General features: G+C 30.6%; 16 protein-coding genes, 1 non-coding gene and 1 pseudogene across 25 annotated transcripts; 11 read left to right on the top strand and 7 right to left on the bottom strand.

Moving 5' to 3' along the window:
• Positions 1-5,251: 5,251 nt before the first annotated feature.
• On the bottom strand, positions 5,252-11,079 carry LOC127266348 (uncharacterized protein At2g24330-like). 5 transcript variants are annotated; one of them, XM_051296567.1, is made up of 7 exons: positions 10,915-11,079; positions 10,048-10,146; positions 9,192-9,422; positions 8,318-8,462; positions 7,051-7,160; positions 6,459-6,885; positions 5,252-5,794 (listed from the first exon to the last, which is right to left on the bottom strand). In XM_051296567.1, the coding sequence occupies exons 2-7, from the start codon at positions 10,057-10,059 to the stop codon at positions 5,520-5,522; spliced, it is 1,200 nt and encodes a 399-aa protein (XP_051152524.1). In that variant the 5' UTR covers positions 10,060-10,146; positions 10,915-11,079; the 3' UTR covers positions 5,252-5,519. The 5 variants fall into 5 exon arrangements, with proteins under 5 accessions (XP_051152524.1, XP_051152520.1, XP_051152522.1 ...); XM_051296563.1 differs by having other exon boundaries at positions 9,165-9,422; positions 10,915-11,078; XM_051296565.1 differs by having other exon boundaries at positions 9,165-9,422; positions 10,070-10,146; positions 10,915-11,078.
• A 1,847-nt stretch (positions 11,080-12,926) lies between these two features.
• LOC127266335 (pentatricopeptide repeat-containing protein At1g03100, mitochondrial) lies at positions 12,927-17,519 on the bottom strand. The gene is made up of 4 exons (XM_051296548.1): positions 17,141-17,519; positions 14,641-17,034; positions 13,712-13,856; positions 12,927-13,412 (listed from the first exon to the last, which is right to left on the bottom strand). The coding sequence occupies exon 2, from the start codon at positions 17,029-17,031 to the stop codon at positions 14,704-14,706; it is 2,328 nt and encodes a 775-aa protein (XP_051152505.1). The 5' UTR covers positions 17,032-17,034; positions 17,141-17,519; the 3' UTR covers positions 12,927-13,412; positions 13,712-13,856; positions 14,641-14,703.
• Positions 17,520-22,787: 5,268 nt separating this feature from the next.
• Positions 22,788-27,742, top strand: LOC127266257 (putative polyol transporter 1). Its single transcript, XM_051296444.1, has 2 exons — positions 22,788-23,328; positions 26,566-27,742. Exons 1-2 carry the CDS (start codon positions 22,788-22,790, stop codon positions 27,612-27,614), a joined length of 1,590 nt encoding a protein of 529 aa, XP_051152401.1. The 3' UTR covers positions 27,615-27,742.
• Positions 27,743-28,280: 538 nt separating this feature from the next.
• Positions 28,281-30,293, bottom strand: LOC127266243 (alpha-1,6-mannosyl-glycoprotein 2-beta-N-acetylglucosaminyltransferase-like). Its single transcript, XM_051296424.1, has 2 exons — positions 30,105-30,293; positions 28,281-30,027 (listed from the first exon to the last, which is right to left on the bottom strand). Exon 2 carries the CDS (start codon positions 29,879-29,881, stop codon positions 28,562-28,564), a length of 1,320 nt encoding a protein of 439 aa, XP_051152381.1. The 5' UTR covers positions 29,882-30,027; positions 30,105-30,293; the 3' UTR covers positions 28,281-28,561.
• A 401-nt stretch (positions 30,294-30,694) lies between these two features.
• LOC127266241 (adenylosuccinate synthetase, chloroplastic-like) lies at positions 30,695-34,700 on the bottom strand. Its single transcript, XM_051296423.1, has 4 exons — positions 34,315-34,700; positions 32,545-33,237; positions 31,931-32,242; positions 30,695-31,025 (listed from the first exon to the last, which is right to left on the bottom strand). The coding sequence occupies exons 1-4, from the start codon at positions 34,675-34,677 to the stop codon at positions 30,855-30,857; spliced, it is 1,539 nt and encodes a 512-aa protein (XP_051152380.1). The 5' UTR covers positions 34,678-34,700; the 3' UTR covers positions 30,695-30,854.
• Positions 34,701-36,775: 2,075 nt separating this feature from the next.
• LOC127266385 (1-acyl-sn-glycerol-3-phosphate acyltransferase 2-like) lies at positions 36,776-41,464 on the top strand. Its single transcript, XM_051296613.1, has 11 exons — positions 36,776-37,101; positions 37,366-37,488; positions 38,222-38,261; positions 38,365-38,438; positions 38,650-38,709; positions 39,283-39,360; positions 39,583-39,741; positions 40,315-40,440; positions 40,703-40,795; positions 40,889-40,972; positions 41,046-41,464. Exons 1-11 carry the CDS (start codon positions 37,021-37,023, stop codon positions 41,277-41,279), a joined length of 1,152 nt encoding a protein of 383 aa, XP_051152570.1. The 5' UTR covers positions 36,776-37,020; the 3' UTR covers positions 41,280-41,464.
• Positions 41,465-42,317: 853 nt separating this feature from the next.
• On the top strand, positions 42,318-44,130 carry LOC127266320 (small nuclear ribonucleoprotein SmD3b-like). Its single transcript, XM_051296532.1, has 5 exons — positions 42,318-42,537; positions 43,083-43,135; positions 43,216-43,282; positions 43,379-43,435; positions 43,778-44,130. Exons 1-5 carry the CDS (start codon positions 42,379-42,381, stop codon positions 43,838-43,840), a joined length of 399 nt encoding a protein of 132 aa, XP_051152489.1. The 5' UTR covers positions 42,318-42,378; the 3' UTR covers positions 43,841-44,130.
• Positions 44,131-46,593: 2,463 nt separating this feature from the next.
• Positions 46,594-51,078, top strand: LOC127266382 (transcription initiation factor TFIID subunit 15). Its single transcript, XM_051296607.1, has 8 exons — positions 46,594-46,757; positions 47,020-47,161; positions 47,572-47,924; positions 48,052-48,252; positions 49,799-49,882; positions 50,121-50,202; positions 50,279-50,402; positions 50,718-51,078. Exons 2-8 carry the CDS (start codon positions 47,042-47,044, stop codon positions 50,888-50,890), a joined length of 1,137 nt encoding a protein of 378 aa, XP_051152564.1. The 5' UTR covers positions 46,594-46,757; positions 47,020-47,041; the 3' UTR covers positions 50,891-51,078.
• A 1,298-nt stretch (positions 51,079-52,376) lies between these two features.
• Positions 52,377-54,724, top strand: LOC127266211 (uncharacterized). The gene is made up of 3 exons (XM_051296368.1): positions 52,377-52,760; positions 54,129-54,236; positions 54,333-54,724. The coding sequence occupies exons 1-3, from the start codon at positions 52,458-52,460 to the stop codon at positions 54,648-54,650; spliced, it is 729 nt and encodes a 242-aa protein (XP_051152325.1). The 5' UTR covers positions 52,377-52,457; the 3' UTR covers positions 54,651-54,724.
• Positions 54,725-59,617: 4,893 nt separating this feature from the next.
• Positions 59,618-63,432, top strand: LOC127266302 (myosin-binding protein 7). Its single transcript, XM_051296496.1, has 3 exons — positions 59,618-61,574; positions 62,522-62,568; positions 62,837-63,432. The coding sequence occupies exons 1-3, from the start codon at positions 60,180-60,182 to the stop codon at positions 62,946-62,948; spliced, it is 1,554 nt and encodes a 517-aa protein (XP_051152453.1). The 5' UTR covers positions 59,618-60,179; the 3' UTR covers positions 62,949-63,432.
• Positions 63,433-68,624: 5,192 nt separating this feature from the next.
• Positions 68,625-70,557, top strand: LOC127266301 (arginine-specific demethylase JMJ22). The gene is made up of 2 exons (XM_051296495.1): positions 68,625-70,097; positions 70,173-70,557. Exons 1-2 carry the CDS (start codon positions 68,770-68,772, stop codon positions 70,408-70,410), a joined length of 1,566 nt encoding a protein of 521 aa, XP_051152452.1. The 5' UTR covers positions 68,625-68,769; the 3' UTR covers positions 70,411-70,557.
• A 293-nt stretch (positions 70,558-70,850) lies between these two features.
• LOC127266300 (calcium-dependent protein kinase 20-like) lies at positions 70,851-74,408 on the top strand. The gene is made up of 7 exons (XM_051296494.1): positions 70,851-72,777; positions 72,858-73,001; positions 73,097-73,249; positions 73,340-73,455; positions 73,536-73,703; positions 73,781-74,005; positions 74,116-74,408. Exons 1-7 carry the CDS (start codon positions 71,832-71,834, stop codon positions 74,191-74,193), a joined length of 1,830 nt encoding a protein of 609 aa, XP_051152451.1. The 5' UTR covers positions 70,851-71,831; the 3' UTR covers positions 74,194-74,408.
• A 1,408-nt stretch (positions 74,409-75,816) lies between these two features.
• LOC127266248 (prolycopene isomerase, chloroplastic) lies at positions 75,817-79,984 on the top strand. The gene is made up of 13 exons (XM_051296433.1): positions 75,817-76,570; positions 77,279-77,485; positions 77,569-77,668; positions 77,815-77,897; positions 77,977-78,033; positions 78,113-78,265; positions 78,361-78,439; positions 78,526-78,674; positions 78,764-78,898; positions 79,008-79,121; positions 79,202-79,312; positions 79,421-79,529; positions 79,610-79,984. Exons 1-13 carry the CDS (start codon positions 76,112-76,114, stop codon positions 79,681-79,683), a joined length of 1,830 nt encoding a protein of 609 aa, XP_051152390.1. The 5' UTR covers positions 75,817-76,111; the 3' UTR covers positions 79,684-79,984.
• Positions 79,915-87,651, bottom strand: LOC127266247 (ABC transporter G family member 22). 3 transcript variants are annotated; one of them, XM_051296430.1, is made up of 10 exons: positions 87,034-87,651; positions 83,996-84,105; positions 82,359-82,594; positions 82,122-82,277; positions 81,845-82,028; positions 81,435-81,749; positions 81,069-81,356; positions 80,696-80,980; positions 80,502-80,609; positions 79,915-80,417 (listed from the first exon to the last, which is right to left on the bottom strand). In XM_051296430.1, the coding sequence occupies exons 1-10, from the start codon at positions 87,401-87,403 to the stop codon at positions 80,196-80,198; spliced, it is 2,274 nt and encodes a 757-aa protein (XP_051152387.1). In that variant the 5' UTR covers positions 87,404-87,651; the 3' UTR covers positions 79,915-80,195. The 3 variants fall into 3 exon arrangements, with proteins under 3 accessions (XP_051152387.1, XP_051152388.1, XP_051152389.1); XM_051296431.1 differs by having other exon boundaries at positions 83,996-84,066; XM_051296432.1 differs by having other exon boundaries at positions 83,996-84,063.
• A 14,176-nt stretch (positions 87,652-101,827) lies between these two features.
• Positions 101,828-103,932, top strand: LOC127266328 (sucrose-phosphatase 2-like; annotated as a pseudogene).
• A 1,358-nt stretch (positions 103,933-105,290) lies between these two features.
• TRNAC-GCA (transfer RNA cysteine (anticodon GCA)) lies at positions 105,291-105,362 on the bottom strand. Its single transcript has one exon. It is a non-coding gene; the product is annotated as a tRNA-Cys (tRNA).
• A 9,337-nt stretch (positions 105,363-114,699) lies between these two features.
• On the top strand, positions 114,700-118,285 carry LOC127266331 (fasciclin-like arabinogalactan protein 15). Of its 2 annotated transcripts, none has more exons than XM_051296543.1 (3): positions 114,700-116,486; positions 117,842-117,978; positions 118,082-118,285. In XM_051296543.1, exons 1-2 carry the CDS (start codon positions 115,199-115,201, stop codon positions 117,904-117,906), a joined length of 1,353 nt encoding a protein of 450 aa, XP_051152500.1. In that variant the 5' UTR covers positions 114,700-115,198; the 3' UTR covers positions 117,907-117,978; positions 118,082-118,285. The 2 variants fall into 2 exon arrangements, with proteins under 2 accessions (XP_051152500.1, XP_051152501.1); XM_051296544.1 differs by having other exon boundaries at positions 117,842-117,982.
• Positions 118,286-121,704: 3,419 nt separating this feature from the next.
• Positions 121,705-124,685, bottom strand: LOC127266386 (protein WVD2-like 4). 2 transcript variants are annotated; one of them, XM_051296614.1, is made up of 8 exons: positions 124,516-124,685; positions 123,448-124,083; positions 123,313-123,371; positions 123,108-123,197; positions 122,951-123,035; positions 122,810-122,881; positions 122,605-122,712; positions 121,705-122,343 (listed from the first exon to the last, which is right to left on the bottom strand). In XM_051296614.1, exons 2-8 carry the CDS (start codon positions 124,054-124,056, stop codon positions 122,011-122,013), a joined length of 1,356 nt encoding a protein of 451 aa, XP_051152571.1. In that variant the 5' UTR covers positions 124,057-124,083; positions 124,516-124,685; the 3' UTR covers positions 121,705-122,010. The 2 variants fall into 2 exon arrangements, with proteins under 2 accessions (XP_051152571.1, XP_051152572.1); XM_051296615.1 differs by having other exon boundaries at positions 123,313-123,368.
• Positions 124,686-125,596: the final 911 nt, after the last annotated feature.

The following is a 125,596-nucleotide window of genomic DNA, read 5'->3' as shown; positions in this document are numbered from 1 at the left end:
GGTGTATTTTTTTCTAATTTTTTATTTTGTAATCAAATTTGACTCTTCCCACCCAATTTGGGATTAATATTCTACATAAACCTCTATATTATTATTATATATATAATATTTTTATTTATAAATTTATTATATAAAAAATAACATATTTTATCTTAAATATTGATTTAGTTCCTTTTTTTTCTTCACAAATATATTATAGTTAATAAAAACTGAAAAAGTTAAGATGGTATCAAGTTGGTAAAAATAAATCGATAAAAAAATTCTTATATTGTTTTTTGTACACACAGAAACAGTCGAATGTCTGTTTCAAATAAAAAATAAGCTCGGAATAGGTTAAAATTAAAAATAAACAGTAAAAAAAAAAATAAAAAAAATAAACATCGCAATTTTGCCCCCGGAGCCGCAAAGCTTGTTCGTCAGTGGATTCAAAGGCAATAAAGAACAAGATAATGAAGTAGACACAAATTGTAATTTGTCATGAAGGTGTGTTTGTTTGGAGATTTGGATTTTAGATTGACATTTGAACAGTAAAAACTTTTGAATGCGAAGAATAGTTATATAATGTGATATAAATAGGTGTTTATGTGATGTTTTGAATGTAAAATTAATTATTAATATAATATAAAAAATAAAAAATATGTATTTGATTTGATTTTTTTAGGGAAACAAATTGAATAAATAATAGAATTTAGAAAGAATGCCCCAAACAAACACATCCGTAATAAATTCGTGTATGAATTAGTTTTTACTTGGCCACTATTTATCTACTACGTGGGTAATATATATGTATTATATCCCACAATTATTTACCTTCCAATTGCCTATAAATAACACTTTATTGAACGAATGAAATTTACCATATCATTTTACTCTCTCTCTTTCTCTCCAGTGCATTCTCTCTTATAGCTATTAGCTTTTATTAGCTGATTCGATTAGCTGTTTATATTAAAGTATTTGGTAAATTAGTGGTTTAATATTAGTTGTTTATACATAAAATGACAATTAAGGACATTTTATATTTTATTTTTAAAATATTTAGTTGAATTTTTCGGTGGATAGACTTTTTTATAATTTTATTGTTAATTTTAAAACTTAGAAAAATTTTAGTAAGATATTTGTTTTTATTATTCTAAAAATATTTTGTAAAGAATTAATACAAGTTTATTGAAAAATATATTTATTTTTTCATTAGAAATAGTATAAATATAAAAAGACAAAAATTATTAACATATGTATTTTTTATTAAATTAATTTTTAATTAATACATATTTACATAAAATTTATAATTTTAATAAATATATTCATTTTTAATAAATATATTATGTGATAAAAAATAATATATAATTGATTGAATAATACTAATATTTTTATATTATCTTTATTCTAAAAAATAACAATAAAATATAAATAAGATAATTGACATATAAAAAATTAATTATTTTAAATTTATAAGTTATTAGAAGAAAATATATCTAAATTATTAATAAATAGTGTAATAGAATAATATATGAATATATGTGTAAGAATTAATTAATTTTAAAGACAGATAAGGAATGAGAAAAATTAAAATGAAAAAACTAATCTGAAATATACAGCTTTTACAAAATTAGCTTTTTGACCCAATAAACTAATTGAAAACGCTAATTTACCAAACCCCAAAATTAGTTTATTTACTGGTGAAACAACTAAAAGCTCTTAATAAGCTAAAAGATCTTGAAAAATTATTTACCAAACACCATCTATACTTATATTCACATAATAATACATTTATGATTTATCCGTATATACAAAATAATAGATAGCGGAGATAATTAATATTTTTTATTTGCTAATATACTAATATTACAATATAATTAAAAAAATAAAAAATAAAAAAATATATGTAAAATAAAAAAAATAATTTAAATTAATATTAATTATATTTGTCACCATTTAACTTACAGAGCAGCAGAGTTCCTAGGATGGCAACTAGGGATGGCAACGGTTTGGGGACAGGTTTTACCATCCCTGACCTGCCATGCTATAAAATATTACTAGTATGTTTTAGATTTGACAGTTAGTTCTCCTTTTTTTTAAAAAAAAAAATTAAAATATAATTTATTTTAATAATTTAGTATTAAAAAATAAGCGTTAAAAGCATACTAAATTTTAGTTTAAAAAAATAAGAATAATAAGATGGTCTAGATAGTCTGCAATGATAGTCGTTGGCGGTAGGCGAGGCCATGGTAATAGTCAGATTGTGAAAAGAATTTAGAAATTAAGGTTCTATTTCAAGTTTAAATTTTTTTAAATAAATAAATAATATAATTTATATTACTATAAATATACATTAATTTTAATAATTATTAAAATATTTGAACTTGAATCCGGGTCCAGATGGGAAATATTTTCAGTAAAATTCGTAATTCACCTCAAATTCGGACTGCTTAAAATTTAAAATCGAACCTATCCCATGAAGAAGAGGTGTGAGGCTAACTCGCCCCATTTGACACATCTACAACTTATAGTAGGATGATGATATTTTTCTTCTAAAAATTGTAAATTACATAATTATAATAATAAAAAATAATGAATATTTTTACTCTATTTTAAAATAAAATAATTGTGAAAATATATTTTTTATAAGCGAAAAACTATACACTAAAAATGCAAATAAACACAAATGAAACAAAATAAACAACAACAAATACAAATCTAAGTAATGCAGTTTTAAAATTAAGAAAAAACATTTCTTTTCATTAAGAAAAAGTATTTATGGTACTTGGGGTGTCTCTTAAAATCAATAGAACAACAATATCCTTTCAGATTATGCCCCATTCTCCTTCAATTAAGTATGTTTATAGTTTTAAGGGTTAAGGGTACACTGTTTTTTAGTCCCGTAATTGGAACCTCTTGTTATTTTAGCATGTCGCAAACTAGTTTCATAAGTGAAAAATTTTCGCTGTTTTAATCTTCCGGCGCCGGAGACGGTCGCGTGGCTCGCCGGAGATCACGTGTCGGACACATGGATTTTTTTTTTATTTTTTTATTTTTTTAATTTTTTTTAAAAACTTATTTTTAATTTTATTTAGATTTTTAATTTTTTTTTATTTGGTCTAATTAAAAAAAAAAAAAAACATTAACGTATCCGCCAGGTGTCGCTGACCTGGAGGACACGTGGCTTCCAGCGAACCACGCGGGCATTTCCGGCGCTAGAGGACTAAAACGACGAAAAATTTCCACTTATGGGACTAATTTGCAATAGGCTCCACTTACGAAATTAAAATGATAAGAGTTCAATTACGGGACTAACAATTTACCCTAGTTTTAATTTTGTGGATGGATTTTAGTAGATCTAATTTGCACAAATAATTTCAGATCTCTTTATCCATGCAAAATAGTTCATTTTAAAAATGCCCTCAGCAATTTTTTTATTTTTTATTTTTGCTTCATTGTCAGTATTTGAATATATTCTTAGTTATTTTAATCGAGTTTGGTGAAGGAAAAAATATAAAGTAATAAAGAGGTTCGGTATTCTTTAAGCGTTGAGGGAAATTCGTGTAGAAATTGTTGGAAATCGGTGGGTTAATTGTTGTACTCGAAATCGTTCAAATGATAGTCGATAAATTATTTTTTTCCTATAGCTAAATCATAAGCATCCATGGTTGAAATGTAACTTAGATGTGTGTGGAAGAGAGGATACTTTAACAAGAAGAAAGAAAGATCCTTTTATTATGGGGAATCGACTCTATTCCACAAAAAATATACTATTCTGTCATCTAAATGTCATGGACTGATATTTCTACCATAAGTTACTGTTCCATATGTACAAGTTTTTATCTTGTATGACTAGTCAACGACATGTCTTGGTGCAGGTACTTGTTTCGCATATTTCTCCCACATTATTATGGTATATTCAAGTTTGTTGCGTACAAGGGACGGCTGGTCTGGGTCTTTGGCCTGGGCATCGGGAGTATCAGCTTCCGGCACATTACAAATGGTAACAGAGCCGACCTTGATGTTAGTGACGAACGAAGTGGACGGGTGAGCAATTTTCCGAGGAAGAGCATGTTGACTGCACGTCAAGGAAGAGCATATCTAAGCGAGGTTGGACATTCCCGAGTGAAGTGCTCATTGGGAGAAAGAGTATGTTTGACCATGCCGATACGCCATGGTGGGTGAGCTTTGTTCGTGAGGGATGAACCACGTTAAGGACGATCTTCGAGCGAAAAATGTAAAAGCCGCAACATGGGTGTCCCGGATAGTGTATGAAGACGAGTGGCGGAGTGGGCAAGTTGTTGGTCGGCTGTGGAAAACCTCGTTGGCGCTTGGTGAGTACAAAGAGCGGTACATGTGAAATGGTCAATAGAGTGATGCATTGAGGCATGCTGAGTGTGCAAGAAACAACGTTGGTGCACTCAAGTGGCGTTGCACAAGGGCGTTTGCGACTTGAAGTGGGGGAGAATGTTACGGGCTGATATTTTTACCTAGGTTCTCGGTCATACACCATCCCATGTGTGGGAGCTCTTGTAATACTACATTTGTACAAAAATTTATACAAATATAAAAATAAAAATATTTTTAATATTAAATAACAAAAAATAAATGTGAGCCTTACAAGTGGAATTGGAGTATTATTTTTTCTATTTTTTTATTATAAAATAAAATATTTATTTTTATCAACTTTCTTAAAAAACTAGTGTCCTGTTAAATGAGAATACGTAATTCACATAGATTAAATTTTAAATTTTTCCCCAAATCGGAAATCCTACCTTTAGGCCTGTTGCAGCTCCTTATTTTTTACGGAAAAGACCTACAGACTCAAAATAGTGATACAAGGCTTCTAAACATAGGCCGCTGTGACTGATCTTAACACATTTCAACTAAAATATATATATATATATATTAATTTAAAAAAAATTAAATTCAAATTATATCAAAATTCTAAAATAATTTGTCTAAATAGAGCCAATATATTAATTGAATCGAATTTTGGATCCAAGTTGGATATACTCTTAAGCCCTCAACTTGATCCAAACCTAATTAGGATAACACACTTGGACCTGATTCCGAATAAATGTATCAAATGATAACCATCGACCTAATTTGCATGATATTAAATTCTCCAAAAATTTACTGAAAGCACAGTGTGTAAATTTTCACATTATAAATATATATATATATATAATAGTGTATTCACTCAACAGCCACAGCAATGCCATAAGCTGTCTTGCCATTCAACAAAACACTACACCAATAATACCACCATTCATCTCGTCCAACGCCAAAAAAAACCCATCTTTCTTCTTCGAAAGACAACCAGTATGATCTTCTCAACAAAGACAACTGTTGCAATCCTTTCGTCACACGTAAAATGTATGTAAAATGAGGTCACTATTGTAATCACAAATATACGGAACGGAAACAGTGTGTGTGTGGTGTATCAGATCTCAAAACCAATTCACACGAAAACACTGCACGCGCTATCATATGCCAAGCCAGGATCAAAATATATCGATTTCCCAAACCTTTAAATATCCTCAAGTGGCAGCCACAGGAGTCGTAGTTCCATTAGAGCCATCAGGGCTCGGTACCTTTTCACCAGTGGTGGTTGAATCGCTCAGATCCGGCGCCTTATCCTCCGTCGACCCACCAATATCTGCTTCTGCAGCCACGGCATCTGCCACACTCGACAAAGTCATGCCAGGAGGATCGGAACCAGGAGCATGACCGGCAGACTGCTTTGGCTGGTTCAAGGCTTTGCAATGAGGACAGTAATAAGTAATGTAAGGGAAATCCTCTTTCTTCGCCAGCCCTACAAATGATAAGAGTAAATTAGTAAATCATCCTTGCAAATGTTACACACATCGAATATTAATGTAAGATGCAGCCTCCATCCACCAAATATATGTTCATTTTCTATGGGTGTGTTTGTTTGGCGGATTTCTACTATTCATTGAATTTTTCTCCCTAAAAAACATCAAATCAAATACCTATTTTTCATTTTTTATATTATAATAAAAAGGTGTCTTTGTTTGAAGGATTTTACTCAAAATCCACTATTTATCCAATTTTTTCCCCTCCAAAACGTCAAATCAAACACCTATTGCTCATTTTTTATATTATACTAAAAATCAATTTTACATTCAAAACATCACATCAACACCTATTTATATCACATCATATTCTAATTCAAAATTTTTACCATTCAAATCCCAACTTAAATTCCAAACTCCCAAACAAACACAACCTAAATGCACTAGATCTTACGCATCTGCTTTATACTTTTCAATATTACACTTATTTACAAATATGCTGCATCCATTTACACAATCAATTTATCCAATTTTCTTCCCACCTCATTAATTCTCTTGTATGCATTCCAAAATAATTCCATTTTATATCACAATCAACCAATATAAAACTCGTGTTCAACTCAAATGATGATAAAATTGGTGGACGGAGGAAATACTACTTACCGTTGTGCATGTGACAGTTTCCACATATAAGCGCATAAGACTGGGTGGGGTCCTCTCCCACGAGCAAGGCAGCAAGTCTAGCAATCCATCCTTCATTAGTGGAGCCCAAACCTGTTTGAGTGTGATGCTCGACAACCCTCGGATGCCGCTGGGACAAGTCAGCACCCTCGAACTCAGAATGTAGCATTCCTCCATCGAGATGATTCATGGATCCCATTTCCATGCCACTTGCTCGTGACTGGGGCAGAGGCGACTTTCTATTGCGAAGTCCACCAGTCCTGGCAAATTCAGCATCATTACTCTTTCCAATAGGGGCGCTCATGGCAGACTCATCTTCGAAGTATACTTTAAGGCCAGTGTCTGCACCTAGCTTGGATGCGAGAACAGTGGCAGCAGCAGCCTTGGCGGCAGGATCAGAGTCGTACCTCTGCACAGAAAATGCCAAATAAGAATCTGAAACATAAAAAGCAGCTCAAAACCACACCTAACAGCAGCACCATCCAGCAAAAACTTGTGCTAAGTTAGTTATAGGGTATAATCAAACAAGTTCGGAAGTTACCCCTTTAAAAAGATGGCAAGCATTCGCCATTACCTGTATTAATTGTTGAGTAATGTAGTAATTTGTCCTTTCTTTCAGTTCATCTATTTTCGCTTGTCTCTCAGCCCGAAGTTTTTCCAATGTCTTATGGTCCTTCTTGTCACCTGTAATTAGATATTCAGATAAATAAATTGTAATGATACAGTTATTTCTCTGCCAAAGGCTGTATTTGACGTAATTTACGCATAATTATCACATGTATCATCTCAAGCTGATCAATTAATGAAGATGTAAGCAACAAAAATGAGGCATGGGGTAGAAAATATGGTGGAGAATTCAACGAAGCATGTGAGAGAACTTAAACAGTCACATAGCAGATAAGTTCAGCACAAAAGCGGAGAGAAAATAGCAGCCATTAAACACAATTTGTTTAGTATTAACCCCTAAACCGACACAAACTTCTGATTATCAAACATAAATTCAACCCGAATCATTCTCTTGTGTGAACATCTTTAAATTAAATAATTGTTCGATCATCATACGCACAATCAAATCTGTATGTATATTAACCACCTAAAACCCTATACTATAAAATCTAAAAATTACTAATACCTTATAAACCACATATGCATCTGATCATAGGTGCATTATCTTTATGGATTTAACCAATTTATGGTAAAATCTACTACTATCCATTCCCGTTAAATTCAAGCTTTCAAATTAACAACCAAACCACGAAGTGATAATTTATAAATAACAAACAAAAAAGAAAGACTAAACCAATAAATTAGATAATATATATGTATATGTATATATATAAGCAGGAGTATAACAAAAAAAAACCCACATTTATGAGCCTCTTCAAATTACTAATTGCTGTTGATTCAATAGTGGGAAATCTAATACATATTAAAAGATAACATCATTAACATCCAAATGAATACTGCAAATCCCTATCAAATTGGAACATATACGGCAAGCTAACGAGGTAATCTTAAGAAATAGACTTTCTGTTGATACTTTTTGTTTCTTTAAGAGATAAGACTTTCTGTTGATACTTGATACAGCTTAACTCTGTACATTGCACACACGCCAATTGTTATTCAATAGATGGCATTGGATGTTTACTAATTGTAAATTTAAATTTAACATACTTAATAAAACAAATACAAAAGACAAATATATCCAGATGATAAAATGTCATTGAAGCAATAAAGTAAGAACAAAAACAAGTTGCAAAATATGCAATAAACGTTAAATCACAAGGAACAGATGAGAAACAAAAGCGAAGTTCACAGTTACATGGCCACTCAATACTTACGCATCCTTGTGAAGCTTCTCATAACTGTATAAGAAACAAAACTTAACACTGGTAGCAAAAACATCGGGAAGACACGCAATGCTCTTGTTTTCCAATTTAAATCTAAAGATCTTGTGCTCAAGACAGCATAACCCACGGCAATTACCTGAAATAACACATAGAAACCACCATTTTCAACCAAAATGCTTGGACGGTATCAAGTACACTGGTAAAGGAACAATGAATCATGGGGAATAGTGCCATATCTTGAAATTAGAAGGAAAAGAAAAACTATATATCAAGATAAGTAGTATTCATTATTCACTGTTTTAACACATATCCCCGTATAAACCACCTCTCCATATTGAAACAAATAAACGACAAAAAAATAAAATAAAATAAAAAAGTAAATGTTTACACTAGCGTAATCAGTTTTTCCAACTATTGAGAGGTGTTGCCGTTGTGCATACTTTTCCATGAGGGAAAACTAACAGAATAATGACATGCTGCACATCAATGATCTTCCAAATGACTAAAGTCATCACAAAATTTTAAAATCATCAGAAGTACTAGATTATAGAGTGAACTTTTTGGGTCCTTAGGATGAATGACCAATACTAAAGTTCGACAAAGGCAAGCAAATCAATGGCACGACATTGCAAACTGATGTGGTCGGGGGATTTAGCCAGTGACCGGAATAAACATGGGCTCGAAAGAAAGCTAGAATCTTGTTAATCACCAAATCAAGGTCAAGAATGTAACAGCAGTAAAAAATAATATGGCAGCCCTCATAGGCAGGTAATAATAAGCATAAATATTATTCTCATCCATTTAAACACTTAAAATCCATAGAAAAATATAACTGTACCTCAAAAAGAAGAGAGAATATAATTACGTGCTTAGTCATTCTCCGGGAACTATGAGAGCGCTTTGTAATTCTGGCAAGAACAGCAGCCTCTTCCTTAGATATATGTTCCAGTCGTTTCTCAAAATCATCCCCATGTACTCTGAATATTGCATTCCATAATCTTGAAAAAATTCCTTTCTTCTTCTTTTTTGTCTTAATCTCATTGTCTGTAGGCGTGGCAGATTCAGCAGCATCATTCTTAGATTCTTCAGCCATATTCTGCACATAACATGCCAAGTTAACACTACACACACAAAAAATATAAGTCTAGTCTCAATGTTTTCGGGCATTTTCAATAAAACCTTCTCAAGGGGATACTTTGTTTTATTCTTACATCACAAGCAGGCATATTTTTTAAGAACTCTCAACAATCATTCAAAGGAAATGTGTCTTTAAAAATACCGAGGTTGTTAAGAATCTAATAGCAAGTTTTAATTTGTTACTCTGCATTCTCATCATCAATCATGCACAGATTCACAGACAACTTGCTCCGTTTTCGTTTTTTAATGTCTCATTACTTCTCTAGTTCCACAACAGAACTTAGTTTCCGATTTTGTTTGACATCATACAATCACCAATGGGCATCAAATTTTTACTCAATGCCCACTTTTGGGCAGCCATCAAACATGAAAGAATCAAAGTCGGTCTAAACATTTTGAAGCAAATCCAAAAACCTTCAATACTTGTTTGGTTGTGATTTCAAACACAAACCACCACTATTCACGGTTCCCAATAAAAAATACATTATTTTCTCTCACAAAATATCACATCAAAATATTATTTAAATACAAATTCAAATCTAACACCTCATTTCAAATCAATTTCAAACCACAACCCCACAAACCTTCAATAACATCCGATAGTACCTCGTTAAATGTCTGTCTAGCCAAGTTTACTAGCCATGCAGGAGCTACCAACAGATAACCGAAGCAAGGCCAATGATCTGCAAAAGGAGACAAAAGTTGACTCCAAAATTGCTGGGGTACCCCGACAATATTTAAGCTAAACCCTAAAACTTGTTGAATAATACTTCAACCATACATGGCATCTTGATTCAAAATAAATGCACGCCTTCCAACAAACACACATCCACACACAAAAAGAATTTTTAAAACTATTCAATTAGAATGAAAATTAGATAAATCGAAGCAAACACTGTGAACACAGAATATGTAGAATCTATTCTCAAAAAGTAAGTTATCACCATGAACCATATTGATTCAAATGTAAACCAAATCAAGTGAACTGCCTACACAAATATTACGAATCTGAGTAAAAGTTAATTCATACCCCTTTTTTGATACATCTATATGTAAATCGAAAAATCAAAATGAATAACTATAAGGAACACAATAAGCTTGGCTCAAATCAACAAAGACAGAAATGAAGCATGCAAAATCCATTAAGTAAAATCACAAGTCATCCATTGATTGAAATATCAAACAATGATCCCAAACAAACAAAAACCCACAACCCAGATCAATAACACGTTCGAACCCTATTCGCAACAGCAGATCGAACCATCCGATTCTCTCCTAGAAATATTACACACTAATGTGCTAGAAAATTAACTCAAGGCTCGATTAAGCAAAAACCCAAGAAATGGGAATAAAAAAACTCAAATTAGGTATCGCCCAACAATCGTTGACACAAGAAAAAAAAAGAAAGTGGTAAACCCTAAATCTGAAAATTAGCGGTTTCTCCAATTTACCTTAACCCGACCGATTAGCGCTGGTAAATGGGAAGATCACTGAAATTGATGTCGCGAACGATGAGTTTGCTTCATTCCAAAAGATCGGTAGCCTTTCTTGAAAAAGCTCAAGGAGAACGTTCCACGTGCACCGCACGCCCATTCCCACACTAGTAATATTATTTTATTCTTTAGTTATTTATATTAATTACAATAATGAGACGGTTGAGTTTATTCTATTATAGCTGAATTTGTCATTGTAAATAAAATTATTTGTAAGATGTTACGTGCTACATAGTTAATTAAATTGAATTAGATTAGTTAAATTATATTTTTATTTAGCAAACTTTACTTGAAATAAATAGTGTCAATCGTTGTAGAAAAGACATATAAAAAAATATCCATTATTATGAGACAAGTAAAATTTATATATTAAGTTCTCCATTATTTATTTTTTGGTATTATTTATCATGTTTAAATTTTGTTTATATCTATACTATTTTTTTAGGGTTTTAGTATTATTATTTTTTTCAAAATTACTCTATTAAATATATATTTAATCCGTTTCAATTTAAAAAGTAACTTTTTTATTACATTTGTATATTTCAAAAGTAATTTATATATAAAATTAAAAGACAAAAATATTAAATAAAAAACTAAAATTAATATAAAACCTCAAAATGATACTTTGGAGTGAATCGGATTTTTTTTTCTTTCAATATATTATATCAAAAGCTAATTTTCTATTATTATTAATTTTAAAAAATTAAAATTTTCGTTTTAAACTGAATGCATTTTTTTTTATAAATAAATTATAATTTATTTTTTTTATTAAAATAGTTTATAAAAAATAATAGCAACATTGTCCATAATTTCGAAACTCAACTTTAATTTTTTATATTTTAAAAATGACATAATACTCTTTATAATTTAAAAAATTGTTACATAAAATCTCTTTCTACATCAATTGATGCATTGTGAGAAGATGCAAGATGGGATTTTATGTAATATTTTAAGAGACATTTATAGTATAAAAAAATTTAAGCTTAATTTCAAAATCAAGTAAAAATTGTGGACAATTTTGCTAAAAGCATTTGTTGTTTGTAAAATGGGATTCAAATGGAACTTTCAATCTTAACCTAAACCCTAGCATGAGTTGTAGCCAAAATAAATGGCTAGAGAAGATAGAGATACCTCACCATCCTACGAGCACATAGACTAGTCTTAAAATATTTATCTTCTAACGTTATTGATGTTTTTTTTTTTTTTTTTTTAAGAAAAACAAAATTCATTACAAAAATACAAATACACAATGACCTGAGTTTAGAAGGAGAAAAATAGAATCTCCAAACTGAGAGAGTTTCTACTAATTTTGACTTCTTTTACTCTCATAATTAAATATTTATTTATTTTTTTTCAAGGAATTTTAAAAATATTAGTATTATATTTAAATATAGTATAAATAAAGTAGAAATAACTAAAAAATAACCTTATGTGTGATATAAAAATAATAGCATTTGTGTAATATATTATAAGTTGTAAAGATATTTGTAATGTTAAATAGATAATACAATTACTTAAAAAAATTAATACTTTATTATGGAATAGACTAAAATAGAAAAATAAATACTTTATTATAAGACGGAGAGAGTATTAAATATATGTGTCATGGATAGAATTGGACACAGCTTTTCCTTTGGGTTATTTAGATAAATATAGTAAATCAAAAACCCTTTTAGAAAAGTAAATCTTAAAATAATTCCGAAAACTTATTCATTGTAGATTGAAAGAATTCGGAGAATCCTTTGAATGTTATTAAATATTACTCCCTCCGTCCCATACGCAGTGTCTGTAGAGTATTTTAGGAATAATGTAATTAGTAGATAATTAAGAATTAATTAGTGAAAATAATTATCCTATAATATAAATAATTATAAATTAAAATTAAGATAACTAATTAGTTTAATTAAAATTTTAAAAAAAATTAAAAAATTTAAAATGAGATTAAAGTGTGTAATCATTTTCCAAAAAAGGAAAGTGACATGTACGTGGAACAAACAGAAACGACAACGTGGACATGGTATATGGGACGGAGGGAGTATTAAATAATGTATTAAAAAAATATATATATTCTCACAACTCTTTAAACCTACTGCCAAAACTTCTCAATTTGTTTTAAGGTCTACTTTTTAAAAAAAGGTTTTTCCATGATTAGCAACTATATCAAAAGAAACAATCACACACATGATACACATGATTTGCCTAGTGTGACTTGTCTATCGAGCCTATTTTACAGGGTATTAGATTCGACCGAAGGTTTACCCAATGCGCACTTTCGAGTAACCGCTGCGGATTCCCACGTCATCAAAGAAAAAAAGAGGAGCGGATGGGGGTTACCCAGGATATTATTGCTGTTGAAATCTTGCAGCACTGCCTGAGCTGGTGGAGCAACATATTTCAAACCAGACATTGATGCCGAGGCTGTATCATATAACCAAGCGAGGAGCCAATACCCTACCCTGCCAATGTAAGAACTCACCGTCAGCTACTCCAGAGCTTCCCACAGGATATAATCATATAACACAAAATTTAAGTCAGAAGCATAGCAAACACAATGGTCATTTCTTAAAAAGCTTCTATTTCATTAGGGAACTTTTCTGACTTCAATCTGATTGAAGAAAATTACGCTCGATAGCTCTTATAATAGAAATAAGAAAGAAGCTTTAAATATATTTTTATATATAAAAAATATTTTCTTAATTAAAAGACTGACACAAACAGAAACAAAGTTAATTTTGCTCCCTTATGAGCAAATTACCTCAAGACATGGCCAGCGTTCATCAATAGCATGTGAAAAGCTTTGAAGTTATTCCATCCATGGCTATGGATTTTGCGGAATTGTGGTTATAGTAAGTCCAGAGAAGGTAGACTAATATACCGTGGCTTTATAATTTTGAACCAACCTGTTACAGAAAAAGAATAGAATGATTAAATTGTGCTTTGATCAAATAATTCTATGCGGATACATCGACTACAACGACTACAATATCAATTGAACGATTCTTACATCTCCCTGTTATAGGTGAACGTGTTAAACGAGTTGAGAGAGCTCAAGTATCTGTTGTTTGAGCTCGACTCGAATTTATTAGTGGCGAGCTAAAACAGTGACACGAGCTAGGCTCGTTGAGCTCAAATTTAAGCTCGAGCTCGATTCATAAGGTTTGTTCTCGAATTTTATGCATATTCTATCATTTTTTAATATATAAACCAAGTATATCTAAATTTATTTCATAACTTATTATGATAAAATAGTCAAAAATTATTAATAAATACAAATTTTGATATAACAAATTATATACATCATATCAATATATAAAATAATATAAATATATTATCACTAACGAACTCAATTGAGCTACCCGAGAACCGAACTCGAACTCAGCTTGTTTATAGAAATAATAATTTTTAACCTCGAGCTTGGTTTGTTTATTTCTATAAACGAGTCAAGCCGAGCTGATCGATCTTGGCTTACGAGATACGCAGTTCCTTTAACAACTCTAGTTATAGGGATAATGCATCACTACAAATCCTAAATTACAAGAACGTGTACTAGTAACAAAACAAATCTACAAAAGAAATTGTAAGCCTAATAATATTTCTCCGCAATTATAACAATCAAATCTGCAAAGAAGAACTACAGGCAAGTCGAACTAGAAACCCTACTCATATATATCATATCATGTTTACCTCTACATTTCCGAACAAAGGTAATTCCCGTGTCGATGGAGAGAAAAAAGAAAGTTCCTTTCGTTATAAGCCGACCCATTTCTTAAAGGCCTGTGCGGCTTCCCTCCTTTTCAACTGGTTTTCCGTTTGGAATTTCGGCATCTTGCCCCTGTAGAGTGTCCTGTGGTACTTGAGAAAGAGAGCACGGTACTTGTACTTGTCAATAAACATGTTTCCCTTCTCCATCATGTCGACTACTTCATTTGCTCGAATAAAGAATCCACCTCTGACTAATGTATAAAGCACCGCATCCAACAGTTCCTGATCAAATTTCATTCCGTTGTGATAAGAAAGAGACTTCATCTCGCCCCATAGTTCAGTTACCTCAATGTATTTCCCGCCTATCGCAGCATATCCGGTGACCATAGAATGGAAAGTTTGGGCATTCGGGGAGTGCCCCAAACTAATCATCTTCTTCAGAGCTTTCTCAGCATCTTGCATTAGCTGTTTCTTGCAGAAGAAATGAATCACATTATTCCAATCATGAACTTCGGCATTTGGTTTCTGCTGCTCCTGTATTTCCTCCAATAACTTTGATATTAATCCCGCCTCCTTGCCTTCCTTCGAATTTTGAACCAACTCGTTGAATTCTTGATGACCTCTCGGGGAAATTTTAGCTTCTTTCATTTCCCTGAACAGATCAATGGCCCTCACAGTGTCCTTCTCAAGCACTCGAGACTCAATTAAAGCTTCGTAGGAACCTGCATCCAACTGAATTCCAGCCCTGCGAGCATCTCTCGCTAATGATGATGCTTCACCCATTTTATTTTCTTTAAGATATGCTTTTAAAAGAGAAGTATACAAAGACGAACTAGCTCTGATCCCTGCCAATCGCATTTCATCAAGAAGATCATGCGCTCGATCTAACCAACCAAGAGAAATGCACGAGTCGATAGCATAAAACAGGATTGAACTATCTGCAGATACAGGGGAATCTTCTTTTTCAGCCTCGATTAAAAATTCAACCAAATCCTTTGTTTTGCTAGCCTCTAGGAAAGCTTTAACTAATTTTACATAAGCTTTATCTGTTGGTTTAAGAATGCCTTTATCGGTCATGATCAATTCTATTTGTCCCTGTAACTTCGTAACTGATGCCTCGAGTAGCCTTTTAGCCTCCAACTCAAGTCCCGAAAACTTTTTATCACGTATGAAATCATCATAACTCAAATACCCCTTAACCAACGAATTGTCTTCTTGTTCATCAGATTTTGCATTGTCCAAATCCTCGACAGAAGAATCATGACAAGGAGGCAGTGTACCTTTTCTATCAGTTTCGAATTTTAAATTAGCCAAACCTAGAGAATTCTGAGCTTTCTTTGCCTTGTGAAGCATTTCAAGAATCATGCTGGAAGCAGAATCAAGATCCCGAAATTTCAAGTGACAAGAAAGCAGGCAATTATAGAACTGCCGAAACTGTACCTCATTCATGTTGTGAACTTCTTCAAAATGTCGCCTAAGCTTTTTGAGCTCCTCTCTTCGACCATTTCTTTCGTAAACATGTGCCATGATAATTAGCGAAGTAGCATCCTTCTTTATGGTAATTTGTGGCATCATGTCAAGGAGCTGCTCGGCTTTCCTCGTAGTGCCAAAGAGAAGGCAACCCACCAAAGCTATGTTAAAAGAAGTTGTATTCGGCTTCATAGAAATGAGAGGTTTATTGCATTTTTTCCGAGGATCGATCCTCCCATCCTGGAACAAGTAACCTATTTCAAGAACTAACTCAGCAGCTAGATATGCCCCGGATGAATTCTCTGACATGTAAGCTATGATTGCCGACCAAACAGCCACTGGAGGGAAGTGTTCCATTTCAATAAGCTTTCGTAAGAGATTGCAGGCATGGGTAGGCTGTCCACATTTGGCAAGCCCAATGGCGAGGTACATCAGACACTCCTTCGATAATATACTCTCTTTTTGCTCCTGTATCACTTTCTCGACCAACCCATAAGCCTTCTCGAGCCAGTGAAACTCTGAACTCTCTGCCAATCTTGCAATCAACAGATTTATGATAGAATTTCTAGCAAACCCATCCACTAGCATATGTTGCTCGTGCAAATCCCAAGCGTCGTTGAGTCTGTGCTCATTAATTGCAGCCTCTAACTCCTCATGAAGTTTGCCAATGTCTCGAGCCTGGACTAGAATCGTTCCAGCCATACTTGAGAAGTTATGTGAGAATTGTATAGATCCTTGACATACATCACTCTCCCTGCTGCAGATGTAATACGTAAATGGCTTGCAGCACCTACCGACAACAGCACGGCGCCTGTAAATTCTACCAAGAAAGCTACGCAAAACATAGTTTGCTGCAGTCTGACAGTTCACTCTTCTTGTAAGCAACATTTGAATGATCTTCATGACCTAAAATGGGCAAGCAATTCTCATGGTAAATACTAAACCACGGTAATGTAATAGATTGGCATTACGAGAGTAAGTAAATCGCGATTAGGGAATTTTCCAAACTTACTGTTTGTTTACTGGTATAGGGCGACAATTTCTGCACCTATGTGAGGCTGATTCGATTTCAATAAACCCCATTATCCCTTCCCCTTCGTAACCTATCTGCCTTACCCACCGCCCGTTCGAATCGCCTGAGTACGATCCTCCCTCTCGACTAACCGACGGTGGATGGTCCGTCGCCCCACCCCCCAAACGGCGGTCGGCGATTGAGCGGGGTGAAGAAAAAAACAGGTAAAGAAGGAAAAAAAATCGAAATAAAAGAAGAACGGGGAGGAAGAAGATGCAGAACCAAAGATGAACTAAGTAAAAAAAAAAAATGAAAGAATGGGAAAGAAGAGGAAAGAGGACGGAAGCGGGAGGAAGAAAGGATATGGAGGTAGCAGGCAGGCGTGGGTAGGCAGGTGGATATAGATTAGGGTTATCATTAATATTTTTAATAATTAAAATTATTTTATGTTAGTATAATTTTTTTCGTCATTTAAAAAGTAAAAAATATGTAAAATAAATATACAATAAAAATTTTTTTTTTTTTTTTTTAAAAAAACAAGTATTATTGTTATATATTTATTTAAATTTAAAATACTATAAATAAAGAGTAAGTTCACAATTTTTTGTATTTTAACATTTTAATAATTATATATTTTTATTAAATTATATATTCACATCATAATAATTATTATCTATTAAATTAGTATTCATTCAAATATAAAATTTACTAATTAAAAAAAAAATACATCTTTGTAAAATTACAAAAAAAATTCAAATTCAAATCAAATTATCTTTCCAAAATTTTTAGTCTCAATCCAATACTATGTAATCAAATCATTTTTTCATTGGAATTAGGAGTGGACTAGGTTTGAATATTTGAAAATATACAGCTATTTAGTATTTGAATCGAAAAAATATTTAAAATCGTGAGCCGCACTCAAATAAAAGATTTTGATTAACCAAATTTTTTATTAATAAAAAATATTTATAATATTTACAAATAGTTCGAACCGAACTAAAATTTAAAAAATATATATTAAAAAATAATTAAAATTCCAATAAAATAAAAATATTTACAAATATTTCAAACATAAACCGAATTTAATATAATTATTTATATAAAATTTAAAATATAATAATATAAATATATAAATATATATGGTTCGATTTGATTAACTACAAAATTTTAATATAATTATTAATACAAAACTCTCTCATATTCCATAAGCATTTTCAATAGCATTTTTTAAGTCATATCATGCATTCAAATAAGAAATATCAAATTCAAATTATATTTTTATCTTATAATTTAACATGTTTTTAACTCATAAATGAATTTCTCCTTACAAACTCTTTTAATAAATTTTTTATCATATTAGCAATATTGTGTCATGTAATATAAAAATACGAAATAGATCCAAAGTTTTATTAACGAAATCGAGTAAAAACACAAATATTAGACTAGTTTCGGTTAGGTTCAGCCCTTAACCATTCAAAACAGTAAATCGACATACAAAATTCACCTAACTAGTGACTACACACTTTAATCTGGCCCAAAACCAACAACTCACGCAAAAATAAACCCCCTCAAGAACATACAAGGCGAAACAAACAAAAAAACAAACGCCTAAAGGTTAAACGAGCCCTTTGCGGCTACGAACAACAAACCATGGGGTAAAACACCACACCAAAGAAACTCTACAAGTTACCGGAGGAAGGCTCCACCAAGAACCGCCGTGAAATCGTCGGAAAAAGTCACCGGAAAGGTAAACAGAGAGGTCGAGAGAGAAGAGCTAGAGAGGGTGAGCGGGTAGAGAGATGAAATATGAGAGTGAATAATGAGAGGTGATTTCTCTCTCTGTATATATATACTCAAGGAAAGAGCAACGGACGGTCAGGATGTAGATCCAAAATGGACGGCCATAATCGCGTCTAATCAAAAGACGCGGATCCTAGGCAGGTTGGGTCGCGGTCACGGGTCAGGTAAGTAAGAACGCGATTCAGGGCGGCGGATCACGGGTCCTAGGCGGGTGTAGGTCGTGGTCAGGGCTAGGGTTTAAAGCAGGCTGCATAATTAAGTGTGTATCTTATATTGGGTGGATCTAATTAGATCAAAAAATTCAACAAATCCTCCACCTGATTTTTTGTTTGAGTGGTAAAGGGGTTAAGCCTAATCAAAACTAGTCTAATATTTGTGTTTTTACTCGATTTGGTTAATAAAACTTTAGATCTATTTCATATTTTTATATTACAAGTGGTATCAGAGTCCGGTTAGATGGTGAAGTGAATTGAGTGGCATTGGGTATTAGTTGTGATGGTGGGCTCGCCCTCATGACCTGCGGATATGCCTTGAGTTGGAAGTCTCCTGGCGGTGTTGGATCGGTCCCGATTGAGGTGGTCAGGCAGCGGGTCCCTGTGATAGGCGGTACAATGTGGGCAGGGAAGGTCAATTGGTTGGTCCTTAGTTTGAGAGGGGAGGATTGTTTGGTGCAAACCTAAGTTCCACATTAGAAGTTGTAAAGAAAATTACACACTTTATAAGTCCCAAGTGAACTCCACTAGTATGAGACTTTTTGGAGAATATCCAAAAACAAATCCGTGCGGGCTCAGCCCAAAGCGGACAATACCATACTAATATTGAGTTGACCCTGTCCCAACAATATATTATATAGAATATATGTGTGATCAATATCATTGTAATAACTAAAGTTTCGAATATGATTTATAGTAGGGGCGGACACAATTTCGATATTCTCAAATATTCAAATATTTTGATATTTGAAACCATGATCATATTCAAATCATGAATTTTGGTAAAAAAATTATTCAATTCGGTTCGATTCAACGATTAAGCGGTTAAAAAGTTTCAAATATTTTGTCCAAACTTAGTTTATGTAGTGTGATCACACCTCATTTGCAACTATTTATTTTTCTTTTAATAATGTTTACACTTTAAAAATTTTATGATTGCTTTTTGGTATAATGTATTACCTGCTAGCCATACATATTGAGTAATCATTAGCAACCATTTGCATTTGGTTTTTATCCTTAAATACCATTGAAAAAAAATAAGGGCACTACTATTTTTATGTACATATTGATTTTTTTTTTCATATTTGATAAATTACATACACAATCTATTTATAATAAAATATTTTATTCATTTGCAATTTCATTACCATTTTTTATAATACTCTTCGTTCTACTTTTTATGTATCTCGCATTTATGTAAAAATAAAAAAATTGTAAAAAAAATATCCTTCACACATATTCAATTATTATTTTTATTATTTATTTATTTTATTGACAAAATATATTTTAGACGTTCGCAAAATTTGTCATTTGTGGTTCATACAATGGCTGTCCCACGCACGATCATGCACGATCAAAAAAAATAAATAACGACTTTTACAAGCGTATAAGATATATTTTGCGAGCAAGATATATACATGAAAAAAATGATAATGAAATATACGTTAACAATATTTATTTTTTTTCAATTTTTCCATTAAAATACTATTTTTTACTCCCCCGTCTCAAACACCATGCAACATTTGTGTTTGACACGAGAATTTAGGTGATGAGTATTAAGTATAGTAATTTAAGATAATTTTGATATTAAGTGATGTGATTGGAGAGAAAAATGATTATTTGTTTTTTTATTTGAATGATGTGATAGATAAAGTGAAATGTGTATTAATATATGTATATAAATATTATTAATTATTTTTAAATTTGAAAATATTGTAGTAAATTTGAAAATATTGCAGGGTGTTTGGACAAATGGAATATTATTTTTTGTATCCATCCAAACAAGTAAAATTATTGCCGACGGAAAGAGTATTTTATGTAACATACTTTCACAATTTCTCGAAATAGTCTCAAACTTCCCGACAATTAGCATAAAAATCTCACAATATTTTCTTAGTTGGAGACAATTATATAATATAGCTATGCCACTAAAAGTCATGCCCTAAATTAATGCTTATGTCCTAAAAAAGGCTTATGTCCTAAAAAGAAAAAAGGCTATGCCCTAAACCCTTCATTCTCTAACAAACATTTCTAGATTCAATAACAAATACTTCCTCCGTTCCAGATATCGTGTCTGTTACACTGTAGACAGTGTATTTTAGGAGGAGTGTAATTAGTAGATAATTAAAAATATATTAGTGAAAATAATTATCTTATAGTATAAATAATTATAAATTAAAATTAGATAACTAATTAGTTTAATTAAAATTAAATAAAAAATAAAAAATTTAAAATGAAATTAAAGTGTGTAATTATTTTTCAAAAAAAAAAACTGACATGGTATGTGAGACGGACAGAAATGACAACGTGGACATGTATCTGGGACGGAGGGAGTAATAATTTTTTTTTCTTATAAAAAAAATTAATAATAGATAATTTTATAAAGGATATAGTCACATTATCAAAAATAAAAATAAATAAATAAAATGCAAAATAATAAAAGTAGTAACTAAAAGAAAAGTGGTGAAAAAAATAAAATAATGATATTAGGCAATTTATTTGGAATTTCAGCTCAAAGCTCCCAATCATTTGCCTAGAATTGATATTAGAGTTGTTATTCAAGTCATTAAATATAAAATTAATTTTATATAACTAATAAAATAATCATAAATGTCACATATGTATGATATATTTGTTGACTAAATTATATAATACCTTCGTGTGTTTTAATAAAATTATATAAAATATTTTTGTGTTTTATTTATTGTGTGAAATCTTTTCACGTAGAATTAAAGTATATATATACAATACATTTTTCGTTATAGTTGATATTGATTGTAAATACGAATTTAAATTATGTAAGTTTTTTAACAAAAATATAAAATATCTTAAAGGATAAATTATATAACACTTTTTTTGTTTCGGTAAAAATGTACAAAACATCGTGTGTTTTATTTATTGCTTAAAACTCTCTTGTTTTCCTTGCGTTAATGTAAAGTTTGCACGAAACATTTTCTTTGTCCAAAATTGATAGAAATACCTAAATTATGCAAATTTTATACAAATAAAAAATAAAAAATATCTTAAATAATTTTTTTAATACAATAAATAAATAAATATTTGATTAATCATTCATTTTATAATTTCTAAACACAAATTGTTATCTAATTTTTATAAAAATCAATATTAAACCACAACCGAACAAAGGACATCTCTAACCCAGTGTCAATGTTGATTTGGCGGTTGTCTCCAACCGACGGCTAATCCCGTTGCTTCTTATTATTATTTTTAATTATTAAATTTTTAATTTTAACTTTTAAATTTATTTTTTATTTTATAATTTTTTAAAAAAAAATTATTTTAAATTGTAAAAATAAAAAATTATTTAAAATAATATAAATATTTGAATATTTGAAGAATAATAGTAAAAAATGGAATTATGATTAAAATAAAATTATTGTAATAATTGCATATTTATAATTAAAACTGCATAAATGAAGTTGGAGTTGTATCCAGATGGCCTAAAAAAAGCCTTATTTCCATCAAAGACACACTCTCTATATGTATATATATTAGTACTAATTAAGCTTTAGCAAACTTGCAATAATATTTGAAGCATATTCAAAAATTATATGTATATAATTATATATATATATACATGTGTGTCTGTGAGAGAGAGAGCTTGATTGTTAGCTATGGCGGAAGAGACAGAAACAGCGAATGAAGAGGTGAATAATAACAATAACAATAATAATAATAATAATAATAATAACAATAACAGAAATGAAGCTTCTAGAAGAAACAATAATAATAAAAAGTACGCCATAGCCATCTCCATTCTGGCTTCCATGACCTCCGTCTTGGTCGGCTACGACGGCGGCGTGATGAGCGGCGCCGCCATCTACATCAAGAAGGACCTCCGCCTCTCCGACGTCCAAATCGAGATCCTCGTCGGCATGATCAACATATACTCCCTCATCGGAGCCGCCATCGCCGGCAGGACCTCCGACTGGATCGGCCGCCGCCGCACCATCGTCGTCGCCGCCGGAATATTCTTCGCCGGAGCCGTCCTGATGGGGTTCGCCACCAGCTACGCCTCCCTGATGGCGGGGCGGTTCGTCGCCGGCGTCGGTATGGGATACGCGCTCATGATTGCTCCGGTCTTCGCCGCCGAGATCGCGCCGGCGTCGTTCCGCGGCTTCCTCACCTCCTTCCCGGAGGTCTTCATCAATTTTGGTACTCCATCTCCATCTCCATACTTTTCCGTTACGGGTGTGTTTGTTTTGGAGATTTTGAGAATTTACACTATTTTTTCTTCCAAAAATATTAAATTAATTTTTTTTTAATTTTCTATATTATACTAAAAATTAATTTTATATTCATAATCTCCCATCAACTTCTATTTATATAATAAAATCATATAATTATTTCAATTCAAAATTTTTATTATTTAAATTTCAATTCAAAATTCGAATCTCCAAACAAACTTTTGTTTGAAAGATTTTGGAGAATTTTTATATTTAATACAATTTTTTTTTCAAAAATATTAAATTAAATAATTATTTTTTATTTTTGATACAATTTTTATTTATTTCAAAAATATCAAATTAAATAATTATTTTTTATTTTTATATTATATAAAAAATCAATTTTAGTAAGACAAGTAACATTACTAATGACTTCACGGTCATAAATCCAATTCCACACCGCTAGGCATGTTTTTGTTTATTCATGGAGTGTCTTTTTGATTGAGTAATTTTTATAAGTATTATTAAAAGAATATATTAATACAATTTATAATATATTTATTTTTAAAAATAATAATACTTTAATATAAAATATTATTTTAATAATATTAATATAATTTTATATTTAACATAAAAAACACAACCATTCAAAATCAGAACAAATCCTTTTTAAATTTTTAATCTTTTTAAAAAAGAAATAATATCACCTTTCTTCTCTACAAATTTTATGTTTATTTAAGCTAGAGTTTTAATAAATATTTCTTTCGTCTTAAGAAATTAGTTTAATTGGAGTTGACGCAAAAATTAAAAATATAAATATTTTATAAAAAATGAAAAAAAGTAAAATAGTAGTTTGAAATTTTTTAGAAATTTAGTAATTGAAAAGAATAAAAGAGAATGTAATAAAATTAATAATATTTATTAAATAAATATTGAATAATAATTAACTATTTATTTTTTGACCTTTTTAATTATAGTAATATAGTAAATTTAATGGATAAAAATAAAATAAATTTAACGGACAAAATAAGTATGATACTATAAATATTATTATTATATTAATTGTATTTTAAAAAATATATAAATAAGTTAATAAAATGAAAATATATATATATATATATATATGAATATGTAAGTAATAATAATATATTTATAAATAAATGTATACCTTCGTAACAACAATTATTAACTATAAAAAAAAAGTTAATATTTTTATAGAAAAAAAATAATGACATAAATTTGTTAAACAAAAATTATATAAAAAGTTAATATGATTTATAAAATTAATTTTCCTAAGCTAAAGATCAAATTCAAAGGGAGTATTCTCATGGTCGTTCATAACTATCGAAGGGCCGGAGCGAAATAAAAGTTAGGGGCCTTTAAATATGTATATATATAATATTTTTTACCTATAATGAAATATAAATAGAAAAAAAATATTTTTCCAGCATAAATTTAATTTCAAAATTTAGTATAAATTTTTCACATACTTTACAAATTGTATAACGCCCCCTTATATTTTAACAAACGCTATATGAAACCCCCGCCATGCAAAAAATATAAATGCAATTTTTAAAGTATATAGAAGATTTACACTGAATTTCGAAATCATAAATGAATTATTGATAATTTTGCCTAATAATAATAATTATAATATTTTCTAATATTTATTATCTTTTTAGTGCAAAAAAAATAATTAAAACAAAAATAAAAGACCCCTAAATATATATAAACGATCTACTCCGAATTTTTTTTTACCTATAATAGAATATAAATTATTAAATAAAATAATTTTTTCTTTTTAGAATTTTTAGATAAAATATAAATAATAGTATTAATATTAAAAATTTTTAAACAAAAATTAGGGACTCTAAATATGTATAAATAATGTATTTTTTATCTATAATAAAATATAAATAATTAAATAAAATAAATTTTCTAATATTTTTATATGCATAATATCAATAATACTATTAATATTAACTTTGTCTAATTTTTTTTAATATATAAAAAAAATATTTTTAAATAATATAAATAAAACTTAATCACCAAATTATGCTCTTTTATTAATAAATTAATGTGAAATAACTTATGTATATAAATAATATATATAATATAATTAAATAATAAGCCCAAATTTAAATTCGACCTGGCTGCTGGCGCCCCTTTCGCCCGCGCCTACAGACGGCGCTGAGTATTCTGCTAGTAAGACATGCATTATTCCTATGATTCTAATTAACAAAATTCCGATTACGTTGAAACAACACACCTTAGCTAGATTGGTCCGTGCTGGGGGCCCCCTCACGTGCATTGAGACTTTGTCGTTTAACTGACCGCTTAATTCCACGTGATTTGACCTGTGGGTCCCGCCGAGAGTAATTCTTACCTCGGTCTAAAGAAGTTTCGGATGTGTGAAAAAATAAATAAATAAATAAGTTATTTTTATGCCACATATTTTTACTTATTATTTTTTATAAAATATCATATTAAATATATTTTTTTTACAAAATATTAAATTAAATACTAATTTTTAATTTTTTTAAATTTTTAAAAATTTTTAAAAAAACTTTTATCTAAACAAAAACTTTTTATTTAGATAACAAAATTTAGATAATATAAATAAATTATCAATCTACTAAATTTCATTGTCTTAAATATTTAATCACAACTACATTGAGACAGAGGTAGTAAAAACTAACAAAAATACCCATGAATCATTTAAAAAATAAATCATATTCCCACACACATAATATGAATACATATTACATATATATATAGTATTTGTATATATATATACATATTATGTGTGTAAGGATAGAAAATACTGAGTTATAAGCCTATCTCCAACTCTCCATTTAATTTTTTACTTCAACCACAAACTTCAATTTTTACTTAAAAATATATTTTCTGTATTTTTCTTTTATATTATTTTATATAATTTTTTTATATTTATAAATTACACCTCAATTTTAATCTATTTTTATATTATAATATATATATATATATATTTGAGAGTGGGTTGAAGCTCCTCCTCCAATTTATGCGCAACCCACTGGGGTTGATCTAATGGGACAGATGATCAAATACTACTCACACACACACACGTTAAAATACATGCACAAAAGTTTAAACACATACTGTATTAGAATCGATTCTGGTCAATCGTCCACTTCACAATTTGATGTCTTTCAACCTAACTTTGATCCATCGATCGATCGATCAACAGGTATTTTGCTGGGTTACATATCAAATTACGCCTTCGCCAGGCTACCGTTGAAGCTCGCCTGGCGGATGATGCTCGGCATAGGCGCCGTCCCGTCGCTGCTCCTCGCCGTCGGGGTACTTTTCATGCCCGAATCACCTCGTTGGCTTGTCCTGCAGGGCCGCCTCGCCGACGCCAAGAAAGTGCTCGACGACACGTCCGACTCGCCGCAAGAGGCGCAATTACGACTCGCCGATATCGAACAAGCCGCCGGAATCTCACAAGACTGCACCAATGATGACATCGTTACGGTGCCCCGACGCGACCACGATGGCGTCTGGAAGGAGTTGTTCCTCCACCCGACGCTCCCCGTCCGCCACGTTCTCCTCGCCGGCGTCGGCATCCACTTCTTCCATCAAGCGAGCGGCATCGACGCGGTGGTGATGTACTCCCCGAGGATATACGAGAAGGCCGGGATCAAGAACGATTCCGACGAGCTCCTCGTGACGATAGCAGTCGGGATTAGCAAGACGTTGTTCGTCCTCGTGGCTACGTTTCTAGTCGACCGGGTAGGTCGCCGGGTTCTGCTCCTCGCAAGCTGCGGTGGGTTGGCGGCGTCGCAGTTCGTACTCGCCGCCGGGTTGACAGCGATCGACCGTTCCGGCGACGAGAAGGCCACATGGGCCGCAGCGATATGCGTGGCCATGACGTTGTCCTGCGTCGCGTTCTTTTCGATTGGGATGGGACCGATCGCGTGGGTGTATAGCTCCGAAGTGTTTCCGTTGAGGCTGCGGGCGCAAGGCTGCAGCGTCGGGGTTGCGGTGAACCGGCTAATGAGCGGGGCGGTGCTGATGACGTTCATTTCGTTGTACGAGGCGATCGGCATCGGCGGGGCGTTCTATCTGTACGCGGGCGTCACCGTTTTGGCGTGGGTTTTCTTCTACGCGCTGCTGCCGGAGACTCGGGGGAAGACGTTGGAGGAAATGGAGGCTTTGTTTGGGACATTCTTTGGCTGGAGAGCTACTGTGAAGGAGCTGAAGAGGAAGAAGACACTGGAGGGAAACCTGCAATGAAGGTTCTATATTCACTATCATTAGTAGTAAAAACATTAGGTATGTAATAACAGCTCCATTGGCATTCTCGAGCATAGTTAGAACATATATCGAATGACTGAACATACGTAATTGCCGTTAGAACATATATCGAATGACTGAACATACGTAATTGCCGCCCGGGCGAGTTTAGAAAGCGCACCTTATTGTTCTTATGTTCGATTTCATGGAAGTAGTCCTTCAAGAGAATGCCGGCTCGACGGGCTGATACGGAGGGAGTATATGATAACATAATATGCATGTAAACTAACACCACATAACAATAGCCAATATAACACATACAATTGAACTCAGCATACCCTATAAACAACTTTATTATCACTACATATAGCAGCACATTAAATATAAATAGACAACACAAGATATACGTTACCCTAATACAAATACAACATATGAACTGGCACGTAATAGCCAATACAACACATATTACAATTAAACTCAGTACAAAAGATATATTCATAGAATAGATCTATAAACTCTAAACTTTAACACATGATTTCAGTTAACACTACACAATTAACTAAGAGTGAGTGTTTTCCGACTATTTTCTGTACGCTAATTAAGGTCAATCAACACACTAACTAGTCCTATGAGATAAACAAAAAAGCAAACGACGACAAAAGAAAATGTAGATCCTACTAAGAACAATCACCCATGATATTCAATCTGCAAATAAGGCTAGTACATCATGCGTAAATTGTTCGCAGAAAGATTGTCGTGGTAGTTGTACAAAATTGAGAGGAAAGAAAAAGCATAAAAGTCTCACAAAACACGCTAAACGCTAAGGATACAATACCTATTTATGCACTCTTCATCGACACAACAACAATCAGATATGACACACAATTACATATCAAGGATACTGAAACCACCCCCGTGTTTCGAAGGAAGAAGATCTCACGGTGAATCTAGGCCCCTCCAACATTCGAAGAAAAGTACATCCTGGCAAATTGCAAACATAACTGCCGGTCTCTGGTATCTCCCCAGCCACCCCAACCCCGGAAGCCAGGCTGATAACCAGCTTGGTGCTTGAGTATATGTACTCCCCAATCTGATTTAATGTTTGGAATTTTATCAATGTCGTCGACTGCAATGTTCAAAGAGCCATTATCGAGACATGCTGCTTTCTGGCCCTGACCCTGATGCAAACCACATTTTCCAAAATGAACGGCGCTTGTTCTAGGTGCTCGTAGTGAGTAAACAGGGCTACCAAATGAAGGGTAAACGGTAGCCCACATTGTTATATCCCAATTATAGTCGTCAAACCAACAGAATTCTTTAGCTTTTTTATGAATCTTCCGCCACACCGTACGGTTAAACGAGTATCCCACATTCCCCATCCTCTCTGCTATCAAACTATCCCACCCTTCTCCTCTTGATTTCACGTCCCATGGCGCCAGATTTGCAGCATAGCAGTGAGGGCACCTTTTAGGCTTCAATTTTATAAGCAACTGCAGATTCCGATAGGCATTAGGATAGATATAATGGTCTTCTTCGATGAAGAGAATATGACCAGAGTGTCGCCTCGTCTCGTTCAAACTATCCCACACCGTGTTCATCATCCACCACCAATGATGCTTCAACGACACAATCTTTGGTGACCGGTGGTTCCCATACTGATCCGGTGTTCCGACACATTTCTTCTTTGTAGGATTCTCTTTGTCCTTGCAATCTGTGGGGGAAATTCCGGGAAAGCCATCGGCAAAAATGTGCGGGGAGTAAGGGGCAAATATCTGCTTGACTTGGCAGAACTTGATTCCATCCACAATCTTGTTCATCTCCTCAAAGTATCCATCATGACTAACAATTAGTAGAGTTTCACTTATCCCTGTTACTCGACTAAGGCTGTCGACAGCTGCTCGAAGATACTGTGGCCGATTATGGACATATAGAACAATAACTACATGATCCTTAGCTAAAGTAGGAAACAAATCCAGATTCCTCGGCGGCATCCGGTTTCGGTTCTCCAATGAAATCGAAAGCTTATTCTGTGTAGGAAGCTTCAAACTATTGTTTAAAAGCAAATTATAACTAGGAGTCAACACAGAACCTGCATCCGTACTGTCAATATAGGGTTCATCAGCCTCAATCGAATATCTGCTAATCAAGTCGATAAACGAGCTTGTCCTCAGTAGCAACACCAATAAAACAATTCCTAACACACCAATCAAAATCAAACGGAAAAACGCCAGATCTTTCAGTCGAGCTTTTCGATAAGAAGCCGCCATTCAATTAAAGCAAATTCCTCCCCGAAGTAATGGCGACAAATTCCTACAAATCCGGGGACCAATACACGAAGCGATTAAACGAGTAAGAAAGGTAACCTCGTCATAGCGGAGGCACAGCCTCCCAGCGAGCCCCGCGGCTGATTAACCTGAGAAAAAATCCAACAAATTCAGTACCAGAGAGCGGATGTAATGACCAAGCAGCTGAAATTACTCAGCAACGAACCTGGAACGCGTCAAGACGGGAATTTCAAGAAATCCCAAGCAAGGTTTCCGTCATTGTCACGACAATGGAAAAATCGAGAGGAAGCAAGAAGGAAGGAACTGACCATAGACTTGCAGCTGTTCTTCCCTCAGGTCAGGCCGACTCCGAATCCTAATATTAAATAATAAAATAATAATAATTATAATAAGTGATATTAGTACTGCCTTACATTTATTAACGCAACGACTATTGCCTTTGGGAAAATTAAATGAAGATTAGATGATCGCCACGTGGACTATTGACATTTGACTCTTATGGGTAATTAATAGTAAATTATTTGTTTTAATGAGTATTTAGATATGAAACCGTTTACATAGAAATTTGTTCCCTAATCTACACCCTTAATTAATGAGTATATTTCAATGAAGCTAAAATATAGACAAGATTATTATAAGTAATTATGTGACTTCTGTTGGAATGTCTCTGTCCTTTTTTGGTAACTGAAAGGCTCCAATTTACTTGTCACTTCAAAAGCCACCAAATTGTCACCTGTAGATAAAGAGAGATTTAACTGACATTCTAACAAATCTACGTATAATATAATGATGGGATAATTCTACAAGAGAAATGTTATCATCAAAATGGGGCATGGGCCAAATATGGTGTCATTTCTTCTCAATATGAACTTGTAATTAATCCAACAACACGAGAGAAAATGTTTAGGGAAAAAGAAGGAATAGAGATGGTTAGAGAGTGATACAACAAAAACTTTTACTTGTAAATAAGGGCGTCGCGGCCCGGCCCGATGCCGATGTAGTGAATGGGTGTGCCAACAAGTTCTTCTATCCTTTCGACATAATTGCGAGCTGCCTTTGGCAGCTTGGAGTAGTCTCTGATCGAAGAAATGTCACTTTGCCACCCGGGCATGACTTCATACTCGACCTAGACAAGTACCAAAGTTAAGGGTTGCGAAATTGTTAAAATTAAAATAAAAGCGCACAAGAAAAAGGCTATAATTTGGTGACAATTCAATCAGAATAATCGACATCTTGGGACAGCCAAACTAGATATTTTCACTAGTGTTGTCGGCATAAATTTCACAGAGAATATATAAGTGTACGAACAAAAAAAAAAAAAAAGAAAATTGGACTTAAGTTACAACACAACAAACAAAATCTTTATTTTTTATACACTTTTGAAAATTTTGATACTCCCTCCGTCCCTTAACAAACTATCTATTTTTTCATTTTGGTTCGTCCCATATCAAAGTACTCATTTCCTTTTTTTTAGTAACTCTATTATCTGTCTAACATTACAAATACTCTTACAACTTACAATATATTACACATATGTCATTATCTTTATGTCACACAATACTAATAAGATTATTTTAGTCACTTCTATTTTATTTTTACGATATCCCAATATAATACTAATATTTCTAAAACTCCATACAAAAAACAAACAGATACATAAATATGGGACGGAGAAAGTACTATTTACTAATAGTAACTTTTTCAAAAAAGAACATTATATCGAATATATTTTTCTTTTCATAAAATATCAATTCAAATACTAACTTTTTATTATTCCCAAACGGAGCCTAATATATTCAAAGGCCGATATAAAAAACATGCCAAAATCAAGGTTTAACACTTCACTTTTCAACATGGAGAAGATTGCAAGGAAAAGATAGAGCTTGTAGAGTGAAGTCGACATGTGGACGTAACATAACTATGTATGAGATGATATTTCTAGCAGATAAAACTGGACATAAGGATATGGAGGCAGAAAGTTGAGATTAAATAATGGCAACCCGAAAAAGAGTGTAATGAATTAGAGCTCACCTTGATCTGCTCCAGAAGACGAAGGTCTGCCGGGAATGATTGAACTGGAGTTCCATCAATACTCTTGTATGAAACGCCCAATTGAATTTCTGGAAGATCTGATAATACATCAAGTTTGGTGAGGTTCAGAGATGAGAACCCATTTATTTGACAGCAATATTTCAGTGCAACTATGTCAAGCCATCCACAACGACGCGGGCGACCCGTTGTTGTCCCGAACTCCTGTCCAGCAAACCTTAGTAAATCCCCTCCTTTGTCCAAGAGTTCAGTCGGAAAAGGACCTGAACCAACACGTGTAGTGTATGCCTTCACCTACACAACATTGCAATTGGATGATATAAGCATAGGAGCGCACTTGAATAACATTTTCAAACACATTCAGTTTGTTCACTCAACATTTCTCAATAGAACAATTCCCCATAAATATTATTAAAAAAATACAAATATACACACACATTAATATAATATATATATATCAAAGTCAATAAATCAGCGCAAAATATTATTTTTTATATTATCAACACAGTTCCCCCGTACCAATTCATCTAAAAATGTTGTGTGAACAGACAGACTGATTGTTTTTTCAGGAAAAATTCATCAAAGAAACAACTTACCACGCCTATGAGGTCGCCGACAACTCTTGGAGCAATACCCAAACCTGTACAGATTCCTCCTGCAGATGGGCTGGATGAAGTTACAAATGGATAAGTACCGAAGTCAATGTCTAACATGGTTGCCTGGCCACCTTCGACCAAAATCTTTTGTTTTCGCGATATGGCATCGTTCATAAAGTGGACAGTATCAGTAATGTAGGGTTCCAATCTCTCAGCAAAGTTTTTGTAACGTTCGACTTCTTCCCTAAGCATGTCAGGGGTGTAATTAAAACCTTGGAATCTTGAAGCAGCATCAGATAATAAAAGATCAAGCTTCTGAGGAAAAGTATCCATATGCCTCAAGTCACTTATTCTTATGCCATTCCGAATAACTTTGCTCGAATAGCAAGGTCCGATGCCTCTTTTGGTAGTGCCAATGAATGACTTAGCTAGCTCAGCCTCCCTAAGCCCATCCACAACTTGATGAAAATCAAATAATAGGTGAGCGCGGTCAGATACCAAGATCCTCCCTTTGCAAGAGACTCCATTAGATTCAAGACCGTCGATTTCTTTAAATAACCCAGGCAGATGCACCACAACTCCATTACCAATTACACAGACAGCTTCCTCATTAAGAATTCCAGAGGGCACAAGGTGAAGTGCAAACTTCTTGCCCTCGGAATTATAAATTGTGTGGCCAGCATTAGCTCCCCCCTGTAGAGAAGTTATTAATCATCGAATTTAGTGTGCTGCTTCTCATTTCAATCAAGGACACAATAAGTCGAAAAATAAATATATCAGAAAGCTAAACTTGTGTAGTTTATGTTTGTCACAGATGCTCCACATTAAGAGCCAAATTCATGTCATTTTCAAGAAATTGACTTTAAACCCCTTAACCTTAAACCCTAATTTTTATATCCAACTTCTTTTTCTTATGCAATTTCAACTAGAAGGAGGTCAGGCTTTAAACTTTACACATACACACACAATACCTACCATACTAATTTCTCTTCCTCTTTATCAAATTTCAAATGGTATTATTCCAAGTATTAACCATGACAATCGAGACTGGCAATATATGATTGAACCAAGACCACACCAAAATTTATTTCAACAGAGTGGTTGTGCCATTGCACAGCATAATCTCTAGTTTCATAGAATCAGTAGACCATTGTTTTGAGTTAAGAATATCCACCCATCTTAAAAGATCAAAATCTCAACATTTTTTTAGTTTTAAACATATTGTTAGACAATTTTATCACATACTACAAGTAACACACTGCCATCGTAATATATATATATATATATATTTATAGAATGTTTCAAAGGGAGCAAGCTAACAACACAAAGGAACATACAATGTATTCACCTGTAGTGTATAGTTCACTATATTTGGCCTCAGCAAGTAACATTCAGTCCTATCTATTAAGCACATAATGCTATTCACAAACCTAACGTCTGTCCACTAAATCCAAGTAACAACTCTCAGTCAGATAGAGCAGATTCCATCCATTAAAACAGATATAAACTCCATAGATAAACCTACTCAGATCTACTTGGTTTACAAAAAACTCAATACGGAGATTATGAGCGAGATATACAACAAATTTGCAGAGACAGAGGTGTTTATCTCTTCTTCTCGTATTCAGAAGTGGAGCGGTAAGTGATATACGTAATATGAACTACCACCAGTAGCAACAGGTAAGCCAATGATAATGTGGGAAAATGAATCGCTAAATTGGAATACTGTATGATAAAAACGAGCTTAAACTAGGCAGAAAAGGCATTCACCTGACAGCGAGCTACGATATCGAAGTGCTTGGCGAGAATATCCACAAGCTTTCCCTTACCTTCGTCTCCCCACTGGCAACCAAGCACGCCGGAAACTTGGCTCAGAGATTCAATCCGATTACATCCAGATTCCGACTCGCTAACTCCTTTCTGTATCACAGTCGAGCCACTCCTCGGCGCGGCGGAGCATAGAATCGTTCTGCTCTGCTTGTTGTTCGGAAGTGAGAGGTGAACGCAATGGTAGGACCCGCCGAGCTTCCCGGATAGAGCACCGCTCCACAACCCCGGCGCGGAGGCGATGGAGGGGGAGGAGGAGATACTCATCGGCGAGACGGCGGCGAATGAATGGGGATCGAGTAGCATACACTCTGCTAGTCTGCTGTACCTTCTCACTTTCCTTTTATTTAAAATAAATATTACTAATTTTATTCATTCTCTTTCTTTCATTTACTTTCCTTTACAATACCATTTAATTTATCTTATTATTAATTTTTGTGATAGAAAAAAGATATGATATATAAATTTATAAATTTGTTCACCCTCATCAAATATTAATCACGATTTTTAATAATATTTTCTATAGTCCATCAAATTTAATCTTATTTCTTATAAATATAGAAATGAATAGAGTTAAATTTATGAATGAGGGAGTAATACATTATTTTTTCATTAGTTCGAATTAATTATGTCATTTTTTTAATTAATTGTTAAATTTATGTATAATTTATTTATAATAAATAATTTTACTTCTTTATAATTTTATCATCTCTATTTTAACAAATATGATTACTAATCAATTTGTTATTTGCTTCATTATTTTTATTAATAGTACTTAATAAATGTGAAAAAATCAATTATGGTTCCAATATAAAAAATTCGTTAATTTTACTCATATTATAAACAATTTCAATTAATTTTAGTCCCGTTATAAATAATTTCAATCAATTTTGGTTCAACTGTTAAAAAATTAACAGAAATTACTGACGTGAACACGACGGAAGTGACATAGCAACTGACTTGGAAACTACACGACTATATTGTTATATGGCCATATATATTTCAGTGTATAATTATACATGTTTATGTACATTAATACACGGCCATATAACAACATGGTCATGCATATTTCAGTGTATAATTATACATGATCATTATAATTCTATACGACGGTGTACTTTTCTGTTTTGGTTTAAAATTTTATTTTTTGTTATATATTTATTTTTAATTTTTGTTTTGAATTTAGAATAGTTGATACAGTTATAATGGGAAAAAATCAATAATAATCCTAATATAATTAAAATGTATCAATTTTAGTTCAAATATAAACATTTATAGAGTATGTTCTTTTGAAAATTTTGTCTAAAATTCTACTATTTACCAAAAAAAAATTCTCTTACAAACATCAAATTATTGTATTGAAATAATAAATTAATTTTTAATACTACTATAATATACAAAATTTAAAAATAGTTGTGTAATTAGATGTTTTAGGGTGTGTTTGTTTGGGGGTTTGGATTTTGAGTTGAGATTTGAATAGTACAAATTTGGAATTTGAATAGTTGTATGATGTGATATAAATAGGTGTTGATTTGATGTTTTGAATGTAAAATTGATTTTTAGTATAATATAAAAAATGAAAAATAGGTGTTTGATTTGATATTTTTTTGGGGGAAAAAATTGGATGAATAGTGTAAATCCAATCCAATCCTCCAAACAAACACACTAAGAAGAAATTTTTTTATGATCAATAGAATTTTAGATAAAATTTTTCAAAATAATATATCTTATAAATTTTTATATTTGAATTAAAATTAATAAATTTTAATTATATTATTATTAATATTTATTTTGTCCACTTTAACTATATCACCTATTTTAAATTCAAAATAATATTTTTTTAAAAATATTAAAAAAAAAAAAATTTAGACTAAAACAGAAATGACCGTGTAACAACGTAACCATGTATAATTATACACTGAAATATACATGGTCATGTAACAACATAGCGATGTATAATTGTACATGGCCGTGTAACAACATAACCATGTATAATTATACACTGAAATATATACAACAATGTAACATCATGACCGTGTATAATTGTACATGGCCGTGTAGTTTCCAGGTCAGCTGCCACGCTGTTACGCCCACGTCAGCAATTTCCGTTTATTTTTTAACGATGAAACCAAAATTGATTGAAATTGTTTATATTGAGACAAAATTTGACTAAAATTGTTTATAAATATGACCAAAATTGATGAGATTTTTATATTGAGACAATTGATAAATTTTTATTATATTGAGACCAAAATTAATTTTTTTTCCCTTAATAAAATTTTCATATTATTTTTTATTTACCTATTTATTATATTAGAATATTTCTCGGACAACTAGGCATAAATGATAGTGTAATTTTTTCCATATTAATAACTAAAATTATGAGAAAATTACCAGAAGCAACCCAAACGGCGTCGTATCGAATAGCAGATTGTTCTTTACTGTTCAAAGACGACGCGCACTATCATTACGAAAAACTTAGTGAAGTGAAATCTCGAAGATTTTCCGCAGAATCTGGATTGCTTTCACTGGATGATCTTTTGCAGTTCTTCGCCCAATTTCCTCTGCGTTTTTGCTGTTGAAATTTTGAATCAATTTTGGAATTCGTTTCGATACGTGCCGAAGCGAGCGTAGGTGCCATCCGCGCAAATGGCGATTGCAGCTGCAGTTGTTATTGTACCGTTAGGCCTTCTCTTCTTCACGTCTGGTCTTGTGGTTAATTTAATCCAGGTGAGTGTGTTTGGAATTTGTATGCAACATTAATCATTTTTATTAGGGTTTTTTTTGTTGTTCGAGATGCTGTGTTTATATATGTTGTGTTTTATGGGCTGAGTGACATCATTTTGCAGTCTTTTGCTATTCCTGATATAAATTAGTACTCCTTGCGTATGCATCTCATGCTTAGCCTTTCGTTCATGATGTAATGTTTCCATGTTTATTCTGGTGTGTAATATGATTTAATTGGTAGCTGAAGAATAATCTTTGATTCTCCAGGCTCTGTGCTTTGTGCTAGTAAGGCCTCTGTCGAAAAGCACATATAGAAGGATAAACAGGGAGGTGGCCGAACTTTTATGGCTTGAGCTAGTGTGGCTAGTTGATTGGTGGGCTGGTGTCAAGGTGAATATATATGATTACAACTGTGGTATATAGTTAAACTTCAATTTTTTGATTACATGAGCTTTAATTTCTGTTAGTGTGATGGTATTGCTTATCATATAATTAAACAATTAACATTAATTTCGAATTGCAATTTGACTCTATAATCTATATGCAACTGTATGGGATGGAGATCTGATCATGTATCAATACAGTTTGAAGCTGCAGAGTGTTGTGGTGTATTTATCTGGCTTAGTCATGTTTTCATGTTCCAATTCAACACCGTATCTTTTTTATGTTGTAAGAGGAGATGAGTATTCACATAACAAACATTTGTGGATCCAATCTCAATGCTATAATAAGAAAGGAGATATTTCCAATCAGTCTGTTTGATGAAGGAGTTTCATTATGTGTTGTTATGCATTCGGAAGAGTAGGATGAAACCCAAACAGTTCAAACTATGACAACAGATTTTGTACCATTGGTCTAATAATTTCCTTTATTACGCATTTAGGTGGATACTCTTTTGTCTTAGTTACATCCTTTCTCTGAATTTTCATCATACAACATAGACCATGAGTCCATCTATACCCTATTAGCTTGCCCGGAGGCATGTGTTATTCTGCTCTTGTGGGCATTCATTACGTTGGTTGCTATCCTAAGCTTAAAAGAAAATAAAATTGTTAGATAGTTAACGATGTAATTTGAATTTGGATCATCTTATCTCTTGTTAACCTGCTATTCTATTTTGCAGATTGAACTGTACACTGACTCTGAAACTTTTAAATTGATGGGTAAGTGGATGTAGTTGCTTCATGTAATTTGATTTGTTTCTGTCATTATGAAAGTATAAGTCTTGCTTGAGACACATATATTTACTTATATTGGTATTTCCAGGTAAAGAGCACGCGCTTGTTATATGTAATCACAGAAGCGACATTGACTGGCTTGTAGGTTGGGTTTTGGCTCAGGTTTGCAATCTCCCTGTTACTATTCTGCTAATCTGTTTTGTTTTATCAATAAATCTTAATCAAAATCAAATCAATCTCCAGAGAAATCAACTCACCATAAAACCATGTAATTTGAATCACAATAAGTAGATCAGGTTTATTTTAGCTGGTTCTTTATGTTATCTTTACTAGGAAGCTCAGCGGATTTGACATTTTGATATTCTACTGACAGCGATCAGGTTGCCTTGGTAGCACATTAGCTGTTATGAAGAAATCATCAAAGCTCCTTCCTGTAAGTGCCTAATGCTTCTACTATGGCATTGATCCAGAAGCTGTACTAAGCAATAATCTTTTATAACAGTGAACATAAATTGCCTTAGAGAAGGAGTGATGATTCTCTTTTCTTTTAATTTGTATTCTGGATGCCCTCTAATCTGATGAACTTTTTATATAATGGAGTTGACAAAATTATCTTGATAAATTATAAAATGTCTCATCATGAGATGCTGATAGGAGTGAACAAGAAATGCTTTAACTGCGTGAATGTGAAGATGTTGTTGTCATATGATGAAATTATATTAAGTTCTAAAACTATTCTCTTCCTTGGTTAAATCTTCAATGCCCCAGTTACTAGTTAAAAAGTTGTTTGTATTTATGTTTTATATTTCTCTCTTCTATCTTTTTTTCTCCTCTCGTTTTGTTTCCAAGATACGGATAGAAATCCAATCAATCGAATTGAATACAAATTTTTCCTAATAGTTTTGTTTGCTATTTAGTTTGCTTCTTTAGTTGATTTCAGCTTTTTCTTTACATTGCAGTACATGCAAGGTATACTAAGAAAGAGATCTTTTCTTGATCTTTTCAGGTTATAGGATGGTCCATGTGGTTCTCCGAATATCTCTTTCTTGAAAGGAACTGGGCGAAGGATGAAAGCACTTTGAAAGTACTGTAAAGTGTTCTTATATAAATTACTGTCATGCAATTTTACTTGTTTGTTATTTTCTTATCTGCTTTTTGTTTCTTCACTAGTGTTTCTGCCATTCTCGGCTGTCTGAATTGATATAATCAGTATCTACATCATTTTAGCCTTTTATGAATATGTTGATGGGTTCAATCTAGTGAACTGAATAAAATTATATTGAATATGGGTTATACTTTATTGCAGTCAGGACTTCAGCGGCTGAGAGATTTTCCTTTGCCTTTTTGGCTGGCACTTTTTGTCGAGGGTACTCGTTTCACTCAAGCAAAACTCTTAGCAGCTCAAGAATATGCTTCCTCCACTGGGCTACCCATACCAAGAAATGTTTTAATTCCTCGAACTAAGGTACCAATATGAACTAATTTATGAGATGGAGTCATGAATCCATGATTATTCTATCACCATCTTGAAACTCCATGCCAAATTTTGTCATTTTTGCATGTCCTGAACTAAGACGTGAGCCTTTACTATACAAGTTCTCTATTATTTATGTTCTCTATGTTAAAAGTGTCGGTTACTGTTTTTGACAGACTGTTTTCATCTTGCACTTCGTTGGGGACATCACATTTCTTAAGAGTTATTCTTGGAATATAGCTGTTATGTTTTACCTTTTCATCTTCTTATAGAAAGATTTTAAACATGAAACTTATGTATGAGATATTTAACACCAACCTGTTGGAGTGATTCACAGGGCACAGGACTTGCTCTATTCGATTATTTTTTTAAATCCTTGTTTCATTTCCCTTTCTTGGATGTTTTGATTTCGCTTTCATGTAGATATAGCTAATCTGCATTCTTTATGTGCATGCTATCCAAATCTAGGTTGTGGAGTCACTAATTTTATACGTTTTGTTTTGTGTTACCACGTGCTCAAAATCAATATTCTCCTGAATTTTGTTTCCTGTTCAATGCTTTCAGGGATTTGTTTCAGCTGTAGCTCATATGCGCTCTTTTGTGCCAGCTATTTATGATGTAACTGTTGCTATTCCTAAATCGTCTCCTCAACCCACCATGCTAAGACTCTTCAAAGGGCAGTCTTCTGTGGTAAGCTATAAAATCTTGCTATCAGTTTTTGTACATTGTTGTATTATTATATAGCCAATTGGTGGCAGCTTCATTCTGATGCATTTTGGAACATTGCTCAATATTGGACGCGAGAAAGGAGTTCTCAAACTAGCATTTCTATATATATATATATATATTTTGTTGAGTCTTGACCTTATTTTATTACATTAGATCATTCTTATACTACCTGTTAATTCTTGTTTCGAGATATTAATGCTATACTAAATTATAACCTTTTGAGGTTCACGTCCACCTCAAACGGCACTTGATGGAGGAACTGCCGGAATCTGATGATGCCGTTGCTCAATGGTGTAAAGATGTCTTTGTTGCCAAGGTATGTTTTACATTCAGCATCAAGAAACAGATAATTATCAAACATACCTACTTTGCCTCATTAATCAGATCCACAAATTGCTTCTCTGAACAGGATAAGTTACTCGACAAACACGTTGCCGAGGGCTCCTTTGGCGAACAACTTCAAGACATGGGGTGCCCCGTGAAATCCCTTCTGGTAATTACAACACCAAAGTTCTAAACAAATTGCACACACAGCAAATATAACATTTCACCTCCTACGATCGCAGGTTGTTAGTTCTTGGGGAATTTTGATGATCCTCGGATCTTTGAAAGTTTTCCAGTGGTTCTCGATGTTCTCTTCGTGGAAAGGCATTCTGTTTTTATCCCTCGCGCTGGCAGCCGTCACCATTCTTATGCAAATCTTGATTCAGTTCTCCCAGTCAGAACGTTCGACTCCTGCCAAGGCTTCCCAGAAGAAACCAAAGATCGATGGAGAAAGCTCGGAAAATAAAGTGCACTAGGTGTGTGAGACACACCTACACCTGCCTACCTCTATTCCCAGGGCACATGATATGTATTCTTCTGCTAGTGTTCGATTTTCTAACTCCATTTGTGGCTCTTGTAATTTTATGACACACACTGCCCTCCCTTTGTACGGACAGGACGGAAGAAGGTAAACAAACTCGTCAATTCATTAATTCTGTCATTTTTGGAGTCACCAAATTATTCTTTTTTTTAGTTTTACTTGCATAATTAACAAATCTCTAATCATTCTCCATTTAACAAAATATTTTTTTGAGAATATTTTGAAAAATGTAAGGAAGATGTAATCCTTGAGTGGATTATAAATAATTTTGCCTAGGATTTAATATGAAAATTAAATTTAGAATTTTTAAAAATCAGTTAATGGGTGAATAGAAATATCAAAATTAAATAATATATGAAAAATCTTCCACCTAAAAATACATCTAAACTTTTATTCAATTTGACATTTTATTTGATATTTGTTTGAATTATTTTATTTATTAATTTCATATTCTCGCATTACTTTTCTAACATTGCATGTGTGTTACGATTAGTTGGTGATATAATTAATAGCAAAATAAAAATATCCTAAGATTGAGAATAGATGCATCAACTATAACAATTAGGTAAATACCGGACTACATAATTTATTTTTATTTTTTATTTTCGTCTGTCTAAACATGATTATACAATTTAATTATATTTTAAATTTTAAATTTAATAATTTTTTTAATATTATTTATCTTAATTTTAATTTATAATTATTTTTACTAATATACTTTTTAATTATTTATTAATTATATTTTATTTAAATTTTAATTTTTATTAATATATTTTTTAATTATTTAATAATTATATTTTATCTAAATTTCGGCGATAATAGATTTATATTAACGAAGGGAGTATTATTTATTTGTATGGAAAAGGAGTATATTTTTTAGAAAATAGAGGGGCGTTTATGCAATTAAGTTGAAGTGATGTATTTACAATTCAATCCCTTTTCCACACATATATAACAGCTTCTTGTTCCTCCCTGTTTTGTGAACCTACATCAAGAGGTGGAAGGGTTATTCTTTTTGGGAAGAAAAAGAGGCGATGAGTCGGAGCTTGGGAATTCCGGTGAAGCTATTGCACGAGGCGTCGGGGCATGTGGTGACGGTGGAGCTGAAGAGCGGCGAGCTGTATCGTGGAAGTATGGTCGAATGCGAGGATAATTGGAATTGCCAGCTCGAGAACATCACTTACACTGCTAAGGTACCATTGGATTGATGAATGTAGGATACGCTGAGATTTATTCAATGATTTCTTTTTGAATTTGTCTTCTGTTTTTGTGTTGAACAATTCTAAATGCTAATTTATTTAAACCCTGGGGTAGGTGTTAAACCCTAGGAATGATCTGTAAGCGGCAATTATGTGATTTGCGCTGTTTCCCTAATATTTTGAGTGTGTCTTGTTGTGTTATCCCCTTACCGACTGTATTATTATAAATTTAAACCTGAAAACCAAATGATTTGAAGTTGTCATACTGCTTATTTTGCAATGTGGGGATTCGTTTGAAGCATATTGTAAAGGCTGAGGAATTAGGGATCTTTATTTTTCTTTGCAACAATGGACACTGAAGGTAATTACTTTAATTTATGAGCAGGAGAAGTGATACAGTCACCAATTTTAACTGATGTAGTTCTCTATCTATGCTGCTAATTACTGAACTGGACAGTGCTTGAGAGCAAGTACAAAATCGCCGTATTGAATGAAAAATTATGTGTATTTTGAATGATTGTTGGTAAATTATTATGTAGGATGGGAAGGTTTCTCAGCTGGAGCATGTTTTCATCAGAGGGAGCAAAGTCAGGTTTATTACTCTCTTATTATCATTATTATCCTTTGTCTCTATCACTATTCTTGGATGTAATCAATTCTCGATTTCCCCAGGTTTATGATAATACCAGATATGCTCAAGAATGCTCCCATGTTTAAGCGGTTGGAAGCGAGGATAAAGGTTCCATTTCACTATATCCATGATATTTGTAATGTGTTCTTCCTTCTGAATTTGTTCAAGACTTTAATTATCACCATTTAATATTTAATCTTGAAGGGGAAGAGTTCAGCACTTGGTGTTGGCCGTGGCCGTGCTGCTGCCATGCGAGCTAGAGTAAGTTATATGTATATATATATATATATCTAAATGCTTGTGCTGATTACTAACATCGAATCTATACCCAATGGTTGATATTTAGTCCAAATGATTCTCACAAGCACTTTAGACACTCTTGTTTTTTCCCGTGTGTTTGTTTGAGGGTTTGGGTTTTGAATAGTTGTTTGATGTGATATAAATAGATGTTAATGTGATTATTTGAATGTAAAATTGATATGAGTATAATATAAGAACTGAAAACAGGTGTTTGATAGTAAAAGAATTGTAAAAAGAACCCAAACAAACACAACCTAGTTAGTTTGATCACGGCTCACCCTGATGTGAGTTTTTCATTGGCAGGCTCAGGCTGCTGGTCGGGGAGGTGGCCCTGGCAGGGGTACTGCACCACCTGTGCGAAGATGATCGTATCCCTTGCAAAGTAAGTGTATTCATGCCTTTGCCCAATTTCCTACTTAAACTATAGTAAGGATTTCGGAGTCCTGAGTCGAACATAGAGAGTTGGAAAGTGATTTTGGCAAATTGCTGTGAACCAGTGACTGATATATATTTTGTTTGCTTCACTTAGAACACAAATAGTTTATGCTGTTGTTAGTTTCAGTTGCTCTTCAAGTGCCTAATTTTGGATTGATTTTGTCACCTGTTATGCTACTTATAAATTATAAAATACACTAAAATAGTAAAAAATTTGAATTTGAATAGTTGTACGATGTGATATAGATTGATGTTTTAATAATGAAAAGGTGAAAAATAGTGTTTTATTTGATATTTTTTTGGGGCGGATAATTTCTTTGGTAAAATTTTATAAAAGAACACACCCTTGTATGTTTTCACTTTGAGAGTAGCTAGTGTCATCTTCGTTCAAAATGTTACTATCTCTCTCTAGAATAATTATACCACTTCTTTTTTTTGTTTTTGTTTGTCGGCTAAATTTATAGTAAACAATTTTATTCACCTATAATTTTAATATCCCTACTCTAACAAAACATAACCAATTTGTTATTATTTTTTCTACTTACTCACTATTTTATTATTAATTTGTCAATAAATTTTTTTATAATACTCTCTCTCATTTTACTTTTTACCTATCCGACTTTTATATTAAAATATTACTACCTCCGTCTGGTTGCAAAAATTATATTTATTTTTTGCATATTCAACTTTGAATATTAATTATTATATCAAAACTAGTACAAATCATGAAAATAAGACAAAAAAATGTCTCTATTAGTATCTTCTAATAATGATATTTATATAAAACAAATATACAAATAATATATTTTTAATATTAAATATATGCAAAAGATAAATGTAATTTTTGCAAGCGTTATTGCCCTCTCGTCTGTCGGGGTTTGTTTGCCTAGTTTACTTGTTGACATGAGTTTTTAGGTGATATAATTTTGATATATATATATATATTTCTTACTTTCTTAATATTGCCTTTTTATTAAATATGTTATTATATTATTTTTCAAAGAGGTGAAAGAGAGGAAAAATGTAAATAAAGAAAAGTTACAATTTAAAAATAATAACAATACGGTTCTAAGGTTTAGGGAGCAAAGACAGTTCTATATGGACTACATGAAAGTAAAGTATTTCATTAATCTGTATAAACATGAGAATGTTATTATTCAAATTTATTTTTACTTTTTTATTTATTATATTCTCATTTAAATTTATTCATTTTTTTTTTTTATTTTCACAAAAAAAATATCACTTCTTTTATTTACTTATTTTTTTTATCCTAAAAACTAATTTTTTTTATTTTTTAATCTATTTTTATTTAAAGTCTGTGCCTACTTAAACGAACATACAATTAAATGGCGAATGAAGTATTTGTGAAGTAGTATATAATAATGTGTGTACTTTCATATAGTCCATAGAATTTGTTCATTCTTTCCCTGTGAAATACTACCTTCCTCCCTGAAGTAATATTAATATTATATTAGTAGATGGTAAAATGTACGGATAAATGACTATTTTGCCCTTGTAAATATATTAGCATAATATATTTGCAATTGTGTAATAATAATAAAAAAGTAGGGATAATTTTACGGTGATACGATTATTTATGGAAATGAGACTATTATTTTGGGACAGACGAAAATGATAAACAAGACAATTATATTGGGGCTTATGGGCACACAAATTTTCGACAAGAAAAATATTAACTGATAGCAACAAACAATTAGAATAGAATCAGAACGTAGAGAAATCAAAGAAAAGAAAGAAAAATTAATCAAATGATCTATTTGGGTTCAGATCACAATTCACAACCCATCTCGAATTGTCAATTGTTATGGTTTCTAGCAAACAATATTGAAACAAAATATCAAAATAATGCCTATTTGTAGCGGGTTATCGGCAACAATAATTGTTTTGTTTTAAAATGTATTTTTTGTATCGAGTTTTTTTATTACAAATAATTTTTTTTTTTTTATTTGGTCATTTATTTATTTATTATTTTTTTTGTTGCGATATTTTGTTTATAATAACTACAATTAAGATAAGCCATCGTCGCATGTATATATTTGTTATTCAATTGTTACAAAAATAAATATTTTTTTAAAAAAATAAATTATAATACAAAATTTAATAAACAATAATTATATATAATGACTTTGGCAATAGAAAAAAAAAAGTAATTTTAAATAAAAAATCAGCAATTAATAAATATAAAAATATTATTTTAAAAGTCTAAAAAAAATGGGTGGATGCGTGAATAGAGATGAAGAAATTCATCAAAAATACCTAAATAAACTTACGGTAACAAATTGAAAATTTTTTGTTGTACACCTTTTTTCAGTATGATACTGATATTAACTTTAAAAAAAGTTTAATATTTCAATATCTTATCTTACTGATATTATTTTTATTAAATATATTAATTATTAATATAAATAATTAATTATTTTATTATTTTTTCAAAAATTACAAAAAAATAATACATTTTATTCACGAAAATTACTTATGAAATTAATTTCATGAGTAATAAGTATGGGCGCCCATGTTATTTTCTTAAAAAAATTGTTGAATAGTTTATTGATGTCCAGTTTTGGGCCTGTAAGCTTGGGCATATTTGGACCCAATAAAGGCCCATTTTTATTTGGATCAAAACTACGTCGTTGGATCTATAGGCATGAATTGAGGCCCGACGTGGGTTGCCCTTTAGTCCGATCCGAAACAACGATTTTACGTGCAGAGGCAGGGAGGCAATCGATTCGGCTTTCCGATCCTCTCTGAATATCGGAATCCGGTTTGACCTCAATTATCTCGACGGGAGTGCATCGGCGACGGCGCGGAACTATTGCGGGAGGATCAGGTGCTGTTTAGCTATCTTTTTTATCCGTTTTTGTTTTCGTATTCGGTTGCGCATCAAAACCCTAGTTGCGCAATTGCTTTTTCGGAGTAGCGGCGGTTTAGAGAGTTGCGGTTGTGCCTAGAGCGTCGTGAATGTGCTTGTTTGCTCGTGGATTTTGATTGTGTTGTTTTAATTAGTTGCGTGAAGTTACTGTTTTTTTTTTTTTCGCATGTTTGTCGATTGGGTTAGGGTTGTAAGGAATTTGAAATTGTTTTTGCCGCAGCGCTTCATGAAATTGGAGCACAATGGCGAATTTTTCTGGAAAAGGAGCCCCAACTAACGGCTCTGTTTACGTTTTCAATTTGCCTCCTGGAACTGACGAGGAGATGCTTGCTGAGCACTTCGGAACAATTGGCTTGCTAAAGGTATGAGCCCTACAGGTATATCTTGCAATTTGATCCCAAAAGCCTCAATTTTTAAATTTTTAAATTTCCATATTAGTTAATAGGACTATGGTATCAAACTCACATATATATTTATATATGCTCAAGAAATTCAAGTTAGGTTTCTGTAGTTTAAATTTGTTTGCCATTTTTTATAGAGGTACAGTTAGTAGGGTTAATGGTAAATGGTTTTAGTTTTGGAGTTTGTGGTTCAGGTTTGATGATCCGGAACTCATTCTTTTACTCAAATGATTTGTTGCAAGCTTTCTGTTTTTACCATATGAGTTATATTTTATTGGTGGATGAATCTTTTTGCAAAGAAATATCCCTGAGTGTGTGCCTTTTGTTCTTGCGTTGTTTACTATGGTTGTTTACTTCTGTTTTTTTAACAGAAAGACAAACGAAGTGGACGGCCAAAAATATGGATATATCATGATAAAGTAACAAATGAGCCCAAAGGAGATGCCACAGTAACTTATGAGGATCCGCATGCTGCATTAGCTGCTGTTGAATGGTTTAATAATAAAGATTTCCATGGAGCTACAATTGGAGTCCTTTTGGCTGAGTCGAAGAGTAAAGATGACATTGTTAATCATGTTGGTGATCAAGCTCCTGCTGACGAACACAATGGGCTTGAGGGAGGATCTAGGGACCTAAATGGTGGGGCTGGAAGGGGCAGAGGTCGAGGTGATGCTTTAGGGAAACCTTGGCAACAAGAAGGGGATTGGTTGTGTCCGAACTCAAGGTCTGTGGTGTGATCATTGGTGGGCAGCTCTTTCTTACTCTTTTGCACCATGCATTTGTCTTTTATATTAAATAAAAAACCGATTCTTGAAACATAATTAATATATTGGATTTCTTGGTGGAAACAGCTGCGGTAATGTAAACTTTGCATTTCGAGGTGTGTGCAATCGTTGTGGTACTGCTCGTCCCACTGGATCTTCTGGTGGTGGTGCTGGGGGTGGTGGGCGAGGTAAGGGCCATGGTGGCAGTGATCCAGGAGGCCATGCCCGTGCAGTAGGTGCTACTGCTGGAGGAGGGCTTTTTGGTCCAAATGATTGGCCTTGTCCAATGTAAGAGATGACATTATTTATTTATTTATTTCTTTTACACATATATATATATATATATAGATTAACATAAATTAGGGGTTTGTTCTTTTATGTACTCATTTTCAGCCTTTCACTATTCAACTTTTTACTTTCCCTCCAAAAAATTGCAACCAATAGGACCAACACCCAGTTTTCATACAAAATATCACGTCAAATGACTATATTTACATATAAAAAATAAAAACACAAAAGAACACATCCTTGATCTGTTTCTGTTGATTTTGTTACGGAATTTGCCTGGTGTTTGAAAGTTTAGAACTGTTCTTACCAAGAGAAGAATTCCTCTTCTATTCAAGTTTCTTCCATTGGGAAGCAGATGACTGCAAAAGTTGGAACTTTTATTGTCTCTGTTTGGATATGTCACATGTCTTTATGATTATACATGTATGAAATATGTTGTATTTAGGAAAAATATTACTGTGTATATACAATTTGATACATTTTGTATTTGTTAGCTATATAGCATTATGTAATGATTTTAAATAATATGGTTGATTAGAAGCATGATGATTAATGTTGGGATATAGAATGTAAAAGTTTTTATCTATGATAAATTTGAATGAGGGGGTGGTTAAATAATTTTTTATGTATTTTATTTTACTAATATTTAGAAAAATTATTTTGAGGAAATTTATCTTTGGAATAAATTATCAATTTTCCAAAATTTGAGGTAAAAGAAGGTATATCAACATACTGCTTGTCAGTTCAACATGTTAATAGTTCATGAGCTTCCGTGGGATGTTTTTACCTACTTATTTGGCGTAATCATAGAAATGCTTTTCTGTTATTGGAGCCATTTTTTTGTACTGTCTTCTGTAGTGCAACGAGTAATTATATTCCGATCTTCTCTGAATCTTTTTGGATGCACTTCTGTTGGTTTATATGTATTTTGTTCTATCAAATCAGGTTTTTACAACAATTTATAGAAGATATTTCAATGTGGAAATTGGCACAATGAAACTAATTATTGCTCGATCTAACCATTTCTTTCTTTTGAGGTGCTCCCAGCTATCTTGGATTGAATAACTATTTGTAAAATGTTGGTTTTGCATCTGGTTCACTGTATGGTGTTGTAGTGATCCTTTCTGAATCTTACTCCTACGGTCCAATGTCTATCAGTAGATTGGCCTTTCAGTGTTATGAAAAGATGTTTAAGAAGATACAACTTTTCTGTTTATGTGTTAATTGAAATTTTTATCGAAGAAGCCCTATTTTTCATTGAACTAAAGCTTTGAGTTGGTCCACCTCTGTGCTTTGCTTGTTTATTTTTGGAGAAATGTTTGAAAATTAGTGGGTTATGGTTTCACTATGTGTTTATCTCGTTGTAGTTTCTTTAATTCTCAGTGGTGCGAATAATAGAGTTAGTATGGACTGCCATTCATGGGATTTGTTCCATTAATCAATGCAATGCTTCATTGAATGCATGTGTGGTGGATTGGATCAATCAGCCACTCTATTTATATCCTCATAACTTAACCTAACTTATGTTGGCAACTTGCTGATTCAGGTGCGGAAATATTAACTGGGCAAAGCGCACAAAATGCAACATTTGCAATACCAATAAACCCGGACACAATGATGGGGGTGTCAGGTACGTGCTGGTGTTTTTATCTCCTCGTTGATTTGAGTTAAATTTACCTTCAATCTCTCACACTCTTCGCAACTTCTTTGGTACCTGATTTTGCCAATGAGCTATATATGATTTCTCTCTAAATCTTTATTTCATCTGCGCCATGTGTGGTGGTATTTGCTCCTTCTCTTGGTAACATATTTCTCAGAAGTCTTTAGCTAAACAGTAACCTTTGTCTACTTTGTACCTTTTACTTTAGAGGAGGACGTGGTGGAGGTTACAAGGAACTAGATGAGGAAGAAATAGAGGAAACAAAAAGGCGCCGGCGAGAGGCTGAAGAAGTAACAATCTCATTATATATAAGTTATTTTCTGGTATATGTTATCAACAAATTATAGTTGCTTTTTGTGTTGTCAGGATGATGGGGAAATGTATGATGAGTTTGGAAACCTTAAGAAAAAGTTCCGCGCAAAAACCCAAGCAGCTGAAATGGCTCAAGTCACTGGTGTCGGACGAGCTGGATGGGAGATTGAGGAGCTAGGTATTCTTATTTTAATCAACTTAATTGTTCCCCGTGTCGATCTCCGAAAAAATATCCGTATGGTTAAAATATCTGATTATTCTCGTATTGTAAGAGCTCTAATTTGATTGTCTAATCTAGTGAATTGCTTTGTATTTTTGTGCCGTATCTTTAAAAGTTTAGGCTAGAACCTGAAAGAAACTTAAAATTTCAAATTTTTTCCGTGTGGTCCGTGTAATTGATAATTCAAACGGTAGCTCAATTGTTGAACAAAAGTAGGAAATATTATCTTCGTTTATGATTTTGCATCCGTAGACCGATGCTATATCAATGTAGGTAACAAGGACAAAAGAGATAAAAAGGACCGGGGAAGAGAAAGGGAAAGAGATAGGCATTCAAATAGAGATCGAGACAGGGAAAGGGAAAGGGACAGGCTTCGACATTACGACTACGATCGCGACCGAGACCGTGATAGAGACAGAGACCGCGGCAGCAGGTACCGTAGTTGAGTGCAAACATAAGAAACTTTACTTTGCCCTGAGAATAGCTTCTAAAGCGGTTATTTAGCTTTAATTTTGTTACAATGCACCGTTATTCTTTGAGAGGCTAAATAACAGCAGAATGATGATGAGCTTCACCTTTTACTCTGGCTGTGTAACCTAATATTTCTCTGTAATATGAAGGTTTGGTTTTATTATCTACCCGACTTGAAGTTTGTTTTCCTTGTTTGCTTTGCATGCAATAATGCAGAATTTCATGTCCTATTGAGTTTAAATAGTATTTTTAACTTGTATGTTTTGTAAGAGAATAATATATTTTTATTTTTATTTTTATTGGTAATCATGATAGTAGTTTTGATTTGATCAAATACACCTACCTACCCGTTTTGGGTTTGGTTCTTTTAGTGCTTACATTCTTCTTCTATACTGTTGTTGATTTCTATGTTACTTTCCCAAATCAAATCCACCGCTCGGGAAGTCGTCGGGCTTTCCCTCATTCAAAATGGCTGGAATAATATATTTTTTATTGGTAATCGAATATGTTTTCTTATTTTGTAGATTTAGGTTGTTTGGGTCTTTGCAGTCGTGTTAGAGTAATTTAATTTTATTTTTCATTATTATTTTTTAAATATTTAATATTTTTTTTATTATTTTAAATAATTTTTTATTTTTATAATTTAAAATATTTTTTAAAAAATTAGGAAAATAAAAAATATATTTAAAAGTTAAAATTTTAAAATTTAAATTTTCTATTTTTAAAAAAGAATGCAACGCCATTTAATGGCCTTGCTACAAAGGCATAGATTGGAGGCAACAGATTTTAGATTATGTTTTCTCAATTTTAAAGTATTAATTTCATATTTTAAAAAAGTTATTATATATTAATACTAAAAATATTTTTAATTTTTATTTAAATTATAAATATATCATTACAAGTACACAATTATTTTATATATAAAGTTACCAAAAATATTAAAATCTCTTACACATTTTTACTTTCTAATAAAATGTTACTTTTTGTAATCTTATACAAAATTTCAAAAGTTTTTAGTTGAAATTAAAATCAAACCACTTACTATAAATTAAAGAATTTTTTATTTTTTTTATGACGTGGGAATCCGCAATCGCTACCCGAAAATACCTGAGTAAAACTTGTCCAACCTAATATCCTGCAAACTAAATCCTACGGGGCAAAATAAAAAAAATAATCTTTTTTCTTAATTTTCAAATCTATGATTTTGTAGGTTTTCTTTTTGTAACTTTGCAGTTACTATTTTGATATATCTTACATTTACAATAATGCACTTTTGTAATTAACCAATTTTGATAATATAATTATTATATAAAATTTGATATACTGACAATATAGTTATATTTGCATTTAAAAGAAAAAAAAAGGCAAAGCAGTTGTTTTAATAGATGCTTTAGAAAATACATATATTGAATATAAAAATAAAAATAAAAATAAAATAAAATCAAGTACAGGTATCCTTCAAAGTTCAAACCCTACTGAACTTTTAAAATCCCTTTTATAGCGAAATCAATTTGATCCGAAGCTCTCTTCCCAGCCACTTCAATGGCGATTCCGACTCCGCTGATTGCTTTTCTGGTAGCGTCTGCGTGCGTGATTTTATTGGAAGCAGCCAGCGACACAAACAACGTGTACTCGCCGTGCACCGACACGGCGGTCCAGAGGTCCGACGGGTTTACATTTGGAATCGCGTTTGCGGCGGTGACGGCCTTCTTCAACAACAATGTTCAACTCTCTCCGTGCGACAGCCGTCTCTCGCTCTCCTCAGCCAACTCACAGATTTCTGTTTTTCGCCCTAAAGTCGACGAGATCTCTCTCCTCACCGTCAACACTTCCAGTTTCTCGCCGGTAATGAATGCTTTAAATCTATTTAATTCTATGCATATTTAATTGTTGGAGCATCAAGTGATGAACACTAATTGTTTATATGTTCGTGAAGAACTGCTCAGAAATTTCCCCTTTATTTGGATCGACAATTTTCTGGATTAGAAACTCCTTTTCCGTCAATTTGAACTTCGATAGATTAATCCTATTCTGTTTCAATGGTTGATAGTTTATAGCTCTGTAGCTAATTTCTTTACTTTGAAATTTCTGCTCCCATCGTCTGTAATTCCTGTGTTTATGATTCTGAATTGTCAAATTTTTACTGCATTGCACATTCTGATTGAATCATTTAGCAATTTAAGGTTTTCGTTATTGCTGGATATTTTTTTATGATTTTTTTATATTAGTTTACTGCTATCTTAGATTAATAACATTTATTTATACACCTCTATTTCATTATTCATAATATATAACTCTTGAAATTTTCCAAAATGTAAAATGATATCATAGTCATTTTTCTTCATGTAAACTCAACCTGAAATATATCCGGAGGCTTTCTAGTCTTGTTTACAACTCTAAATCCATTGAAAGCTCCGCTGCAAACTCTAACCCTAACTTGTTTTGGCTAAGTATATTTGATCTCTTTGGCAAATTCAAATTGGTTATTAGATATATTTTGTTACTCCCTCCATCCACCGTCTAGTTTACTTTTTGCACGTAAATTTTAGTATATTAGTATTATATTGATATGTGGTACAATTGATATACATAAAGATTATTATACCCCTTAACATTTATGGTATTAAGTGGTGTTATTTGATGGCATTTGTGTAATATTATATAAAGGGTGGAGTAATTTTATATTTTAGTGGAAGGTACATTTATTAAAAAAAATGGATACATTTATCATGGACAGACTAAAATGGCAAAATGGATAGATTGGCGGTGGACGGAGGGAGTATTATTTTTTAGATTAGCTTTTTAGTATCTTAAATTAGGTTATAATTTGAGTCTATCGGTTCTATATTAATAATTTCATTATTATTAATACTCCCTCTGTCCCAAAATAATAAGAATATTTGGGATGGACACGAGAATTAAGAAATATTAGTATTATATTGATATTGGATGTAAAAGTGTTTTTAAAAGACCAAAATGTCTTTACTTTATGTAATTATTGTGAAAAAGTATGGATAATTTTGTGAAAGAGTAGGGAGCTGGTTACCGAAAATAGAAACGAAACTATTGTTTTAGGACAGACGAAAACAGCAAAATAAGACTATTGCTTGGAACGGAGGGAGTAATAATATACAATTTTGTAGGGGCAACATATTATGATAATTGAATCGACACTTTTGCAATTGCATCATTTTTTCTCTTTTAACCATTCAGGATTCTGTTGGAGGTTACATGGTAGCATTTGCCGGTCTAAAACACGCAGCGAGGTCATCTCCAGCTTTCGTTGCAAACAGCTCTTACATCGTCACCAGTTTCACTCTGGTAAAGGATTTTACCCTTTTCCCTCGTTTTTGTTCTCGCCATGTTGTTTCCCTGATTCGTTAATTTGTCCAAACAATGCTATTTGTTTCGATGCAGGCTCTTGAATTTAAGAAGGGTAGGCTGCAAAACTTGTATTGGAAAAGAGACGGATGCTCATCTTGCTCGGGAAAATCCAACTTCGTCTGCCTCAACAATCAAGACTGCGCCATCCGAACCAACGACTGCAAAAACCATGGGGGATCTGTCGACTGTAGCCTCGGGATACAGCTGGCATTTTCTGGCACAGACAAGCACGAATCCGTTTTAAACTCTTGGTACGAGGTTAAGAACCTTCGCCAGTATTCTCTCTATGGCCTTTATTCGAATCTCAGAGATTCTCTCACGAGTCAGTACAACAATTTTTTCAAATTCTAAATTCCATTCTCTTCGATGTCATGTCATGTATCAGAATACTTGGATTATCCCAATGAATACTGCTTGAATGCTAAGCTATTAGAACTTTCCGGATACTTTTTCTTTTTGTCTGAGAATTTCAGGGGGGGAGCCGAAGGAGATAATGGAATGGCCCGATAGATCTGAATCTAAAATCTACGGTAAGAACACTTCTCATCTCAGATGGACTGGCTTGAAATCAGAAATCACGACTTTGGAGATGCTTCCAGGGCTAGAATCTTATCAGGAGCAAAGGGTACTTTGTGTTACATTCTAGAGTTTTTAACATAGCTTGACATTGATTTAATTCGGGCAAAATTGCAATGTTCCCCTGGTAGTTAATTTTCGGAGATGATTGTTTATTGCAACAGGAACTTATGACGACTCAACAAAGTTGGTATTGGTGGTTTGCGCCTTAAATGCAAAGACACACCGGATAATTAAGGTATGCTCGTCGATTTGCTCGGGAGTTAAGGTAAGTTTACAGAGCCTTGTCCGTAACTTTGCTTGGTGTGATTGTAACACTTAGGCCTTCTTCACTGAGTCGGGTGTGTTATATTTGACACGGCATTGAACCTCTCCGACTCCAATAGTAGGCAGCGATTACAGTGCTGATTTTATCAAATAGCACGAGCACCGATCAATAATTCAGATAGTACATGCTTTGTGAAATACTAGTGTGGGATATATTTAGAATTTGTTTTTTTAACTTTTGATTGGTGCTTTTTGAATTTTTTTATTTTTTTTTAATGACGTTGGAACCCGCAAAACCTCCGACCGAACCTATGCCCCGATAAGGAAAGTCACACTAGGTTTGGCGAACCATGTGTGACAGGTGGACCCGGAGGTACCACATATGTCATGTGTTCTCCTATAAGATTTTGTCTCAATTTTATTATTCATTAATTTTTATTATTTTTTAAAACATCAAATCAAATATTTAATTTTTTTTTTAAAAAATAATCAATATTTATTTATATCATATCGTATTACTATTTTAGTTCAAAATTTTTATTATTCAAATCCAAAATTCAACGTTCCAAACAAACACACCTTCAGTGTTTGTAAGGGTATTTGTAATGTTAGGTAGATAGTACAGTTACTAAAAAAGTGAAATGGATACTTTGTTACGAGATGGACTAAAATGGAAAAATTGAATACTTTGCTATGGGACGGAAGGAGTATTATATTATGATATTAGTTTATTATTGTTTTATTTGAGTGATATTGATAATAGTTTTAGAATATTATTTAAATTTTCTACTAAAATAAATTTATTTTTTATTTAAATATATTAAATTCAAATGGTTAAATTAATAAATTTAACTGTAAATCGAAGATTTTATTATTATTATTATTATTTAAACATTTAAAAATTATGTGATGTTATGTTATAATTTAAATTCATTTTATTATTAATACAACAACAATCAACAAACATAATTTTACAATTATCATCATTTAAAAAAAAAAAACAAGAAAAACAATTTTATGATAACATATAAGAACCAGTAAAAATCAATTGAAAATAATTTTATTAGTACAAGAAAATCAAAATACATACTGAACGGAAAAAACAAACAAACAAACAATTGCCAAAATTAATAATTTAAATATATTGAAGGGTAAATTATATGACACCTTTGTATTTTAATAAAAATTGCATAAAATAATTTATATTTTATTTATTGTGTAAATCCTTTTGTCTTAGGATGTGTTCGTTTGAAGAATTTTGACAAAATTCTACTATTTATTCAATTTTTTTTTTTCAAAAACATCAAATCAAATACTTATTTTTTATTTTTTATATTATAAAAAAAATTAATTTTACAATCAAAATATCACATCAACGCATATTTATATCACATCATATAACTATTTAAATTCAAAATTTTTACTATTTAAATCCCAACTCAAAATTCAAACACCGAAACAAACACACCCTTAATGTAAAGTTTGAACAAATACTCTTTTAGTCAAAATTGATATTTAATTGTAAGTGTAAACCTAATAATGTAAATTTTATACAAATAAAAAAAATAAAATATTTTAAATAATTTTTTTGAATAAAATAAATAAAAATAAATAATTGATTAATCCTCTATTTTATAGTTTTTTAAAAACAAATTTATTGAGCTCGGAGATAATGAAGACTAGGTGAATATTTAGACATATTCATCATAGATTTCTTATATTCATTAATTAAGAGTAGTAACGGCATATTTATCATGTCCAACAATAACATACAAACATAAATTGGCTAAAAATCTCATAACGAAAAATTTAACAATACATAGAAAATTGAAATTTAATTGTCTTACAATGTACAGGTAGAGGAAAAATAGAGCAATTTAAACTTTTCAAATATAATTAACGGTTAATGGTGAATTTAGAGAAAATGAAAAATTATATTCACCAATATGGCTACAGGGTTTTTTTTCAATGTTTGTTTAAGCCACATAGTCGGAAAAAGAGAATTGGTCGTCATCAAGTACTGCCATCGCCGATCCATCGGAGAAAAGAGTGTCGGAAATAGATTCAACCGAATCGACCGAAGAGAAATGCGTACCCGTGAATTTGAAATCGAAGTTTATGCGTACCTCTTTTGAGACTCTACATTTATTTAGAATAAATATAGGAGTATTACTTTTGTTACCTCATCTTTTTTATTTTCTTTTAAATTTTAATTAAATTTTTAAAAATATCCTAAGTTACCGTTTTAATTTTATTATTTTTTTATGAAATATTTATTTTTCTTAATTTTCGTGTCGGACATACTTAAATTTACCAGACGGAAAAAGTAATATATTTAGTAAAGTATTAATTTTTTGTAAAAAAATATAATATTTTATTCGTTTCAACTCAATATATATATCATTTTTGCCGATCGTCCTAAAAAATATTTCCTCCTTCCTACGTACCATGTCCACGTTGCCATTTTTGTCTGTCCACATTCCATGTTAGTTTTGTTTTTTGAAAAATAATTACACACTTTAATCTCATTTTAAACTTTTTAATATATATATTTTTTAAATTTTAATTAAACTAATTAGTTATTTTAATCTTACTTTATAATTATTTATATTATTGGATAATTATTCTCACTAATATATTTTTAATTATATACTAATTACATCCTCCTAAAATACCGTGTCTACAATGTAGTCGTATGTGAGACGAATAGAGTATCAAATTTCTATTATAATAAAATTAATTCATATCCAAATGCTAATATATCTTTAATCTTTACCATTTTTTATACTTACAAAAGACAAAATTATCTTACACTCCATTGACACAAAATGATACATTTCCGTGAGATTTCAATTGAACAAATAGAGCATATGATATACATTGAAAATTACTATTCAATCAGTAAAAATATGTTTGAATAAAATATATATTATTTTAAATATAATAGTTTTTTATTATTTATATTTGTATTTATATTTTTTTTGAGAAAAATTATATTTATTTTTTATTTTATATATTTTTATTAAAGAAGATAAATAATATTAATTAGTACTTAATAATTTATCTTTTTTACTATTTTTATTTACTCAAAGTTTTTTTTTTTGTTAGTAAAATAATTATACAATAATAATAGCAAAATATTTTTAAATTTTATATAAATTATAAATATATCATTATATACAATCTTTATATTCCATTCGTCCCATAACAAAGTATTCATTTTTTTCATTTTAGTCCGTCCCATAAGAAAGTATCTATTTCATTTTTTAGTAACTGTACTATATACCTAACATTATAAATACCCTTATGACTTATAATATATTACACAAATGTCATTACCTTTATATCACACATACTAATAAGGTTATTTTAGTCATTTCTACTTTGTCAGTACTATATTGAGTATATGAAATCAAAAAATAAAATGTCAAAATATCTTCCATAATTTTATTAACTAATAAAATATTACGATTACTTACTAATTTATTGTAAAACTCGAAAAGATACACTTTAGTTAAAAAAAAAAAAAAAAAAAAATTTTCTTGAGTAGAATAGTAAAATTATTATTTTTATTTAAAAAAAATTAAATTTAAAAATTCAATGAAAATTTTGGAAAACACAAATGACCATTGTTGACTATTATTTCCATTCACTTCATCAAAAAAGTACATATCTTGAGAAATATCTGCCTACAAAACGGTGATTACAAACAAATCTTTTGCATAAGGATAAGCAAAATATTCGAAATAAAAAAATTTCGATCAAATTTGGTTTGATTTTTTTTAATTAGTTTGAATTGAATTTTTTTATAAATTTTGAAAATTTTGACTCGGTATACTTAAACATTCGAATAATTTGAAATTTAAAATATAATATTTTAATATATTTTATTATATATATGTATTTAATATTTTAATAAAAATAAAAACTAAAAATTATTAACTATATTCTAATATACTTATGTTTATTTATTATATATATATATTTAATATTATAAAATAATGATAAAAACATAAAATAAAACACTATTATAAAATTTTAAAAAAAATAATAAAAAATATAGATGTCGGACTCTTTCAAATTTTTCGGTCTAAATCGAATTTTTTAATTTGGATTTCAGTTATTTTGAGTCAATTTAAATGAATTTTTGCCGTAATTCAAATTTTCGAATTAGTTCAAATTTGATAAAATTGGAATAGAAAATCCGAATACTCGAACATAATTTTAGGCGATTGTTTATGAAAAAATCTCTAAAGTCGCATTTTCAACTGAACTCGAGTTTATCCAAATTAAAAATGCGATTTCTCTAAATATGGGTAACCACGACTGCTCTATGACTGTTCAACCATCCACACGCGCGACGCGCTTTCCGTTGATATTTCCGTCAGGTCAATAGTTGCCAATGTGAATTTCCCAATATACCCCCGGGACTTCTTCCTGAATTCTCTCCCTAATAAAACAGGAATCAAATATTATCTCTTCTTCACGAAGCACGAAGCCAAATTCTGACCCAGAAAATAAATAAATAACAATTGGAAAGGGATTGAAGGGTTAGGGTTCCAAATCCTCGCCCTTCTGCGTCTCCAACTGCAATTCCTTTCCCCTTTTTCTCCCTCAATCCGCATTTTGGAGGGGAGTTTGTGTTGTTGGATCAAAATTAGCACCAGAAACCACCTCGAAGTATCCCCCAGGAAATCATTTCTGGGATTCGCAGCGTACCTTTCTTATCGTCAAGCTTCGAGGAATCAATGAGACGGGAAAGGTATGGCTATTGCTGAATTACCCGAATCGGAAATGCGTATATGGCTTTTGTGGCTTATTTCTGGGGATTTCGAGGCGGTTGAATTTTTATAGTTTTGTTGGGGATTGAGGGAAGGGGGGAAAGTTTATACATCGTTGGGGGGTTTTGGATAATTGGAGGATTGGAGTTTCAATCGAATTCAAGTTACTTTGTATATTTTTTTCTGAATTTTCGTTGTTGGATTTGAATTGTGGTTGCTGCTGCGTTTACAATTTGCATTTGATGTGCGTTGATCTATGGAAACGGGCGATACTCCTTCACCGAGGACTCCTTCCAAATGTTGTGATTGCGGTTGCAGTTGTTGTTCATCGAACATATCCCTTTCAGGAGTAGTTATCCGGTCTGTGAAGCGAAAATTTGATGAATTCGAGGAAGAAAATCAGTTCAAGATCCCAGGACTCATCATTCCGCAAAATGCTCGTGTGGAGATAGAAAATGAATGCGTTGCTCTGCGAGAAACAGTTTCTAGTCAGCAGGAGACTATTCAGGACTTAATTTGTGAGTTGGAGGAGGAAAGGAATGCTTCCTCATCAGCTACAAATGAGACCATGTCTATGATACTGAGGCTGCAAAGGGAGAAGGCCGAGATCGAGATGGAAGCCAAGCAATTCAAGAGATTCGTCGAGGAGAAAATTGCTCATGATCAGCAGGAAATGTTAGAATTGGAGGAGATGTTGTACAAGAGGGAGCACACCATTGAAGCCCTTACCTGTGAGATTCAGGCCTATAAGCATAGATTGATGAGTTATGGACTCAGTGAGGCCGAGGCCGAGGCTCAGGTTGATGAATTCTATTTGCGGAACGAAGGGAAGTTAATGAGCCGAGACGATTTTGTGGGAGAGAATGAAGAAGGGAAACTTGTGCTTCCTGGCTATGAGATTTATCCTCCTCTCAGATGTAAAACAAGCGAATCCCATTTATATCTGGACGGTCATGACGAAGCTGATGATATTGAGAAGCATGCATTTATGGAGACTCCATCTTCTCGGGATGAGTTAAAGGATTTGGAGTACCGAATCAATCAGCTTGAGAACACTCCAAGGACCATTCAGCCTGATGGAGAATACGTCGGTTCTACTAATGTGTTTGAAAAGGTAATAGTTGGTCAGTCTCCATCCTGGAATAGGAATGTCAGGGGGTTTTCTAATGATAATGCAAATATGCCATTGGTAAAAGAAATGGGGATTGATGCCGGCATTCCTCCTAAGTCTGGTGGAGGTATCAAGAAGATGGAATATTTGGATTTGAACCCTAATTTGAAGAAGGTGGATAGTGCAGCAGAAGTTGGAGATGACGTGAATGATAGAGTTTACACTGTTGATTCCATTCATCGAAGAGCTTCTTCTAATGGTGCAGTGGACCACAACACTTCTGCTTTCGTTGGCGGTGATGACAATATGACGACACCCAGGGCCCTGGAAATCCAGAAGCTGTATGCGAGACTTCATGCTCTTGAGGCTGATCGAGAAACAATGAAGCAGGCCATTTATTCTGTCGGAACCGATAAAGCCCAGCTAGTGCTGTTGAAGGAAATAGCGCAGAACTTGTGCAAGCAAATGTCACCATCAAGGACTGTGGTGGTTCAGGAGAAATCGATGGTTAGGAGCTTCTCATTCGTGTCATTATTCAAGGTAATTGTGTTGATAAATTTCCGGTTATCTATAATTGCAGTTCTTGGTACACCTTTGTGGAAAATTCAGCTACTTATGTTTGCATCATTAGTCGCAGCCCTTTGCTTTTTACAGAATATCTACAACCATTGCATCGATAAAGCAAGCCTCTATATTTTTTAGTTTCTGAGTGTGCATGATTTATGTTTAGCGTCTGGTCTTAAAATTCTGTAGTAAAGATATAGCATGTTGCAGTCTGTAGTAAGATATAGTTTGTTGCAGCCTGAAGATCACAGTTACTGAAATGGCGCTTTAATCTAAACCTTTGTCATTGCAACATGGTTACATTTATGCATTAAGAATGTTGGAGTGCGCTTGAACTATAAAAGCAACTTGTCTTTGTTACCATTTTCTACCCTCCCTTTTAACTCCTTTGCGTCCGTCTTCTTACATTGAAAGATGTGATTTTATTTTGTTATTTTATATCTTTTCCCTTTCTATCAAAAGCCTTCAATGCCAGTTCGGTATCTCTATTTTGTTATTTTAGTCCTACCATGAATATTACTATGTTTTACATTTTTCTAGCTGCTACTATTCCTCCTTTCAACAATTTTGGCTCGGGTTTTCTGTGTGCACGCTCAAGTCTCAACTTCATGACAGTTTCTTGACATAATGTTTCGGCCTTGTGACTTTTATACCAACCGTTATGCATATTAGTGAACTCTTTTTAGTTTGCTCTCACCATTGTTTGTTCGAATTATAATGTGGCCTACACTTTGCAACGAGACGAAGCAAAAAATCTGATAATAAAAGTCTTGTGAAATTTATGCTATGCTGCACGTGTTTTCTCCGCACTGTGTCACTTGACATGCAATTCTATTAGCCTGATCTTGAAAATATGGATATAATTTAGCTCCTTTCTTTTCCTGCCTAATTCATGACTAATGACTATGTCTCTTGATGTTCAGTGGGTCTTGTCCTTTCTGTTCTGGAGAAACAAAGCACGAAGAAGCAGGTAAGAACACATTCTGTCATACTTTTATCATTTATGCATTTACTACTAGTAGATCCTGGATTGTCGTTGCTTTAATTCATGCTATTCTGCTCGGTAGGCATATTACTCCCTTGTCAAATGTATGTATAAACTCTCTCCATATATAGCCCTATTTACATTGTCTGCCTTCAAGACAGGATCGAACACAATACATTAATATTCAATAAATTTGCTGTGTCAGCAATATCCAAGTGGTGCTCATGCTTGCTTATCCTCTTTTTTGTTTTAGGTACACATTTGGGCTATCACCGAATAATTCTGGCTTGCTGGCACTTTTAGACCGAAACCCACGCACAGGACCATCCCGGAGAATCACATCTACCACGAACTTGCGATGCTGATCAAAGTGCGCGCATGCGTGCTCGCTCTATACCATCATCTTGTAAAGTCTGCTGCCACCAATTTTAAAGCTTTTCCTTTTCTCCCGACTCTGCATCACCTTCAAGTTTCGCCGTATATTCTTTTTTTGTTTGTTTTGTTTTGTTTCCTTTTCGGGCTGCTGCGATGATTCGATTCATTTTCTCGTGAAGTTTGGATCTGCTGTTTTAGGGTATGGTTCGCTCACATACTAGAGAGAGAATCAATCCATTCATCCATATCCATCCATCCTTTTGTGGGTATAGTAATGCATATAATGTTTGTTTTTTGTGTTTTCTGGGGACATTGCATTTATTTGATTGATTGTCTTGGAAAATTTTTCTCAAGATTTGCTGTTGGTCTGGTCTGCCTACCTGCATTAGTTCTTCTGTTTTGTACATTACTTACTACTGATTGCTACTATTTGCTAATGAAGAAACAGCTACTGTGTGGTGTCGCGTGCATTTACATTCTTGCCCCTCCTTTGTTTCAGCTTAATTTTGTGCTGTGTGTGTGTTGTGTTGGCAGAGAATTGATAAATGGAGTAATTGATTTCAACGCTAATACAAATAAAGGAAAATATAAGCCAAAAATAAAAATATATTTCGAATCAGTCTATGAAATATTATATAAATATTGTTCTCTTTAATTTTTTTGATTTTCTTTTTTCACGAATTAACAATTAATTTGTAATAAAATAATAATATTAAATAAATGACAATATATATAAATGTACTACATGACAGTTATTTATTTATTTATTTTATTGCCATGAATAGATAATTGGTAGTTTAAATATATGAACACATTCTATTAAATGTTGAATGTACTCTCATTAACATTAATATTTATCTAATTAGCTATATGTTTTAAATAAAATTATTCACTTTTCATACGATATAGGTAATCAAATTGTGTTAACATATTTTTATATTTTTTTTATTAAGTAATCTATTTTTATATAATTATATTTAATTTAAATTTATATTATCATCTACTACTATTTATTTTAATTATTATTCCATAATTTAAGTCAATTGAATTTATTAGTTGATTTAGCATAATTTATTTAATGTATATAACATCCAATATCTTTTAAGTAATAACTTTTATATAATTAAATTTATGATATTTTTAATTAAGCAATTATTTATATATAATTATATTTAACTTAATATTATATTATTATCTACTATTTAAGTAGATTATTATACCATAATTATATTTTTAAAAAACTTATATAAAAAGAAAATTTGAATAAACTTATTCATATATATATATATAATTTTAAAAATATAAATAAATTTATATATATAAATGAATTATATAAAGAGGCGGAACCAGACCGGGATGAGAGAGGGGGCTAATTTTTCAAATTTCGAAGCGATCAAAATCTATTTGTTATCCAATAATTTTATCAATGAAACTTACAGTAACAACTACATATTACATATAATTTTGTATTATATGAAATTGATAAATAGTGAAAAAAATATTAAAAAATAGCTTTTAAAAATATCATCTCCTATGCATTTAGTTGAGAATTTTTTGAAGAATTTTCTTTTTTTTTTTAATTATTATTTCTTACTTTTTTATTCATATCTATTTTTATAGCATCAAAAAATTATTATGATATAAACTTTTTATTATTCAAAATAAAATTTTCACATAAATACTCTATCAATTTTTATCAATTTTTAAATTTGTTTTTTTTATGTTATATATTATAAAATAAAAATTAAAAATTAAAAAAGGGTGGGGAGGAGGGAGGGGGCTGGAGCCCCCTTGCCCCACGTACATCCGCCTCTGATTATATATATAAACGAATGATTGCTATGAAATATTAATATAATTCTTCTAACTTGGTGGAAAAATCAATAAATAATAAAAAAATCATAACTTGCACAAATATAAAAACTTAAAATTGTAATTTTTTTAATCGAGATTCTTTCAATACAACTACAGTCCACAAATAATACATTTAAAGAAAAATAAATAAAATTAATATAAAATTGAAGTCTATAAAAACATATATATATAAACGATAAAAAAAACTATTATAAATACAAAAAAAATCACGTATATCTTACGTAAAATGGATTTTAGAATATATAATTATTGTTAATAAAAAATTAACATCTTAGTATCAATCTAAGACCACCAAATGTACATAACAAATATCATCTGTAATTCTCTAATTTGTGTTGTATTGATTCAAAAGGTACAGTAACTTATCGTCTCCAAATGATATGATATTATAATATTCTAAAACTTAAACGAACTAAAAGGGGAACAACATATCTATATTGCAAGAAGTGAGAGTTGCCGGAATATCAATCGAAGATTCGCTAAACGAATATGAGAGATAAAAAATGCTCATGGTGCTTACAAAATTGGTGGCTAGAAAACTCTTTTTATAAGCATTGAAACGAGGATTGTTATCAAATTCGTTATTAATACGTAATCATATATTTAATATTCAGTAACCTCTTTTCATAAATATCAAAATTTATTTCATTCATAATTATTAAAATTTATTTATATTTAAAATAAATTGTATTATTTAATTTTAACAAATTTTATTATTTATTAAATATATATTTTTAATTAAAACATATTATTCAATTTTAAAATAAAAAAAGTACTATTATACTTTAGATTTAATAATTATATCAAAATTTTTATATTTAAGAATATTTATTAATTGTTTTAAATAAATTAAAAATATAAAATAAAATGACGTGACAAATATATAATATTTATAAAAATTGTAAATTTTAAATTTTAATAAATATATTTATTAATTATGATTGAATTAATTATATCGACTATAATTATATAATTTAATGATAATATATTAATTATAGCAATTATTATTATTATTATATTTTGTTTTTAATTGTAATAATTAAAAATTTATTCAAATAATATTGCAAAATTAATATTTTAATTATATTTTATGTAAAATATATTATTAATAATTAATTTTATTTAAAAATATTAAAAATATCAAAATTCTCTAAAAATTATCTAGTTAATATATAATAATAATATAATAGTTATACATTAAAAATTACTTAATAATAATTATAGAAATATGTCTTTATAGTAGAATATACATTTGTAAAAATAAATTAAAATACTTTTAAACTAAAATAAATTATCTAATTTTAAAATAAATAAAGAATTATTATATAGTATTATATAATAGTTTTAATAATATTATCAATTCTTTTAATTAAAAATTTATTCAAATAATATTGCAAAGTTAATATTTAAATTATATTTTATGTAAAATATATTATTAATACTTTTTTTTTATTTAAAAATATTAGAATAAAAATATTAAAATATCAAAATTTTCTGAAAATTATATAGTTAATATATAATTATAATATAATATTTATATATTAAAAATTATTTAATAATAATTATATAATTTTTATATAAATATATATGTATAATAGAATATATATTTGTAAAATAAATTAAAATATTTTTAAACTAAAATAAATTATTTAATTTTAAAATAAATAAAAAATTGTTATATAGTACTCCATCTGTCCCACTTGTCATGTTCATTTTTCCATTTCCGTTAATCTCATTTATTTTGTGACTTTCATTTTTTGGAAAAGAATTATACACTTTAATCTTATTTTTAAAATTTTAATTTACAACTTCTTTTAATTTTAATTATATTAATCAATTATCTTAATCTTACTTTATAATTATTTTTATTATATGATTTTCACTAATACATTTTTAATTATTTATTAATTATACCCTTTTTAAATCTTAGTGTCTACAATAAAGCAGACAAAATATCCGGGACAGATGGAGTACTATACAATAATTTTAATAATATTATCAATTCTTTTAATTGTTAAAATATTTATTAATTGTATTACTTATAATATTATTAAGTATATTAATTATAATTTTATTAATTGTGAATATTTAATTTAAATTTAATTTATTAGAAAATTCAAAAAAAAAAAAAGAAAAAAAATAGTTATGCGGTTTTATTTTATAAATAGATAATATAATAAAAATTATATTTCAAAATTATTAAATTTTAATTACCCTTAATTAAGGGCATAAGTGAACATAAATTATATTATAATTTATTTTAATCATAAAATTAAATAAATTATTTTATTATCTTTAAAAATGTGTTAATTATAATTTTACTGTATTAATTATGATAGATTTAATAGTATTTAATATATTTTTATTTTATTAAAAAATAAAAAAATGATAAAACAAAAAAAAATGATGAAATAGATTTATTAGTATTTAATAATAATAATAATAATAATAATTTTGTATTAATATTATAATAATAATAGTAATTATTAGAATTTACTTTAATCATAAAATTATATAGTAATTTATTTTAATCATAAATTATTTTTAAAAAATATATTAATTATAATTTTATTAATTATGATATATTTAATAACATTTAATACATATTTATTTTATTAAAAAATTTAAAAAAATAAGAAATGTTTTTTTTGGTGTGATAGACCCTACACCGATCTCTTTTGGGTGTGTTTGTTTGGGGATTGGACTTTTTGCCACTATTCATCAAATCCCCTCCCTCTAATATTAAATCAAACACCTATTTTTCATTTTTTATATTATACTAAAAATCAATTTTACATTCAAAACATCACATCAACACCTATTTATATCACATCATACAACTATTCAAATTCAAAATTTTTACTATTTAAATCCCAATTCAAAATCCAAACCCCCAAACAAACACACGCTATATATATATATATATATATAGATAGATAAAATAAAAAATAACGTATTATAATTAAATTCATCGCCAATACAATGTTTATATAAAATAAAATTTTAACCGTACGTACTATTTCGTTGATTGCATACTTATTTAACCACCACAATATTCAAATCATTTTTAAAAATTTTTTTAGAAAGAATTAATCTATTTTTACAAGTGACAAATAAATGTTTTGTTGATTTACATTTTTTTTTTCTATACTATTTATTAATATAGTATTTTTAATTTTCTTTTAAATATCAAATTAAATATATATATATATATTTTTATAAAATATTATATTAAATATTTAAATTTTCTTATTATTGTTGGATTTTATAGTCTAGTGCATCCACCTCATTAATAAGGCATAAACACATTAATTACCGCAGCCCTTAAAAATAAGGCTGAAATCTGTGATCCTTGGGCTGACTCTTGCTCTCGATCCGCACCTGCGACCCGTTGAGGATCCGCGTTTTTCTTAGACGCTGTGCTGTGTTGATCGATTTATGATTTTAATTTTGATTGTGACCTAGATATATATATATAAGGAGGACAAGAGAGAAATCGTCGTTTACAATAACAATTATTTTAAAAATTTTAAAAATTTCAAAATGTTGTATGTGAACGAACACAAAGATACTACTTTGTGATCAACATAGTTGAACTTGAATAACAAATAATCTTATAGTTTAATTAATTTATTCTTATTTTTGTTTAATAGTAAATACCCCATATATTCTATTATTATTATTAAATGGGCTCACCGGACAATCTAAACTGAAAGGGTTGGGCTGAATCGCAATATTAACTTTTACAATATTTCATTACTATTATTTTGTTGGACCGGGAGCAAAAAACAATAAGGCCCTGTTTGTTTGCAGCTATTGTGGCGAGCAAAAAAAATTCGTAAACCCTCCCGCCGCCACGCAGGCCGCCGATTATCTCCATCTCCGACAAGTCTACCGCCGGCGGTAAAAGCCTCCGCCGCCTTACTTGGCACGACAATGCTTAGCACGAGAAATTTACTGTTGAGACCAAAATTGAAGAATCGGAAACAAGCCCTAAAAACTGTTTCCAGAAGGCGAAATTCATTCGCGAAGAAATCGAAATATGAATCCGGCAAACGAGCAGTGCGAATCGATTTCACGGGAGAAGAAGATGAAGAAAAGCACGAACAAGTCGGAGTGGATGAGGAGGACGTCGCATTCAGCTTGAAAGGATCTGCTCGATCTCATTCGCACGGAGTCCAACCGCTGGGGAATCTCTATTTCACTCCTTCATCCGTTAATTCGAGAGACGTCGGCCTCGGCAACCTGAAAACCCTAACGGACGAATTAATCCTCGACGTCCTCGGACTTCTGAGCGGCGCTGAATTACGGATTCTATCGACTGTAAGCAAATCCTTTTACGTATTTTGCAGCCACGAACCTCTCTGGAGGAACCTTGTTCTGGATATGCATAAAAACGGATTCATATTCAACTCTTCCTGGAAGAACACTTACATCACTGCTTATAACAATCCATTTACTGCTGTTAATTCTGGAATTAGGGTTAGGGATTTTTACTCCGATTACCTCTTTCAGAGCTGGCTTTGTGCTAATCTTGAAATGAAGCCTGAGTGGCTTGACAGGGATAACATAGTGAGGAAAAGGGGAATTTCTGTAGATGAATTTGTACTGAACTTTGAGGAGCCTAACAAACCTGTGTTGTTGGAAGGTTGTTTAGATAATTGGCCTGCTATGAGAAATTGGGATAGGGATTATCTGATTAGAGTTTGTGGCGAAGCTCGATTCTCCGCCGGGCCGGTGGAGATGAAGCTCGAGGATTACTTTAGGTATTCGGATCAAGTGAGGGAGGAAAGGCCATTGTATCTTTTCGATCCGAAGTTTATCGACAAAGTTCCGCAGTTGGGAGAGGATTATGAAGTTCCTAGCTACTTCGACGAGGATCTTTTTGGTGTTTTGGGGAAGGATAGACCTGACTATAGATGGATTATAATCGGTCCTGCAGGATCTGGATCGTCGTTCCACATTGATCCCAACTCGACTTCTGCTTGGAATGCGGTGATCAGAGGTTCCAAGAAATGGATATTGTTCCCGCCTGATGTAGTGCCGCCTGGGGTGCATCCGAGCCCGGATGGGGCAGAGGTTGCCTGCCCGGTTTCTATAATCGAGTGGTTCATGAACTTCTACGGCGCCACCAAGAGTTGGAAGAAACGACCGATCGAATGCATTTGCAGGGCGGGGGAAGTGATCTTTGTGCCTAATGGATGGTGGCATTTGGTTATTAATTTAGAAGATTCGGTTGCGATTACGCAAAATTTCGTCAGCAGGTATTGTTTGTAACTTTGGATCCTTCGATTCTTGTCCGGTTTGAATGTTGTGCTGAATGTTGATCGATTTTGCAGGAGGAATCTGTTGAATGTTCTTGATTTTTTGAAGCAGCCTAATGCGAGCGCCCTTGTGTCGGGAACTAGGGACCGGGTGAACTTGCACGACAAGTTTAAGAATGCGATCGAGACGGCGTTTCCGGGAACTTTGGATGAGCTGATGCAGAAAGCAATGGAGAAGAAGAAGAAACAGCAGCTCTCATATTGGGACTCTGTAACTGATTCAAAGGTTGGTGCCTTTAAGTTTTCATTTTAGAAGTTTTGTTACCTTTTAACAGTGGATTTGGATTGGAAGTATTTAATTTGATAATTTGTAAAAAAAAATATATGCTATTTTGATATTTATATTAGGAATTATTTTGTCACATTCCAAAAGAGAACTGAATTATTGAAGACATGAGATCTGTTTATTTGGTTAATTTTTTGAATGTTAAAAATTTTGAATCTGAAAAATTATACGATATCATATGAATAGATGTAATATAATATTTTGAATGTAAAAATGATTTTTAGTATAATATTTATTTTTTAATTTATATTTATTATTTAATTATTTTAATTTTAATTTATAATTATTTTTATTACACAAGTTACTTACAAATTATACTCTCGGTAAACCGGACACAAAATATAGGATGGAAAATAAAAAAAAAAAAAAATTGTATGAGTTGATATTTTTAAATAAAAAAACAAAATTCTAATAATAAAAATTTGTGGAAAACGAACACAATCTAAAAGTCTAAAATGAGACGCACACAAATTACATATAATTTATAATTTTGTTTAAAGAAAATCAGAAATACCCAATAATTTATAATTCAACCAGAACAAAGTGGTAACAAATGTAACGCGAGTAAGTTAACCACGGTTAGGCCCATTAATATGGTGGGGTTACCTGAGGTCCCGGGATCGTCCAAGAAGAACTCCGGGAGCTCACAATATTACAGACAGAGGGGCCTAGAATTATTTCGAGTCAAAAGTCAGAAGGAAAGAAAAAGAAAAAGAAAAAGAAAAAAAGCTTGGCTGGTAGGGAGAACGAAGGCCATGCAACAACGAAATGCGAAGCGTGATCAAGCCATGATTCTCAATTGCGTGTATCAATTTACGGTGGAGTTTCCAGTGATGCACTTCCAAAACCGTACAGCCATGGCGGTGGTGGTATTCATCTCATTCTCATCTCTCTCTGCGTTTATCAATTGAATATCGATTCCGTACCTACGTACGTTCATCTGCTCCCCCAATTTTCTCAATACATTCTCCTAATCTTCCTTCCTTCCCTCCTATTTTTATGCCCTAGCCGCAATCAAATCCCCAAATTGATTTGATTTCGTCTCGCATTCGTTTCCCCCTTTTCTTTGCTTAGCTATATTCATAGCGAAACCCTAATAATTTGATGTTGTTCTTAGCTCCAATTACAATAAAACCAATCGAATCCTCGTGAGTTTGGAGGTAATTGTTTTGATGCGTTGACAGGATTATCCCCTTTAGGGTCAGGAAGGGGTATATGAAATTGGGGGGAATTTTTTTTTTGTAGTTGAGCTATCGATCTGATCCTTAGAAACTTGCAGAAACTCGTCTTCTCTGAGGCGCCATAGCTACATTTCATAGCTACATTTTCAGATGGTGAACTTTAAGAGAGCTAGGGATTGTTATTTCTATTGAATTCCACTGCGTTTGATGGGGAATGCTTGCATAGGCCCTAATGCCAGGAAGGGATTTTTCGCTTCTTTGACGGCTACCGTCTGGAGAGGCCGTCGGCACCGCGAGCGAGACCCGAACAAAGGGAAGGAGAAAGATAAGGATAAGGATAAGGATAAGGACAAGGACAAAGAGAAAGAGGAGAATGAAACCAGCAACAATCAAGCTAAGAAGGATAGCAGCACTGACAATGGAGTTGCAGGGAATTCAGTGTGTAAAATTGACGGTACTTGTCAATCTGATGTCCAGAGCACGCCCCCTGCTCCGATCAAAATAAGAGATGCCGAGCCTAAACCTGCTGAGGAGCCGCCAAAGGGGGAAGCAAAGGCCGAGGCTCGTGGTAATAATGCCAGCAAGAGGGTGAAGTCGAAGAAGGCCAGTCATATGAAGAGCGTATCGAGCGCAGGACTGTTGGTCGATTCTGTGTTGCAGCGAAAAACCGGGAACTTGAAGGAGAAGTATGTTTTGGGGAAGAAGTTGGGACAGGGGCAATTCGGCACGACTTATTTATGCATCGAGAAGGATACTAACAAGGAGTTCGCCTGCAAGACGATTGCTAAGAGGAAATTGACTAACGACGAGGATGTTGAGGATGTTAGGAGAGAAATTCAGATAATGCACCACTTGGCGGAAAATCCCAACATTATCTCCATTGTCGGAGCTTATGAGGATGCAGTCGCAGTTCATGTTGTGATGGAGCTTTGTGCTGGTGGGGAGCTTTTCGACCGGATCATCGACAGGGGGCATTATACAGAAAGAAAGGCTGCTGAGCTCGCCAGGATAATTGTTGGGGTTGTCGAAGCCTGTCATTCCTTGGGAGTCATGCACAGGGACTTGAAACCCGAGAATTTTCTTTTCGTGAGCCGGGAAGAGGATTCGCAGCTCAAAACCATTGACTTTGGGCTCTCGGTGTTCTTCAAGCCAGGTACTCTCATAAGAACTTAATATTATGTAGAATCCGGCTAGATGAATCGATATTACCGCTGAATTTTTGTATGTTGTTAGGTGAGATATTTAGGGATGTTGTGGGAAGCCCGTATTATGTGGCGCCGGAGGTATTAAAGAAGTATTACGGCCAAGAATGCGACGTGTGGAGCGCTGGAGTTATTATTTACATTTTGCTTTGTGGAGTTCCGCCCTTTTGGGATGGTAAACTTCTTGTTTTCGATCATTTTCTACTTTACTATGTAGTTTAGGATCATGTCAAATGTTCTTATATATATGCGAGTTTATGTTTGAACCAGAAACGGAACAGGGGATATTCGAGCAGGTTCTGAAGGGGGATCTCGACTTCGTCACGGATCCTTGGCCTAGTATATCGGACGGTGCAAAGGATCTTGTTCGAAGAATGCTCATCCGCGATCCCAAGCAACGGCTCACTGCCCACGAAGTTCTGTGTGAGTTTTTATAGTATGTTTCTTCGATGCTTATGGAACATTTTCGTTGATATTGTGTATAAATTTTTTGGTCGTACATTGCTCTTGCAGGCCATCCGTGGATTCAAGTTGGCGGCGTCGCTCCAGATAAGCCTCTCGATTCTGCTGTCCTAACTCGTCTGAAGCAATTCTCCGCGATGAACAAACTCAAGAAGATGGCTATCAGAGTATGTTTCGTCGATCATATGCATTGTTTGGCAAAAAGTTTGAATCTTGGTTGCATTGCTTACGAATTTGTCGTTCGCAGGTTATTGCCGAAAACCTCTCTGCTGAAGAAATTGCTGGGCTGAAAGAAATGTTCAAAATGATTGACAGCGACAACAGCGGGCATATAACTCTCGAGGAACTTAAAAACGGATTGGAAAGAGTCGGCGCGGACCTCAAAGATGCAGAAATAGTCGATCTAATGCAAGCTGTAAGCGCGCATTCTCGAATCCACAAAAACGACAAGATTTTATCGATTTCTTGATTAACGCCGTTCCTCTGATCCAGGCTGATGTCGACAACAGCGGAACTATCGACTATGGAGAGTTCGTAGCAGCGATGCTGCACCTGAACAAAGTCCAGAAAGAGGACCATTTGTACGCGGCGTTTTCGTACTTCGACAAAGATGGCAGCGGGTACATCACGCAGGACGAGCTTCAACAAGCCTGCGAGCAGTTCGGTCTCCACGACTTGCAGATGGAAGACCTGATCCGCGAAGTTGATCAGGACAACGTACGCTAAAACAAAACAATCTTGCGCATCCTTTTTCATGTTCTTTTTTTTGTTCTTACACGGCCGGCCGTATTGACTTGAACTCGTGATTTCTTGTTTTTTTTTTTCAGGATGGCCGGATTGATTACAATGAGTTTGTAGCTATGATGCAGGACACTGGTTTGGGTAAGGGGTTCAAATCCATGTAGAGAGAAAATGTGTATGTATGTATCTATATATTATGTATGTATATATATATATACATAGAGAGAGAGACCACTCTCTATCTGTTGATGTTATTGATAGGTTGTTTTTTTTTTTGGTTAGGGTATGAAAGATTACTTCATTCTTTGATTTTTCACGTCTTTTTGTTGTATTTAGCCGTTGTTGTATAGAAGCAATGCATTGGAAGATTGAAGCTTGATTCACTTTTTGTCATTTAATTTTTTTTTTTCATTCAAAGAAGATTCTTAGAATATTGCTGGTCTTTTTTTTATATATATTATTATTTATGGAATATAAATGTATTTTTTTATTATTGGAAAATATAAACTCAAAATATAAAAGGTGAAAGTGAACTAGCGAAAACAATGAAAAATAAGTCGGGAGGAAAAAAAACTTGGACCACCCGTGCTCAGGCTCCTAAATAATCACTAGCTGCCCTTGAAAAAGTGTGTAATAGCTCATTCTTCGAGTGCAAGCTAGCTCATTGATTGAGCGCTATTGTGCCAAAGATGAACGGGACTAAGACATGTCCGATCCATTCTTTTATTTTTGCAGCAACTATAGTAAAAATTGATCTACAGTAATTTTATTTTAACCATAAACTTCAATTTTTCACTCTAAAAAATATATTTCATATATATTTCTCTTTTATATTATTTTACATAATTTTTTATATTTATAAATTATACTCCAACTTTATTTTACTTTTACAATATAACCCAAATATATATAATTACACATTATTTTTAAAAAACTATATAATTATATATCACTTTTCGAAAGGTAAAATTATATATCACTTTTAAAAAAATAAAATTATATCACTTTTCAAAAAATAAAATTATACATAATTTTTCAAAAAAAATAAAATTATACAATATATTCCAAAAAAATAACAAAAATACACAAATACCACAAAACACCACACAAACTCCACTAAAAAAAAAATAGAGTGGAGTGTACAGTATTACTCAAAATATGGAGTAACACTGTAGCGGATTGCAAAAATGGAGGAAATTTGGGAGTAAGTTGGAACCCCTCCCGTCCAATTTTTGCACAACCCACTGCATAAATGCATTGGGTTGGAGTTGCCCTGAGCAATTTGTCGAGATGGTGAACCGTAAAAATACTTCGATGGGAAAGTGTAACGCATTAGAGAAGACGGGAATAAAACTCCTAAAAATATATATATATATAATTAGGTAGAAAATATAAAAATAATAAATATGTATTATATATAATACTTTTTAAAAATATATATTTATTTTTGTTAAAATACTAGATTCACCTAATATGAAAAAATAATTTTTTATAAATATTATTAAAAAAAAACAAATATATTTATATTAATATAATATATATATATTATTTATTCAAAAAAAAAAAACTAATTATATTATTATTATTTATATTAGTAATAATTCTCCATACTATATATAAAAAAAATCAATTTATTTATAAACACGATCATACTAACTAATTATATTGAGAGCACAACTATAAACCAAGAATACTTGTTTATTCTATTTTTATTCGGAGTTTCTTATATTTTGATGCTGATAGAGAAACATAAGTCAAACCTTCACTACAGGAGCAGAAATATAATTGAAAAGAAAATGGAGAAGATGAATAAGAAATTCTTGTCTGGTGTTGCCGAGGAATCGTCGTCATCCATCACCACAACGATGCTCGTCTTCTTCACCTTCCATTTCATTTCTTTTATTTTCTTTTCGAATGGCTCCAATTCCACCCACCTTCGAATCCCCAATCATCCAATTTCACCCCTCTCATTAATGCACTGCACTGCATCATCCCCCAATTTCTGCGCACTAAACCCTACTCCTTTCGCGCGCACCGTAATTCATTTACTTTCTCCCTGCCGATCGCAAATTTTCTGCATAAATGATCGTCTCGAGCTTCAGTTCTTCTTCTCCCCCGTCCACAGCAATCGACTTAAGATTGGGACACCGTTATCGGAGAAGAATACCCCATTTTGACGGTTCGATTACTCTAAATTTTAGGAATCAACACGGCCGTGTCTCGACTGAATTTGGGGTTAGAAGGGCAAATCGCCGAAAAGGAAGCAGTATTTTCGCGAAATCGGCACTTGATGTCGATGAATTAGTGGAAACTGAGGGTAGCCCCAAAGCAGGCGGTAGGGACAACAATTCCTTTTATGACGCCATTGTTATCGGCTCCGGGATTGGAGGATTGGTGGCGGCGACGCAGCTGGCGGTTAAAGGCGCCAAGGTTTTGGTACTGGAAAAGTATGTGATTCCTGGGGGAAGCTCTGGGTTTTACCAAAGGGATGGGTTCACATTCGATGTTGGATCATCAGTAATGTTTGGTTTCAGTGACAAGGTCTGTAAGTTTTTGGCTTACACTTCTGTGTTTTGCTGCTTCGAATGTTTCGATACATGTCTGCAAACCGATTTAGATTGGGTAGTTAATATTTGGTTATATAAGATTTGAGTCTATCAATAGGAATCTCTAAAATTCAGCAAAATGTAACAGGAGGTCTTTCGATTTTGAGCTGTCAAATTTATTTTTTGTCAAGCTTCTTTATGTTCGGAATTCTATAGTTTGTCCAGATTTCATTTAGTTCATAGCCCTTCTTCCGACTTTAAATGTGTTGAGTGTTCTCTTTTCGAATTAAACTTTGTTTTGAACGAGTTCCTTTTTCGACTCTAATTTGACTTATTTTTCAACTCAACTCAAACTTCGTTCTGAACAAATCTCTTTGCGAATCTAACTCAATTGAGAGTGTTGTCTGATTCTAACTTGGTGGATGTTTTGGCTACTGTCTAGCTATGTTAATTTTTTATTCATCTTAGCAAGCTCAAGTTGTTTACGCGGTACCATTCGCATTTTAGTGGAGATGTTGATATTTTTAGATTAGATTTCCATTATTTAGATTTTCGTTATTATTAGATTAGATTGTTATTATTTGAGTTTTAACTAGTTTGTGTCAACCATATTTATAGCCCTGATTTCATTATTAATAATATGCGACTCTGAAATTCTGCAAAAGGTAATATTAACCTTTGTTGCTGCTGCATTGCAATTTAGGGAAACTTGAATTTGATCACACAAGCATTGGCAGCCGTAGGATGTAGAATGCAGGTGATACCAGATCCAACGACAGTTCACTTTCATCTACCAAACAGCCTATCCGTGCGAGTGCATAAAGAATACGATGATTTTGTTGCAGAGCTTGTTGGTAGGTTTCCTCATGAAAAGGATGGAATCCTAAAATTTTACGGCGAATGCTGGAAGGTCTGTGTGTTAATTGAGGTAAATTGATGGTTCGTCAGCTTGTTTGAGCTGAAATGACGTCGATTGTTTGGCTATATGGTCAGATCTTCAATGCATTGAACTCGCTGGAATTGAAATCTTTGGAGGAACCCATCTACTTGTTTGGCCAGTTTTTTAAGAAGCCTATTGAATGCTTGACTTTAGGTAATTGTTACTTTTGAAAGAACATCGGCAGTGTATGCTAATAGTTTTGATTTCTTGGTGTGTTGGTGATGTGTATGCATTTTTGTGCCATTAGTCGAATGAAATATCCTCAATTTTTTAGGAATAGTTCTTGCGTTTTTCTGCAGCCTATTATTTGCCGCAGAATGCTGGAAACATTGCTCGGAGGTATATTAAGGATCCGGAGTTACTATCCTTCATTGATGCTGAGGTTTGCTCATACTCGCCTTAACAAGATTTAAGTGTACCGAGCACTTTTATTAATCTTTCTTCTTGTTTGCTTGAATCAGTGTTTTATAGTGAGCACGGTTAATGCGATGCAGACGCCTATGATCAATGCAAGCATGGTAATCCACTTTATTTGTTATTTTGCTCTGTCGTTGTTCCAACCATAGACTCCTAATTAATATTTTCCCTTTTTTTTAGGTTTTATGTGACCGACATTTTGGAGGAATCAACTACCCTGTGGGTGGGGTTGGCGAAATTGCAAAGTCACTGGCAAAGGGCTTGATGAATCATGGTGGCGACATACTATACAGGGCGAATGCCAAAAACATTATTATGGAAAATGGAAAGGCTGTAAGTATAACTTCGAGGGGTGTCTGCTTGGCGAATTCTCTGCTTTGTTAAGATCATTGAATCCTGAACTACAGATATGACTTGTCATTTTATAGGTGGGAGTTCACCTGTCGGACGGAAGAAAATTTTATGCTAAAACTATAATCTCAAATGCAACCAGATGGGATACCTTTGGTACGTCTGGATTACGTTGATCTCAGCTTGTGAACTCCTCGAATTAGATCCTTCTTTGTTGAATTTATGTAAAATTGATTTGGTAGGAAAACTATTGAAAAAGGAAGAACTACCTGAGGAAGAAAAGAGATTTCAAAAGGCATATGTTAAAGCGCCGTCTTTTCTCTCTATTCATTTGGGGGTTAAAGCTGAAGTTTTGCCACCAGATACGGATTGCCACCATTTTGTCCTCGAGGTACGGCGTTAAATTTCGAAGGTTTGAATGAGCAGATGTCTTATTTGATACTTTTAACATTTTTGGGCCTTTGGGTTGTGTGTATGTAGAATGAATGGAAACATCTGGAAGACCCTTACGGAAGTATATTCCTAAGTATTCCAACAGTTCTCGATCCATCGTTAGCACCAGAAGGAAACCACATTCTTCACATTTTCACCACTTCTTCCATTGAGGACTGGGAGGTATATGCGCTCCATCTTGTTCTAGTGATACTGTAGTTTTTGATGTTATATTTGATTTTATTTTTTTTCATTAATCTCGTTAATTAATTAGAAAACCATTTTTCTGTAGGGGCTTTCGCGTAAAGATTATGAGGCAAAGAAGGAACTTGTTGCAGAAAATATAATCGACAGGCTTGAGAAGAAATTGTTCCCAGGCCTAAAGTCGTCCATTGTTTTGAAGGAGGTATGACTGACCGTTTCAAGAGCCAGAATTGTCGTTATATTTCGTATTTCTAACTTTAATGTGTCTAATGAATATTGTAGGTGGGCTCTCCAAAGACGCATAGGAGATTCTTGGCTCGTGACAGCGGTACGTATGGTCCAATGCCTCGCGCAATTCCAAAGGGATTATTAGCCATGCCGTTCAACACAACTGTGAGTTTATTGGCCTATTAGTCACCACCGTTTCCCCACAATGAAATTTGATTTTTTTGATTTCACGTCAAAGGGTAAACGAGCATGTATCCTAACTTTTGGTTGCAGGCTATAAATGGTCTGTATTGTGTGGGCGATAGTTGCTTCCCGGGGCAAGGTGTCATCGCTGTAGCCTTCTCGGGAGTTATGTGTGCGCACCGAGTTGCAGCTGATTTAGGTTCAAAAAATAATTTTTAAATTGCTTTTTACCATAACTCATTAATATGTTTGATGAAATTATATTGATTCCTTATGCAGGATTTGAGAAGAAAAACCCGTTACTCGATACTGCTCTCCTTAACTTGCTTGGTTGGTTAAGGACATTAGCATGACAAGCTCGGCATTAGAATCTGGCGAAACTCGGTAGAAAAAGTGCTACACTCGGCAACCATGGCAATGCTGTTAGCATGTTTTCTTGTTTTTTTTCCGAGGAAACGAGATTAAGGTACTTTACATGAAAATTTCTTTCAGCATTTAAACTATTGTCAATTTTCCCGTTCAACATGTAGCTGCTTTTGACGGATCTATACAGTTTATATTATAGCTCATAATATTGTGACGAATTGAGAAAGGAACATCAGTCGATTTTCCGTGGGAAGTTACAATCACAACTTATGCTGATTTTACAATTCATTTACTGATCATAAAAGAACTATCTCCTAGCATGAGTTTTACCGAATCATCATGTAGCTATACGTTAAAGAATTGCACGAGCTTAGCTTAGCGCTAACAATGGCCATTTCTCTTAGCGGCCCGAGCCAGAAGCTTCAATAAAATTTTCTGGCCGAATGACTCAACTGCTTATGAAAACGTTGTAAGCAGAAATCTGTAGTATCCCCTGAATTTAAGCTCCCGAATTAAGGTTCATCCTTCGTAGAGATAGGTACGCCAATACTCTGTAGCCGACCACCATTGCTGCGAGAACTCCCACTTCCTTATAACCACTGTCGATACGAACCCCATTGATTGAGTGACTTATGTGCTCGTATTGTACTTTTAGGAGAAGCTTGTAGGTGTGGTAGTTAAACGAGAGATAGCGCAGCCATGAGATGAACACGGGAACATTCTGCAAAACCGTGAATCAAAAAGGTTTCAGTAAGATTCCTTTCTCTCCTTTCGATAAGGTTGTCTAGTTTATTTAGTTATTTACCTTCACGAAGAATCCCCCCGCCAGCATGAAGGTCATTACCATAACCGAAGCCAAAGTTGTCGCCTTCTTCAGGTCCATAAGTGTAGCCCCGATAACTAATCCCAATCCCTGTTGATGCTTATATTCATTTAGTACATCTTAGATTGAACTATATTGCTACTGTAATCTGATCGAGTTAGAAAGGCGGCACATACCTGAGCGGCTATAATGCAGAGAAACACGGTTGCTTGGGTTAGGATGAAGGAACTGAATCTCATTCTTAGCCCCGCCATAAAGTACACGACTAGAAGAAAAAGTACGGGTAGAATTAGGTCTAGCGGGAGATCACTCGTCGTTCTAGCGACGAAGTATGCACTTAATCTATACATGTCTGCCGCTCTTTCCTTGCTGATCATGGCTCTTTCTTGCGGGAACGTAAAGATAGACGTGAACACCGGGAAGAAGCCCCAGAACACAGAAATGAAGAACAGTAACCCGGCCTGAAATTCGTTTACTAACATTATATAGACCTAGCAGATAGGATCGTAGAACTTGGTGAATTTTCTTAGAGGTTTTCGTCTAGGTTACCTGATCCTGTAGTTCGGTAGGGTTATTACTACCCGATTGCCACCATAGTAACCCCAAAATTGTTGCTGTCGCAACAACTTGCGTAATCCGCAACCAGCTAAAATAGTCGTGCCTGCGTTCTTTAAGTCCTCTCCAAAATAGAATGGCGTACTGTTCGAACCAGCTCCCTCCCCATTCTCTCTTGGAAATGCACACCTTTAGCTTGATTTCCTCGTCGATGGGGGCTGGCGATGTAAGTCTTTTCTTCTCGATTTCAGCCACCCGTGTCTCGTAGGCCTCCACAAGGTACTGGTTTTGTTTTATAGTTAAATGTTAAGTACATTCGATGCCGTTTGTAGGACTTGTTTGTTTTGAATTTTCTTGTACCTCGTGGACGACTGCTGGAGCGAGTTTTCCGCTCTTTGTTCTTTCGGCTTCGGAGGTCGTGTCTATCTGCACTCTGTCTTCTAGCTCTGAGGGGACCGAAATGTCTGCGACATTCCCGTTTGCTAGGTCGAGCATGAATTCTGCTGGGTTCATCGCGATAAGCGGCGAGCATCCGATGGATGAAAAATACGCCATCGCTTCCGACGCCTTCCCGAAATAGAGCAGACTCCCTTTCCCTAGAAGAATCAGCTTGTTGAACTTGAGGAATAGCCGGCTCGATGGCTGGTGGATCGTCGTGATCACAGTTTTACCGGCCTGCGATGAAATTCGAGGTATGTTTAACTTATTTTGATTATGTATTGCGATAAATTGTTTCGGGACATGTTCGTTAAGCGATCTGAAATATGTACCTTTGCTATTTCGTATAGTGTTTCGACTATCCTCATCGCAGTTGTGGAATCGAGACCCGACGTTGGCTCGTCGAGAAATAATAGAGACGGGTTTATTATTATCTCGTTGCCAATTGACACGCGCTTCCTCTCCCCGCCCGACACTCCGCGAACGAAGGAGCCACCGATCATCGTATCTTGGCACCTGGTAAGATCTCATATCTCTAGTCTAAGTCGCTAGCAAAAAATTATCGAATTTCTTGCGATTATTTGACAAAAATCCGTCGAAATTGATTACCTCTCTAGACCCAGCTCATAAACGACGTCCATCGCTCGTTGGACCTTCTCCTCTTTCGTCAACGTTCTCGGGAGCCTCAGCCTAGCCGTGTACGCCAATGTTTCTCGCACTGTAAGGTGAGGAAACAGAACGTCGTCCTGCGTCACAAACCCGATCCTGCTCGATTCAATTTCGTGTAAGAATTTGCTCATAATGGATAAAATGTAATGACCGGGTATGTGTGTGTTCGATATCTACCTGCTTTTTAGGCATTTGGAATACGGCTGGTCGTTGTAAGTGATCGACCCGCCGTGTGGAGGGTCTCGGACTCTCCCGCCGAGCAGGCTCAGCAGCGTCGTTTTCCCGCTCCCGGAAGGTCCCATCAATGCCAAAACCTCGCCGGGATCAACGCTCCCGGTGATCCCGTTTAGAATGTCTTTTTCGACCGTTGAAGTCATGCCCTTGATGACGACCTTGTAAGTAACATCTGTGAACTGCAAACACATTTTAGGACATCCTATGATCGCTCGACGTATAATGATAGAAACGGGTCGTAATACGACAGGCGATATAAATAATGTGATCAAAATGACTATATTGGTTAATAAAATTGCACGATCGATTATTGATCGCGCAATTTTACCGAAAATGAAACATTTAAACCCATATTGATGTTTGATTATACCAAAAAAAAAAAAAGACGACCTGACATAATTAATAGCCATGTTCAATGAGCAATGCTGCATTGAGGAACAAGCCTGCATACCGTTACATTAGAGCCAACAAAAATTGACCCGACACGACAATTCGATACGACCTGATACGAAATAATTGGATTTGGGTCAAAAATTTCAATCCGATTATGTATACGGTTTGACACGAATCCGATACGATAATAAACGGGTCGGGTTAGGGTTGAGGCTCTCAACTCGAACCCGACAACCCGACTATAATATATTAATATTGATTAATGTGTTTATTATATATATAAAATAATTATAATTTAATAATTTTCTCATAAATTAATTTAAATTAAGTTCAATTTTTAAATAATTCAATCTAATTTACGCTTGAACTAATAAAAACTAATATAACACGACAACAAAATAAAAAATTATTTAATTCGAATCAAGAAATTAGACTTGATTATGTATACGGGTCAACACAAGTCAACCCGAACCCGACACGATAATAAACGGGTTAACACGAACCCGACACGATAATAAACAGGTCGGGTTATGGTTGAATAAGTTAACACGTTTAAAGTATTCAATCCGACATCAATCGACTCATTGCCGGTTCTACGTTGAATACAAATTTCCTGTTCAAACATCTATTTATAAATGTTATATTTGGTAAAATAACATTATACTCCTCAGTTTTAAATGTTTTATTTTATCTTTTGCAAATATTGCAATTAATAATTAATATTTGGAAATATTTTTTAAATTTTTTTTAATTATAATAAATAATATTTAAATATCAACAGATAAAAAATAAATAACACTTTTAGGGTGAAATGATATATTTTTATAAAATATTAAAATAACTGTCTAATAAGTAGTAAAAAAAAGAAAAAGTCAACCAATGGTACTCAACTGTATAATAAATAACTGTACATCTATTTTTATTTTTATTGTTTTTTGGATAAAAAAATAAATATAATAATAATAAATTAAAATGAAATCTAGAAAAAGGAATCAACGGTGTACTTCAATATCAATATCTCCATATTTCAACAAATACTGTCATATTCATTTTTTCGAATTATTTTTAATCTTCTAGTACTATACTTATAAAACATTACGTTAATATATCTATATATTATTTTTATTTAAAATTAAAATATATTTAATTCATAATTAAAAATATTTTTTTTTTTTTCATTCAATTACCTTGAGATAGATTGGGAGGGTAGGCTCTGTCTGGAGCTTCTTTTGTTGCCTGCCTGCTTCGATATCTTCTGCTGATGAGGTCATCATATCATCATCATCATCATCATAGTCTACAATTTACTAGTACATTAATTGCAGATTATATAAAAAACATAATAGTTCTCCCTCCCCATTCAAAATATGCATTTATTTATTTTTAAAATAAAATATTTTAATTATAGTGAATAATTAAAAATAGTATAAATATATTTTTATATATTTATTTTATAATGTAAAAATAATGATATAATGATAAATATATATATAATATATAATTTTAAATTGTAAAATCTACAATTTCTGAAAAGATATGTATATACGTTAGTATGAAACAAACAAAAATGATAAAATATATAAAAAAAATTTTAAAAATTATATATATAATATAAAAATAATAAATATTTGTAGTATATTAATTTTTTACAAGAAAATGTGTTGGAAATATTTGTTAAAGAAACAAACCCTTCACACTCCCAAGTACCATTTTGAGGTTTTATAGTTGATTAAAAATTAATTTTATTGGTAAGTGAAAATGCGTAAAAGATTTTGATATTTTTTACATTTTATTATATATATAAAGTAACTGTACGAATATTTATAATTTAGATATAAAAATTAAAAGTATTTTGATATAACTATATGATTATTTTCTTAAAATAAAAATAATAATAATACTTGGCTGGAAGGAGTATAAATTAAATTGCAAAGTGAATAAATTTAAATTTATTCAGAAGGCACTTTTTACTGTTTTAAAACTAATTTGGTTATAATGTGAAATAATTTTGTTTACTATTTTTGTTTAAATTTAAAGTTAATACTTCATTCATGCTAATACAATAATCTTGTTTACTATTTTTGTTTGTTTCAAAACAATAGTTTATTTTCATAAATAACCATATCACTGTATAATTACCCTTACTTTGTCATTATTATTACACAATTGTCATTGCCTCTTACACTAATACACTCACAAGAACAAAAATATCTTTTACCTATATTTTTTTATCCACTATCAATATAATATCAATATTTTTTAAATTTCGTGGCCAGAACGAAGGAAGTACCATTTTTCGACTTTTTTTTCATCTTAATTATTTTCTCAAATTTTTTAAGGTCTATCTTACTTTTATATATATATATTATTTCTCTCTCTCCCAAAAAACAAAGCTATATATTTGAAAATTTTTATTTTATTAATAATTAACTTATGTTAATTGTGTATAAATATAAATAGTTTTTTTTATTATATAAATTTTTATTTTTCAAAAAATAATATTTATATTTTATTAAAACATAATTTTTTTAAATATTCAAAATATATGTTAATTTTATTTCCATCAAATATACATTAGTATTATTTCTAAATTACAATCAAATAATATCTCATTAGTAGATTGCAGATGTATCAAAATATCAGATTGATTTGATTTTGGTTTGAAATTGAAGGTGGTTGATAATTAGTTTTTGGAACAATTTTTATCTTATTTAATATTTTTTTCCGTCCAACTTAATTTGTCAATTATTTCTATTTTTGTAGTCTTACATAATTTGTCATTTTTTAAAAAAAATGTAATCATACACTTTAATCATATTTTAAAATTTATAATTATTTTTTATTTTAATTAAACTATTTAGTATCTTAATTTTAATCTTTAATTATTTTTATTAAATCATAATTATTTTTACTAATATATTTCTTAATTATTTACTAATTACACACTACTTAAAATTTCGTGTCTAATCTAAATGAGACAATTTAGTTAAAACGGACGGAGTATCTTTTAACTGTTTGATCAAAACTGATTAAAATGTTTGATAAATATATTTTTTTGAAATAATTTGTTCTAAAAAACTATCATACCCAACGATTTATAATAAAGTCTTCACTTTAATTTCAAATGTAAACAAAATACACCAATCACTTTAAAGTAATACTTCCTCCATCCACAAACTAATGTCATATATTTTTATTTGGGACGTCCAACAACTATTGTCCTATTTTTTTTTTAAACACAAATTTTATATTTTTACCCTTCATTCATTTATTACTTTTAATCTCTATCATACAATTAAGGACAAATTTATCAATTTATAACAAAAAGACAATTACATAAAAAAATTGTGCAAATATACTTTAGTACAATATAAATTGTACGGATAAAGTATATGTTTGAAAAGTATTTGAAACACAAGAAAACACGTCCCAATGTACATCTTTTAGAGACAATTCAATGTAGTCCACAAGTATTGGGAAAAATTATTACCAAATTGAAGCACCCACCCCACCCATTAACGGGTGGTACAGCTGATAATGCACAATGTACATACACACACAGCACACACTGTAAAGTACTAGAGTAATAATTAAAGACACGTATGCACGCAACAGTTGTAGGGACTGCGACGTCTGTGGCTATTACATTACATCAAATTAGGTCCGTTTATGGTTCCATCCCTACCACCACTTTCTCTATTTTTTATTTTTTATTTTTTATTAATTTGACCTATATAGTAATAATAGTAATAAATAAATAAATTATAAAAATAAACCACTATCTTCTGTCGATTATTTCATTGGCTTTTCCATTGTATAGTCTTAATCATTTTATTTTATTTTTATATTATTCGTAGTAATAATTAATAATGGAAGCCAATTGTACTAAAGTATTATATATTTTTAAGTTCTAAATTTTTTTAGAATTAATAAAAAATTAGTGCTGAAAATTTGGATTTGTTTTCCTTTGAGGAGTCCTGGACCACAGCTCCACTTAAATGCACGCCGTTCGTAGTCAAGATGAGATGGCGCTGTGGTCCCGGAAAACACATTTATTACACGATTGTTGTTAATTGTAATTCACTAACTAATTACCGAGATTAAGGCTAATTAACTCAGCTTATCTCCCTAATCATTTTTTGTCCGTACAACCACTACCTACTGTGTTGCAGATTCGAAAATTAATTGAAAAAAATTTGACGATTACGAAGCTGTTAGAACTTACGGAATTCGTCGTCTTCGTCGCTGAAAGGTTTGGAATCGGCGATGTCGTCGGGAGGAACTGTGAAGCCGGTGAAGGAAAACGAGAAGCCTAAGCTGGCGCTGGAGGCTCGGCTCAGAGCCGCGCCGCTGTTCAGATCATCCAAATCGAATTTCAGCTGAGCGCTCCTCGATTTCCTGATGTGCGTGTTCCACGAGCCGCCGCCGCCTGGAGACCGGCGGCTTGACTTTCTCGACAGGCTGCCGCTGCTCTCCGCCCCGGCGTCGCCGCCGCCGCCGGGAGACTTCATTGCCGCCGCTAACGTCTCCACCAGCTGCTCCGACTTTGTCCGCATCAGACCTCCTCCAGGATTCGGCGGCTTCTGATGATCCATTGTTGTCCTGACCTTCAATTAATTGATATCAATTCCGATCGATCTGTATATACCGCCGCGCAAAATCAGACAACGCGAATTTTTTCGAACGGAGAAAACCCTAATTGCATGTGTACGAACAATGCGTATAAACCCTAATGATTGGGGGGAAATCCTGACCGTCGAATTAGTACAAGGAGATCTTCCGTAATTATATATATATATATACTTATAAGTATGCAACTCAAGTGTCGTCTTTGATAGGCCAATAAATGTAGAGGCCGTTCTTATATATAAGCAACCAAATATTCTTATATCTTTTTTTTTTAAGAGAAAAAAAAAAAAACACACACACACACAATGCGCGTCTCTGCTTGCATTTTTAATATTTTTAATTTAAAAATTAAAATCTAATTTATATTTTTTTCTTTTTAATATTATACTCCCTCCTCCACGACAATTGACATCTATTTATTTTTGATAAAAATTATTAAACCAAAACATATTTAAAAAATATAAATCAACTTAATTAATTATATAACATACAACATCAGAGGTTCTCTCTTTTTAAAAAATAAATATTTTTATCTGTATTTAAAACTACTTATCTTTATAAAATAATTTATATTAATTATAAATAAACAAAAATATTTTTTTATTTACTTGTATTATATAAAATTTTATTCTTTACAAAATTATATATATTGCATATATTTTTTAATTTTTATATAATTTTTAAATATTTAAATATATATTTTAATTTTTTTTAATTATGTAATATTAAATTTACTTTAAAACTATAAATATTATTAATTATATTAAAAAATAATAAAATAATATCATAATTTATTATTATTAACTAATTAAATATTTTACATTAAATACGGTGTTCATAATCAAATGATTCAGTTCGTGATTGAAAAAAATATTTATATTAAAAAAATGGAGTGTAGATATTTTGTGCAATAATTTAGAAGCTAAAACTAGTGTTGGGGTCCAAGTTTAGTGACTCCAAGTCATATCCATAAAATGGAAAGTTGATCCGGACCGTCCACGTGTGCGGACATTCCATATATGCGGTACAGGCCAGTAATTAGCCAGGTGTCTAATTAATACAACTTTTGGCATTAATTAGGGCGTGCCGCCACGTGACAAAGACATGGAAAAAATGGATGAGATTATCCCTCGTGCTGACAACTAGCTAGGCTACCCTTTTTCTGCATTTTTATTACCTCCTTCGTAGGGCACCAATAAATTCATAAATAAATAAATAAAATTTAATTAATTAATTAACTGGCATCCATGCATGCATATATTCTCATAGCTAGATTGCAAAAAACTACATGCCACTTTACAAAATTGGGTAAAATTCATTATATTTTTAAAATTTTGTTAATTTTTTTTGTGGTTTCATAAACTTTGCGTTTAACTTTCTTGACGGTGCTTATTTAATGGTATTTGATCAAAATACGTCTAAACTGTGAATAAAATTTAGAATTTCAAATTTTAAACCCCTAAAATCACAAATATATTCTTTTTTTTTTCTTATATTTAACCTAAAAATAGTAAATATACTCAAAAATAGTTATTTTTCTCAAGTTTTAAGAGTTTATTTATATTATTTTTTAGGCTAAATATAAGAAAAATAAATATATTTGTAACTTTAGGGATTTATAAATTAAAATTCTAAAATTTATTCGCAGTTTAGGCGCATTTAGGTCAAATACCGTTAAATAAGGACCACTGAGGGGATTAGACATAGAGTTTATAAAAACATGAAAGAATTTGACGCAATTTTAGAAGTATGAAAGATTTAACGCAATTTTGTAAAATCACATGTGAATTTTGTGCAATTTAGTCTATTCTTATTAATAAATACTATGACTATATGTACAATAATGTGTATATAGTACACATTACTATTTCTACATAAGTTGCATTATTCGTATAGCAATGTATCATAAAAGTCTAATATAGTTTGGTTTATTTTGAAAAAAAAAAGTACCTAATACTATTATCTACCTATATATTCACGTATTACTACTATTTGTATGTTGTCTATAAATATATTTACAATTTTTTTTCCTTTATTAGTAAAAATATAATTGACAAATCCATTTATAATAGCATTATTATATTTTATTAAAGATTAATAATCAATACAAAAAAAAATAATATATTTGTAACGGAATTTCGTTCCTAAAGTTTACGTAGCTAACGTGATTCCATCTCTAATTCCGTCTCTAATATCATTAGTAACGAAGAAAGTGAATTTATGAACGAAAAAATCTCATTACAAAATTGATAATTTCTTGTAGTGAATATACTCCCTCCGTCCCAGATACCGTGTCTGCTACACTGTAGACACGGTATTTTAGGAGGAATGTAATTAGTAGATAATTAAGAATGTATTAGTAAAAATAATTATCCTATAATATAAATAATTATAAATTAAGATTAAGATAACTAATTAGTTTAATTATAATTTAAAAAAATTAAAAAATTTAAAACGAGATTAAAGTGTGTAATCATTTTCCAAAAAAAGAAAGTGACATAGTATGTGAGACGGACAGAAACGGCAACGTGGACATGGTATCTGGGACGGAGGGAGTAATAAATAAATAGAGTTGGATGGTGTAGAAATTAGTTGGGTATGGGATTTGGACAGTACATATGTCTACAGTAATGTTTCCTTCAAACGCCACATTTTTGGTGGGTTTCATTGGATGGCTTCGTGTTTATTTATGTATACGCTGCCTGTAATAATAATAATAATAATAATAATAATAATAATAATAATAACTAGTATTATACATAATTAAAATATTTTTAAAAAATAATAAATAAAGTATAAATAATTACTATTTTAAAATAATATTATATTATATATGTATGATTAAATGTTAATTTTTATTTGAAAAATTAAAATAATTAACTATATTTATTCTTAAAATTAAAAATGAATAAATTTTTATTTTTAATTTTAATGTAAATATAAATCGATAAAACTATTATCTACTTACTTTTTGTATAATACATTTTAAATAAAATTATTGTGTCTAAGTTAAAAGAGACAAAATACCTGAGACATATGAAGTATTAGATAATTAAAATACTAATGCAAAATTATAAGATTGCATAATCCGCCAAGTAAAATATGTAAATCAAGTTATTAATGCAAAAAAAAAAAAAAAAAAAAAAAAAAAAAACAATAGATTTACTTATTTTTTAATTTTTTTTATGTATATATTCTTCTTCTTTTATGTATGATAACAAATAACACATTATAATATATACAAAGTATATATAAATATATGTAATAAAAATAAAACTTATTTTTTACATTTAATTTTAGTTTACCAAAATATTAAATAATTATTTTTTTCAATATTTAAATAAGTAAATTATCAATCTAAAATATATAAAATTATTAATAGATAAACATGTAATATTGATTCAAAATAGTAAAAATTGCAAAAATAGATCAAATAATTATATTTATTATAAATGTTATATTTCTATTTTCTATATATATTTCACAAATAACAAACTATATTTTATAAAATATAACATAAAATAGAATAATATCAAATTATTGAAATAAAAGAACTAAAATAAAAACATAAAAATAAAAATTTAGTTTCAATTGAATCTATCACTAAAATTTATATTCAATTAATAAATATATAAATTTAATTTTAAATAAAATCAAATAAAATATTTGAATGATAAAAGCGTATAAGGTATAATTAAAAAATTCAGAAAAATAAATAAAATAAAATAATTTTTATCAAATAAATATTGTTTATATTCTTATTTTAAAATTAAAAAGTAATTTATATTAAATAAGAAAAAAATTATTTTTTATAAAAATAATTAATATTATTTAATGTGGTTAAATATTTCTATTTTTATATAAATTGTTGTTTATCAATCTTAAAAATTAAAATGATTAGTCATAATTAATACTACTAAAAATAAAATAAAATAATTTATTTTAATTATAATTTTTTAAATCAGTAAAAGCAAAATATACAAAAAATAAAATAAAAATTTTAAAAACACATAGAACAATATTATATTATCCAATATCTTTGTATATATCTACATAACAGATAAATATTATATTTATAGTTTACCTAAAAGATGTGATTTATTTGCAAAATAAAAAATATATGTAAAATATATCAAAAAATAAATGAATATTATGTGCTACCTTCTTCTTCTTCAAGATCGTGATTTATCTGCAAAGTAAATAAAATAGAAAATATCCGCAAAATATATTAAAAATAAAATTTATTCAAAATTGATTAACCAAATCTAAAAATAAAAACAATTTTCTCAGAAAGAACGAAAATAAATTCTATATATATCTGTACATATGTTTTGAAAAAATTCTATTAAAAAAAATATAAAAACCCAAAAAATGAGATCGCAGGAATCAAAACATATTATATCTATATATATGTTTTCAAAAAATTCTATTAAAAAAAATATAAAAACCCAGAAAAAGAGATTGCAGGAACCCAAAAATATTATATCTATATATATGTTTCCGGAACCGAAGATGGTATAATCTCATTATCTTCAAAGTATTTAAAAAATAACATCATATTAGTAATCATTTAAATTTGATTAACATATAGTAGTAATATTAATTGAAATATTATATCAATACATAAAATTATGAATAAAAATAAATAAATTCAAATAACTTTAATGTTACATTGCTTTGCAACATTATTATTGATAAAATAATTGTCATTATTTTGGTCATTTTTTGGAAGTAAAGATGCAATAACCTCATCATTTGAAAATTATTTGAAAAATAACATTATATCAAAATAAGTATATTATATAAATTTATTTTATAATTTATAAATAAATAATATATATTTTAAATAATATATGCAAAATTTTAAAAATAATCTTAATATTTATATAGTATATAAGTTCCATCTATAATATTATAAATTATATATAAAATTATGAATAAAAATAAATAAATTCAAGTTATCTTGTTTTACAGTATTATCATTGATAAAATAATTGTCATTGTTTGACCATTCTCGAAAAGTGAAGATGGAATAACCTCATCATTTGAAAATTATTTGAAAAATAACATTATATTAAAATAATTATATTATATAAATTTATTTTATAAATTATAAATAAATAATATATATTTTAAATAATATATGCAATATTTTAAAAATAATCTTAATATTTAGAAGGATCAAAATAAAAAATAAATAAACTAATTTTAAAAATAATCTTAATATTTAAATGGAGTTGTTTTCTTCGTCGTAATCGAACAATTTTTTGTTCTGCTCGGAGGGTATTCATTTATATAAATATAAATAGATAAAAAATATATATTTACTTTATTAGAAAAAAAAAGTAAGTAATTCAAAATTTTTAATTAATATCTTCCTAAAAAATATTAAAACTATCTAAAAAGAACATGTAAAGATACTAAATTTTTTATGTATTTATAGATAACAACCTTGATACATCATTTCATATATATATATATAAATATAGACACAATGATGTGCAAGATAAATTATTATAGAAAAATTATAATTATTTATTTATAAAAAAAATACTCACCTTATTTGATGATTGAATTATCTTCAAATTGCAAATGAGTGTTCGATGAACAACTTTCAATCTCAGTTTTTCTACGAAAAATTTAAATTAACTTCATGAATACTAAAATGTTAACTAGCAAACGACAAAAAAAAAAAGATAAATTGAAATTATAATAAAAAGTGGAAGACAATTTAGAAATAAATGTAATTAAAATAAATTGTTTTAAATTGAACGGTTTAACTGACTATACGAGGCCGAGAGTCCTAATTTGTTTTAATTCAATTACCATCATTCAGATAAGGAAATATGACATAGTTAAGTCGTTTAAATTGAAAATTATTTACCACAATAAGAGAACTTCAAATCCAAATGCATCCACACCCCACAGTTAGCATCATCAGTGTCAAGAATTGCATCACAAGAAAAAAATAAAATAAAACAAAGTAACAATTAACAAATTGAAATAAAAGAATTAACAATTAAATGTAAAAAAATATGAAAATTGTTTTGAATTTATGAGATGTATAAATAATAACAATTGAATTACCTTCATACAAATTATTCTTTAATATTCAACCAAATTCTTCAACCCAAACGAAAATATAAAAATTCTCACAAATACAAAAAGTCAAATAGTTCAAAGTAAAATCTGAAATCTTCTTCAAAGAAATCTCAAATGGTAGAAGGGAGAGTCACCAAATTCTTGTCAAACTTTTGCCTATTCAAATAAATCTCAAATGGTAGAAGGGAGAGTCACCAAATCCATGCCAAGTTTTTGCCTCTTCAAAAAATCTCAAATGGTAGAACGAAAAGTTCAAATTCTTCCCTAGATGCAACAGAGGCTAATTGCTGATATTTTGCTAAATTATTGAGAGAATACTTATTTGATACACAAACTAAATTTTAAAAAAAAGTAAAATAGGAAACTACCCCACTATCCTATTATTTCAATAATAAAAAATTTGTAATTGAGTAAGTGGTATATATTGAAAATTTTCCATTAAAAAATTTGTAAAAATCTAAAAAAAAAAATAAAAAAATTATATACATAGGATAATAATAATAATAATAATAATAATAATATTCCCATCAGTAAAGAAATAAATAAATAATACTTCATTCGTCTCATCTACTATGTCGATATTGTGTTTCTGTATGTCACACATTTCATGTCACTTTTTTTTTTTAAAAATGATTAAGTCTCATTTTAATTTTTTAATTTAATTTTTTAAAAATTTTTTAATTAAACTAATTAGCTATCTTAATCTTAATCTATAATAATTTATATTATAAATTAATTATTTTTACTAATATATTCTTAATTATCTATTAATTATATTTATCTTATATTTTCGTTTCTACAGTAACCAAAAAACTCAATATGGGACGAAGGAAGTATAATCTTCGAAGGTCCCACCTCAATAATTGCTATTTTTATTTTGTATTAATTTTTTCATATTCAAATATAATATATTATATTTATACTATTTTCAATGTAAATATTAGCTGAAGTATTGTTTTTCATATAAAAATATCACACCCTATAATTTAGGGTATGCTTGATTTTGTTATGCATTTAATAAAAGAATAAAATCTCAAGGTCGATTTCATTTGCAATTTTATAAAGTTTTATTTGTTTTCATCATAAATGCATATACTTTATATATATTCAAAATTTTCTTATATATATAAAAATTTATGTTAATCACATATAAATGTATATTATTTACTTATGCTATTATCTGACATTTATGTTTTCTCCGCATATTGTCATTTCTATACGTTTTACATTTCATTTCTTTTTTTTTTTTAAATATAATTACACATTTTAATTTTATTTTAAATTTTTTAATTTATAATTCCTTTAATTTAAATTATATTAATTAGTTATCTTAATTTATAATTATTTATATTATAGAACAATTATTTATATTATAAAATAATTATTTTTACTAATACATAATTATTTTTTAATTATATTTATTCTGAATTCTCGTATATACAATAATCTGAACACGATAGGTGGGACGGAAAGAATATTAAATAAGTATAAGGTTTGTTTATTTAATGATCTTTTAAGATTTTTTTTATATAAAATGATATAAAAAATAATATTTTATATTGAATATTGACTTATACGAGAAGGTAATATATATATATATTATGAATCATGTCAAAAAAAAAAAAAAAAATTAAAATGGGTACAAACAAACTCATATATTAAACTATAATTTTAAGTTATTTAATATCCATTAATCTCAATTCAAAGTACTCATTTTATCATTTTTGTTCGTCATAGTCAAAAGTATCATTTTCTATTTTAATAAAAAGAATTATATATTAATACCAAAATACACTTAATTTTTATCTAAATTACAAACGTGTCATCACATATACAATTAATTTATACATAAAATAAAATTGTAAAAATATCAAAATTTCTTACACTTTCAATAACCAATAAAATACTATTATTTTTAAATATATTGTAAAATTTCAAATGACCTATTTGAAATAAAACGAAAGTAGTACATTTTTTAAATTTAACCAAATAAACAAAAATTTGAATGTCATTGTTCGTTGGTTTGATAACTTAATTTTTATTTTTAATTAATAAAATTTTAAATCTAAATCTCTTATTGATTGGGTCTAATTAATCAATACTATGCTGATTTGATCCGAGTAACATATACTAATATAATAATAATATAAGCATGTATATATAGTACTTTTATATAACGCAATATATGTTGTTTTATAACAAAATATACATTTGGTTATAAATATGTTATATTGTAAATAACATATATCTTTAATACAAATGTTAACTGGGTCAAATCAACACTAGGCTGATTCGACCCAATTAGCCTGAGATCCGCCGCCTAAAATTTTAAATTGAAATAATTATTTGATATGATATTAATAAATACTTCCACAGTATATTTTCTAATGTCCTAATTGACATTTACACATTTTTTTAGGTGATTAATATTATTTTTTTTTGTTGTGATGAATTGACAAATTTGCTATTTATTTAGTGTATAGAAAAAAAAGAATAAATAAAACAAGGGCAAAAAAAGTAAATTCTATGTATAAAATAAAAAAAATGACAATAATTCTTGAACATTTCAAATAGAAAAGTAAGACATTAGTTTGTAAACGGATAAAGTATTTGATTTAATATTTTAAATGTAAAATAAATTATTATTTTAAGAGTATAAAAAAATTTTAAAAAACATTTATTTAATATTTTTCGGAGAAATAATTAGTAGATCTAAAAGTTGGATTGAAAATTTCAAGCAAACAAAGCATATGATTTTAATTATGTGCATCACTACATTCTACAATAACATACTCTCTCTATCCCACATAATTTATCTCTATTTTCTATTTTCATCCGTTCCACATAATTTGTCCTTTCTTTTTTTAAAAAATTAATTATACACTTTAATCATATTTTATAATTTAAAATTTAATTTTTTTAAATTTTAATTAAATTATTTAGTTATCTTAATCTTAATTTATAATTATTTTTACTAATACATTTCTTAATTGGTTACTAATTATACTTTACCTAAATTCCCGTGTGTACAGTAATAGGCCCATGTTAAATGGGACGGAGGGAGTATATTTCATCTCAACGGGGATATTTGAAACTTTATAGTATAATATAAATAATTATATTTTATTAATTAATAAAAATATATGAAATAATTAAAAAATTTGTACTTTTTTAATAAAAATATCTTACAATATATTTTATAATAAAATATCTAATTTTATAACCCCGACACCAAATCGCAACACCACTAATAAAAAATGAACATGGGCTGAATATAGATTATCTTATTCGATATCAATATATTTATTATTATTTTTTTAATTATTCTAAAAAATTTGTAAATGTTTTTTTTTTTTTTTTTCATTTATACTTTTCTTTTTAATATTTCTTTTTCTCCTAGAAATATAATTTATATAATTATTTTAACAAAAAGTAAAAACAAACTGTACAAAACAATCAAAATTATATCATCTAAAAGAGTGAGGATAAAGTAAACATGGCAAATGTATTGGAACAATCTTATACTAAAAATATACTCTCTCCGTCCCAAATCTATATATCCATTTGTTTTTTTACGAAGTTTTAGAAATATTAGTATTATATTAAGATAAAGTATAAATAAAGGTAAAAAAATTAAATTAATCCTATTAGTATTGTATGATATAAATGTAATGACATTTGTGTAATATATTGTAAATTATAAGGGTATTTGTAATATTAAGTAGATAGTACAATTACTAAAAAAATGAAATTGATACTTTGTTATGAGACGGACCGAAATGAAAAAATGGATAAATTGTTAAGGGACGGAGGGAGTACATTTTATTATTTTTATCTATTCAAACATAAGAAATATTACCTCCATCCAGCTTTAAGGTCCCATTTATTTATTTTATCAAAATGTAGTACAAATTAAAAGAAAAAAAATACAAAATTACTTTAATTAGTGTTTTATAATACCAATAAAATGACATTTGTACAAAAAAGTATAAAAATATAAGAATATTTTTAATGTTAAGTATAATAACGCAAAAAGTAAATCTAATCCATATAGACGGACGGAAGGAATATATTTTAGCTAAGGTGGCCTTATAATATTATTAAATTTATATTTATTTGCATTATTTATTTATTTTTTAAAAAAGTAAAAATGTGTTTATATATACAAAAACACCTATTAACTATTACTTAAATTTATTATTTTATAAACGCCTTATAACAATAAATATAAACATTTAGGACTAGACAAAAAAATAAAATTCTTCTTCCATTTTAACTCAAAGTATTCTTTTTTATCATTTTTGTCGGCATCACTCAAAAAGTATGAATTTCATATTATAATAAAAATAATAAAATATTATTACCAAAATACCATTTAACTTTTTAGTAAATTACAAATATATCATTACACATAAAATTAATTTATATATAAAATACAAATGATAAAAAAATATTAAAATCAATTTACACATTTCTACTAAATAATAAAATATTATTATTTGAAAATTTACTATAAAATTTCAAAGTCCTATTTGAATTGAGACAGAAGAAGTATAACTTATGGCCTTATTAACATCATAGATTAATTTTAGTGTTCAATAAAGTGTTGAATAGTACATTTACATTTGTAATTCAAGATGAATAAAATTATTCACTTTGTGTTTTTCTTTTTTTATAAATATATATAAAAAAATTATATTAATATATATTATATATTTTTTTAATATTTTAAGAAATTATGCTATTAGAAAAATTTTTGGGTGAACAAATCCTATACTTCTATCTAATGTACTTTTTTGTTTGCAGTATATTAAAAAAAATAATATTTCATTAGTCCCTTAGCAGGTATTTATTTAATTTTTGCGTATTGAATTTTGAATATTATATTTATACATATTTCAAAGCAAAAGAAAAAGAAAAAGAATACTCTTATTAGTGTTGTATTAATAATATTTGTATAAAAATATTATATAAATATAAGTATGTTTTAGTGTTAAGTACAATGACACAAAAAATAAATAAATACATTCTTAAGAAACGAAGAGAAAATAATATTTTATTAAAAATAAAAATATATAAAACTTTTTTGATATTTTTTTGCTCTTTATACTTCCTTATATATATTAATTGTAATATATATGTAATAAATTACAATATTTTGATATTATTATATAATTTCTTTAATTAAAAATATATACTCTTTGGGTGTGTTTGTTTGGGAGTTTGAATTTTGAGTTAGGATTTGAACAGTAAAAATTTTGAATTTGAATAGTTGTATGATGTGATATAAATAGGTGTTGATGTTGATGTTTTGAATGTAAAATTGATTTTTAGTATAATATAAAAAATAAAAAAATAAGTGTTTGATTTGATATTTTTAAAAGAAAAATTGAATGAATAGTATAAATTCAATCCCCAAACAAACACACCCTGACAATCCAGAACAGTAAAAAAAAAAAAAAAAAAATCCTAGATAGGGTGAGAGAGAGGACTACATTTCTTCCCCCTCATTTCATTTGATATTAAATTACTAGATTTTGTTTATATATATTTAAAAATATTTTTGTGTGATTGCAGATAATCTAAAAAAAACAAAAGGTAAAATAAAATGAGTAAATAATTATTTATTTAGTAAATATAAAATATTAATTAAAAAAAGTGGTAAGTATTATATAAGAAAAGGAGGTTATCAGGTCAGGAGTGGAGCTATCGTAAAAAAGTGGCGGTGCCGGCCAGAGCACGTGACAGGGACGGCGGTGGGGCGGGTGGCCACTGGCTGAGCTCGTGGCTGGACACCAAGGATCCTGGGGCGGCGCGTGTCCACACACGTGTTGCCTAGAAACCCATCGAGGAACGCCTCTTCACGCCTCCCACGTGTAACCTAATCTACACTCACGATTCTCCTTTGCTTTCCGCATTTATTACCATTTCCCAAAACCTCATTAACTCTTCCTAATTGCAGATTTTCCCCATTAAATATAATATACTATATTCTTATCCTCCTCAATAATTTCACCTTTTATTCCATCGTGCCCACTATTATTATTATTATTATTATTATTATTATTAATTATTATTAGATTGATTTTATATATATATATATACTCTTCCTCTCACTCCAACTGTCCATTTCATATACCAAATTTTTAGATATTAAGTAATCGGTAAATAATTAAGAAGTGTATCAGTAAAATAATTATAAATTAAGATTAATATAATTAAATAGTTTAATTAAAATAAAAAAATTTAAATTCTAAATATAATTAAAATATATAATTATATTTAAAAAAATAAAAAAATATATTATGTGAAAAAAAAGGACAAATTAACCGGACAGAGAGAAAGTATAATATATGCGCATTTAGTTTTAAAATGTGAATTTATTGAACTTACTCTGTTACATTTATTACAAAATTTCATTGAAGAAAAACAATTCAAATTGTTTAGAGTTTGTCCACTTAATATTATTTTGATGATACAGTTTTCGATAAATAATAATAATAAAAATATAATATATATACATTTATATAATATAAACAATATGTACTTCATTTCTTACAATAAAAAAAATTAATTATTTAATACAAAATAATAAACACTTCCACCATTCAACTTGATGGCATATATATTTATGTTACGGTTCTAAGTATTAATATTTATATTATTATTATTATTATTATATAATATAATATACAAATTAAGTTGCAGACAAATAACGACTTTATTGGATATGTCAGTATATTGCAGTACCCTTCATCCAAGGGTGATCGATCCTGTTGTCGTTTGCTGCTGTCCTTATTATTTTGTACATATATAATGGATAAATTAATTAAAATATTCTCTGGACTGGGAATTAATTCATTTTGATCGAAATTAACCCCTTTTTTTTATTTTATGATCTTTGTAAAATTTGAAAAAAAATTAAATATATATCAAATTATTATTATTATATTGTTCTAAAATAATACAAAAAATTATTATTACATTTAAAATATTATAAAAATACTTATTTATATTAAATTAAATATCTTTTTAAAATTTAAAATTGTCAATATTCAAAATTCAAATCTCTAATCAAATTAACACACCCTATTTGATTTAAGTATAGAAATGTTTATTCAATTATCTATTACATTATATAAATCTATTTCCTTGTAAGATTTTGATTTTAGGTTTTGATTTTGAATAGTAAAATTTTGAATTAAAATAGTTATTTGATGTGATATAAATATATATTGATTTGATGTTTTGAATATAAAATAAAATTTTTGTATAATATAATAAATAAATAATAGGTGTTTGATTTAATATTTTTTTTTTTTAAAAAAAGTAAAATCACAATAAAAATGCCACGAGTAAACAGAACCAATAATATTTTAAAATTAATGTGCAATAAGCCGAAAGCCCATCGAGTCCAATAGTATTACAATATTCTCTTTAATTTTTTATTATCTAAATATTTTAATTTACCAAAGAACAAGTATATATTATACTACAATTAAACAAATAATAAATTTTTAAATTTTTTCTCCCAATTGAACTTTTTCTTTATATCTATGTCATCATTTTATTTTTCAAAAAAAATTATATTCCTTCTATTTCAAATATGGTGCAATATTTGATTTCGGGATAGAATTTTAGTTTGGTAGTATTAAGGTCAACTCCGATCGATTTTTCTAACAAATCTATCCATTTTTTATTTTAATTCGTTCTCATAACAAAGTATTCATTTTCTTTACTTTTAGTAATTGTATGTAATGTTACAAATACCCTTCAAATTTACGATATATTACACAAATATCATTACTTTTATATCATATAATAGTATAAGATTAATTTAGTATTTTCACCTTTAATTAGACCATATGGATATGAGACGAGAGAGTAGTATTTATTTTTAAAAATTATGTCAAGTAAATAGTGTTAATTTTAATTTTAAATGATAAAAGAACAAATCCTTAGTATTGTGGTAATAGCATTTAATTTTAATTAATATTGTGTTAACTGAAATTATATATTATCGGTAAATAATTTGTGTACTGTGTGTACGGTGATAAATAAAATAATAATAAAATTAGAATCTTTTTTTATGCAATTACTAAATTACATTTAAATTGAATTAATTAATTTACTAAATCTAAACTCCAAATTAATAATTCATTTAATTAATAAATTGCATCGAAGTTTTAATTGAGGCCCAATTTGTGCAAAGACCCAAAAATGGGGCCCCTTAGCTACGAAATTTTCATTTAGGTCCCTGAAGAATGATAAGGTTATGTGCGAACCCCGAGAAACTGAAAGGAGGAATTTTAACGATCCAATTAACTGAATGTGCTGTGGACATCGCTTAGCTCTTCTCTCCCGCCTCATCCATCATCGCTCCTCCGTCTAATCTGCCTGCTTGATTTCTCAGGTACTTTCTCCTCTCCATCGATTGTGCTTTTGATTGCATTGTGTGGCTGCATGTGGCATCGAATTTTTGGTTTTTGCTGTTTTGTGTGATTGGTTTGATTGTTGCTTATTTCTTATGAGATTAGCATTTATTTGATTGTTATTGGGACTGATTTTTGCACCAATTATTTGGATTTTGTTATTCACTGCAGAAGATATTGGTGTATCGATCATTTGTAGGTGACTAGGAGTTTGCGGAGGTGTTTGAATCAATAGCTTTTCTCGATTGATTAGTTGAATAATACTCAGTGTTGAGTATGTGTATTGTTGTTCTGAATAATTTTTGAGCTGCTCCATAATTTGATGAAGCTATTTGATAGCTAGGTTAATTAGTTAGCTATTGAGCAATCAGTGTTATCATCTTTCAGCTCAGCAGTGTTGATTATTGTACAAACCATGGATCGGCTTTCTGGCAGTGCTCGCCTCATGATAGTCTCGGATCTTGATCATACAATGGTGTGTTGCTATTGTGTTTAATTATTTTTTTAGATTCTTTAGTGTTGTATTGATAGTGCCAATGCTGCTGCAGGTTGATCATCATGATCCTGAGAATATGTCTCTCCTTAGATTCAATTCCCTTTGGGAGACGAACTATCCGAATGATTCCTTGTTAGTATTCTCAACCGGGAGGTCACCCACACTCTACAAGGAGTTAAAAAAAGAGAAGCCCATGCTAACCCCTGATATCACAATAATGTCGGTGGGGACTGAAATAACATATGGTAACTCAATGACACCCGATGATGGTTGGGTTGAATATTTAAATCAGAAATGGGACAGGAGAATAGTGTCCGAAGAGACGAGCAAGTTCAAAGAACTCACTCTTCAGGTATCCTTCGAAAACAACCATTGCTTTCAGCAAATATTTTGTGCTCTACACTTTTGATTAATTTTCACATTAGTTTTTTCTTGCATCAATCGAACACTTTGATTTTGTAACACTAAATATTTCTATTTGGCATTGTGCAGTCCGAGACTGAACAGCGGCCACACAAGGTTAGCTTTTCTGTGCAGAAAGACAAGGCTCAGAATGTTATCAAAGATCTTTCAACACGCCTGCAGCAAGGTGGGGTATGAGGAAATTTTCCCACTCAAGCACATTCACATCAAATTTATGCAAATTCCTCTGTGTGTTATGTTGGCTATCAGAAAGATTCGGATTATTTTGAAAAAAATAAAATAAAATTCATCTCATCGTCATGCTTTCCTCTATCGATGTTTCAGCTGGATGTCAAAATAATACACAGCGGAGGTATGGACTTGGACATATTGCCACAGGGAGCTGGCAAAGGGCAAGCACTAGCTTATTTGCTTAAAAAATTGAAGGATGCTGGAAAGCTACCAACCAACACACTAGGCACTAGCTTGCGGTGACTCGGGAAATGATGCTGAATTATTTAGTATTCCAGATGTATACGGTGTCATGGTAAGCGTTATCATTTTTGCACAATTTTGTTGCAGTCTTGTCAATGGGAGCCTATTCTTCTTGATGTGTAGCTTCCTTCTTCCTTTTAATTCTTACAGGTCAGCAATGCCCAGGAAGAATTGTTGCAATGGTATGCTGCAAATGCGAAAAACAATCCTAACACGCGACAGATAGATGTGCAGCTGGTATTATACAAGCCATCGGTCATTTCAATCTTGGCCCGACCAAACCTCCAAGGGACATTAAGGATTTGTCCAACTCTAAGATGGAGAAATTCGATCCTGCTTATGAAATAGTGAAACTTTACTTGTTTTATGAGCGATGGAGGCGTGCTGAAGTTGAAAATTCTGAGAATTACATAGCTACTCTGAAGTCAGCTTCTGTACGTTGGACTACTTCTCAGTCTAGTGTGCATATGCATTCTCGGGCAATTTTTTTATATTTGGTGTGTTTTTTTATTTAGCTCTACAATAAAATAATAAATCGATGAACATTTTCTTGCAAAAGGCAGGCCGTTACCGACTTTTTTGAGGCTCGGGGCGGCCCTTAAATATATCTTTTTATATTAGCATAATAGTAAAAATAATTTTATATATTTTTAATGTAAATGTTAAAATAAAATTAATTTTTATATATTGAAAGATCAAAATATAAATAAAATTAATGGGGTATTTTTTAGTTTAATATAAAATATCCGAAAAATATATATGATTTAATATTTTTTAAAGAAATTTTTTTATAAATAGTCAAAATTTTTTAAAAGAAATTTTCAAACGAAAGTATTATTTAGGGTGTTTTATTTTGTATTTTGGTTTGAAGAAATTTTTTTGATATAAAGTATAACAAATTATGTAAATAATAAAAAAATAATTGATTCTATTTACTTGTAAGATTTTACTTTTGATTTTATTATTTTAATTTTATTTTTCCTTCAAAAACATCAAATCAAACCATCAATTTTTATTTATATTATTATACTAAAATCTAATTTTACATTCAAAATATTACATCAATGCATATTTATATCACATCCAATATCAATTTCAATTCCAAATTTTACTATTAAAATCAAAACCTCTCAAGTAATATATTAGTTTTTTTTTTGAAAAAATATACTGAAAAATTTTTGGTAAAAAAATAAACCTATTATATAATACACAATTTTTAAAAAATATCACCAAAACATATAATAGAATATAAAAATTTAAATATATAACCATAAAAATAAAAATATAAAAAACACACAAAATATTATTCTCTATCGTATCTTCATAATTTTACATAATTAACAACAAAAATATATAAAATTATACAATTAAATAAACACATTAAAATATATAAATAAAAAATTTAAAAATTAATATAAACATAAATTATTTAAAAAAATAATATGAAATAACTTTTTTATTTAAAAATTAATTTTATTTATTCTTTAAAATATTTAAAAATAATAGTATATATTTATATATTAAGTATATAAGACTATATATATATAATCGGGGCTCTATGGGCCCTGGGCAGGGCCCCGGGCCTGGCAAAAGGGTGTAGGTACACAGCTCAATCTGCCGTCCCTTTTGTTACAAAATTATCGATTCCCCTCTGCTCTAACATATATTTATTTGTTCATTCCTGCAGACTCCCTAATCTGGTGAGCTTTATATCTTTCCTGAGATCATTATTAGTTCATTTTACTGCAACTTGTTTCCTATGCTCATTGCTGGTCCATGTAGCCGATATTAGCTAAAACGTATTTCTGTCCTCGAAAGATCTGCTGCATTTGCTGGAAACTTTGCACCATATTTTTCATGATTTGAGATTTACTAGTGTTTTAGAAAATATATGCAAAAAAAAAAAAAAAAAAACATTTTTGTATTAGGGCCCAACCGGGTTCGAACCGGTGACCTCTTGATCTGCAGTCAAATGCTCTACCACTGAGCTATGGACCCTTTTTATTTATTTTAAAGTTAGAGTATATATAAACCTTTTAAATTTTGCTGTCCAGTTAATTAAATTTGTTTGATTTCAATTTTGCAATCGTTAGTTTATGAATTTCTTCAAATATATTGAAACTAGAGGAGAAACATGTTAAACTAATTATTTTGTTAATTTTTTATTTGCATAATATATTTATATAATATTAAATTAGTTAAATTAATTATTATCTCTAAAAATAATAATAATTTAATTAATATTTTTTAAAATATAAATAAATGGTGTGTTTGTTTGGGGGTTTGGATTTTGAGTTGAGATTTGAATAGTAAAAATTTTGAATTTGAATAGTTGTATGATGTGATATAAGTAGGTGTTGATGTGATGTTTTGAATGTAAAATTAATTTTTAGTATAATATAAAAAATAAAAAATAGGTGTTTGATTTATTATTTTTGGGGAAAAAAAAATGGATGAATAGTAGAATTTTGTTAAAATTCTACAAACGAACACACTCAAAATGTATACTTATTGTTTTTTTAGAAAAAGAACAATTAGAAAAACATTTTATCGACTAATGGTCTACACGGAAAGAGTACATAGGAGTGTTAGTTTACATTCGTTCTCTTATCGCTATTTTTCAATTACGAATATAAAAATTTAAAAATATTTTATAGAAAAGTACAAAGAATATTTTTTTTTTCAAATACTCATTATATATATAAGTCAAAAAGGTCGTTACAAAATATCAATATTTAACCTAAAATGATATATTTTATTAATAGGTTAGGATTAAGTCTCTGGGACATAGCGCGGTTTAGAGATTTGACTCTCCCTACAGTTTCTACTCCTCACCCGTCAAGGATAGAAAAAAAGTCGACGCGAAGACTAAATTTTTAATCACCCAAGATTTCGCATAGGACTTCTTCTTTAGGTACGCTTCCGTTATAGAGATCGAGTCGACATTTAAATTCAACATTAATAGAAATCGTTTGATTTGGATTTCAAATACAAGAAGGTAAGTTATTTAATATTTATTTTAATGTTTTCTAATATTTATTAATATTTATTTTAAATCTTTTGTTTTTTATTCGCGGGAGCGTGTATGAAAAACATATGTTAAGACTCAGGATTTCGAATACAATAAGGTGAGTTATTTAATCTTTATTTTTGTGTTGCCTATATATATATATACTAATATTTATTTTAAATCTCTTTCAATGCATTCGTAAAAGTATATATATTTATATATATATATATATGTAAAACGTATTTGGAAGACTTGGAAGTCCGTGGAAATCATTCGATTTGAATTTCAATCGCAAGAAGATAAGTTATTTAATATTTAATTGTATAAATTGATCCCAAGTTTTTTTTATTTAGTTCGGAATTTGCTTCGAAACTACACTTATATAGAAAATAAAATTCATTGCGATTTATCTAGCTTCAAACTATCCAAAATTATTTTAAACAATTTTTTATTTTCTGAAGCACATATTCGTAGTCTCGAAAGTTTCAAAACTAATCGGCGACTTTCTCAAAATTTCCGAGGTCATATGTACAGACGAAAATTAAATAGTCTTGAAATTTGATTACTTATTTAAAATATTTTGTACTTCATTTATTATACTATATTGATTTTTATTGTCCATTTTGTTTGTTTGATACTTGCCAAAATTTATATATAAATTTTGAAATAGAATATATACAAAAAAAACATACAATTATATACAAAATACCATACAATCATTTCAATTATATTGACTTTTATTGTCCATTTTTCATAGGGCAACATCTAATATAAAAATTATATGTATATATAAAGCATAACATAGGGCATGTTTCTTTACTTCATTTTTTTTTTCAAATTTTACTATTTGAATTCTGCGATTTCTGATCTCATAAAATATCATATCAAATATTATTTTAATATCAAATTTAAATCAAAATTTCTTAAACTCAACCGAAAGAAACACACCTATATGAATCGTTCGAAATCTCATGACACTTTTTTTCTTGGCCTCTCTTCCCAAGAGTTTCCTCACCTTTGATATATATATATATAATTTTTTATGATTAATTAGTGGCAATGGCCATAAAACGAATGATCACCATATATATATACACTCTTCACCCCTTAAATTTCTGAGGATCAACTTTTCATAAGAGAATATATATGATTCATTCAACAAAATAATAAATAAATAAATAAATATCCATTTTGTGGTGTTATTACTTGGTCGAAATAAGTCAATTGCCATATTGCAATAACATTCATGGCTTTTGACGTTTACAGCCACTTATCATCGATTCAATGTTTTTTAACCTTTTCAAACTCCCATTTCATTTCTTAAATTTTATTTTTTTCTAAATATAATTTTTTGGGTATTTCATTTCTGAAAGCTGTCTTTGTCAAATGAAACGACGCCTTGTCGTCCTCTTCGTTAGAAGATTCAAATTCAGGAAAAAAAAAAAAACCTAACCCTAACCCTAATTGATGATCACATCATTTTTACATACAGATATTAACAGATCAGATCAGATCAGATCAGACAGATTGGATTAATTCAAGATATTGTTTAATTAATTAATTAATTAATTAATTAAAAATGGATAGTTCTTCGTCGTCCATGGGAACAGGTTTCATGGCTGTTTTTGCAGTCTCCGGCAGCGTCGTCTTCCTCGCAGTGCAGGCCCACAAACGCCTCCTCTCCAATTTCATGAAGAAGATGGAATTCGAATTCAAGAATAATAATATTAATAATTGTAAAAATTTATTTCGTTATTTAATTATTCATTTCTTCATCCAATTTTGAATTAGGGTTTTTCATTTTTATTTTTCTCAGGCGGCGGTGCGGCGACGGAGACGGCGACGGCGACGAAGAAGAAGGTCCGATTCGCCGATGACGTCATCGAACAGAGAGAGAGAAGCACGTGCTCCACCAACAGGGCGACGAACAATTGCAGGAAGACGATTGCTACCGCCATTGATGAAAGCTTGGAAGGTTTGCCACAGAATTGGCAGGCAATGTACAAAGGGATTTTGCAGTGTAGGCATCTCAGAGCCTATTACTAATCCTCTCTCACTCTTCTTTCTCTCTCTATCTCTCTCTCATCCTTGATCATCCATTACTGTCATTTTTATGATTTTTTACATATTTATGATGATATGTATGTATATATATATGTGTGTATATATTCTGTCTGTAAATTTAATCAAACACTGTAAATATTTTTATTGAACTTTTCTCGATTAAGCCATTGCCTTTCTTCATTCAATTTTCTGTAAATAATACAGGAGATTTGTGCTATTATAAGACTTCATTATGGTCCTAATTAGTGAAGACGGCGATGAAAATATTTGATTTTTTTTCCACAAACAAATTAAATGAAAAAAAAAGTATTGGAGTACAAATCCAAATCCCACGTTGAAAGTTGTAAAAAAAATTACACACTATACATTTCGAAGAATATCCAAAAACAAATACGTGATCGAAAAATTGTCTTAATACTATAAAAAAATACTACCTCCGTCCCACGTACCGTGTCGAAAATGAGATAATTACGGTATGTGGGAACGGATAGAAACAACAACGTGTGGGACGAAGGGAGTAATAATTTGTGTTGAATTGTTATTTATTTTTATTTTTTTTTAATGGATAATTCCACCTAAAATCACTAAAAGGGGACAAACTCCAAAGCTTTTTTTTTTTTAATTTCTGATTGTCAAGAGAACACTAATGATGATAAACTAACGAGTTTGTTGTATTTTTCAACAGCATAATTTTTTATAAATATTATTAAAATATATATTGTATAGACATATTAACACAATATATAACATTAACATATATATACTCTATCAATTTGTAAAAAGTTAATAATTTAATATAAAATATTATTTTTATATATTAGCAACACGATATTAGAAAAATGGCAATTGCCTTCAGAAATAGCCACAAAATCTACTCCAAAAATAGAATAATAGTATGTTTTAAATAATACTGCCTCCGCCCTGACTATCATGTCCGTTTTATCATAGACAAAAGAATTTAGGGGAGTATAATTAGTAAATCATTACTAGAAAAAAAGTGGGTAATTGAAGAAATTTATCGCAAATTTTAATTCGCGACAATTAAAAGTTCGGAGACTAATAAATATTCGGAATTTTTAAGACTGAAAAAGTTCGGAATTTTCCCGAGGCTGTAAAAGTTTGGAATTTTCCGAGATTATTTAGAATAGGTTCGTAAATTCCGAATCTATTCAATATAATAAAATATATATTTATTAAAATTCCGAATAATAAGGGTGTGTTTGTTTGGGGGTTTGGATTTTGAGTTGAGATTTGAATAGTAAAAATTTTAAATTTGAAAAGTTGTATGATGTGATATAAATAGGTGTTGATGTGATGTTTTGAATGTAAAATTGATTTTTAGTATAATATAAAAAAATAAAAAATAGGTGTTCGATTTGATATTTTTTGAAAAAAAAAATGGGATGAATAGCGGGAATAAAATCCAATCCCCCAAACAAACACACCCATAATAATATAACTTTGGAAAATGCGTAACAAAATTAAATAGTTTTGGAATTTCCGAAACAAAAGAAACTAATTAATTTTATATATATTATTATATATGTTTTTTAATTGTATCGGAATTGATTCAGAGGAGGTTCCATGAACTGTTTTGGAAGGGCTAGTCGGAGAATGGTCCACGGCTAGGCAAAGACTTATTTTTTCAAGCCATAGTCGCCAAAAAAATGTATCTAGCAACCCGATTCTGAATTTATTTTTTTATATAAATATTTTGAAAAGTGTCTTTGCAAATTCGAAAAACAAAAAAAAAATTTAAAATAGTCTTGAAAATTTCTATACAATTTGAGTTTAAGATCCACGTGTCTTGTCTAGGAAACGATTCGGATATGGCCTCAAAAATTCTGAGTTTTATTTATTTTGCTTAGGAAGATCTCTGCGACTCCTTAAAATAATCTCGGAGAATTCCGAATCAAATATAATGATAATGAAAATTTTTCTTCGGGCATCTTTCCGAAACTAATTTCAAGTTTTTTTTTTTTTTTTTAATATTTGTCTCGAAATTAGTTTAAAATCCAAATTATATTTCCGAGGCTAAACAAACACTCCTTTAATTATTTAATGATTAGTGATAAAATGTTTCCCAAATAGGCAAATACCATCCAATTAAGAAAACAATCCTTTTACACTTTAAAATACACACATAAATAAATAAATAAGATCTTCGTCCATAAAATCAGTAGCTATAAGAGTTGGATATAGTTTATGATAGATGTAACGGCCGAGGGCAAATCATCACCGTGTTGATTTATCTAAATTGAATACTCCCTCCGTCAAGGATAGCATTTGTTTTTTGCACGTAGATTTTTAAATATTAGTATAATATTAGATTGTAGTAAAAAAAGATAAAAATACCCCTATTAATATGGTGTAATATAGCAGTAATGGTATTTGTGTAATATATTGTAAGTTGGAAGGGTATTTATTATGTTAAGTAGGTAGTACAATTACTAAATTAGGAAATAGTAACTTTGTTTTGGAACGAACAAAAATGGAAAATGATAATCTTTCAATGGGACGGAGGGAGTATTTAACTTGAATATATGATGTGTGAATTATATTGTATGAAATCACAATATATTGTTCTACATCATATTAGATAATATATTTTTAAAATATATGTTATATATTAAATATTTATTATGTGACTTATATATTGTATCATGTTAACAAAAAACAATTCTAATATTATTTTAATCCTAATAATTTTGGCATTGTTTTGTGTTTGTTTTTGTGAAATTGTTTGAAGTATAGTATTTTTCACGCGAGATAATAATTGTGTAGATAATATAAAAATAATAAATGTGTATAAAGTATTAATTTTTTTGAAAAAATGTTTAAAGAAAACACAAAAAGAACAGACAGATTTATTATTATTATTTTGCCCCTACTTTTTTTTGTTAGAATAATTTATTTTTATAAATTTTATTTAAGCTATAAAAGAGGAATATCATGAGTAAATAAATAAAAAAAAAAGTTGAAAAAAAAAATATTGATCCTAAATTAAAAATAATAGTATAATTCTTGGGCCAAATGAATATTATATTGGTAGAAATAAAATTGATTGTCATGAAATTGAAATTTTAATTTGGCAAAGGTGGGTGTTAATTAATGAAGTGAGAAAAAAATTAATAAATTAAATGTGTACATAATGTAATAATTGTAACAGTAACAAATTGTAAATGAATGTAATATTAAAAGTAAAGATTAAGGGTATAGTTTGTCAATGCTGATAACTTTTAGCTATTAGCGGAATGAATTAGTTGGTTTGACTGGCTGATTTAATGAGCAGTTTGTAATAGAGTGTTCGGTAAAACAACTATTTTGACATTAGCTGTTTATACATAACATGACAATTAAAGACATTGATATGCTATTTTTTAAAATATTTAATTATGTTCATTTTGAAATTTATGAGAATTTTTGTTATTAATTATTGAAAATTATAAAAATATTATAATATATTTATTTTTATTATTTAGATCTGAAAAAATTATTTCTACTAAAAAATAATAATTTTTTATTGAAATGATGTAAAATATAAAATAATAAATCTTTCGTATATATTTTTTTATTATGTTAATTATTGTTTTAATATATATAAATAAATTAGTAACCTTTATATTTTTGTATTTGATTTAGTTTAATTTTTTTTATATATTTTACAAATAAAATAATTTATATGTAATAATTAATAATAGTAATTATTTTAAATTTGCAAAAATAAAAATATAATTTAATAAATTAATTATATTAAAAATAATTAATAAATACTGCTATAAAAATATATTTATATGGATAAAATAAATAATTAACTTTTAAGGGCAAATACGGAATAACTAAAATTAAAATGAAAAAGCTCTTTTAAAACGGTGGGTAGATGAGTTTTTCAGAAATTAGTTTTTTTTTTTGTCCAAAAAACTCTTTCAAAAAACTAATTTACCAAACATCTAAATTAATTTTTTGACTGATTAAACAGCTAAAAGCTATTCAATAAACTAAAAATTCTTTAAAAAATTATTTCCCAAACACGCTCTTACGCAAATATTTTAATAAAATATATATATATATATATATTAAGTAATTGAATGAAATCGGCTATGTATACCAAACTAACTACACTCATACAAAATAAAATAATTTGTTGGGATTTATGCAATTTTTTAAATTCAATATAATCAAGTAAGAAAATTAATATAGTGTGGATTCATGCACGACCATATGTATATATGCTATAAATAATGATAATTTTGGTTTTATAATTATTTTTATTATTATTTTATTTGGCATTGATATTTATAAATATTAATATATTGTCAATTGAGGGAGAACAACCAACAACCAACAAGTGACTGCTAAATCAATTACCAAGGGATTGTCCGGTGGTTTCAAACCTCAAACGGCTCAGATCATCTGTCACACATGGTTTGTCTAGTGTGATTTTTTTGTCGGGCCTAATTAATAGGGTATTAGGTTCGACCGGAAGTTTGTACTTTCGGATAGCGACTGCAGATTCCCACTTCATAAACAAAAAATAAAAATAAAAATTATGATCTCACAAACTTTGAACAAGCACTTGTGAAAAAGATTGGATCATATATTGACAATGTAAACAAATTTTATAAATGTGTATATTGTTAACTTAATATAATTTTTAAAAATAAATTATATTAATTATTTATATCCACTGGATTTTTATTTATTCATTTTTTAAAGTTTTGAAATTTATTTTTTTTAATAATAGTAAAAACTTAAATATTTGATGTGAATATCTGAACTAGATATTTAATGTTATATATATACATTAAATTAATTTAATTTTAAAAAAATTGTATATATATAAATATAACTTGATATTTCAAAGTAAGACTAACAATAATAATTTGAGGTGGGAATAAAAAAAGGGAAAATTGATTGAGACCACAATACTAATCTAATGCCACCGTAATCAATAATATATATATATACATATATATTTATTCATCAAATATTAATCTAAAAACAATTCAAATTAAAATAAATAAATATACAAATACATCCAGATAGATTAATTTTAATTAATTTAACTTTATTTATTTATTATTAACTTTTACTTTTTATATAGAAAATAATATAATTAAAAAATAGAAAATTGACATAATTTGGTATGATCATGACAAATTTGTTTCTTCTGTGAAATAATTTGAATATATATTTTTACATAAAAGACAAGAAGATAATATAAAAATAATAAATATGTATAATATATTCTTCTGTCCGCTTATAAGATTATATTACTTTTTGTGTACGTTTTACTCACTATCAATATAATATTAATATTTTTAAAATTTAAATATCAAACACAATCCAAACTATTCTTTTTAAAACGGGTGGAGTAAATAATTAAAAAGAAAATATATATATATATATATATATTGGTGAGACGGTGGTAGCTCTCCTTCCTTGGCTCAAAAGCTAATCTATTTATATATTCATTTATTTATTTACTTGTAACAAATAGACAAACGACAATACATAATGACACAATGTTGTTATTTTTAAGTTATAGTAAGTGAGGTAAGGTATTTTTTATTTCTAATATATGTACATAAAATAGCAAAAATTGATGTAATAATTATGTATTTCAAATAATTAAATAAAAGATTAACATTTTAAATGAATAAAAAAAGAATAAAAATATACATAATTGAAGGGTGTGTTCGGTTGTAAGACTTTTACAAAATCTTACTATACATCCTATTTTTTCCTCCCAAAAACATCAAATCAAACACCTATTTTTCATTTTTTATATTATACTAAAAATAAATTTTACATTCAAAACATCACATCAACACTTATTTACATCACATCATACAACTATTCAAATTCAAAATTTTTACTATTCAAATTCCAACTCAAAATCCAAACCTCCAAACAAACACACCCGAAATCAATTAAAACCGCGTTTTACATATTCCACCGAAGGGCAATAATGGAATTTCACAAACATCACGACGCTTCCTTAATCCAGCCTGTCTATTTAATTCCCCATTTTACCCCTCCCTTTTAATCCCTTCTGACAATGCACACTACAAGGAGGCAGTAATACAAAGGTCCATGGACTGGAACACCAGATGAAATCCGCAGCTAAAACCAAAAAAACCTAAGGGACAGATTTATCCGGACTCGAACACCAGGATCCTTCCAAGAAATTCATCTCTGTTCCCAAACTTTCTTCGTCCTTGGCCTTTATTTCACGCAATCTTTCTTCTCCATTCTTTTCTTCTTCACTGCAACTTTTCTCTTCTTTACTGCACCCACAGCACAGCCATTGATTCATGCGTTTTGACCTCCACGATCGAGATTAATTCTTGTTCATCAAAAGAGAGCATTTGCATTTTCAAAGAGGAAGCACTTGCCTCACCTTCTAACAACCAGAATAAAAATTGGTAAAACGAATTTCTGCATTTTCTTCGAAATTATTCTAATGGTGAAAACCCTAGCCATGGAGTAATATATACATACATACACGTATCTGTCTCTATTTCTCTCTATCTCTTGTGTATGTATATATATGTGTGTAATGTGAGTACCTTTGCTTACCTCTAACCCTAAGACCTGTTTTTATCTCTACTTTATTGATTACTCCACCAAACACCACATTCGTCTACCTACCTTTTTCCCCAAGCTAAGCAAAGAGATTGTGGATCGATTACTGTTGGGGATTTTGGTGTTTGGAGAGAGAAATTTTGAGGTCATTCATTGGGCGTGCTGCACAGCTATGGAGTCACGGATTGTCGTCGTCTCCTTCGCGATTTTGGTGTCTATGGCGGTCACGGTTTCTGCATTGCACCAAACTCCTGCCGGTGCGGGTGCGCAGATCAATTCGAACTCGGTTCTGGTTGCGCTTCTGGATTCGCACTACACGGAGCTGTCGGAGCTGGTGGAGAAGGCGCTGTTGTTGCAGACGCTTGAGGAAGCTGTTTCGAAGCACAATATCACCATTTTTGCTCCGAGGAATGAAGCTCTGGAGAGAGATTTGGATCCTGAGTTCAAGCGATTTTTGCTCGAGCCTGGGAATCGAAAATCCTTGCAGAATCTACTCCTGTTCCACATGATTCCGGCGCGCATTGAGTCGGCGCAGTGGAGTAATCACCGGAATCGAGATGCGCACGCCAGCCTCTTCCGCGACGCCGGCGACGAGAAGATCCTGATTCACGAGAAGAATGGCGAGAAATTGGTCGGAATTGCGAAGGTCGTGAAATCCGACGACGTAATCCGTCCCGACGGAATCATCCACGGCATCGAGCGGCTACTTGTTCCGAAATCGGTTCAGCAGGATTTCAACGCCCGCCGGAGCTTGAGAACAACCTCCGCCGTGCTCCCGGAGGGAGCACCGGAGGTCGATCCGAGAACGCACCGCTTGAAGAAAATCCCCTCCCCCGTTCCCGTCGGCGCTCCTCCGGTTCTCCCAGTCTTCGACGCCATGGCCCCCGGCCCCTCCCTGGCGCCGGCGCCGGCTCCTGGCCCCGGCGGACCACACCACCACTTCGACGGCGAGAGTCAGGTCAAGGATTTCATCCAAACCCTCCTACATTACGGCGGATACAACGAATTGGCCGATATTCTCGTGAATCTCACCTCCCTCGCCACGGAGATGGGGAAACTCGTCTCCGAAGGATACGTCCTGACAGTATTAGCTCCGAACGACGAAGCCATGGCCAAATTGACCACCGACCAGCTGAGCGAGCCCGGGGCGCCGGAGCAGATCATGTACTACCATCTGATTCCAGAGTACCAAACGGAGGAGAGCATGTACAATGCGGTGAGGAGATTCGGGAAGGTGAAGTACGACACACTCCGGCTGCCGCATAAGGTCGTGGCGGAGGAAGCCGACGGCTCTGTAAAATTTGGACAAGGCGAAGGATCGGCATATCTCTTCGATCCTGATATATATACCGACGGGAGAATCTCTGTTCAGGGAATCGATGGGGTTTTATTTCCCCTGGAAGAAAGCAAGAGCCCTAAGCCTGCTCCTGTCGCCAAAATCGTTTCCAATCCCAGAAGAGGTACGCTGTTCTTTTCCAATCCAATCTTTTAAAATCTAATTCTTGAAGTGATTATGTGAGTATGTAGATTTTAGTTCTTGAATTTGATTGATTCTGTTAATTTTCAAATTTGATCGGATTCTTGAACTGATTATGTGAATATGGTTAGATTTTAGTTCTTGAATTTGATTGATTATGTTGCTTCCAAATTTGATTGAATTCTTGAACTGATTAGGGTAGATTTTAGTTCATGAATTCTTGGTCGGAATAGTGGTAGATTCCGGCGGCGGTTGGTCGCCGGAGCAGTCGGTGGTGATGTTGACTGAATGGAAAGGAATAATTGCCTAGGCCTTACAGCTGCCACACACTTTTTCTTAGATAAATTATTAGGTTCTTTTTTTAACTGGATTTTTTAATCTTGCTTTACTTTTTCTTGATGCTTTAAGTTCAATAATTTGTGAGTTTGTAAATTGGGAAATAAATGTGGCGATTGAGTTGGCAAGTGAGAGATCATTTTCGACAATTGTTTTCTAATTATTATGAGTGTTAATAATAATAATTTTGGAGTGGAATTTAGGGATCGATCATTAGTTGGCATGTTATAGTCACACTTCACTTTCATTTCATTTATCAACCAAACTTTAGCATTTGTTTTAAGCTAAAAAGACAATGGATTATACCGGGCCTGCACTTGCCCAATTTTATACCATTTCATATTAGGTAAATAGATTTTCCTGTCGGTGCAACATGTTAGATAGTTTTTTTGACTCTGTTTAAATTAAAGTTTTATAGATTTGGAAAATTTTGGAAATAGTAATATACTATTGAATATTTGGTATGAGATGAAAAAAATGAACTTGATGTATTAATGAGTAATGTAAAAAGTTGCAAAATTTTTATCAAGTCAATTATAGGTTGTGTGAACCTCATTTGAGAGAGAGAGAGAGAGAGAGAGAGAGAAGTCAATTCCAGGCTAGGCCAGTTGTTGATTTGATAATATAGAGAAGCTCCAAATTGTTGAAACCAGGCTGTACATTGACTTAATTGTGCTGCCACTCATATATTCTTTCAAGATCTCATAATATGCTTTGATGATGACATTATTGGGTGGATCATTGAGCTTTTGGTTTAGGGTTTAGAATTTAGGATGTTCTTGATTTTTTTTATGTTTTAATTAATGTAAAATGTTATGTTTTGAGATAAATATACATATAGATCATGCTATGCAATCAATAATTGTGTAAAACACGTTCATATTTTTCCAGCTCATGAAAAGGCAGCTTTAAATTCCCAAATTCTGATGTATCTATCTGCCAACCCTTTTATTTTGTGGAATATGTTGAGCTGTAATTTAATTATTTTATTTGATGGTGCAGGGAAGTTGCTGGAAATGGCTTGCACTATGTTTGGGCACAACTCTAAACTGTTCCCCTGTCAATGAATCAAAGCTTCGGACAAAACAAATGGACAAGAATTTGAACAGGAAAATCAAACAATATCATTGCAGAAAAGGGTAGGTAGGTTAATTAATCATATAATATTAAAAATAAATCCTAGTAATATTATTACAATATATTTTTTCCACACTAACAGCCAAATTAATATTTGGATGACAGATTTGTTAGAGGATGATGAGAGAGAGAGAGTGGTGGATGAGAGAGAGAGAGAGAGAGAGAGAGTGGTATACTGTAATTACTATTATACTTATTACTACTACATACACAATTTTTTTATTTGTAATTTAAGCTTATGCACAGATGTAATAGTTGTATCTTTTTTGAGAAACATATAAATATATATTGGTGAGATCTTGATGGCCATTTTTGCTCCTTTTTTTAAGTATATTTTTATCAACTTTTTACGCCATTTTTTAGGGTTCTAAAAATTTTATTTATTTTTTGTGTTACCGTATTAAATATTAATTAAAAATATTATTATGTTTGTGTAACTTTTTTTTGGATAAATATTATTATAATAATATTATAAGATATTAATAGAAGTATTTTTGTTTTTTTTATTTGATTTATATTACGGTTTCATGTAATTAGTAGATAATTTAGAATGTATTAGTAAAAATAATAATCCTATAATATAAATAATTATAAATTAAGATTAAGATAACTAATTAGTTTAATTAAAATTTAAAAAAATAAAATTAAAAAGTTTAAAATGAGATTAAAGTGTATAATTATTTTCCAAAAAAGGAAAGTGACATGTTATGTGAGACTGACAGAAACGACAATGTGGACATAGTACGTGGGACGGAAAGAGTACTATTTAAAGAGTAAAAAGTAAATAAAATATTTAAAGGTGGACGAAAATAGTATTATTTTGACATTTTAGTTTGGTTTGTTTCTTTTACCAAAATATGAAGTTTCTATAGGGTGTGTTTGTTTGAGGGTTTGGATTTTGGATTGGGATTTGAATAGTAAAAATTTTGAATTTGAATAGTTGTATGATGTGATATAAATAGGGTTTGATGTGATGTTTTGAATGTAAAATTGATTTTTAGTATAATATAAAAAATAAAAAATAGGTGTTTGATGTGATGTTTTTGGGGGGAAAAAATTGGATGAATAGTGGAAATTCTTCAAAATCCTTCAAACAAACACACCCTATATGGATTCTATATTTTTTTAAAAAATATTTTTCAAACTAAATTATTTTCAAACACGTCCAAAGAAACATACATCTTATGACCAATTCCCTTATTTTTCTTTATCTCATTAAATTATGGGTTTTGTGGTCTCTCTGTGGATGAAAATAAGTGTTAGTTTTTGAGTAATTTTCTGACACAAATAATAATAATGATATTGAAAGAAAATTCTGTTGGAATTAGCTGCTAAAAATTTCAGAATCAAATTCCACGAGTGTACAAAGTTTTCTATTTCAACCATATTTATTATTATTGTTATTATGGTGGTGGAAGAAAACGACGAGGAAAGTGTAAGTGTAATGATATGTTTTTTCAAATAAGTTTTTATAGAACCTGTCTCATTCTCCTACATCTTTTTATTGTCCTAACAAGTTTTTTCAACCAGTTCTTTAATTATTTTGGAGTGTTTGACAAATAGTTTTTTGAATAATTTTTAGTTTATTAAACAACTTTTAGCTATTTGATCAGTTAAAAAACTAATTTAGGTGTTTGATAAATTAACTTTTTGGACCCAAAAAGCTAATTTATGAAAAACTAACTTACCCAACTTTTTAAAATAGTTTTTTGTGTAAAAAAAAAAATTTATTCCTTATATGCCCTTAAAAATTTATTATGCATTTTACACAAATAAATATATTTTGATTATTTATTAATTATATTAGAATATTTTATTATAATATAGTTTCTTTTATAAATTTAAAATAATTAATTTTTATATAAAAATTATTTTAATTGTAAAATATATAAATTTATTAAAATCAATATAAAATAGAAAATATAAATATTAATAATTTATTTTTATATTAAAATTACATTATATAATTTTATAGTAAAAATAAATTAAATAAATTAAATTGATTGAAAATTATAATTATAATGAACTAATCGATAACTAACATAATAAATATATAGACGAAAAATTTATTATTTTATATTTTACATTATTTTCAATAGAAAAAACTATTTATATTTTTTAATAAAAATATATTATTTTTTAAAATCTAATTGTAATAAAAATAAATATTTTTATAACACTTTTACAATTTTCAATAACTAATAACAAAAAAATTTAAACATTCTAAACTCAAAAGAACATAATTGAATATATTAGAAACAAAAATAAAATAGAAATGTCTTCAATTGTCATTTTATGTATAAACAGCTAATATCAAACAGTTTTTTTTAACAAATATTTTAATACGAACAACTAATCAAATCAGCTATCAGCTAACGACTATCAACTAATTGTCACGCCCTTTTATCTCAATACTTTTTATTTTTTAATTAGCCTAATAATTGAGAGTGGAAGTGTCATGATATGTTTGGTGTTTTTTTTTTATTTTTATCTATCATTACCAATAGGTATTATTTTTAATAAAAATAAAATATATTTTGTTTGGTCATAAGATAAATACTCCTCTTACTCATTTTAATATATTTTTTTGAATTTTTGTAGTAAATAAAGAAAATGATACTCTTATGTGTTCCACATTAATGTATATATATTTTTTTATCTTTGTCTATTCACATTAATATATATATTTTATCTTTTAGTAATTATAGACTTATAAATTTTTTACATATATTTTTACTTTATGATTATATTATTACTTTTGACATAAAAAATTAAAGTAAAATTATTTTTACATTATTTTTAATTATTAATTACAATTAAAATATTATTCATTCTGTCCCAGTGAAGGGTTGTGTCATTTTTTATTTTCGTTTGTTCCAAAACAAGGTTACTATTTCCTAATTTAGTAATTGTACTACTTACTTAACACAATAAATACCCTTTCAACTTATACTATATTCAAATGCCATTATTTTTATATTACACAATACTAATAGGAGTATTTTTGTCTTTTTCATTACAACTCATTATAATACTAATATTAAAAAATCTACGTGTGAAAAGTAAATGACAATTTTGCACCGGAATGAAGGGAGTATTATTTTTTAAATTTATATCTTTACACAACTTAAGAAAACGGAATTCTCTTACAATTTTACTCTCAATTATTAGGACAAAAATAAAAAATAGTAAATATAGGACAAATTCCCTTTTAGCTTCCTTAGGATTATCTCCATTACTTAACAATTTATCTATTTTTTTTTTTCCATTTTCGTCTCATCGCATAACAAAGTATTCATTTCATATTTTAGTAATTGTATTATCTACTTAACATTACAAATACCTTTTCAATTTACAATATATTACACAAATGTCATTACATTTATATCATATGATACTAATAAGGATAATTTAGTATTTCTATTTTTATTTATACTACACCCCAATATAATACTATTATTTTTAAAATTTTGTGTAAAAAATAAATGGATAGATAAATACGAGACTGAGTATAATTTAAGATAGCAGTTGTTTCGTATATTTTAATAATACTTGTATTAATTATGCATTACACGCTTCCTCTCACTCTCTCCTCTTCACTCTAAACATTTGTATACAAGTGAGCTGGCACACGTGGAATTATTGGCCAGTGGGACCATTAAATTTTCATTATTTATTATTCTTCGATTGCCTGCTGAAAATAATAATAATAATAACAACACAAGAAATACTCAAAATAAATAAAAGCCTTAAATGACAAAGAAGAGTCTTACAATTGTAAACACCATATACAAATTATTTTTGAAATTCATTTACAGTGACCAATGAGTGTATACACAGACATACAGACAAAGCAAATACATAATTAAATACTTCACAATTTTCATAATATAAGAAAGACATCTCAAAACTTCAACATGCAATTACTACAGCACATATACATACATATATATATATATATTTATGTGTATGTATATATTATAATTTTTGGAATTTCCATGGCAATAAGAGAGATGATTGATTCTTGATCTTCTTCAACCTTCAACAGTAGCTTCAGCAGGCAATGGAGAAGAAGAAATCATACCATGGCTTTCGTGTATAGGATCGTTTGTTTCCGGGGAACCATCGATCCGTGTTGGAATTTGATCTTCGTGGGGGGGCCTTTCTGCATTGTTTACTTTTCGAGCATTCATCTTTGGCAATGATCTTCGGACAGATTTTGTTAGAGTTGCATTTCCCTTGTCGCCGTTAGCCTGGACAGCCTCGAGCAATTTCTGATCATCTCCGTTTTCCAGGAAGTTGTTACCATTCGGGGATGATCCTTTGTTCCTTCCAAGTTTTGGAGATTTTGGACGTGTTGTTGGTATCTATACGAATATTAGATTTGATTAATTAAGAAGCGTGCTACAAATTTATGCTAATAATATCAAGAAATGATAAACAAATTTAACGTGGAAAATCCTTCAACGAGAATCACAAAAGTAATAGAACAGGGAATGCTAATTAGCCTAGGTAGTAGATTAGATTCCCGGGAAATTTAATTTTAGCTAAATCGCGACTCCCGTATGTAAAATTCACTAATCAGATGCACAACATTGGGTAATTAAATTGAGATTTATGAATACTACCTTCTTCAATTCAACTTTCGGGGGAGGTTCTTTGTAGAAACTCGGCATGGGAGTAGCTTTGAACGCCAAGCTCTTCCTCAGCTGCTTTATTTCCGCCTCTTGGTTTTCCTAATCGATCAATGTAGTAAAGATCAAGAAGTGAAAACTAGAAGTCGATTCGAATATTGATTTCTTGGGAGAATGGATTATGAAGATCGTTTTTCACCTTTGATTTCACTTGAAGATCATTTTTTTCTGCTTCCTTGGCTTGTACTATCTCTTCTCTCTTCGAAAAGAACTGATGATAATAATGTGCATTGATTCATCATTTGTGTAATAACGAAAATAAAAACGATCACAAGTCTACCTCTCTTCGCTTCTCAGCACGTTCATCCAACCTGAAGGAGAATGCCGAAACATGAATCCTCTGCTGCGTTCGAGGAGTTAGATTTCTGTTCAAAAAAACACAAAATCACCAAATATGACTCTAGAAATTGTTAAAACCGAGTCTAGACAGCACGTACGATGATGTAGTGGAACGAACATCCTCTTCCTTCACAGGGGATGCTGTCTTTCCAGATTCAGGATCTTTATCGACCATCCTATTTTTACAACTAAGTAGCAGCAATCGCTTTAACCGGGAGATTATAGATATAATACTATTGAATGAAATCACGAAAACATCAGTTCATAAGAACGACAAAACGGACAGTTTTGAATGCTACTCACACATCAGAAGCAGCAGTGTTGGTCTCAGTTCCATTAGCAGCTACACCTTTATCTGGCTGCTATTGAAACACCAAGAGAGCTTATAAGGGCAGGAATTGATTTCGAAGAACAAATGCAATGTAGACAAAGATTCACCATAGATTGATGTGCATTTGGTGAAGATGTTAAACTCGTGCGCCGATTGGCTGCCTTTTCCGAAACCTTCACACCTTTAGGACTGATAGACGGCCCCCTGCCATGGTTTCTCTGAGAACTGACACTCCCATTCGATGCCTGCAACTCAGCTTTCGAAGAATTATTCTTCTGAGATGGCCTGATTTTCGAATTATTTGGATACACCTCAATGCTTCTTCTCATGACATCTGAATGGCGACCTTTTGATGGGAAGGAAAGGCTCTGCGACAAGCTCGACTTCGTGCTCCGTCCGAACACAGCTGATGCTTTTGAATTGGAGCTGCTCTTGGCCAATTTGGTGTTCTTTGAGACATTGTTGTTGGCATCTTTGCCAGGATGTGATGTTTTACTCTCCGACACAGACGTCGACATGATCGATTCAGATGCAGACGAGTTAGGGCCCTCTTTGTCTGTTACCTCATCTTTACTACACATTTCATCTCCACCAGAAAATGGCTCGTGAGTATTACTGATATTTTCCTTGTTCACTTCCAGAGTTGACCCTTCCTCCTCGTTTGGTGATCTCTCAAAATCACCAATTTTTTCATCAACTCCATTTTCAGACTCCATTGTTGAGATTTGAGAAATAATCACCCCCTAAGCAAATAACGTTATCCAAAATTTACAGTAAGCAAAAACAAATCGCACCATTCGTCACTGAAACTACAGATCTTAAGCTCCAACATACATAACAACAAAATTCTAACTCCAATTCTCAACACAGACGAATTTCAAAATTTTCAACACTCTCTGCAGTTACCACAGTTCCAGCACCACACTTTCTTAGAAATCAATCGAGCAAGACGAAGAGACCAATCAACAAAATGCACAACTTCCAAACACGAAAAATAAGCAAACAAATCGCACAAAAATCAGAAGAAACAAACAGATACTCCGAAAACACAACACAACAGCATCATCACGATCGACACAACAACCAAAAAAACATAACCAAAAAAACAGACCATTAATCCGTTAAAGCACAACCACGAATGAATGCAGGAACACCATCCAAAACAGGAACATTACCTCTTCGAATCGATTCCCGAGCTCAGCAAAAACAGCAAACAAATTATCTCCAAGAGCCAAGCAAACGACTGCAAATTTTTTTCTATACAGAGAGAGAGTGAAAGCGCGACAAGCGTGAGCGTAGCTCGACAAATTTGATCCTCTACACGAAACATTAAATGACAGAAGTACCCCTGCACGAAATGCATTTCTCGGTCTCTCAACACCAGATTAAATAAGGGGCAGAAGCGTCAAATAACGGCGCAATGAATGAGCGGTGTGACGTGGCAAAGCAAGAAGCAACGTGATTGAGTCCTGTCGATCACCAACCGTTGATGTTGAGCTGTCGGCTGGCGGATGCGATCCAACGGCTGATATGCCACGAGGGAGAACAAATCTCAGCCGTCCATTCCATTTAATCCACGTTGGACAATGACCCAGATGATCAGATCAACATAATTGGGGGTGGGAAGGATTTTGTGGGTGATCCGTTGTATTCAAGGCTGGCAAAATTCAATCCTCAATCCTCACCGTTGATCTGATGCAATCTGAACCGTCCAATATTAAGCAGAGAAAATAGGCACATGGAATGCTGTGTTTATTACAAACCCAGCTGATGCACAGAAGAATCCTAGGCACAGTAATAACATTTTCATGTCTTAAAAAATAATAATAAATAAATAAATAAAAAGAATTTTTGGGCATTTTATTTCATTTCAGAATTAAATATGTACGAATAGAATAGTGACAAAAAGAAAAAGGGAATTATTATATTATTCTTACAATAATGAATGTAAATGGGTCCAATCTTATCATCTAAATCCTCCATTGTGTGTATAAATTCATTCTTGATTGTGAACCAAAAGGGTCCAATGATGCTTAGGATCCGATTAGAAAGAATTATTTTTTTAAAAAAAAATAATAAATAAATAAATATTAATATAATATAATATTTTAAAAATAAATAATATTAAAGAATTTAAAATTGTATGTATAAACCGAGCATTATTGTTTGGGGGTTTGGATTTTGGATTGGGATTTGAATAGTAAAAATTTTGAATTTGAATAGTTGTATGATGTGATATAAATAGGGTTTGATGTG

The sequence above is a fragment of the Andrographis paniculata genome, unplaced genomic scaffold (genome assembly GCF_009805555.1).
Source record: "Andrographis paniculata isolate CXL003 unplaced genomic scaffold, ASM980555v1 Contig75END, whole genome shotgun sequence".
NCBI lineage: Eukaryota > Viridiplantae > Streptophyta > Magnoliopsida > Lamiales > Acanthaceae > Andrographis > Andrographis paniculata.
Note: the sequence above shows the minus strand (reverse complement) of the source record. Positions and strands in the feature narration are given on the sequence as shown.

Excerpts from the sequence above, each read along its gene's own strand:
- LOC127266241 (XM_051296423.1), bottom strand. The coding sequence starts at position 34,677 with ATGCTACTCGATCCCCATTCATTCGCCGCCGTCTCGCCGATGAGTATC. Across the intron at positions 32,243-32,544 it reads TCGGCGACCTCATAGGCGTG|GTGAAGGCATACACTACACG; the intron begins GTAAGTTGTTTC and ends AATGTTGTGTAG. Across the intron at positions 31,026-31,930 it reads GTCTTCTGGAGCAGATCAAG|GTCGAGTATGAAGTCATGCC; the intron begins GTGAGCTCTAAT and ends GTACTTGTCTAG.
- LOC127266248 (XM_051296433.1), top strand. The coding sequence starts at position 76,112 with ATGATCGTCTCGAGCTTCAGTTCTTCTTCTCCCCCGTCCACAGCAATC. Across the intron at positions 78,440-78,525 it reads AACCAGATGGGATACCTTTG|GAAAACTATTGAAAAAGGAA; the intron begins GTACGTCTGGAT and ends TTGATTTGGTAG. Across the intron at positions 79,313-79,420 it reads CCATGCCGTTCAACACAACT|GCTATAAATGGTCTGTATTG; the intron begins GTGAGTTTATTG and ends TTTTGGTTGCAG.
- LOC127266211 (XM_051296368.1), top strand. The coding sequence starts at position 52,458 with ATGGCGATTCCGACTCCGCTGATTGCTTTTCTGGTAGCGTCTGCGTGC. Across the intron at positions 52,761-54,128 it reads ACACTTCCAGTTTCTCGCCG|GATTCTGTTGGAGGTTACAT; the intron begins GTAATGAATGCT and ends TTAACCATTCAG. Across the intron at positions 54,237-54,332 it reads TCGTCACCAGTTTCACTCTG|GCTCTTGAATTTAAGAAGGG; the intron begins GTAAAGGATTTT and ends GTTTCGATGCAG.
- LOC127266331 (XM_051296543.1), top strand. The coding sequence starts at position 115,199 with ATGGAGTCACGGATTGTCGTCGTCTCCTTCGCGATTTTGGTGTCTATG. Across the intron at positions 116,487-117,841 it reads CGTTTCCAATCCCAGAAGAG|GGAAGTTGCTGGAAATGGCT; the intron begins GTACGCTGTTCT and ends TTGATGGTGCAG.
- LOC127266385 (XM_051296613.1), top strand. The coding sequence starts at position 37,021 with ATGGCGATTGCAGCTGCAGTTGTTATTGTACCGTTAGGCCTTCTCTTC. Across the intron at positions 37,102-37,365 it reads TTGTGGTTAATTTAATCCAG|GCTCTGTGCTTTGTGCTAGT; the intron begins GTGAGTGTGTTT and ends TTGATTCTCCAG. Across the intron at positions 39,742-40,314 it reads TTTTAATTCCTCGAACTAAG|GGATTTGTTTCAGCTGTAGC; the intron begins GTACCAATATGA and ends CAATGCTTTCAG.
- LOC127266382 (XM_051296607.1), top strand. The coding sequence starts at position 47,042 with ATGGCGAATTTTTCTGGAAAAGGAGCCCCAACTAACGGCTCTGTTTAC. Across the intron at positions 49,883-50,120 it reads CACAATGATGGGGGTGTCAG|AGGAGGACGTGGTGGAGGTT; the intron begins GTACGTGCTGGT and ends CTTTTACTTTAG. Across the intron at positions 50,203-50,278 it reads GCCGGCGAGAGGCTGAAGAA|GATGATGGGGAAATGTATGA; the intron begins GTAACAATCTCA and ends TTGTGTTGTCAG.
- LOC127266300 (XM_051296494.1), top strand. The coding sequence starts at position 71,832 with ATGGGGAATGCTTGCATAGGCCCTAATGCCAGGAAGGGATTTTTCGCT. Across the intron at positions 73,250-73,339 it reads CACTGCCCACGAAGTTCTGT|GCCATCCGTGGATTCAAGTT; the intron begins GTGAGTTTTTAT and ends TTGCTCTTGCAG. Across the intron at positions 73,704-73,780 it reads TAGTCGATCTAATGCAAGCT|GCTGATGTCGACAACAGCGG; the intron begins GTAAGCGCGCAT and ends CCTCTGATCCAG.
- LOC127266247 (XM_051296430.1), bottom strand. The coding sequence starts at position 87,403 with ATGGATCATCAGAAGCCGCCGAATCCTGGAGGAGGTCTGATGCGGACA. Across the intron at positions 82,029-82,121 it reads TATGAGCTGGGTCTAGAGAG|GTGCCAAGATACGATGATCG; the intron begins GTAATCAATTTC and ends AGATCTTACCAG. Across the intron at positions 81,357-81,434 it reads CTCCAGCAGTCGTCCACGAG|TACCTTGTGGAGGCCTACGA; the intron begins GTACAAGAAAAT and ends AAACAAAACCAG.
- LOC127266243 (XM_051296424.1), bottom strand. The coding sequence starts at position 29,881 with ATGGCGGCTTCTTATCGAAAAGCTCGACTGAAAGATCTGGCGTTTTTC.
- LOC127266302 (XM_051296496.1), top strand. The coding sequence starts at position 60,180 with ATGGAAACGGGCGATACTCCTTCACCGAGGACTCCTTCCAAATGTTGT. Across the intron at positions 61,575-62,521 it reads CATTCGTGTCATTATTCAAG|TGGGTCTTGTCCTTTCTGTT; the intron begins GTAATTGTGTTG and ends CTTGATGTTCAG. Across the intron at positions 62,569-62,836 it reads AACAAAGCACGAAGAAGCAG|GTACACATTTGGGCTATCAC; the intron begins GTAAGAACACAT and ends TTTTTGTTTTAG.
- LOC127266386 (XM_051296614.1), bottom strand. The coding sequence starts at position 124,056 with ATGGAGTCTGAAAATGGAGTTGATGAAAAAATTGGTGATTTTGAGAGA. Across the intron at positions 123,036-123,107 it reads GTTCGTTCCACTACATCATC|AAATCTAACTCCTCGAACGC; the intron begins GTACGTGCTGTC and ends TTTTTTGAACAG. Across the intron at positions 122,713-122,809 it reads ATCTTCAAGTGAAATCAAAG|GAAAACCAAGAGGCGGAAAT; the intron begins GTGAAAAACGAT and ends TTGATCGATTAG.
- LOC127266335 (XM_051296548.1), bottom strand. The coding sequence starts at position 17,031 with ATGAAGATCATTCAAATGTTGCTTACAAGAAGAGTGAACTGTCAGACT.
- LOC127266257 (XM_051296444.1), top strand. The coding sequence starts at position 22,788 with ATGGCGGAAGAGACAGAAACAGCGAATGAAGAGGTGAATAATAACAAT. Across the intron at positions 23,329-26,565 it reads GGAGGTCTTCATCAATTTTG|GTATTTTGCTGGGTTACATA; the intron begins GTACTCCATCTC and ends ATCGATCAACAG.
- LOC127266320 (XM_051296532.1), top strand. The coding sequence starts at position 42,379 with ATGAGTCGGAGCTTGGGAATTCCGGTGAAGCTATTGCACGAGGCGTCG. Across the intron at positions 42,538-43,082 it reads ACATCACTTACACTGCTAAG|GATGGGAAGGTTTCTCAGCT; the intron begins GTACCATTGGAT and ends ATTATTATGTAG. Across the intron at positions 43,436-43,777 it reads CTGCTGCCATGCGAGCTAGA|GCTCAGGCTGCTGGTCGGGG; the intron begins GTAAGTTATATG and ends TTTCATTGGCAG.
- LOC127266301 (XM_051296495.1), top strand. The coding sequence starts at position 68,770 with ATGCTTAGCACGAGAAATTTACTGTTGAGACCAAAATTGAAGAATCGG. Across the intron at positions 70,098-70,172 it reads ACGCAAAATTTCGTCAGCAG|GAGGAATCTGTTGAATGTTC; the intron begins GTATTGTTTGTA and ends TCGATTTTGCAG.
- LOC127266348 (XM_051296563.1), bottom strand. Across the intron at positions 7,161-8,317 it reads GAGAAGCTTCACAAGGATGC|GTGACAAGAAGGACCATAAG; the intron begins GTAAGTATTGAG and ends ATCTAATTACAG. Across the intron at positions 6,886-7,050 it reads TTACTCAACAATTAATACAG|AGGTACGACTCTGATCCTGC; the intron begins GTAATGGCGAAT and ends TTTTCTGTGCAG.